General features: G+C 42.6%; 6 protein-coding genes, 2 long non-coding RNA genes and 4 gene segments (V, D, J or C); 7 read left to right on the top strand and 5 right to left on the bottom strand.

Annotated features, from left to right (window-relative positions):
• LOC100396683 (putative DBH-like monooxygenase protein 2) overlaps positions 1–2016 on the bottom strand; it is an 8463-nt gene extending 6447 nt beyond the window's left edge. For both annotated transcript variants that reach the window (XM_002751982.5, XM_054237629.2), the window contains exons 1-3: positions 1697–2016; positions 832–978; positions 141–302 (exon numbers count right to left, since the gene is read on the bottom strand). In XM_002751982.5, coding sequence (XP_002752028.3) covers positions 141–302; positions 832–978; positions 1697–2005 — 618 coding nt within the window. In that variant the 5' untranslated portion in view covers positions 2006–2016. The remainder of the gene's footprint in view (positions 1–140; positions 303–831; positions 979–1696) is intronic.
• A 13285-nt stretch (positions 2017–15301) lies between these two features.
• Positions 15302–21875, bottom strand: PRSS58 (serine protease 58). Of its 2 annotated transcripts, none has more exons than XM_035255129.3 (6): positions 21759–21875; positions 20783–20855; positions 18689–18827; positions 18198–18454; positions 15621–15760; positions 15302–15526 (listed from the first exon to the last, which is right to left on the bottom strand). In XM_035255129.3, exons 2-6 carry the CDS (start codon positions 20820–20822, stop codon positions 15377–15379), a joined length of 726 nt encoding a protein of 241 aa, XP_035111020.2. In that variant the 5' UTR covers positions 20823–20855; positions 21759–21875; the 3' UTR covers positions 15302–15376. The 2 variants fall into 2 exon arrangements, with proteins under 2 accessions (XP_035111020.2, XP_017831225.3); XM_017975736.4 differs by lacking the exon at positions 21759–21875 and adding an exon at positions 21105–21177.
• A 9672-nt stretch (positions 21876–31547) lies between these two features.
• LOC100396317 (serine protease 58-like) lies at positions 31548–37815 on the bottom strand. Its single transcript, XM_017975734.4, has 5 exons — positions 37510–37815; positions 36767–36920; positions 35241–35491; positions 32557–32693; positions 31548–31834 (listed from the first exon to the last, which is right to left on the bottom strand). Exons 1-5 carry the CDS (start codon positions 37547–37549, stop codon positions 31685–31687), a joined length of 732 nt encoding a protein of 243 aa, XP_017831223.2. The 5' UTR covers positions 37550–37815; the 3' UTR covers positions 31548–31684.
• A 10509-nt stretch (positions 37816–48324) lies between these two features.
• Positions 48325–65577, top strand: LOC118143763 (uncharacterized). The gene is made up of 3 exons (XR_004728166.3): positions 48325–49369; positions 49470–49610; positions 64945–65577. It is a non-coding gene; the product is annotated as an uncharacterized LOC118143763 (long non-coding RNA).
• LOC100396682 (cationic trypsin-3) lies at positions 50809–56926 on the bottom strand. The gene is made up of 5 exons (XM_002751916.4): positions 56858–56926; positions 54329–54494; positions 53288–53541; positions 52585–52721; positions 50809–51054 (listed from the first exon to the last, which is right to left on the bottom strand). The coding sequence occupies exons 1-5, from the start codon at positions 56895–56897 to the stop codon at positions 50905–50907; spliced, it is 747 nt and encodes a 248-aa protein (XP_002751962.1). The 5' UTR covers positions 56898–56926; the 3' UTR covers positions 50809–50904.
• A 464-nt stretch (positions 65578–66041) lies between the features above and the next one.
• On the top strand, positions 66042–66981 carry LOC103795023 (T cell receptor beta variable 2-like). The segment is given in 3 exon segments: positions 66042–66104; positions 66269–66347; positions 66438–66981. Coding segments are annotated over 3 exon segments (684 nt in total).
• A 4563-nt stretch (positions 66982–71544) lies between these two features.
• On the bottom strand, positions 71545–76364 carry LOC144578431 (uncharacterized). The gene is made up of 2 exons (XR_013524197.1): positions 76097–76364; positions 71545–73697 (listed from the first exon to the last, which is right to left on the bottom strand). It is a non-coding gene; the product is annotated as an uncharacterized LOC144578431 (long non-coding RNA).
• A 2956-nt stretch (positions 76365–79320) lies between these two features.
• On the top strand, positions 79321–87411 carry LOC144578245 (uncharacterized). The gene is made up of 3 exons (XM_078341989.1): positions 79321–79829; positions 79940–80316; positions 87331–87411. Exons 1-3 carry the CDS (start codon positions 79397–79399, stop codon positions 87409–87411), a joined length of 891 nt encoding a protein of 296 aa, XP_078198115.1. The 5' UTR covers positions 79321–79396.
• A 1559-nt stretch (positions 87412–88970) lies between these two features.
• Positions 88971–90643, top strand: LOC108592926 (T cell receptor beta variable 5-1-like). The segment is given in 2 exon segments: positions 88971–89070; positions 89207–90643. Coding segments are annotated over 2 exon segments (459 nt in total).
• A 4696-nt stretch (positions 90644–95339) lies between these two features.
• Positions 95340–96078, top strand: LOC100395241 (T cell receptor beta variable 6-1-like). The segment is given in 2 exon segments: positions 95340–95418; positions 95507–96078. Coding segments are annotated over 2 exon segments (423 nt in total).
• Positions 96079–110462: 14384 nt separating this feature from the next.
• Positions 110463–111057, top strand: LOC144578244 (T cell receptor beta variable 4-1-like). The segment is given in 2 exon segments: positions 110463–110519; positions 110630–111057. Coding segments are annotated over 2 exon segments (477 nt in total).
• An 18836-nt stretch (positions 111058–129893) lies between these two features.
• Positions 129894–131720, top strand: LOC100896987 (T cell receptor beta variable 7-2). Its single transcript, XM_078343601.1, has 3 exons — positions 129894–129961; positions 130107–130397; positions 131447–131720. The coding sequence occupies exons 1-3, from the start codon at positions 129913–129915 to the stop codon at positions 131515–131517; spliced, it is 411 nt and encodes a 136-aa protein (XP_078199727.1). The 5' UTR covers positions 129894–129912; the 3' UTR covers positions 131518–131720.
• Positions 131721–142397: the final 10677 nt, after the last annotated feature.

Genomic DNA, 142397 nt, shown 5'->3' with positions numbered 1-142397 from the left:
GTCCTCAGGGGTCAGAGGGGAATCAGAGTAATCTCCATCCAAGGGATGTATTGAATATTGGGATCAAGGGGAGGGATCTGGGTTGAGTGGGACAAGGAGAAGAGAACTGGAGGCTGCTGGGTGGGCTGAAGGTGTCTTACATCAGTGATCTCCAAGTCATGAATGATGGCATCCTCGGGGACATCCAGATCGTCAGGGTGAACAACTTGTAGCAGAAAGATGGACTTAACAAAAGTATGCTCCCGATCCAGCTTCAGAGTGTCATCCAGGCCATAGGCGGCCAGCACCCTCACAGTGTCACTCTGTGGGGTGCCATGAGCATTGAGGCACTGCCACCCTTGAGCAGTACTCTGCATATCCCTGCACCCAAGGACCTGCACAAGGCACTTGCTCATGTCTACATGGTGGAATCAAAGGAGCTTCACACTAGGAGTGGGAGCTATTCAGGTTCTATTTCTGCCTCTGAGGCTCACTTGCTGGTGATCTTGAGCAAGTCACATTCCCTCTCGCATACCCTCTCTAAGCTGGTGTCCACATCTGTAAAATGAAAGATCTGAATTAAACTCTTAACACTCTAAAGGTCAGTGAAACTGGGAAGAATTCTTTAAGAGGAGAACACTGGGGCAGGTGGGTGAGAGGGTGGATCAGTGGGTGGTCACCCTGCGGAAGGCTTGTGGATTTCAGCAGGTGGCACACTTGGAGCATTACCTGGGAAGGCTGGGAGGAATAGAAGTCTTAGGAATGATGACTGGCTGCCTGACTGGGGGCAACTACCTCCCCAGAAGGAAAACCTGCTTGTGACTAAATGCTTTTCTCTGCTCGCTATTTTACCGTAATATCTAGGTCATGAGGGTCGCAGGAGCGGAAGGGCCTGGCAAAGCGCATGGTGGTGTAGATAGCATCTTCCGTCAGCCCCAGCAGCTCAGCATCCTGGCTTGCATCCTCCTGCAGAGTGTCTTCGTCTACCAAGTGCTGATCCTTGGGTCCAGTGAAGGTCAAGAAGTAAGAACCAGGAGCCTCAACTGACACTCTTTGGAGCAGTACTTGTCCCTTTAGCTCCCCTAGGATACTCAAGTAGCAGAACCCAGGTGTTCCCTATTATGTAGTTTGCTCCTTGGGCAGAGCATGGCATGAAGAACATGGCAGAGCACCCTTTCATGGGGTTCATCAGATGGGCAGTCTATAATGGAGTTTCACCACCTGACCTTGCTTTACTTCCCCCATTTCAAATCTCATCTCCATAAAGTCTAATATTCCTGCAACCCTAACACTCGAAGGTTCACATATCATATCAAAATTGAAATCACTCAAATATAAAATTGGGTTACCAGGTTTGAGTTCATTCCAGCCAGACATTCATCTGCTTTCATGTGGCTCTTAATGTAACTATTTCTCAAACAGCTTTGAATTTTCCCCAGTGACCTGCGTTTAGTGGGCTATTAGCAAGTAAGAGGTGCAAGACTATCTCACCATCTAATAGTTTCATTCTCTTAGCAGTCTTGAAGACATGCAGTCTGGAAGACCTAGATTTCAAACTCTGCAATGGACCATGTCTGGAGGGAGACACTAGCATGCAGCTGGCACTCTGGGTGTGTGTTTGGATATCCTTGGGGAATGTGGATCTTTTCTGGACAGGAAACCATCCTCCACCCAAAAAAGACCCTCATCCTTGGAAGCAAGTCATGCCAAGACTTACCGAGAAATAGACATTGCCATTAGGCAAGACTCCTCCAACAACCAGATCACTTCCCACGTTGGTGTAGCGATTTGTGACACCCAAGCCCACCCAGCCAGCTGTCCGGACCTGGAGCTCAAAACTGATGATTTCAGCTTCAAGGTCAAAGTCCCAAAGCAGGAACATGACACTGGAAGGATCCAGGAACCTGGAATAGCGCAGGCGAGATGTGGGGCCAAGGCGGTTGCTTTGTAAGGCAGCTGCCAGGGCCAAAAGCAGAAAAAGCCTGAAGAGAAGGTCACAGGCCATGGCTCCTGAGACCTGGAGCATCTCCCTTGCATATGAACATTTGAGAGCTTCGGAGTTTTATGTCCTACCTGGGCCAGGCACCATGCCATGGGGGAGGGCCAGGCTGGGGCACTTCCGATCTGATTATCCTCCAGGTTCAGAGCAGGGCCCCTTACATAACTCTGGAGGTGAGAGGTGCCCAGAGAAGATACAGGGCAGACTGCTTTCACTCTGGAGCAGGGGACTGGCAGAAAATCCTCAGGATTTGAATTGTTTAGACTTTCCAGTTTGACTGCATGCCAGTGTCCTGCCAGTGGGGAGCCTGCAGAATCAAGAAAGCTTAGTTTCTTTTTCTACCCCTCCCTTCCTGCCCCCCTCTTCCATCTTCTATCCTAGGATGTCCTTAAAGGACATTTTGCCTCTGGAATATGCCCCATCCCACTTTTTATGGGCATTTTCCATTTTGTATATGTATAGAATGGCAGTACTAGCAGGGATGTGGGACTGCTTGTAAACCTAGCCTTTCAGCTTCCCAGCACAGTGCAAGAAGGAGGGAACTTGCTGGCAGGAACTTGGGGGAAGGCTGTGATTTCCATCTCCTGAAGGAGCCTTTGCTACTAATCCCTAGATGGACACCGAGAGGAGGCATAATCAGCTTCTCTGAGGGTCGAGTCTGGGGCAGCTTTGATTTTCTGCACACTCCTGGAGAGAAGCAGGAAGGGGAAGGAGGTGAGAGGAGGAAGAGTGAGAAGATGAGAAATAAACATGAATTTGCCTTTGGGATACTTTCCCTTCTGCCCATCAATTACCTTTCAGAGAAATGAGTTTAACTCCTCCATTGCAGGTTGAGCGAAGCTTCCCCACCTGAGCACATTAGTGTTATGGAAACAATGGAAGCTGCACAGAAGGAAGGTTAGAATATCAGAACACCAGAATAGAAAGGAACTTTACAGCCACCTCATTTTCAAAAAAATTCAATCCACTTAATTTCTAGATGATGAAACGGGAGCTCCAAGGGGTAACAAGAGTGGTGCTTGATGTTGAGTCAATGGTAGGTCACCGTCCCTGATCATAATTTCCTTAGGTCATGGACGCTTCACAGGAACCAGACCCCAGCCGTACGTTTCCACCATGGCTTTTCCTGGTGGAGGGACTTAGTGTCATTTGTTGGCTGCTTCTTAGGGAAGGAACCGAAGTCTGACTCTAACTCCACAGTAATTTCCTCCTAGTGACTGACACATCTGACCTAGAGCTAGAAGTCACCTCATCTGACCCCCAGTTGCTGACTCTCCTTTTGACGATGGAGAGTACAGGGGCCCTGGGGTCCTCTCCTACACAGACTGGATCAGAGGAACTCAGCTCAGGTGTGGGTGGACAGACACCGGCGTGATCTGCTTACGGCTTCTCGCTGCAGGTGTAGTCTGTTTCGACTACTGAGCTCATTAGAGCTGGTAAGGACCCAGCTAAGGTTGTTTGCCGCTGCTGTGAGCACTTGAGTAGTAATTGGGTTGTGGTGAAGGGAAAAAACAAATGCTTCCACGGGGCAGCCACAGCCCCTAACTCTATGCCTGGCAGAGAAGGTAGGGAGCTAGTAGCCATCTGGAAGCAAGAGGCTTATCTTGGCCCAGGACCAGAGCTGAGCCAAGAGAAGAGGAGAGGTTGGAGCCTGGGAGGCACTGACCTTGAAGAGCAGAAACACCAGAGAGAGAGATAACAGGTACCCGGAGACACTCTGATCCCAATCTCACCTGAGGATTAAGGTGGGGCGGCAGGGAGACAGAATAGCCAGTCCTGTAAATTGAGATGGGCTCAGGATCCCTTATCCTGCAATCTTCCCTACTGGCCACAGAACTGTCCTCAGCAAAGAGGCAGGGTCCTCACGAAAATGCTGGGAGCAGTGACTGCAGACTCAGGAGGTCTCTTCTCCTGGACCCTTCCTTATCTGGCTTCTGCCCCAGGAAGCCAAGCCATTGCTACACCTATGTGGGGCTCTCTAGGGAGATGGGGCTAGGGCTGGCCCTGCTTCCCTTTTGCATTTATCAACTGCCTGTGACGGAGAAGACACCACAGGAGGGACACCGACCTGAGGGCAGTGCAGTCCCAGGTCTTGAAATAGTGAAGTTCAGCTTCTAAACTCATCTGTGCCTCCATCTTGCTGTCTGTAAAATTCTGAGGTTGGAGAGATAGTGGATACAGGGTCTTTTAAATAGAATTTCCCAGATTATTGGTTTGCAAGCTTTCTAAAAAACGAGGCCCCTTATCAATGTTGAGAAATAGATGGATCTCCTTCTTTTCTGTGGCTGAACTTAAAAACTGTAATTGGATTGTTTATAACTCAAAGGACAAATACCTTTTTTTTTTTTGAGACAAGGTCTCACTCTGTCACCTAGGCTAGATTGCAGTCGCGTAATCACGGCTCACTGCAGGCTTGACCTCCCAGGCTCACATGACACTGCTGCCTCAGCCTCCTGAGTGTCTGGGATTACAGGCATACACCGCTAGGCCCAGCTACTTTTTCTAAAGACAAGCCTTTGCCTGTTGCCCAAGCTGGTCTTGAACTCCTGGGCTCAAGTGATCCACCTGCCTCGGCCTTCCAAATACTGGGATTACAGGCATGAGCTACCATGCCCAGCCTAGGCTAAATGCTTGGTGTGCTTATGTCACATTGCATGCCTGTATCAAAACATCTCATGTACCCCAAACAGGTATTTATCTACTTACTATGTACCCGTAACAATTTTTACAAATAACTTTAAAAATTAAAAAAAGAAAAATCATGAGAATTAAACTTTTAATCTCAGTTGAGTACTAAGTGAATGGTGATTAAAGACTAAAGTTACTACCAGTTGTCATATTTTAATTGAATTTAAAATTTACCATTGCAATCATAGAAGTCAACTCTTACTAAAAGCATAGTCTGTGCCAAGCTCTATTCTAAAATGTATTGACATTCCATTTATGTTTTTTTTTTTTTTTTTTTTTTTTGAAACAGAGTCTCACACTGTCACCCTGGCTGGGGTACAATGGTGCCATCTCATCTCACTGCAACCTCTGCCCCGCTGCCCTGGGTTCAAGCAATTCTCCTAGTATTGCCTCCTGAGTAACTGGGATTACAGGTACCCACCACCACGCCCGGCTAATTTTTTGCATTTTTAGTAGAGATGGGGTTTCACTATGTCAGTTAGACTGGTCTCAAACTCCTGACCTCAGCCTCCCAAAGTGTTGAGACTACAGGCCCTGCCATTGTTATTATTTCTATCTTACGGATGAAGCTGCTGAGACCCAAGGTCACACTGCTGGGTGGTGGCAGCACTAGGACTTGTAGGAAAAATATAACTAAATCTATTATTAAGTTTAAGTAAAATAATTCAATATTATATAATTACATGAATTAATCAAATATAATTAAATATATTTCATAAATAAATACTATTAGAAATAATTCAAGGAGAAAAAAGTCTGCCAACCCAGAAAACCTCTCTACAAAGGTAGATGAGAATGAAAATAGTTTGAAAATCGTTTTTTTTTTTTTGTAATGGAGTCTCACTCTGTTGACCAGGCTGGAGTGTGGTAGCATGATCTCAACTCACTGCAACATCTGCCTCCTGGGTTCAAGAGATTCTCCTGTCTCAGTCTCCCAAGTAGCTGGGATTACAGGTGCTTGCCACTATGTATGGCTAATTTTTAAAAAAAAAATATATTTCATTGCATTTTGGGTTTTGAGGTACATGTGAAGAACATGCAAGATAGTTGCATAGGTACATACATGGCATTGTGGTTTGCTGTCTTCCTCCTCATCACCTATATCTGGCATTTCTCCTTATATTATCCCTCCCCAACTCCCCACCCCCCAGTGTCCCTCCTCTAGTTCTCCCTTACAGACCCCAGTGTGTGATGCTCCCCTCCCTGTGTCCATGTTTTCTCATTGTTCAACACCCACCTATGAGTGAGAACATGTGGTGTTTGATTTTCTGTTCTTGTGTCAGTTTGCTGAGAATGATGGTTACCAGGTTCATCCATGTCCCTACAAAGGACACAAACTCATCATTTTTGATGGCTGCATAATATTTCATTGTGTATATGTGCCACATTTTCCCTGTCCAGTCTATCATGGATGGGTATTTGAGTTGGTTCCAAGTCTTTGCTATTGTAAACAGTGCTGCAGTGAACATTCATGTGCATGTGTCCTTATAATAGAATTATTTATAATCCTTTGGATACATACCCAGTAATGGGATTGCTGAGTCAAATGGAATTTCTATTTCTAGGTCCTTGAGGACTCACTACACTGTCTTCCACAATGGTTGAACTAATTTACACTCCCACCAACAGTGTAAAAGTGTTCCTATTTCTCCACATCCTCTCCAACATTTGTTGTCTCCAGATGTTTTAATGATCTCCATCCTAACTGGCATGAGATGGTATCTCAATGTAGTTTTGATTTGCATTTCTCTAATGACCAGTGATGATAAGCATTTTTTCATATGTTTGTTGGCCTCATATATTTCTTATTTTGTAAAGTGTCTGTTCATATCCTTCACCCACTTTTGAATGGGCTTGTTTGTTTTTTTCTTGTAAACTGTTTTTGTTCTTTGTAGATTCTGCATATTAGCCCTTTGTCAGATGGGTAGATTGCAAAAATTTTTTCCCATTCTGTTGGTTGCTGATTCACTCTAATGATTGTTGCTTTTGCAGTGCAGAAGCTCTGGAGTTTAATTAGGTCACATTTGCCTATTTTGGCTTTTGTTGCCAATGCTTTTCGTGTTTTAGTCATGAAGTCTTTGCCTATGCCTATGCCTATATCCTGAATGGTTTTGCCTTGATTTTCGTCTAGGGTTTTTATGGTGTCAGGTCTTATGTTTAAGTCTTTAATCCATCTGGAATAAATTTTAGTGTAAGGTGTCAGGAAGGGGTCCTGTTTCTGCTTTCTGCACATGGCTAGCCAGTTTTCCCAACACCATTTATTAAACAGGGAATCCTTTCCCCATTGCTTGTTTTTGTCAGGTTTGTCAAAGATCAGATGGTTGTAGATGTGTTACGTTGTCTCTGAGGTCTTTGTTCTGTTCTATTGGGCTATATCTCTGTTTTGGTACCAGTATCATGCTGTTTTGATTACTGTAGCCTTGTAGTATAGCTTGAAGTCAGGTAGTGTGATGCCTCCAGCTTTGTTCTTTTTGATTAGAATTAACTTGGCTATGCAGGCTCTCTTTTGGTTCCATATGAAGTTTAAGGTGGGTTTTTCCAGTTCTGTGAAGAAGGTTATTGGTAGCTTGATGGGGATAGCGTTGAATCTATAAATTACTTTGGACAGTATGGCCATTTTCACAATATTGATTATTCCTAACCATGAGCATGAAGTGTTTCTTCATAATTTTTATACTTTTAGTAGAGACAAGGTTTCAACATATTGGTCAGGCTGGTCTTGAACTCCTGACCTTAGGTGATCCACCTGCCTCAGCCCTCCAAAGTGCTGGGATTACAGGCATGAGCCACTGCACCCAGTCAGAAATCTTTAATTTAACTTATTTTAAGTTCAGGGGTATTTATATGTGCAGTCTTGTTATATAGGCAAACTTGTTTCATGGGGATTAGTTGTACAGATTATTTTGCCACCTGGGTATTAAGCCTGGTTACTATTGGATAAACATTAAGCCAGAATGTGATGCAAGCTAAAATCAATCTGCTGAGATTGTGAAAACAGAAAGAAATCTCCTCTGCTATATAGACAAGAAGATACAACCTACTACATACACGTTCTCAAGATAACCAGCATCTAGCCCTCAAGTTAGAGGACCTGAGAGCACCCTTTGTCCACATATAGTTCATCCTAGATTCACCTGGTAATTGTGTTTGTGTTCACTAATTGGCTGAACACAAAGAAAAAATAAATTTCTCATATCTTCCTAACAGTAGGCCGTTTTGCAACTTGGTGCAAGGTGTCCCCTTAAAGTCAAGTGAGGTTTCTAAACTGAGTTTTTCCTTAGGTTGTTAGGCTTCTTAACTGGCTCTTACTCTCTCTTAGAACCTGGGAAATTGAAGCTCTATCTTCCTTGATGACTACCTTTCAAATAAGAATTGTTGGGTTCTTGAGGAAGGCATTTCTGCATCTCCAAGCTGCTAAAAGGCTAATTTTTAAAAATTTATACACATTCAAAGAAACAGAAGAACTTCTCATTATAGGTCTGCTAGTTAAGGGCTCTAGGAAAATGGAGAAAAGGGAGAGAAGTTCCTTCTTTTATTTTCAACAGGGAGAGTTGCCTCTCCTTCCTTATCTGTATTTAACCTCACAGAGTCCAGCACAGGTAACTGGAGATAAGAGGTCATTGTTGGACTGCCTGATGTTGCCTTGTAGCGGCCTCTATGCTCACGTGAAGCATGGGGGTGAGAGGGGTCTTCATTTACTTCTACAAGCATTGCCTGATTGCACCGAGATATTTTAATTTGTTGCAAAGACTGGAGACACAGATTCAGACCCGTGTTCTAGGATGTAGCTGAGAGGGTGCAGGCGAAGTCCCTCCAATGGGGCACTCAGTGAATATGGGGAGTGCGGGGATGCACGTGTGACTGACGAGGGCACTCAAGGAAGCAGGAAGCATCCAAACCTTCAGTCTGCGATTTGAACTTCAGGGAGAAGATGGCACAAGATAATTCAGTGTGCTGGTAAAGTCACGCCCTTTAGAGCTTCAGGCCCAGAGACTATTAGCTACTGATTGCCACCCTACAGGCTAGGATCCTGCTTGCTTGCCTGGCTACACTATCCCATGGTCCTGCTGGAGAGAGCCTGTGGGGCCAAGGAATGGTGCCATTTCCCATTCTGCCACGAGCCACTGGGTGCTCTTGGCTGTTGTTAGTAGAGGACAGATGGCAAAGCAGGGGAAGCCACTCAGTGGGTCTAAGGGAGAGAAAGAGGGACCTAGTCACTGGAGCACGGTGGGCACAGAAACTGCTCCATAACCCTAGCCTTGCCACAGTCATTCCAGGCATAGCGTCCCACTCTGAGGAATGGTCCCTTTTGTTCCCAGCAGCCTCCTCTATTGACTTTATGCTTTAGTCCCCTTCTCCAGGATTTGGCCTAGTTAGTTACTCCTGGGGATGATCATCTATCTCCCCTCAGCCTGGGCTGCCCGTGTGTTTCAGACACTACTGCAAACCTGGTGGAGCAAAGGACAGGTGGGTATCAGTACCAGGTGGATAGGCTGAGGCCCTGAGCTGCATTCTAAGGAATTCCAGTATCCCCAGGTCAGCTGATATCAGCAGGATCTCCGGGAGCAACTCCAGATAGCTGGCCACTCTGCAGAGTCCTGGGGATAAAGAGGTCAGAACCTTTCCTGGAGTGGATTACAGGCTGCTCATGGCCAGTGTGACCCAGGGCAGAACCCTGTACTGCACCTACAGCAAGACACAGTGAGAAACCCTCCCTAGGTTTATGAATAAAAGTCACATACACAGATTCCCCTGGTTCCCATCCATTAACCCTAGCCCTCCTTCTTCCTTGACAGCCTTCCCAAGCCAGCTTTCTTTCCACCCAAATCCCTTGCTCCTTGTCTTGTAACCACAAGTAGACTCTCTCTGCTAGTTTCCCAAACACCTTTCAGAGATTGCTCTCTGTCTGAATAGCACCGTGATTTAACCATAGGCTCTGGAGGGTTAGATGCAGACTTGGCTTTACCACTTGTGAGCTCTGGGGAAGTCTTTTAATCTTCCTGAACCTCAGTTTCTGTATCTGTGAAAGGCAGACAGTAACTATCCATCGCAGAGGACTGCTGTGAAGACGAAACAATACAATTCAGGTGAAGTCTTTAGTATAATGCAAAAAGACATAGAAAACAATCAGGGGCCTTAGCTGTTCTCTCCAAAATATGCACATATAAAAAGCATGCACATAGGCTGGTGCAGTGGCTCATGCCTGTAATCCCAGCACTTTGGGATGCCGAGGCAGGCAAATCACCTGAGATCAGGAGTTCAAGACCAGCCTGACCAACATGGCGAAACCCTGTCTCTATTAAAAATACAAAACTAGCCAGGTATGGTGGTACATGCCTTCATTATCAGCTACTCAGAAGGCTAAGACAGGAGACTTGTTAGGAGGTGGAGGTTGCAGTGAGCTGAGATCATGCCATTGCATTCCAACCTGAGCAACAAGGGCAAAACTCCATCTCAAACAAAACAAAACATGCACATAGAGGTGCACAGTATGCACATATAAAAAGCATGTTGCATTTTAATGTCAGTATCAACAGCACCCCACCCCAGTCCAGAGCTGCTTGGGAGAAACCTGGAGAAATTCTAGGCACTCAGAAGAGGGGTGGGCTGAATCTCTCATCCAGTAAATGCCTCCCTTGATGAGCACACACACTTAGACTACATAGCCATGTTTCCAGTTAAACTCCTGTTTTTAATATCATACCCACCTCTACCTAAAGTTCTCAAAGCCCAATCTCAAACTGATCTTTTAAACAATAAGACTCATAAAGGAGAAGGGTCTAGATCTGTCATGTAGAGCTCACCAAATGCTGAACTAATAAGCCATGAGTCAGAGCTGGGTCTGCAGCCTGAGTAGAGTCATTCACAGAGTGAGGGGTAAGACAAGGAGGCTCAGACCCCAGGCAGGAAGCTGGGACAGGTTCATAGTGAGAAAGAAATGGTGGGTGGGGTATGAGAGAGAATGAATGAGACCCAGGATACCAAGACCCTTGCAGAGGTGGGAGTGAGGGAGGCTACTGTAGCTGAGCCAACCTGCTTCTGGCTCAGAGCTTCTCTATCCCAGAGGCTGTGGACCAAGTGAGCAGGTAAGTGGGTTGCAGGTGGGAGTGAGCCAACAAGAGGTCGTGGGGAAGATACAACCTTATGGTAGTCTCTTATGGTAGTTTGGGTAGTTGTCAGAAGAGAGGTTGGGAGGGTTTTTTCTCAGCTTGCGGTGAGTGAGGAATTTTTCCATCAGGGGATATTTGCCTGTGGCTCTCCATGATCTGCAGGGTATTAGTCTGGGAAACTCACAGTACACTAGGCAAGATTCTGGGTTGTTTTTGTTTTTGTTTTTTGAGACAGTCTCGCCCCGTTGCCAGGCACCAGGCTGGAGTGCAGTGGCATGATCTCAGCTCACTGCAACCTCTGCCTCCTGGGTTCAAGCAACTCTCCTGCCTCAGCCCCCTGAGAGCTGGGACTACAGGTGCCCACCACCACACCCAGCTAATTTTTGTATTTTTAGTAGCGACGTGGTTTCACCATGTTGGCCAGGATGGTCTCGATCTCTTGACCTCATGATTCACCCGCCTTGGCCTCTCAAAGTGCTGGGATTACAGGTGTGAGCCACCATGCCCAGCAGGATTCTGGTTTTACTTATTCTTCCCTTCATCTCCTTGGCCTTGCATCTGTCACCCCATCACTCCCTTTTCACATAAGGATATCCAGACCTGAGGATCATCTGGCTAAGACATTAGTTTGGCTCACCCTGGGCCGGGCACTCTAGACTGGGTGTTACCTTCCTTTTCCATCACTTGATGTTCCTGATCTTTCCTAAAACACTGTGTACTGTTGAGGAAAATGGCCTTTCCATGTGAACCTCAGAGCTTCTTTCTAGAATGTTTTTTTGCACTAAATAAACAGAGGGATTCTAGGGGCCTGGGTCGAAGCTACAGAACAGAGGGACCAGAAACTCAGGCCTTGATGAAGGGCCTCCCTAGATGTCTGAAAACAGATTGAGTTCAGTCAAATACATGGTTTTGGCTGCATTTGGAGTCCCTTATTGGCCTCTCTTTGACTTAATATCACTTCTCTGCTTCTGGTAATCTGTCCGACTCCCAATCATTCTCTCTCTCAAACACACATACACACACACACATGCACACACACATCCTCACTGTCTACGTGGGTCCTCTGCCCCTTGATCCTGCCATGACTTCAGGCCCACACCGCTCATACCCTGTCTTCAAGAGTAGAATGAAAATTTAGGGCAGATAGACTAACTTGAACTGAAGATTGATGAAGTCTCAGGTGTAGAGTCCTTGAGAGAGGCTTACTTATTATGAGTTCATTCAGGCAGGAGAGGGAGCGTATACAGTCTGTTGGGACCAAGAGGCCAAAAGTGAAGCAAAGATAAATCACAGACAAGAGACTTGGAATAAAGAAACGTGTAATCCAGGTGAGGCAGATGAAGATGCCTGGAGGCAAACGTGGTCCAGGTAGTTCAGCTGTAGCCTGGAGGCATATTGTATTAGGTTTAGATCATTGTAGATATTGGTGTAGGTCTGTTTGTAGTTTTTTATTTTTTACAGCACAACCATGGATTCTGAATAATAACCTTGCAGCTTCCCATTGCAGACTACAGGGCCACCAGAATCATCTGACCGAAAGGTGAGCAAAGGCCAGAAATCAAATCATGCTGTCATGACCCTGGACCTGGTGGCTTTAGCTACTCATTTTTTCCAACAAGGAAGCCCAGAGGATCAGAACTCCTGGGTTCTAGAGAGGAATACAATGGTCTGGCAGTTACTATCAGAGGAGCCTTTTCTGACAAACACCACAAACATTCTTCTGTTTCTCTCTATCAGTCTTCCCCTTGCCTCACTGCTGATTTTCCACATGCCTTGCGGTAAATGCTCTCTGCCGGACTAGCACAGCAATTTAACCATTGGGGTGGATGAGATCTTGAATGCAGGGTCTGCTACTTGCAAGTTCTGGGGAAGTCTCTTAATTTCCCTGAACCTCAGTTTCTGTGTCTGTAAAACAGACAGTAACCCTGTTCATCTTAAGGGATAGAGTCCTTTCAGATGGAAGGCATGGCATCAGTCACAGGTGCTGGTCTCCTCTTTGCTCTCTCACGTGTTGTGGGTGACATCTACCTGGCTCCAGAGGACAAAAAAAATTACACATACACACACACACACACACACACACGTACACAATCCTCACTGCAAGCTGAGAAAACAACCCTCCCAGCCTCTCTCCTGACACCTACTCCATGTCCAGAGGAAATGGAGCCAGGTAGATGTTGGAGAGTAGGTCTGAGTTTCCTGGGTACCCAGAAGCCCTGGGGACATTTGAATACTTCTGTGTTCCCTCTTCCTTCAGGAAGCACACCTCAGTTAGAGAGCACCATCACTGAGAGACCCTTGGTCAGGGCCACCAAGATGCTGTTAAACATGGAGGAGATGGCGGGATAAAGAGGCCCTGAGCCCCCCGCTCCTAAAGGAAAGTAGAAGCCCTCTGCTGGCAGATCTTACAAGGACAGCAGCTCTGTGGCTGGAGTGTTGAAAGGCACAGTGTTGAAGGCTCTGATGTGTTCCCTTCACCCAAGTCTCAGAAAGCTCCCTGGAAAATTTGAAGATGCAATACTGCTCAGTTAGACCAAGAACTATGCTTTGATACCATCTTCTAGACCCTTAGTTCTATGGTGATCAAACTAGCCCTCCTAGACTAGCGCACTGTAGGGGCTGAAAGAGTGCTTTTTGATTGAATCAATGATATTGTCTCCCTGTTATTCGGACAGGAAGTATTGATCTATGTGATGTAAGTCTTCTGTCTTCAGGCTGATAAAAATTATATTATATATATACACACACATATATATAAGCACACACTCCTCACTACAAGCTGAGAAAAAACCCTCCCAGCCTCTCTCCTGACAACTACCTAAACTACCACAAGAGACAGAGGTATCTTTCCCGTGACCTCTCACCGGCTCACTCCAACCTGCATCCCTCTTACCTGCTTACTTGGTCCACAGCCTCTTATGCTTGTACATAACTCAGTTTACTCGATACCCCTTGGTCTACTCCCTTAATTTATTATCCCTCTCTGTTTTGTCTCTCACATCAGATTGTAGGTTCTCAATGACAGATAGACTGAAGTTCTCTTGTGATTCTAGGGTGGTCGACTTGTGATCCTGCCTAGTTCTCAGATTGGAGGGCATGATGTCCTGCACCTCTGTCATATGAGGGGACATAGTTAATTGAGGAATGGAAATAATTTTTCCCAGAAGAGTGAGAGTATTTCAAGCCTATAGAACTGTTTTTCTCCTCTATGTAGCATTCTGCTCTGTATACGTTCATTAGTATGGACTGCTTCTCCTTCCTACACTCCACTCACTCCTTTACCAACCGTCTACCATCCAAACTCATAGTTCTCATTCAAAGTGTCACCCCATCCCTGTCCCTCGTGGGTACAGTTAGGGGGCAGTCTCATGGGAATTACGTGCCTATTGAGGGGCACTGAGCTGGATTGTTTAATAGATGTGATGTTTCTGTTTATAGATGAGCAGCTGCAAGTTGGGATGCAGAACAAACCTGGCCACCAGAAGGAGCTTCCCTAATGCAACACTTAGTGTCCCTTAGTGTCTGTCCCCTCCACTCATACCTGGTGTCTACTGAAGGAGAAGGGTGTATATCAGGAATCCCATTTTTTTAGGACCCTATTCTTCTGATCTCCTTTGGGGCTTATTCTCAGTTAATATGCTTTTTATCTTTATACAACTACATATAACACAATGGTTTGTATACTTTGGGAAAGATTACTCTGTTTTTAGTTATTATCTGAAGTCTTAACCTAGCCAGAGCTCTCTGAGGCTGATCTCCCGAGACAGAGGATTATGTCTTACTGATTACTGCAAGCTTTATTAGTCCCCAAACTAAAGCAACTGTGAAAGCTTCATCTTCACATACTTTATTAACTGAAATTTTAGTCTGGGGAGAAAAATGGTTTGGAGGTCATTTTTCAGAGGAGCACCTTAGCCTCTAAAGATGTCTCCCAGCTGGAGCTGGTGCTAAGATTTCAATACAATAGTAATATTGCATAAGGCCAGCTGATCCTAGTTAGTGAAACATGGCAGGGTTACTGGATTCAATGAGCATAAGCACCATCCATAAGACTCCACGAGCACTGTGAGGTGACCTTCTAGGTTAAAGAATGCATCCTTTTTTTGTGTGGAATGCATAAGGCATTCAGTCATATGGACAAGGAGAAGCTAAGTGTGACACCTCCCTCTTTCCTTTGCCCTCTTCTACACTTCTATTTAAATCACTCTTTATTAGACTTCCTTTTTTCAATCATCATAGTAATGTGCCAAAATCACACATCGTCTAATTTGGTACATGTAGTAGAGGGTTTTATACCCCAAATGGCTGTGGAGTGGCCTTTTTAAAAAAATGTCAGTTATCAGTTCTTTAGACAGAACATAATTCCCACTTCAATTGTCTAAGGAATTTTGGGTTTTCCATCTTTACCTAGAAGGCAAGAAGGGTTGTTATGAATAATCACAGTGAAGATATGTACAAGTAAAACTGCTCAAGCACCCACTCCGTTTAGCAGAAATAAGACGGTATGCACGGGGCAGTCTAGTGAGTTAATTTATGTTTAATTCTGAAGCTGAACGATGGAAACAAGCTGCGTCACATGGTCCACAACTGCCACAGGAGCTCAGTTATTTTGGATTACATTTTCAATCCAGGGTATATAGTAAAAAATTTTGGCGTAGATGCCAACATCAGCTCTCAAAACACATCCATCCGCAAAGGACAGGATTCCTTGAAGCATCCCATTGCAGATTGCTGGGGCAGCAGAAACTTCCTGCCAGGAAAACAACAACAACAAAAAGCAGGTTATCTTTCTGGCAAGAGAGAAGGAAGACAACGGGAAAATTAAGGCATTGAGAGTATGTTACCTTGCAGGGCTGCCTCCTTCCTGGCACGATGCCCACACACAGCATACTTTCCTTGATGTTGTAGGTTTTATAGGCATTGCGGCACTGAGACTGGGAGATTATGGAGATGTTCACTGTTTGCAGTGAATCGGGCTCCTTGTCTAAATAAAAGAGAAGTCAGACTTCCTTAAGGGTTCTTTTAGGCATTAAACCTTCTTTTAAAAAACATTTCTTCTTCTACCATAAGAAATGAAAAGAGATCAAACATTTAGAGAAATCAGAACAGTGGCAGTTAGGACAACGAGAGCACAGGAGATGGTCAGATTAACAATTTCTCATGATGCAAATGTCTGTGACTTTATAAAAGTGATCAAATTCCTGGAAGTTATATGTAAATATGAGACATTCCTGCAATGAAATGAAACACTTTGTTTTAAACTTTTCTGGAAATTTGGCCCGGCGTGGTAGCTCAGGCCTGTAATTCCAGCACTTTCGGAGTCCGAGACGGGCAATCACCTGAGGTCAGGAGTTCAAGACCAGCTTGGCCAACATGGCAAAGCCCCATCTCTACTAAAAATACAAAAATTAGCTGGGCATGGTGGCATGCACCTGTAATCCCATCTACTTGGGAGGTAGGAGAATCGCTTGAACCCAGGAGGCAGAGGTTGCAGTGAGCCAACTCCTCACCACTGCACTCCAGCCGGGGTGACAAGAGTGAGACTCCATCTCAAAACAAAATGAAATAAAACATAAAACCTTTTCTGGAAATTTAAACATTCAAAGGGTTTCCTTTGAGATGTAATTTGTAGAATTTGAAGGGATTTAGAGGTCTTTAGCCTACTTTCTCATTTGTCAGGTCAAAACAAAACCAAGTATCTGCACCAAAAAAGTCACTCAAAAAGCAGTTTTCTTAAACACATAAAGCTAGTAAGTGGTAAAGCTAGGATTTAAAACTGGGTTTCCGAGTTCCTAATTAATATTCTTTTATCTATATCACAAAGGTCCACAAATACTTTGAATTGTGTACACTTATAACAACATTTGTCTAATCAGAAACAAAATGAGAAAAACAGCAAAGTAGTATGAACACATGTAGCACATGTTCTTTTCATGGAAGTTTCTTTGGGATGAAGTATTGTATTTTCAGATTTAGTCTTTTTTTATAATGGGGGAGTGTGTTTGATGTCTTTATTTGAAAATAATGTAAAAGTTATTAAAAGAAAATCTTTGAGATCCTTCACTTTATTTTCCAACCAATAATTTATGGCTAAACATTTCTTTTGAGAATACTTCTTTAGGAAATGCTTACTTAAGTATTTCATGAGCCAGACCCAAATGAGGTGCATTTTTTTGAAGTCATACCTCTTCTTGACCCACGTTCCATTACCCAGATGAGTCAATATACTGCTTACCAGAAGGACATTTGGCTGTTTTCAAAAATCAACTTGACTCTCAAAGGACAAATAATTTCTACTTCTTGATATATTCAAGAAAATGTGCTCTAAATCTGAAGGTATTTACTAAGAAGTAGTTTTAAAAGGCTTGAATCATGGCAACAATTATAGAATAAGGGTATATCTGCCCTTTGGCTTCTATAAAGAGAAAGTAGGGATGGATAGATAAATGTAATCTGACAGGCTTGTTTAAAGTAAATCTCCGATTCCTACTGTGGTATCTAGTGTATGATGTATATTATACATACTTGAACTTACTCATAAGTAAGGTTGCATTAACAATTCTTCATAAGGGATGATATTATTGTTCTATTTTGCTAATAGGTAATCAACTCCCCTTTGCCACTACTCTCTACTCTTGTAATAACAACTATAGATAATTAGGGTTTGCCTAAAAATTTGGAGTTGGGGTAATGGGCAATGGGGATGCAACTTAGAAAACAGAAAGCTGCCTTACATCGTGGGAGTTTTTTATGGAATATGATATATGAGGCACAGAAAAAAGCTTATGTAGAACATCTAGTTTAGGGGTTTCAAATTATGTATAGAAGACTTCCACTGATAAAAATAGTGGTAGCCCTTTGAGAGTTTTCTGGAGAAATGAATGAATGCTTAGAATGTTACCAGTTAAAGATGGTTATTTCAGAAATTCTTTTTAAAACTTCAACTGTGTATCTTTATTACAATCTTTCATAGGAAGTTCTATCTCATTTAGCACAATATTATGTATTTATCTTACATTTAATATACTGATATTTATTTCATGATTTTTCAAGGTTTCAAGTTTCTTCGTTGCCTGAAATGGTTTGAAAATATGCAACATAGTAGTCTGCTTTATTTCAGAGTTAAGGAAATTGAGGCTCCAAGGTAAAATGACCTGCTGTCACGTAGAAAATTAGGATTAGAATACAAATGTTTTCTTTCTACTAAAAGCACTTCTATTATATATGAAAGTCAAAATGATAAAAGGATACAGTGGGAGAGAAAGAAAACTTGAAGCACTCCTTCAGTGAAGTACAGGGAAAAGGAAAGAGGAGGAAGAGGATGAATAAAGAGGTTATAAGAAGGCTTCACTGGGCAGAATCGAGGAAGCCGAGACTAGTGACGGTATAAAAGCATATCTAATTCTGAGAGAAGAACTCACAGATATCACACACGTTGTAGCTCCAGGTGGAGACAGAACACATGGTATCTGCTGAGACAGTTTGGTAGGGCAGGTTGGCTAGTTTCACATAGTCATTGAGTTCAGCCTCTCTTTTCAGCTTGATTAACATGATGTCATGATCAATAGAAGTGATTGAGAAGTGTGGATGATGAATCATCTTCTCATAGCCAATCACTTGCAGATGCTTTTCACTGGAGTCTGCTGGGATTGTAACCCCCAATATCACCCGAAGCTTCCTGGAACAATATAGATGCTTATGAGAGGACTTAACAGAGATGGCTTCCCCATCCCTATGAGCCTCTATTATCCCTCCCCACAGACCTTTTTCTATACCCTTATATGTCTCCCAAAGGCTTTCCTAATTCCACTTAATTGGGAGATGGTCTCAGGCAGGGGTGAGGGTCTGTGCCCAACCTGAGAACCCGAAGAATGGAGTGCCTTCGAGGGCTTATTGAGGGCTTATTGCTCACGGTAAATTGCAGTGTGCAGCTGTGATCACCCAAAGAGGGTGGATCAGGACTCCAGTGCAGGGCAAGTAGTCAGATTTCAAGTAGACCAAGTAGGGGGGAGTGGAGCTGACTGTGTAATCCGGATTAAAGGCTGAAGCAACTGGAAAGAGAGGCATAGACAAGAAATTCCAAGATTTCTCAGTCATCACTAGAAAAACTTCAGGAAAGTCATTTAATAGGCTCCAAGTTCCCCTACCCTTTTCTCCAGCAACTTTATCTGTAAACTAAATCTGTAAAATGACTTACTTTGTTCTAAAACATGAAGAAAATGATACATGGTAGAAACCTATCTCTTTCAAAAAATTAAAGGTGTTTGGCTTTTTCGTTGTCAATGAAATCTTTTAAATTAAATGTTAAACTTTCACAAATATCTTCCATAATTTAGTGGTTTCTATGCTAAATCAACTCATTATTTTTACTATTTTTACCAATTTTAGAATGCTTTAGTAAGTCTTAAAGAATTCTTATTTACAACCCTTTAATAAGTCTTATCTTTTTTCCCCAACAATAAGTCAAGACAGAATCATATGAGTGCCATGACAAGAGCAGACCAAATGCTAAGAGTCTGAGGAGGGGTAAAATAATTTATTGTTTTTAAAAATATACATTGAGCACCTAGTATGTGTCAAGCTCTGTTTTAGGGACTTGGGCTATATAGTGAACAGAATAGATATTCCTGCTCTCATATATTACAATGAGTGGAGATATTCAGTAATAATAAGCACAACACACAGGTAAACTATGTAGGATGTTAAATGGTGATTAGTTCTATGGAAATAAAAGGAGTGGGAAAGAGAGAAAAGGTATTACCAAGTGTGTGCTGGGGGAGAAGAAGGGGTATCAGGTAGTATCTGTTTGTTTGTCTGAGATAGGATCTCACTCTGTTGCCCAGATTGCAGTGCAGTGGCAAGATCATGGCTCCCTGCAGCTTCAACCTCTTAGGCTCAAGCAATCCTCCTGAACAGCCTGGACTACAGGTGTCACCACATCTAGCTAATTTTAAAATATTTGAATGTTTATTGTAGAGATGGAGCCTTGCTATATTGCCCAGGCTGGTCTCAAACTCTTGGGCTCAAGTGATCCTCCTACCTCAGTGTCCCAAAGCGCTGGGAATATAGGCATGAGCCACGACACCCAGCCTCAGGTAGTATTAAACCAGTCATCAGAGTAGAACTTCATGGTTGAACAATAACATGTTGAACAATAACATGAAGACAGGGGAAGTTGCATAATCAAATATCTGGGTGAAGGAACTCCAGGCAGAGAAAACAGCTGCAATGAGGGTCCTGAGGCTTGTGTCAGTTACATCACAGAGGCCATGGCTGCTGACCCAGAGTGAGTGAAGGGGAACAGAGCAGGAAAGGGGCTCAACGGTGGGTGGAGGGTTTCGTAGAGCAGTATAAGAACTTGGACTTGTTTTCTGAGTACAAATGGAACCACTCAAGGATTTGTGCAAAGGAGTGATAGTCTTCTCCTGGAGAACTTGTAGAGTGTGGAAGTATAGAGGTAGAGGGGTCTGTTAGGAGAATAATTTGCTAATCCAGGCAGGAGGTGGTGGCTTGGACCATTATGAGCAGTGGAGATGGTGAGATGTGATTGGATTTAGGATATGTTTAGAAGATAAAGCCAACAAGGTTTTTCTAAGAGATCAAATGTGGGGTAGGAGAGAAAGAGAATTTATGAATAACTCTGGATTTATGCCTGAGTAACTGGAACGGTGCCAGGAGATATCTGATTCTTCAGTGTTCTGCTGTGCCCTCTGCAGAACATCAGTCCTGTTGCAGGCAGGTCCAGAGTCAGGTGTTAGGAGTGGGTCTGGTATTTGAGTGACAATGTCCACATCTCACCCAAAAGCACACAATCAATCCTCCTGCAGCAGGCAGGTAGGCAGGCACTATCACGGGAGGAAACTTAGTGGGAACAGGGCAGTAGGGAGGGACAGAGAAGCATCCTACACTTGAATTCTGGAATGACGCCTCTCACCATTACCCATCTTTCATGCTTTACCCAGGATTTCTCTTTGGTGAGTAAAGAGACAAATATGCACACACTCACTAGTCAGATTCAAGAGAGCCCAGAGGAGGATAAACTTCATGATGATGTCGAACACCCAGTTCAGCTCCAGGTTCTAGAAAACATGGAAGAGAGAGAAAAAGACTAAATAAAATAAAGCAAGATTCTAGAATTGGAAAAATATATCATCTGAATTCTTTTAGTAGCAAGATTCAGTTTTAGAAACAGTGTCCATCACTCAGAGGATGGTGTAGTGTCATCTTTCAGAGATATAAAAATAGAGGTTAAGTGATTGGTTCCCAGTACAGTAGAAAATAGTTCTGGAATTCAGAGTTCTGCCCTCTGTCTTCAGGGAAGAAAGTACCAAAGCTAAGAGAAGTTGAAGTTCACAATGTCTCTACAGCTGACTCCTGTGTGTTCTCCTTTTTGTCAGCCTCAGCAGGCAGGTGCCCCTGTAAGGTAAGTGTGGGCTGCTGCCCCTCCTGTCTGTGTGATGCTAAACCCCACTGTGTGATGCTATTTTTCTTTGGTAGACATAATGTAGCCCTCTGGAGCTGACATTGCTTCCTCTGTCTGACATTAAAGTCTGCTTTGAAATACATTAACCTTTTCCTTCATGTCACTCTTTATCCATTTTTTCTGTGAACCAACCTGCAAATTATTTATCTTATGTGTCTAACTTGTGCCAGGATCTGTGCTTGCTGTTGGGGTTGCCTCAATTTAAAGACTTCTTCCCTACCTTCCAAGAGCTTAGACACTAGTGGGAATACTTAAGCAGGTGGTTATGACACAAAGTATTCAGAGCTAAAAATTGAGGTATGCCATAGACTAGGTAAAAATATTTGCAAAACACATACCTGCTAAATAATTCATGTATAAGAGAATACAAAAATTCAACATTAAGAAAACAAGCAACACAACCTAAAAGTGGGCCAAAGATCCTTACCAAATGTTTTAGTCTGCTTGGACTACTATAAAAAAATAAAATAAATAAAAACTACATGCCTAGGTGTCTTACATGACAGATATTTAGTTACTGTAGTTCTAGAGGTGAGAAGTCCATGACCAAGGTGTTGAGGTGTTGTCTGGTGAGGCCTCTCTCCCCGGCTTGTAGATGATCACCTTCTTACTGTGTCTTCACATGGCCTTCCCTCTGTGCACACAGAGAGAAAGAGGGAAAGAGAGCTCTCTGGTGACTCTTTTTTGAGGGACACAAATCCTATTGGATCAGAGCCCCACCCTTCTAACATAATTTAGCCTTAATTACTTCCTTTTAGGCCCTATCTTCAATACAGTCACATTGAGGTTTAGGGCTTCAAACAGATATATTTTACAGTGATGGGGAAGATAACACCAGAGAATATATACAGATGGCAAATGACATATGAAAAAATTCTCAACATAATATGTCATTAGAGAATTACAACAACAATGGGATACCACTACGTACCCCGTAGAAGGGCTAAAATCCAAACACTGACGGCAACAGATATTAGCAAGGATATCAAGTATGAAGAACTGATGCTGGTGAGAATTTATTGCTGGTGTGAGTACGAAATGGAGTAGTCACTTTATAAAATAATTTGGAAGTTTCTTATAAAGCTCAACATAGGCTTACCATATGATACAGCAATTACACTTCTTGACACACCAAAAGATTTGAAAACTTATGTTCGCAAAAATTCTTCACATAGATGTTTATAGCAGTTTTGTTCATAATTGTCAAATCTTGGAAGCAACCACAGGGTCCTTCAATAGGGTAAATGGATAAACAAAGTGTGATTCATCCATTTAGCAAAATGCTATTTAGAGATTTTATGATTTAAAAAACTTAATTCTCAAATCATGAAAAGACATGGAGTAAACTTGTATGCACATTGCGAAGTGAAAACAGCTAGTCTGAAAATATACCATATAATTCCAATTATATGACATTCCAGAAAAGACAAAGCTATAGAGATACATGTGTGTGCAAGTACCTTTTTCATATAACAACTTATTTTCCTCTTGATAGATACCCAAGAGTGGGATTGCTGGATCGAATGGTAGATCCATTTTCAGTTCTTTAAGGAATCTCCATGCTGTTTTCCATAGTGCTTGTATTAGTTTACAATCCCACCAACAGTGTAAAAGTGTTCTCTTTTCACCACATCCATGCCAACTATTATTTTTTAATTTCTTTGATTACAGCCATTCTTACAGGAGTGAAGTGGTATCACATTGTGGTTTTGATTTGCATTTTCCTGATCATTAGTGATGTTAAACATTTTGTTCATATGTTTTTTTGGACAGTTGTATGTCTTTTTTAAAGAATTGTCTGTTCATATCCTTAGCCCACTTTTCGATGGGATTGTTTATTTTTTTCTTGCTGATTTGTTTGAGTACCTGTATTAGTCTTTTTTCAGATATATAGATTACAAAGCTTTTCTCAGGGTTGTCTGTTTACTCTGTTGATTATTTCTTTTGCTGTGCAGAAGCTTTTTAGTTTAATTAAGTACCGTCTATTTACCTTTGTTTTTGTTGCATTTGCTATCGGGTTTTTGGTCATAAAGTCTTTGCCTAAGCCAAAGTCTAGAAGGGTTTTTACTATGTTATCTTCTAGAAATGGTATGGTTTTAGGTCTTAGGTTTAAGTCTTTGATCTATCTTGAGTTGATTTTTGTATAGAGTGAGAGATGAGTCCAGTTTCATTCTTCTACATGTGGCTTGCCAATTATCCCAGCACCGTTTGTTGAATTGGGTGTCCTTTCCCACTTTATGTTTTTGTTTACTTTGTCAAAGATCAGTTAATTATAAGTATTTGACTTTATTTCTGGGTTATCTATTCTGTTCCATTGGGCTATATGACTATTTTCATACCAGGACCATTCTGTTTGGTGACGATGGCCTTATAGTATAGTTTGAAGTCAGGTAATATGATACCTCAGGATTTGTTTTTTTGTTTAGTCTTGCTTTGGCTATGCAGGCTCATTTTTGGTTCCATAGGAATTTTAGGATTATTTTTTCTAGTTCTGTGAAGAATGATGGTGGTGTTTTGGTGGGAATCACATTGAATTTGTAGATTGCTTTCGGCAGTATGGTCATTTTCACGATATTTATTCTACCCATCCATGAGCATGGAACGTGTTTTCTTTTGTTTGTGTCTTCTATGATTTCTTTTAGCAGTGTTTTGTAGTTTTCTTAGTAGAGGTATTTCACCTCCTTGGTTAAGTATATTTCTTTCTCTTTTTTTTTTGGCAGCTATTGTAAAAGGGATTGAGCTCTTGATTTTATTCTCAGCTTGGTTGCTGTTGGTGTGTAGCAGAGCTACTGATTTGTGTACATTAATTTTGTATCCTCAAACTTTGCTGAATTCATTTACCAGTTCTAGGAGCTTTTTGGATGAGTCTTTAGGGTTTTCTAGGTATATGATCATGTCATCAGCAAACTATGAGAGTTTGACTTTCTTATTACCAATTTGGGTGCCCTTTATTTCTTTCTCTTGTCTGATTGCTTGGGCTAGGACTTCCAGTACTGTTTTGAATAGAAGTGGTGAAAGTGGGCATCCTTGTCTTTTTCCAGTTCTTAGGAGGAATGCTTTCACCTTTTCCCCATTCAGTATAATGTTGGTTGTGGGCTTGTTATGGATGGCTTATATTACCTTAAGGTATGTCACTTCTGTGCCACATTTTGCTGATTCTTCTGAGGGTTTTAATCATAAAGAGATGCTAGATTTTGTCAAATGCTTTTTCTGCATCTATGGAGATGATCATGTGATTTCTGTTTTGATTCTTTTTATGTGGTGTACCACATTTGTTGACTTGCAGATGTCAAACCATCCCTGCATCCTTGGTATGAAACCCACTTGCTCATGGTGGATTATCTTTTTGATATGTTGTTGGATTCTGTTAGCTAGTATTTTGCTGAGGATTTTTGCATCTATATTCCTCAGGGATATTGGTCTGTAGTTTTCTTTTTTGTTATATCCTTTCCTGGTTTTGATATTAGGGTGATGCCAGCTTCATAGAATGATTTAGGGAGGATTCTCTTTTTGGAATAGTGTCACTATCTTTTGGAACAGTGTCAGAATTTGTGCCAATTTTTCTTTGAATGTCTGATAGAATTCATCTGTGAATCTGTTTGGTCCTGGACTTTTTTTTTGTTGGCAATTTTTAAATTACCATTTCAATCTTGCTGCTTGTTATTGGTTTGTTCAGAGTTTCTATTTCTTCCCTGTTTAATCCAGGAGGATTGTATATTTCCAGGAATTTATACATCTCCTCTAGGTTTTCTAGTTTGTGCATTTGAGGGTGTTCATAGTCTCCTTAAGTGATATTTTGTACTTCTGTGGTATCGGTTGTAATGTCTCCCACTTCTAATTGGGATTATCTGGATCTTCTCTTTTCTTTTCTCAGTTAATCTTGCTAATGGTCTATCAATTCTATTTATCTTTTCAAAAAACCAGGTTTTTGTTTCATTTATCTTTTGTATTTTCTTGTTGTTTCAATTTCATTTGATTTTTCTCTAATTTTGGTTATTTCTTTTCTTCTTCTGGGTTTGGGTTGTTCTTGTTTCTCTAGTTTCTTAAGATGTAACCTTAGATTGTCTGTTTTGCAATTTCAGACTTTTTGATGTAGGCATTTAATTCTATGAACTTTCCTCTTAGTACCTCTTTTGCTGTATCCCAGAGGTTTTGATAGGTTGTATCACTATTATTCAGTTCAAAGAATTTTTAAATTTTGCTCTTGATTTTGTTGTTGACACAGTGATTATTCAGGAGCAGTTTATTTAATTTCCATGTATTTGCATGGTTTTGGGGGTTCCTTTTGGAGTTGATTTCCAATTGTATTCCACTGTGGTCTGAAAGAGTACTTGATAGAATTTCAATATCCTTAAATTTGTTGAGATTTGTTGTGTAGCCTATCATATAGTCTATCTTGGAGACAGTTCTATGTGCTGATGAAAAGAATACATATTCTGCAGTTGTTTGATAGAATGTTCTGTAAATATATGTTAAGTCCATTTTTTCTTGGTTATAGTTTTAAGTCCATTTTTTGGTTGTTGTTGACTTTCTCTCTTGATGACGTGTCTATTGGTGTCAGTGGAGTATTGAAGTCCTCCACTATTATTGTGCTGCTGTCTATCTCATTTCTCAGGTCTAGTAGTAAATGTTTTATAAATTTGGAAGCTCCATTGTTAGTTGCATATATATTTAGGATTGTCATATATTCCTGTTTGGCTAGTCCTTTTATTGTTGTATAATATCACACTTTGCCTTTTTAAACTGCTGTTGCTTTAAAGTTCGTTTTGTCTGATATAAGAATAGCTACTCCTGCTCAATTTTTGTGTCCATTTGCATGGAATACCTTTTTCTACCCCTTTACTTTAAGTTTATGTGAGTCCTTATGTGTTTGGTGAGTCTCTTGAAGACAGCAGATACTTTGGTGAGTTCTTCTTATCCATTCTGCCATTCTGTATTTACATTCAATGTTAGTATTGTGATGTGAGGTACTATTGTATTCATCATGCTACTCATGGCCTAAGTTCATTTTCTTAAAATTGTATTATTGTTTTATGGGTCCTGTGAGATTTATGCTTTAAGGAGATTATATTTTGGTGTATTTTAAGGATTTGTTTCAAGGTTTAGAGCTCTTTTTAGCAGTTTTCTGGTAGTGATGGCTTAGTAGTGATGAATTTTCTTAGCATTTGTTTGTCTGAGAAAGACTGTCTTTCCTTCATTTATGAAGCTTAATTTTACTGAACACAAAATTCTTGGCTGATAATTGTTTGTTTAGGAGGCTAAGGATAGGACCCCAATCCTTTCTAGCTTTTGGGTTTCTGCTGAGAAAATTGCTGTTAATCTGATAAATTTTCCTTTATAGGTTGCCTGATGCTTTTGCCTCACAGCTCTTAAGATTCATTCCTTTGTCTTGTCTTTAGATAACCTTATGACTATGTGCCTAGGCAATGATCTTTTTGCCATGAATTTCCCAGGTGTTCTTTGAGCTTCTTGTTTTTGAATGTCTATATCTCTGGCAATGCCAGGAAAGATTTCCTCAATTATTCCCTCAAATAATCATTTCCAAATTTTTAGATTTCTCTTCCTCCTTGGGAACACCAATTATTCTTAGGTTTGGTTATTTAACATAATCCAAGACTTTTTGGAGGCTTTGTTCATTTTTTAAAAATTCTTTTTTCTTTGTCTTTGTCAGATTGGGTTAATTTGAAAGCCTTGTTTTTCAGCTCTGAAGTTCTTTCTTCTATTTGTTTGATTCTATTGCTGAGACTTTCCAGTGTATTTTTCATTTCTCTAAGTGTGTCCTTTATTTCCAGAAGTTGTGATTGTTTTTTATTTATGCTATCTATTTTACTGGAGATTTTCCCATTCATGTCCTGTATAACTTTTGATTTCTTTTTTCTTTTCTTTTCTTTTTTTTTTTTTGAGATGGAGTTTCGCTCTTGTTACTCAGGCTGGAGTGCAATGGCGCAATCTCGGCTCACCGCAACCTCCACCTCCTGGGTTCAGGCAATTCTCCTGCCTCAGCCTCCTGAGTAGCTGGGACTACAGGCATGTGCCACCATGCTCAGCTAATTGTTTGTATTTTTAGTAGAGAAGGGGTTTCACCATGTTGACCAGGATGGTCTCGATCTTTTGACCTCGTGATCCACCCACCTCGGCCTCCCAAAGTGCTGGGATTACAGGCTTGAGCCGCCGTGCCCAGCCAACTTTTGATTTCTTTAAGTTGGACTTCACCTTTCTATGGTACCTCCTTAATTGGCTTAATAATTGACCTTCTGAATTCTTTTCCTGGCATCTCAGAGATTTTTGTATTGGTTTGGATCCATTGCTGGTGATCTAGCGTGGTCTTTTGGGGATATTAAAGAACCTTGTTTTATCATATTACCAGAATTTTTCTGGTTCCTTCTCATTTATGTAGACTATGCCACTGGGAATATCTGGGTCTCACAGGCTACTGTTCAGATTCTTTTGGCCCACAATAATGCTCCCATTATGTGGTGCTCTCTCCTTTCCTTTATGGATGGGGCTTCCTGAGCCCTGAACTGCAGTGATTGTTATTTCTTTTCTGGATCTAGCCATCCAGTGGAGCTGCCAGGCTCCACGGTGGTACAGGGGAGTGTCTGCAAAGAGTTATATGATGTGATCTGTGATCTGCATTCAGGTCTCTGAGCTGTGGATACCAGCACCTGCTCTGGTGGAGGTAGCAGGGTAGTGAAGTGGACTCTATGAAGGTCCTTTGTTGTATTTTTGTTAAGTGCACTGGATTTGTGATGAATGGCCTCTAACCAGGAGATGTTGCTTTCCAGAACACATCAGCTGTGATTGTATAGGGAGAATACATGCTTTCTCTAGGTTCACCTTTGGATAAATATTGAGGTTTCTCAGGCCGTAGAGCTCCTGAGAGGTTATGTCCTTTGTCTTCAGAGTTCCTTGGCTATCCCACAGAGCCTGCAGTGGCAATCTACCTCCTTCAAAGGGTCTGTGGATTCTCTTGGCTTTCCTGATATGTTCCCACAGTAGTTCTTGGAGAAAAAGTTCACATGTGGGTCTCCACATGATGCTCTGTTCCCCCGAGTGGGAGCTGCAAATTAGTCCTGCTTCCTATCCACCATTTTTTTTTCTTGAACTCCTCCTAAATGTGTATTTTTATTGAGCCATTAAATCTGTGATGTTTTTACACAGCAATAGAAAACTAACACAAATGCCTACTGGATGCTAGCACTGTATTCAATACTAATTATTCTGTGGCTAGGGAGATGAGAAACTTGTTCTCATATGTCATAATGCCTAATGAAGGGGACAGGTGATAATAAGAATCACTGTCGTGAATGTTGAAAGAAAAGGGAGGTTAGAGAAGCATGTTGTGGGAAACTCCCAAACTTCACTTCTCTATAAGGTGAGAAGAAGACCTCCTTAGAGAAGTGAAGTTTGAGATTGAAGGATGGGTAGAAGTTAGCCAAATAAAGAGATAATAAAGAAATCTCCAGGTGGATGAACCAGAGCTCCAAAGAGAATGCAGAATGTAAAAAAGAGAATGAAGAGAGAGACAGGTAAGGAGACACAGATAGGAGAATCCTATGGAACAGACTTTGCAGGATTTGTCGAGTAAGAACTGCCTACAAAGGAGATAGAGGAGGCAACCCGAGAGTAAGTCAAAGAAACATGTGCTTCTTCTATGTATTTTAGATGAGTGAGGCTTTATTTTGCTTAAATAGTAACAGGAAGAAGCAATGATAGGGAAATCTGGAGATAATCCATAAAGCAAGTACATGAGGAAGTCAGACCAGATAGGGTCCATTTCACCGATGGAGATAGAGGCTGTAAATAATAAGGTCTTGCTTCCACTACAGCAGGAAGAATGGAAAAGAAAAAAAGTGTGTGTGTTGGGGGGCGGACAGGTATGTTTGCAATTTTGGTGGTGGCAAGTTGAGGGAGACATTTTCTGATGGTTTCAACTTTTCTCTACTCCCAAATTAGAGGTCATCTGCTAAAAGTTAGCATTGAAAGAGGAGAGAGGAGAGGATTTAAAATGGCTGCTGTGGAGAATTACCCAAACAATTTACTTGGAGAAGACAAGATTGCCAATAAATGCTAAAGATGTAATTCAAGAATTACAAGAAGTGTTTAGTTAAAGACTATAATCCTAAGTGAATTAACACAGGAATGGAAAACCAAATATTGCATGTTCTCATTTATAAGTGGGAGCTAAACCCTGAGCACACATGGACATAAACATGAGAACAGTAGACACTGCAGATTAGTAGAAGTGAGAGGGAGGGAGGGGGCATGAGTTGAAAAACTACCTATCAGGTACTATGCTCACTACCTGGGTGATGGGATCTATACTCCAAACCTCAGCATAACACAATATACCCATGTAACAAATCTGCACATGTCCCCCCGCATCTAAAAGTTGAAATTTAAATGAAACAACTCTGGCACAAATATAGTTATGATTCATTAAAAGTGAAGGGAGCCTTGGGCATTGAGCCAGAGACAAAAAGCAGGGGAAAATGTGAGAGAAGACTGGCAAACTGAGGACTTGCCATTTGGATGGGGCAAAAGATTACAGAAAAAAAATCATACAGTGAATGAAATGTCCTTAATATCTAGATTTGAGAACAAGAGAAATTTCTGTGAATGGGCCAGAACAAGCTATTGGTCTTAGACGCACCTAAGCTCTCTGGTTTTGGTTTTTTTTGTTGTTTTAGAGACAGGTTCTTGCTCTGTCACCCAGGCTGTAAGTCAGTGGCACAATAATAGCTCATTGCAGCCTCAACCTCCTTCCCTGTCACCCTCCCATGCAGTTAGGAGTTTTTTTTAAAATTATCACTATTTTATGTAGAGACAAATGTCTCTGTGTTGCCTAGGCTGGTCTTAAACTCCAGGTCTCAAACAGTTCTCCCACCTTAGCTTCCCAAAGTGCTGGGATTATAGGCATGAGTTTTGTTTTGTTTTGGCTTTAGCAGATGAGAAAACACATCCAGGGATCCAGGCTCAGGGTTCCAAGACCAAGTCACCTCTGCAGTCTCTATAGATGCCCTAGATTCACTGCCTCCCTCAAGGGAAGAAACCCCAAACCTCTTTACACCTCCCACAGGAGATTTCTCCTATGGTGTGGTTCTCTATTCTCATCTTCACTGGCCTCCTCTGCCCATCTTTTCTTTTTTAACATAAGATCCCTAGGTCATACTAACCCTTTTCTCCCTGTTGTTCTGTGGTCTCTCAAGTGTCAACCTAACACTCAGAATCCTTTTGACTTTGTCTCTGTTTTTATATGCCTTGGTCAGTGGCCATGGAATGCTTCACATCTCCCCACCATATGCCAGAAAAGGGCTGAGCACCCATCACAGCTCTTCTCCATAGCAGAGAGCCCTCCCAAACCCTGCAGCTATCACCCACCAACATAGGACTCCTATTTTTTAGTTACTCCTCAAACAGCGTCTGGGTTCCAGATCACTGTCTCCAACTGCCTGCTGGAAATAACCACCTCTACATCCCTAAAGGATCTCAATATTCCAGGCCACCTGTCTCCTCTTCCAGGACCATGCTCTTGATACCTTGCACACAAATGCCCTTGTTATCCTCATATGATCTTTGAGAATAACCATCTTACCTGTTGTTCAAGTCAAAAACTTGGGAGTTATCCCTGATACCTCCCTTGGCTTTTCTTCTTACAGTAAATATGTCTAAATCTCACAGATGTTACTCCCTTAGTATCTCTCAAATAAGAAATTGGATGGTATTCTGTTTACTGTAAAAGCTTCAATGACACCCCCTCTAATGCCTACAAGATAAAAATCTAAATTCCTTCATAGAGCAGGTCAGGGCCTTTATCACCCAACCTTTGCCTGCCTATATAGAATGATATTTTATCCCTCCTCTATAGTTTATTTTCTACCCTCAAGGATTACTTATTTATGTATGTATTCCAGACCATACCACACTTTCATATGCTTTTTTGCCTTTTAATAAACCATGTGCTCAGTTTTACAATATCCTTCCCTAATTTGTCTGCCTCTCTGGTGTTACTTCTCCTGACACTGCCACTCAGAATGTTTTATTTTATGTTTTTGTGGAGCCTACTGCCCATCTCTCTTAGAGCAGTTATCACAAGGTATTATAATCAGCCAACTGATGGCCAAGGTCATGTCATAGTCACTCAGGCATCCTTAGCAAGGGTAGTACCTACTAAGCAGCTAGAGGTGAATTTTTGAATGAATAAATGAACACAAGTGAAGATGTTGCTAAATGTCTCATTATCCTCAAAGTTTACATGACAAAGACAGCAGGAGTCATGACATGGGTTCTTGGTTACACATTTTTTTTTAATCAGATGTTTCCTCTTTGGATTTTGTTCCAAAATAACAAAGATAAAGACAGTTGTAGATCCAGTGTAGAAATTATGAAGAGGTGGTACTGAGGGGATATGGGAACAGAGGCGCCTCAGTGGGTATCCATAATTTTCAAGATCCATCTTGCATAGTGATGAACATCTGTGAAGAATCCTTCACTTCCCAGGGTGACACTTCCTTTTGCCCAGGACAAGATTCCATGCAATCTCCCATTGCAGATGGCGGGAGCAGCTGAAACTTCCTTATAGAGAGAAGGAACAGAAAGTCAATGCATCTTTGTCCTTGTGGAACAAGAGTAAGTGCCAGCTGGGCACGGTGGCTCACACCTGTAATCTCAGCACTTTGGGAGGCCGAGGCAGGTGGATCACAAGGTCAGGAAATCAAGACTATCCTGGCCAACGTGGTAAAACCCTATCTCTACTAAACATACAAAAATTAGCCAGGTGTGGTGGTGCATGCCTGTAGTCTGGCTACTCAGGAGGCTGAGGCAGGAGAATCACTTGAACCCGGGAGACAGAGGTTGCAGTGAGCTGAGATTGCACCACTGCACTCCAGCCTGAGCAACAGAGGAAGGGTCCATCCCCCCCACCCCCAAAAAGAGTAAATGCCAAGAAGTGGCACATGAAAGTAGCAAAACCATTCAAGAGAATGGGCCTTTTTTTCTTGAGAGGGGGAAGCCCTCTCTTTACATCCACATATAAGTCTCATCTCTAAGGTTCAAGCTTGACCTAATCCGAGTGCAAGCAAGACAAAAGATAGTTCTACCCCAAATCTCTCCCACTCTGAAAGATGAGAAAGGGAATGGCTAGAATCCCAGAGATGAGTGGGGAGGGGAGAGGGACTTCAGCTCTCTGCACCTCACTTTTGGGAGGCCTTTTGGATCAGTGCTCTTCGATTCTGCATTATCACCACCTCCCCCAATGGGACCCTTGTTATCTTTCTGTATAGAGAAGGGAAAAATACCTTGTTTTTAGATAGGATCCTTAGAGGTTGTCCCACACAAATGATGTTTCCTGCCTGCTCTTCTTTTAATCTATCCTGGCAGTCACGGAAGGGAAGAGAATATTGGTTGATCCATGTCAGGATATCAGGATTACTGACTGTGGAAAAGATAAAACAAACTCCAGAGTAACTCTCCTTACCACAAGGGCTCTTGCAACCAGATCCTATTTTGTAAATAAATTTAGTCCTGAGAATATTCAGTGCAGGTAGCAGCCCACACTCCATTCTCCTTAGGATTCCTTGTTCAGTCATCTCCATGTTAGAGAAGTAGATTTAGAAGTCCACGTTGTCCAGGTATCAGGTTCCTCGTTCTTTCTGTACTAGGCATCATTTACAAAATTTCAAAAAACTGTGAGTTATTAGTGACCACAAGGAGAAAGAGACAGCAACAAAGCCATTGTCTCTAAGATTTTCCCTCTACACACACACACACTCACACACACACTCTCTCTCTCTCTCTTTCTCTCTCTCTCTCTCTCTTATTGGACATACACTTGATGTTTTTCACATTTAATTATAAAGGGAGAAACTATTTTTAATGATATAAAACTGCTTTTTAGGCTAAGTAGGTTATAAGTATATGTAGTATATGTATTGCTATAAATATACAAATGTATTTCTCTTTAAGAAGTCATCATGTTGTTTATCTCCATAATAGCAATTGCTATTATACTATCAACTTAAGATAGAGGAACTTTAACCAAGATATTATGTAATTTTAATTTCTGTTAGATAATAGCAAACAGAAAGGAAACAAAAGTTTGACCAGAGATTGCTCAAACTAAGTCCAGTGTTGTTTAAGGAGCAGTATTTTTTTTCTGATAGAGCATACCTAATTGAATGCTCTAAGGCAGATTAGGCCAGAAGGTGTCAGGTCAGAGAAGAAAAAGAAATTATATTCAGTTTTAAGTTTTTATGGTAACTAAATTAAAATATATAAAAAGCTAAGTGCAAGTAACTTGTTACTTGAAATAATGAATTTTTAATAAATATTGGAAGCCCTGCACCAGAAAGCTCGTAGATAGAGCTAGTTTGTCACTGTGATTTTGACCTGTAGAGCCTATATCCCTCTGAATAGTTTTGTTTTGTTTTCAAATGTTACATAATAAGTTATTTCTGTAAGTTGTGATTCAGTTACTTTGGATAAGACTTATAAAGCCAAGGACAAAAATCATACAAGCTGCAACTGTTCAGAAAACATGTTCACTTAATTTCCAAGTACTTTGCTTCTAAATTGAAAAATGAAGCTGCATAATACTGAAAATATAATAGTTTCTACTTTTTATTTCTTTCTTTTTTTTTTTTTTTTTTTTACCAAAGACTGATTTTTTAAAATTGCACTTTGATTTGCTTTTACAGAACAGGTACATTGTTCTGTAGCCACCAGAGAAAGATTTAAATTGGCTTAATAGATCCAGAACAACTTGCTTGAGTGAATGTAGCTTTTGCAAGATAATCAGTGTCAGCCTTCACCTCTTAAAATCAGCTGATCAGGATCAGAGGTCTTCTGAAAAGCACGTCTCAGCATGCCAATCAATCAACAGCAATCCGCCTGAAGTAGCCAGGCCTCGGCAGATGACATGACCCATTCATACCTCTGAAAGTTCTCCAATCCCTCAACTCCAAGCTTCCCACAAACCCCATATGCTAATCAGCTCTTCACTCTGCTTAGTGGGATGGTGCCTGACAGCATTGCTCTACCTTGCTATAATAAGCAATAGGTTTAGATTTGTCATTTCATTTCAGATATCAAGTGGTGATATCCTCATCCTCTCATAATACCTAAAGAAAGCATGATGGAGTAACAGCCAACAAAGAGCAACAAATGCATTAGAAAGTAATTTTCTTTGTAAGTGTTCTTTATCAGACAGACTCCTGCAGAGACCAGAGCGCTCTGCTCATCCCAGTTTCAGCTCACAGGGGAGAACAGTGTGTGCTTACAACATGGGCTGCCACTATTTTTTCCATGAGACATGTCGGGCCAGTGAGATACCAACTGATTATGTCATAATAATCAATTTCCCTATGAGCCACCCAAGTCTCCACCTCTAAGTGGGAACTCCAGGATGGAACAGTAGGTATGAGTGGCGCTCTCTGCAGGGAACCTGCTCTGGTGACAGGACAGGTGCTCTCTCAAACATTCTTTTGTCTCCTAGGGTTCTCTGCACATAAACTGGATTCTCGGTAGAGGATGTAGGAAGCATCGTCTGCTGCCTCACTGCATCACATATATTTTATGTTCATTTTCCCCCCACTGTTCTTCCATTGTGTGATGGGCTTTCAGCAACTATCAATGAGTAAGTCACCCTCCAATAGGCTGCCTTGATAATACTGTCTTTGTGCATGAAAACTCCTATTTTTCCCATCTTTATTTCAATCCAGTTCTCTGGACTCTGTTTTCAATATTCTCTCTCTATATATAAATGACTGTCTGCTCCATTTGTTGGTGTCAGAGTGGCTGCCCTTTATCAGTCTCTTCGAATTTTATCTATGGCCTCCGGTTATGGTGGTATAGGGCCCTGGCAGGAATCCCTCTATGGTGGACAACATTGTCGCACAGCAGCAATTTCCATCAGGGACATCCCACCGCATTTTCTCCCAGCTCCAACCTCCTCAGTATAAAAAACACAGGATCCAACACTTACGGTTTTTATATTTATTCCAGGTCCAGGTTGGAATAAAGCAGGACTCATTAAATGGAATGGGTTCCAAGGCTATGGCTATAGTCCCCACATAGGAGTTGAGTGAAGCAGGCTTGGACAGTTTGATCATCATTAGGTCATTATTCAAGGATTTTGCATCAAAGTCAGGGTAGGTCACAACTGATGAATAGTTTTGTATTTGTTGTTTCATATTTGTGATGCTAGGTTGAGAAACTCCCAGTCGGATTTCAACACTTTGGAAGAAAGAGGGCAGAGAGATGAGAAGAAAGAGAGTCATAGGATGACAGATTACAAGAAATGATACAGCCCACCCTCTGTGTTTTAACTTTCTGTCTTAACCTGAGAACGGACATGGCCTGTCTTTGACTATAAAATAATAGCAATAATTTACAGAATTATTGTATTAGAGACATAAATTTCTAAAATGTTTGACATGGTTCTAGCACCTGAAACACAGGCAGTAGAGTCTTGTTATTAAGATTTTGATCATCTGAATTAGCAGCTAATAGAGAGGTACCACACATCCAGTTCATACATTAAATATGGATGTAAGAAAGAACATCTGATTTTCCAATTCTTATTCCAGGGGGATGTGAGCTGTCTATTTCCTTTGTATTTCCCACATACCACTGAAGAGAGGTTCAGTCTGTGTTAAACTAAACTGCACTGAATAGCCAGATGGCTTAGATTTCTGAATTTGAAAGAACCCTTCTATACTCATGAAACTGAGTGGGTCTTGATCACACAACACGTTCTCACACACAACAGAAACACTGAGATTTGCAAGGAATTGCTTTATTTTGTATCGTGCTCCCTTGCCCTTCTACTGTCACTTCACGATATGGCTTCTGCCTAATTCTTTGACCTCATCCTACGAGCATTCATCCTACTCAGCATACCCCCTTAGTTCCTGCTCATTTCTCAGCTTGCCAAATACCCTAATATCTTTGCTGTTTCAGGGAGTATGTGAATATTGTTCCCTTGGCCTGGACTATCCCCCAGGATTTATGCATTTGGCTGTCTCCTTCTCTTCCTATTGAGATCACCTCTTCAGAGATGATGGACATGCCCACATTAACTAAAGCAGATCTCTTGTTTCAGGGCCATAGATTACGGCTTGCATTTTTTTTTTTGTAATGCTTTGTTTTTGGCCACTTATTTCTGTTGGCTACTCCCTCTACCAAATGAAGCTCCATGAGGGAACACTTATTTTCGCCTTGTCCCTTCACTGTTTAATCAGTGATTAAACAGCCCTTGCTATATAATAAGTGTTTAACAAGCATTGTTGATGAATGACTATTATTTACTACCCAGGAGAGGGAATCCTCTGACACCTTCCTACTTATCTCCTCATAAACTGCCCAAATTTGTATTCTATTTCCCATCGGAACAAGAGTCTCTTTTTTTCCGTGTCTTCTGATTTTACTAAAAAATTTCTGGGATGCTTCACCAGATCTATGTTTCTTTGAACAGATTACTCCCAGCTTGCAAGACAAAGGGAAACTTACGGTAAGGGGCAGTGGGCAGCCGTCAATACCCACTGAAGGTGAATGAGAGACCCCACGCAGGGTTCTGGGCTGGACTGCAGATAGACCATGTAAGGAATAGTAAAATTAGGTGATAATTCCTGATTGTCTTTAGAATCTTTACCCAAAAAAGCTCCTGGAGAAGAAAGGGGTATAAGTGGAAAGAGAAAAGGAAGTTTAAAGGCCAGAACTGGTGAGGGTAGTTTTCCCTAACTTAAGGTTTTCAAATCTAATGTGAAGGTCTTCAATTTACCTTTTATATTTTTATCAAAGAAAATTATCTATGTCCCCTAAGTTATACACAATAAGAAAATTGAGACATGGCTTTGCTGAGATGAAATTATATCAAAAATCTCTGAAATTAACTCATATGTTGATCACAAACTCTGATTGGCAATGCTGTGTGTTACAAAGATGAAAAAAATGACTACTTAATTTTTTTTAAAATTCACTTTTGCCAAAATTGGGGGTAAAAAATTACTGCCTGACTTTGGTGGTATAAGGAATAGAAAACCTTAGGGCTTCCAGAGCCCCTGACCCAGCTCACACCCCTTTTCCAGGCCCATGTCTTCTAATGTGTTTCCTTTTGTTTTCTTAAAGAGTTGTTTTATTTAAATGTCCTCCACTTCCTAGCTCTTAAGTTGTTCCCAGCTACTCTTCTTGCCAATCTTTCATAGACTATCCTGGCTCTCACCCTAGGCAGAAACAAAGTCCCAAACACTCACCAGCTGCACTCAAGAGAGCGACGATGAGAAAACCCTTCATGTAGACTGTGATCTCGCCAGAAGCAGGCAAGTTGATCAAGCTATAAACTGTCCCAATCTTTAGTCCAAGTGTCTTTGCCAAGAACAGCCGTGGAGAAACACTATTTACAGGCAGAAGATAGATGACAGGAGGGCAGTCTTCAAATGAGTTCTTATCAAGCCACAAATATATATGGCATTGCTGGGAGCCGTCTCTGATGTGGGTGAAAGAGAGTGGCACAGACCAAGGCAAGTTCCTGGTGCCTCCTTTCCTATCCTATCAATCTTGCTCAGAGTCATTATGTACCTGCTGATTTTCCCTCCCCTCTCTGTGACACAACCTTTGTTGTCCTCTCCTCCCTCTATGACCTAAATGTCTCTCCCTACCCACCACCCTGCCATCTCACCTCTTCGAGAGACTTCCGAAAATGGGGGTATGAAATGCACTTAATAAATCATTGTTTTCTTCATTTCCTCTAATTTTAGTGATGAAGAAGTTGTGGTTCTCTTGGAAGTTAGTGGCAATTTCAAGACTCAGTACTCAGTCTCCAAATTCCTTGTGTCAAGGTTGAACGCGACCTTAGAAAAGAGCGGTGGTTAAGAAATCGCCGCATCCTTTTGTGCTCTGGGAAATGAATTACCATAGAGAACTACATTTCCTGTATCATGTAGATAAGACTACCTATTCTTTCTCCTAACACCTGGAAAATTTCTCGTGGTTCTCTTGTTTACTTGTGACGCGTCAAACACAGACCTCTCCTCTTTTGCCTGTGCTTGCTTACAGACCATCCAACTCCCCATTTTTTTGTTTCAAAAATTATTAGCTGATATTAGAATGGTTTGTGTCCTCAAAACTAGCTTCGTTCAAAAATAAACATTTCCTATTCAGCCACCTGACTGGGACTTCCCCTGATTGCAGAACAACCCCAACTGTAAATCTCCCCATCTCAGACTTGCCTTTCTCTTCCTATAAAAGTCCAGGGCAAAACCATCCTGCTAAGACACTTCATAATCTTCAGATCTGAGATGTTCTCCTATTGGATGACCTGAATACAACTAGTTTCCTTGCTAGTTCACTTTTTGTCTTCTATGTCTATTATCTTTCGAAATGTACCCCGGTTTTTCTTTCTAGTAGCTAACCTTATATGATAACTTCCAGGCTGTCCAAGAGAGACAGGTAATAATAACAGTAGGGTTCAATCCCACATTTTACATACAGTAGACTGGACAAATGCAAACCATATAGGCTCAAACTGATCTTTATCAGAGTAACTAAAGAGCTCATCAGTTATAAAAGTCCATACACATAACATTCCTATATCTGTAAAAACTATAGGCAGACTTAGTTCTCCTAAAATTTAATTATTAACTTAAAACATGTCATAAGAATGTTCCCATGTACCCAAAGCTTTTAAAATAATAATTATTATAAAATAAGTCAGTATTTATTTTGTACCATGTGACAAACACTGTGTTATATGCCCTGTATGTGTGACCGAATTTATCCTTTATCACAGGCCTATACATTTTCAAGCTGAAGCTCTGTATGGTTAAAAACCTTGTCACAACCATGGCATTTAAGCCCATAACTCCCAACATTCTAGGAAATCCAGCATCCCTCTACTCATTCCAATGATTTATCGGGTAGGACTGGGCCTTATTTCTGCTAAGTTACTTGTTTATCTTCAGTCTTCCTTGTCCCAGCACCTGAAAACAGCTGTCTTCATTTTATTTCTTAATTAACTACTAACCTAATGCTATAGTTGGTTTCAAGCTTGAACTGAAACTTTGGAGATATTACGGGAAATTCTTGCACCAATCTGAAAACACCCTTAAGTAGTATAACAGAAATTACTTTGTAAACGTTTCTGAATCACCTGCAGTGCATGGAGTCTCTCTTACCTAGAGCCTTGTTTCTGCCACATTGCTGGAACCTACCCTGAATTCCTTTTCTTTTGTCTTATTTTCTTCATGTCTTTAATTAGCTCACATTTCTGTTCCAGCAATGGGGCAGAACAATGAGCTCCAAAATTTAATCAGTAATCAATAGCCTACCAACAAAAAAGCACAGGACCTGATGGATTCACAGCCAAATTCCACTAGATGTACAAAGAAAAACTGGTACCATTCCCACAGAAACAATTCCAAAAAATTAAGGAGGAAAGACTTCTCCCCAACTCATTCTATGAGGCCGGCATCATCTTGATACCAAATCCTGGCAAGGAGACAACAAAAAAGAAAACTTCAGGCTAATATCCTTGATGAACGTAGATGCAAAAGTCCTCAACAAAATACTTACAAACTGAATCCAACACTGCATCATGAAGATAATCCACCATGACCAAATAGGCTTTATCCTCGGATGTAAGGTTGGTTCCACATACAAAAATCAATAAATGTGACCCATCATATAAACAGAACTAATGACAGAAATCACATGATGATCTCTTTAGATGCAGAAAGGCTTTTGATAAGATTCAGTGTCCCTTCGTGTTACAAACTCTCATTAAATATTGAAGGAACATACCTCAAAATAATAAGAGCCATCTATGACAAACCCACAGCCTACATTATACTGAATGGGCAAAAGCTGGAAGCATTTTTCTTGAAAACTGGCACGATACAAAGATTCCTTCTCTCACCACTTCTATTCAATATAGTATTAGAAGTCCTCGCTAGAGCAATCAAGCAAGAGATAGAAATAAAAGCCATTCAAATAGGAAAAGAGGAGTTCAAACTATCTCCATTTGCAGATGGCATGATTCTATATCAAGGAAACTCCATAGTGTTGGCCCCAAAGCTCTCTTGTCTGATAAACAACTTCATAAAAATTGCAGGATACAAAATCAATGTACAAAAATCACTAGCATTCCTATATACCAACAACAAACTGAGAGCCAAATTAGAAAGGCAATTCCATTCACAATTGCCACACACAAACAATAAAAACCTGCAAGATGTAGGAATACAGCTAATTAGAGGGGTGAAAGATCTCTACACTGAGAATTACAAAACACTACTCAAAGAAATCAGTGAAGACACATACAACTGGAAAAATATTCCATGCTCACAGATAGGAAGAATCAATATCATTTAAATGGCTATATCACCCAAAACAATTTATAGATTAAAGAACAAAGCTGAAAGAATCATGTTACTTGACTTCAAACTACACTATAAGAGCTACAGTGACTAAAACAACCATGGAACAGAATAGACAGCCTAGAATAAGGCTGCACATCTATGACACCTGATCTTTGACAAAGCTGGCAAAAACAAGCAATGGGGCAATGCCTCCCTATTCAATAAATGTTGCTGGGATAACTGGCTAGTCAATGGAGATTGAAACTGAACCCCTTCCTTCAAAAATCAACTCAATATGGATTAAAGACTTAAATTTAAACCCAAAACTATAAAAACCCTGGAACACAACTTAGGTAATACCATCCTGTACCTAGAAATGGGCAAAGATTTCGACTGTATTAGTCGGTTTTCATGTTACTGATAAAGACATACCCAAGACTGGGCAAGTTACAAAAGAAAGGTTTAATTGGACTTACAGTTCCATGTGGCTGGGGAAGCCTCACAATCATGGCAGAAAGCAAGGAAGAGCAAGTCACATCTTATGTGATGGCAGCAGGCAAAGAGAGAGAGCTTGTGCAGGGGAACTCCTCTTTTTGAAGCCATCAGATCTTGTGAGACTTATTCACCATCACAAGAACAGCATGGGAAAGACTTGCCCCCATGATTCAGTTACCTCCCACTGGGTGCCTCCCACAATACAAGGGCATTCAAGATGAGATTTGGGTGGGGACCCAGCCAAATCATATTAATGACAAAGACACCAAAAGCAATCACGACAAAAGCAAAAATTGACAAATGGGATCTAATTAAACTTAAGATTCTCTGCACAGCAAAAGAAACCATCAACAGAGTAAACAACCTTCAGAGTGGGAGAAAATTTTTGAAAACTGATGAAGGTCTAATATCCAGCATCTATAAGCAAACTTAGAAGAGGATATCAAACAACCTTATTAAAAAGTAGACAAAGGACATGAACAGGCATTTCTCAAAAGAAGACGTACATGTGGCCAACAAGCATATGGAAAAAAGCTCAGTATCACTGATCATAAGATAAATGCAAATCAACACCACAAGGAGATACCATCTCACACCACTCAGAATGGCTATTAGTAAAAGCCAAAAAGTAGCAGACTAACAAGGTTGCAGAGAAAAGGGAGTACTCATATACTTTGGTGGGAGTGTAAATTAGTTCAACCATTGTTGAAAGCAGCACAATGATTTCTCAAAGAGCTAAAAGCAGAACTACCATTTGACTCAGCAATCCCATTACTGGGTATATACCCAGAGGAATATAAAGGATTCTACCATAAAGAGACATGCATGCAAATGTTCATTGCAGCACTGCTCACAATAGCAAAGACATGGAATCAACTTAAATGCCCATCAGTGAAAGACTGGATAAAATAAACGTGGTACATATACCCCATGGAATATTATGCATCCATAAAAAAGAATGAGATCATGTCTTTTGCAGGAACATGGATGGAGCTAGAGGCTATAATCAAATTAGTTATCAAACTAACACAGGAAAGGAAAACCGAATACCACATGATCTTGCATGTAGGTGAGAGCTGAATGATAAGAACTTATCAACACAAGAAGAAAACAATAGATACTGGGGTCTGCTCGAGGGGATGATGGGAGTAGGGAGAGGAGCAGAAAAGATACCTATTGGGTACTGAGCTTAATACCTGGGTGATATAATAATATGTACAACAAACCCCTATGCTGTGTGTTAATCTATTTTACAAACCTTCACATGTACCACAGATATAAAGTAAAAATTTTTTTAAAGTGTAATTCAGTTTCCAAGAAATTTTTCCTGGATGTGAGGTGATGTGGTGGCTTAGAAAGTACTCCTTTAAGTTCAAGACCAGCCTAGCCACCATAGTGAAACTCCATCTCTACTAAAAATACAAAAAAAAAACCCCAAAAAGTAGCCAAGCATAATAGTGGGTGCCTATAATCCCAGCTACTTGGGAGGCTGAGGCAGGAGAATCACTGTAACCCGGGAGGCGGAGGTTGTAGTGAGCTGAGATGGCACCACTGCATTCCAGCCTGGGCAACAAAGCAAGACTCTGTCTAAATAAATAAATAAATAAATAAATAAAGTACTCCTTTATTGTTTGGGTCTCTTCCCTACAAAATATAAATTCCAATTTGGTTCCTCTTAAATATGAACTGGCAGAATTTTGGAGAACAGGTTACAAAAGTCGACAAATTTCCATCTGTCTCTTCTTCAAATGTTCTTAGAACACATCTGCTTTGCTGTAAGTAAGCCCAAGCCATCCCATACGGAGGCACATACAGAAGCCATGCACAGGTGCTCTGGCCAAAAATCAAGCTGAAGTCCCAGCTGATAGCCATTATCAGTCACCAGACTTATGAGTGAGGAAGTCTTATAGATGGCTTTAATCCCAGCCACCAGCTGCCTGCAAAGCATGAGAGACTCCTAGCAATGATTGCCTAGAGGAGCCCAGTCAAACCCTAAAGCCATGAGAAATAATAGTAATGAGTGATTGATGTTGCTATACTCTGCTAAATTGGAGGTGGTTTTCTATGCAGTAACCAATAACCAGGTCAGGTGACAAATCATTTCCAACTCTACTCTGTTTTCTAATGGTGGTAGGTGAACCAAGTGTTCCAAGAGGGCGATTGTGCCTGAGTGGTTCCAGGGTCCACCAGTGTGGCCTCTCAATCCTGAAGGACTAGAAAGCAATTTATCTGGGTCCATGAGTTTGCTCTAATTGCATGTTTGAGCATCAATTCTGGGAAGTTGTGAGTTGATGGAGGGAGGGATCAAGATCCCTTGGTGGTTTGAAGTGAGCATGAGGTGTGATTCTTTCCATCTTTAGGAGTAAAATAGAAAAAGGATTAGGCAACACTCCAATGAGAGAAGATGTTGGAATCTTTGGTAGAAAAGACAAGAGTATGAGTTGCTCATAATATGCTTTCTGTAATTCTTACGGTAGCCTCTGAAGGTTGATCATAATGAGCTCCGATTGTGACACACTTTGTAGCCGGATGTCCTTGCACAAGCTTCTTATCTCTGTCTTTGTCAGTTTCCTTTCCTGTAAAATGAAGGCCCCAACACGTCGATTATTTTTAGGAAAATGCAAAGAGTTAATATTTATAAAGTGGCTTTCGACACTGCCTAACAAACAGTAAATGCTATATAAATGTTGGTTAAATAAAATAAAAGAACTGTAACCTTAGGATTCCCATATTTTCCAGGCTCTCAGGGACAATATTTTATCTTAACGTCAAAATATTGTTGTGAAGTCCTTAAATCTTTGACATTTTCTTTTCTTTTTTCTTTTTTCTTTTTTTGTTATATATATAATGGTGAAGAGCATGGGCTTTGGAGTTGACCTGATAGGGTTCAATTCCTATGATTTACCAGCTGCCTTATCCTGAAAAGGACATTGAACTACCTTAAGTCTCAGTAATCTAAACTATAAAATGGAAAGAAGATTAGTACTTACCTCATAAGATAGCCACGAGGATTAAATATTATCTAAAAGCACTTAAGCATAGTATATGACACACAGCAGATAGTAAGTGTGAGTTATCATCACTATCACCTTTTTCACCTCTGCAAAGCTTCTGAGTACTAGAAAAGAGCAAACCTTCTGGACGCTCCTGGTGCACAGGACTGTGTGATTTGGCTCCAGCAATGTCCTGGAACTGGGTTCCTCCTGAAGTTAGGGATTCAGAGTTACTGGGCTTTTGTAGATTTCAGCTCTTCCTAGCTCAATGCAGCTCTCTCTACAGAGAAAATGTATTACCCACTCCAGTTCTACTCACGTTTCACTAGGGACATCTCGTGACTAACCTGAGGCTCAGAAAAGATGCGGGGGAATGAGAGGATGGAACAGATCAGTGTTGGAAAGCCTCCCAATCTGACTGTGTCGCACTCATTCTCAGCTGGCTTTCTTCCTGCAGATTAGAGTGGATTAAGGGATTTTTGTAAGATGAGAAAGATTAATACTAAATTTTACAAACCAGACATCCTGAAAATTTCATTAGAGACAAATGTTATCTTTGTTTTATGAAACCTAACACTTGTTTATCAAGAAAAATGCAGAAAGGGACAATATTAATATGAAACAACAGCAATAAAAACCTGCAACTCCGTTTAGAGTTGTCTGCATTCACACGTCAGGCACTGCAAAAGATCTTTTTGCTTTCCCCCATTCTCCATATTTTTTTCCCCTCACCAAAAAAGTTAATAATCCTTTTTTTCTCAAGTGATTCTCCTGCCTCCGCCTCCTGAGTAGCTGGGTCTACAGACATATACCACCACACTCTGCTAATTATTATTATTAATATTATTTTAGAGTCAAAGCCTTGCTGTGTTGCCCAGGCTGGTCTCAAACTCCTGGACTCAAGAGATCCTTCTGCCTCAGCCTCCCAAAGTGCTGGGATTGTAGGAATGAGCCACTGCACCTGGCAAAAAGTTAATCGTTCTTTATACTAAAATTTCTCCTCTTTCTATTGCTAATGTGGTTTGTATTTCCTGCATGAATCTGGAGTAATACAATGTCTGGGGAAAAATCTTTGGTGGAACCCAGAGCTACGGAAGATAAGTTCTCTATGGCATGAAGACCTTTTATTTCTAGTATTTGGTAACTGCTATGATTGACCAAAAAAATACCTTCCCCATCCTGCCTCGTTCTCATTACACAGAAAACTAAAGAAGAGAACTTGTACTGTATACCACACAGCAGAATTTTCTAAAGATCTATTTTATTTTTATTCTTTTAAAATTTATTCCTTAGTCTTATCCTATCTAACCTCTTTTCTTCTTATACTTCTCTAATGTTTCTCTCTCTCTCTCTCTTTATCAGATTATTGTCTTCACCATTAGATCCAGCCTTCAGTTTGTATATCTCATTCAGTAAAACATGGCAGGTAGCTGTCCTGTGGGAGAGTGTAACTCTCTCATCCCATGTGGCTTATGAAGGTGTTGATTGAACAAAAATGTAGCTGATTGGCCGGGCGCGGTGGCTCAAGCCTGTAATCCCAGCACTTTGGGAGGCCAAGGCGGGTGGATCACAAGGTCAAGAGATCTAGACCATCCTGGTCAACATGGTGAAACCCCGTCTCTGCTAAAGATACAAAAAATTAGCTGGGCATGGTGGTGCGTGCCTGTAGTCCCAGCTACTCAGGAGGCTGAGGCAGGAGAATTGCCTGAACCCAGGAGGCGGAGGTTGCAGTGAGCCGAGATCGTGCCATTGCACTCCAGCCTGGGTAACAAGAGCGAAACTCCGTCTCAAAAAAAAAAAAAAAAAAAAAAAAAAGCTGATTTGGGTTGAAGGAAGTAAGTTAAAATGCATGGGGAAAAAAGTATAAAATATTTTGTTATGCCTTTTTCTCAAATGAAATGAGAGATTTTGTCTTTTTTTGTGCTAAACACATGTAAAACAATGTAATAATGTGGAGACCATACTAAGCTACAGTGAAGAAAATTTATTTTTCCTGGACATGGCAGTAAATGGAAATTTCTTTTTTGAGGGAAAAATAATCCTAGTAGTTAAACAGGAAGAAGAAAATAAAAAGGACTTCAGGGGATGAAGGAGGGAGTTACTGATTTTAAAACTGCAATTTCTGAGTTCAAAGTGTTGATTATCAAAAATGGAAAATATGATTTCGAAGTGAGGAAACCCCAAAAGAAAGGTCTATGATAATTCAATGGTGAGAGTCACATCGGAACAGTGTCTATAATTCTGTGTGAGCACTTCTCAGAAAGGAAAATGGAGGAAGAGGTCCTGTTGAGGAGGCAGTTACATGTAAAGGAAGTTTAGGGGCATTTCCCAGAAATCTGCCAGTCTTTCCATTCTACGTGTAATAGAGAGGAAATGCAGTGGGATGATGAAGGAATCTTCTGCCATGCCAGGACGACAATCCAGTGACTCCCAGGGAAGCGTACTCTTTTCTCTTATAATGTTTTTATATTTTTAACCTGCAGATATAGTACATTAGTTGAATGAGAAATTACCACAATGCAAAATTGTGTGAACTGTGAAAGTTCGCCTTGCAAATGAAGACAAAACAAACCTTCCATCAATTCTTCAGATCATATGGCCTTATCTTCTATTTGGAAAACAGTGTACTCTACTGCTATCAGATCTTTGAGCCATAAGCTGGCCTTGGAGGAAACTCGTGGTCTTTCACTGGTCTCTACCATGGTTCGCTCCAAGTCTAATAAGCGTCTCAGAGGCAGAGCTGGCAAGATCTAAGAACACTGCAAATAGAAACAGACCACAGAAATAGGAAAGTCATTTAAAAAATGAACTTGGGTTATGCACATGGATGTGTCCTTAATAATATGCTCTGTTAAGTAACGAAGGCTTTGTATGGGGACTGTGTACACAAAATCACAGTAGACTATTGAGATTGTGTTAGAAGGCTTATATAACTCTCAGGTAGGTTTTGGTGAAGGAATTTGTGCCTCACAGTGAGAAGATGAGATCAGTTAGTGGAGGAGAGAGTGAGTTGATTTATTCTGGAGAAGGTGGGAACTTGTAAAACAAATGGAGAAATGAATAAATTATTGAAAACGATTATTTCTTCAAGAGGTCTTACTGTTTAGATGGAACAGAAATAGAAAGTGATTAGACAGAGCTATTCAGAATGAATGAGAATCTCTGAAACTAAGACATTTGTGTTTGTGCCCCTTCAACAAATTGACGTTTTAAATTGACTTTGAAAAGTAAGACTAGACAATATGTGGATAGCAAATATTTAATTTTTAAAGACCTTTTAAAATTTGATTTCAAAACTCAATAAAGTTTTTACTTTCCATAAAAGATAAATAGTGGTGTTGTAATAAAATAATGAATTAATATGATTTATAGAGAAAAGGGAATAATTTATTTGTAGAGATAAATTTAGTAATTGATCTTACTAAAACAAATGTTTCTGCATAAATATTCTTGAAGCTCTCCCTACTCCTAAGCTTCCATTTGTGCATTTTTAAAAGACTTTATTTGTCAGATATTCTGTTCCTTGCAACTTCCTAAGAGATATGTTCACGTTTATACCTTTCTCTTTTTGCTTAAATGCTTATTTTATTAGGGTGAATGTATAAAAGCTAAGTTGGTTAAAATGGCATATGGAATTTACAATTTAATAAAAATTCACTAATTGGGAAGCATTAAACAAAATAAAAGACTGAAAATGGCAAGAATAAGTACTAAACAAACTGTTGGATATCATAAAGGACTGACAATATTTATAATTTCTTTTCTCTGGACCTGCCCTGAGCTCTTGTCTTTTGTGTATCTCACACTTCCTGTCGAGTCTCAGAAACTTCCCACTGTCTGGGGTGAGTAGGTAGGTATCGATGGTGGTAATTAAGTGGAGCAGAAAAGTATTTCAGAGGGAACAGGGGAAACTCAATCTCATTTGTTCAAAGGAGAAGGCCAAGATGTTTAGTTGACATAGATCTAAGGCTGCTTATATATACAAAGAGATTTATATATGAAATTAAGTTAGACTATACACAAGCATAAAAGCAATTCGATGAGAACAAAGGAAATAAGACAGGAATGGTTAGTTGTAATCAAATATTTGGAGAATGTTGCATGCAAGTCTAAGGAATTTTGGCTGCATTTTTGGGGCAGTGATAAGGCAGTATTAAGAGCTTAGCTTTGGCCGGGTGCGGTGGCTCACGCCTGTAATCCCAGCACTTTGGGAGGCCAAGGCGGATGGATCACGAGGTCAAGAGATCGAGACCATCCTGGTCAACATGGTGAAGCCCCGTCTCTACTAAAAATACAAAAAATTAGCTGGGCATGGTGGCGCGTGCCTGTAATCCCAGCTACTTAGGAGGCTGAGGCAGGAGAATTGCCTGAGCCCAGGAGGTGGAGGTTGCGGTGAGCCGGGATGGCACCATTGCACTCCCGCCTGGGTAACAAGAGCGAAACTCCATCTCAAAAAAAAAAAAAAGAGCTCAGCTTTTCCCTACAAATGTACCATCCATAGTTACAAAAGGATAGGAAATTGCTGATAGGCACATATTTCTTTCAATACTCTCCTCCTCTGAAATATTCATGGTCTGCATGTTTGTGTCCCCCCACTCCCAAATTCATATATTCATTTAACCTCCAACAGGATGATGTTAAGAAGTGGAGTCTTTGGGAGTTAATAGATTTAGGTGAGGTCTAGGGGGTGGTGTGCTTACAAATGAGTAATGTACTTACAAATAAGTACATTAATCCCATCATGGGGGATTAATGTACTTATTTGTAAGAAGAGAATAGGCCTAGAACTGGCTCTCTTGGCCACATGTGGTTGCAACTATGGCTCACTTGGCCACATGTGGGTGCAACTAGAAGATGACCATTAGAAAACCTGGAAGCTGTCCTCACCAGACACCAGACTACCTGATGTCTTGATTTTGGACTTCACAGCCTCCACCGTGAGAAATAAATGTTTGTTGTGCAAGCTACCCAGTTTATGATATTTTTTTGATAGCAGGCTGAGCTGCCTAAGACAGTATCCTTCCTTCCCCTAATCACTGAACTGCAAGTACTCTCTCTTTTCCAAGAATTGCCTGCACCTGCACTGTTCTGATTCCAGTGTGTCTTTCCCCTCGTCTCATTCCAGATAAACATGAGAATCATGTACAGGGTCTTCTGCTCCAAGCCCTCCTTTCAATGATGCACAGAACAATGAAGATCTGAGGGACAACCTGTAGGAGAACTGAAGCCAGAGTCTGTGATGCACTCTCCAGACAGACTGGCGAGAACAGGTAATACATCTGCAGCTGTTTATGACCTCAAGGTGCAATATCTATTTTCTGCAAACTTATCTTTATTTGTGCTTTTTTTTGTTTTTGTTTTTGTTTGTAGTTTAAAGTAGTATAGTGTCTGAGCTGGGATTTAGAGGAACTTGTGGTGAAAAGGGACACAGATTGTCTCCAGAGACCAGGCCTGCTACAGCAAATTTCTAGTTGGAAAACAAGAAAGATCTTGGAGGAAAAGAATATACAGGTAGGTGAAATCATGGAAAACACAGGAAACCTGTGAATTTTAAATATTGCTGCATCTAGAAGTTTCTCTTACTCAGAGAGTTTCAGATAGATTGAAGAAAAAGGAAAGACAGATCATTCTGTTATATCAGCAGCAATGTACTGGGAATGCCCACTTGGGCTTTCTCTTAGTTTTGCTGTGAATTATTTAAATGATTTGAGGCAATTAATTTTAACTTTCTTCATTTTAGTGTCATTATGTGTTGTAAGGTGTGAATGCATGATCTACAACAAAAGTGCATGTTTCAATTAGTTTATTTTTATTTTTAGAGATAGGGTCTTGCAGTGTAGTGGCACAATCAAAGCTCACTACAGCCTCAAACACCTGGGCCCAAGCAAGTTTCTCACCTTATCCTTTCAAACAGCAGGAACTACAAGCATGCACCACTATGCCCAGATAATTTGTTAATTTTTCGTAGAGGTGGTATTGTCCAGGCTGGTCTCAAACTCCTGGCCTGAAGTGATCCTCCCAACTTGGCTCCTCAAAGTGTTTGGATTACAGGCATGAGCCAAAACATCTGGCCCAAAAATACAGGTTAAAATATATACTGTAGCCAAATCTTAAAACAAGTGGTAACAGTGACCTCTAAACTTGTTCACCTTTTTATTTTCAGTGTATCACACAGAGTTTGGCATATTGTGGTGATCAGTAAACTTATATTGACTAGTTAATTAATGACTAAATAACTGTATTAGTCAATTCTCACACTGCTAAAAAGACATATCTGTGACTGGGTAATTTCTAAAGAAAAGAGGTTGAAGCAGCTCGTGGTTCTGCAGGCTGTACAGGCTTCTGCTTCTTGGGAGGCCTCAGGAAACTTACAATCACAGTAGAAGGGAAAGCAAGCACATCTTCACATGGATGGCAGGAGAGGGGGCGCTATCCACTTTAAACAAGCAGGTTTCAGGAGAACTCTATCACAAGAACAGCAAGGGGAAAGTCTGCCCCCACAATTCAAGCACCTCCCACCAGACCCCATCTCCAACACTGGGAATTACAATTTGATGTGAGATTTGGGTGGGGACACAGAGCCAAACCATATCAATAACCTTTCACATTTCCTCAGTATAATAGTTTGACCCTATGTCCACCTTCTTAACAGCTGGTCTCAAGAGAAAGTTCATCAATACTGACAAGGACCATTTTTGGAAATATGTGGTACAAGACAGTATATTTTTATTTAGATACTGTTTTTAGGCATAGAGAAAAGGGGAAGTTGATGAATAGGAAATGGAACATGAAGAGAAAAAGGTGTTTAGTTGGCAGCAATCGTCTCCTGAATCCATTTCACGTAGTTGCAAACCTTGGTGTAGACTCCGGGTCTGTTCTTCTGAGCACAACCATAGCCCCAGGAGACAACGCCCTGCAGTTCTCCGTTGCAGACCACAGGGCCACCAGAGTCACCCTGAGAAAAAAGAAAGCGATATTCAGAGCTCTTATTTATGTGCAGATGAGAGAATAGGCTGCAAAATATTCTTCCATTGTGCTGGGGCCATTGTCTCACACTGCTGATCCATGAAGCACTTTCTCTTCCTCTTGAAACCTCCCAACCCTCAGTCTATTTACTATATCACTAGTTGGTCTTCTTCATCTCTTCTTTGAGTCCCTTATCTTTCCTTAGTAAGCCAATTGGGCCAAGAGGAGGTGAGTACTATGGAGGTTTCATGGTGCTCAACTAGCTCTGCTCCTTCCACTAGAGTTCCTTTCAACAGTTTACCTCCTCAGAAGGGCACTTGGAAGTACTATTTGCACACCATCTTCTGTGCATCTTTGAACTCTTAAACCTAGATCTTAATACGATAAAAATGAAATATTTAATTTGTCCTAAGACTATCCTTCACATCTCACAATCAGTTGTGGGGCCAGTTTTTCAATCCTCTGTGTTTCAGAAAAGGGGAATATGGTAGAGAAGATTGAGAATGAGCTGGAAGTTATGCTTATTTGTTTTTATTTTTTTTGTCTTTTTGTTTTTTTTCCTTTTTGTGGAGAACAGGGTCTCATTATATTGCCCAGGCAGGTCTCGAACTCCTGGGTTCAAGCTATCCTCCCGCCTCTGCCTTCCCAATAACTGGGATTACAGGTGTGAGCCACAGAAATGCTCATTATCACTGGTCATTAGAGAAATGCAAATCAAAACTACATTGAGATATCTCATGCCAGTTAGAATGGCAATCATTAAAAAATTTGGAGACAACAGATGCTGAAGAGGATGTGGAGAAATAGGAATACTTTTACACTGTTGGTGGGAGTGTAAATTAGTTCAACCATTGTGGGAGACAGTGTGGCGATTCCTCAAGGACCTAGAAATAGAAATTTCATTTGACCCAGCAATCCCATTACTAGGTATATATCCAGAGGATTATAAATCATTCTACTATAAGATATATGCACACGAATGTTCATTGCAGCACTGTTTACAATAGCAAAGACTTGGAACCAACCCAAATGCCCATTGATGATGGACTGGACAGGGAAAATGTGGCACATATACACAATGGAATACTATGCAGCCATCAAAAACGATGAGTTCGTGTCCTTTGTAGGGACATGGATGAACCTGGAAACCATCATTCTCAGCAAACTGACACAAGAACAGAAAATCTAGCACTGCACGTTCTCACTCATAGGCAGGTGTTGAACCATGAGAACACATGGACACAGGGAGGGGAGCACCATACACTGGGGTCTGTCTGGGGGAAATAGGGGAGGGATAGCAGAGGGTGGGGAGTTGGGGAGGGATAACATGGGGAGAAATGGCAGATATAGGTGATGGGGAGGGCAGCAAAACGCACTGCCATGTGTGTTCCTATGCAACAATCTTGCATGTTCTTCACATGTACTCCCAAACCTAAAATGCAATTTAAAAAAAAAATCTAAAAAAAAAAAAACAAAGAAAGAATGAGCTGGAATTGAGAAGTAGTACAAAGAAACTAACCTGGCAAGAGTCCTTTCCACCCTCCAGGAATCCCAGACATATCATATTTGTAGTAATCTTGCCTGGGTAGGCTTTGCGGCAAGCAGTGTCAGAGAGAATGGGAGCCTTCAGACACTGCAGGAGATCAGGGTAGTTGGCTGTGTAGTAGAAGCATAAAAAATGTAAGGTTACTCATGAGGTTTCCAAAAATTTATTTCTCAATACCTCTCCCCTCTTCACCAATACTCTCACTCTTTTAATTAGTTGATGACTTCTCATTTGAGAGAACAATATTTTTTTCTAAAAGCTTTTACAAGTACTTCTAATGAATGAATTGTTCTTTCTCTGACAGTAGCATCAGTGACCACACATCTTACATCTGGCAACTTTATTTCTCAAGCAGGTACATGCTCCAGGCAAGACCATATCCCTTAGTCTTTGTTGTGTTTACCTCCTCAGGTTATAGATCTCTGCACATCACTAATCACACTTCAGTTAAATACCCTGATATCTTTGTAATACTTCATTATTGTATCTTCCACATAGTTCTAGCAAGGGAATCCTCTTTATTTCAGTTATTAATGGTATATTTCTGAGACTCAATATATCCAGAAACTGTGCTCTGGGAACTTAACCTTAAGTGAGAATTTGGACTGGCTGAACTTTCACGTCTTTCAGCTTTAAAATCCTCACACTTGGTAGTTCTGTGTCAGGTGACACTTACTGCCACTGCTCAAGGTGTTGCCCCAGCCGGAGATGAGACACTGAGTACCAGTCGCTGCACAGGATCTTGGCAGAGAGATGGTGGATACTCGAGAGTTGATGGTGGCAGCTGAGCTCAGCTTAATCAACATGATGTCATTATCGATGGTGGCTGAATTGTAATTGGGGTGGCGAATAATCTTGGCCGCGTTTATGAATTGCTCATTGCCTTCCACAACCTCAATGTTGTATTCTCCCAGGCGCACTTGGATTCGGCTGGATTAAAAGATATAAGAGGTTCCTAAGAATCTAACTTGAGCTACTTCCACTTGTCCTGACCCCCACCCATTTACAAGCATAAACACAGACACCATCGTTTTGAAGCATTCAGTCACACAGTAATTGTGTACTTAAGGTAGCATTGTATACTGCCACATGGTACAGGTTAGAGTTTTTCTTATGGAGGTGTCACTGCAAGTGCAGACTCGCAGCCCACTATTCTTGTTAGAATAGTAAGAAAGGGGAATGAGAGCCCAAAGACTTGAATAAAACAGTCGAAGAAAAAAAGGAAGTTGGTGGAGATTGATCAGCACTTGCCATTTCTCTCTGGTTGGGATCACCAATTATTGTAGGAAATGAAGCAGGAGTGAGGAATGGCAGAATTTTGAGGGAGCAGAATGAATCATGCATATGTTTAATGTTGTGCTGTAAATTATCTGTATGTTATTGCCTCCATCTACAATTTATACCTGTTGAGCTATAGTGATTAGCACTCTGTAGTGATTCACGTCATAAGGTACTTCTAGGGAAACGTCACTACTCACTATTTCCCTTCTTTATCTTTAGTACCATCATTTGGGAAGACATCAGAGACTCCTAAAGGCTATCTCTCCATGCAAAAGCCCCTTGATAATCAGGCAATGCCTGGGAGAATAAAAAATCTCTGGAGGTCTGAATGCCTCACCCTCAAGCACAGCTCTACAGTTTACTCTGGATTGTGTTTAGTCAGGGATAGAGGATAAATTGATCGTAGCGTATAGGAAAGTGAGTGTCAATGACTTACGACTTGTAGCAGTGAGCCGCAGACACCACCCATTGGTTATTGATGAGGGAGCCGCCACAGAAGTGATAGCCAGCATTCAGGGACACCTGATAGGGGACAGAATCCTTCTGACAGGTGTAGCCCCCGACAATCTTGTCGTCATCATCATCACTAGTGGGGAAAGCAACTAACAGAGAAAAGTTGCCAACTATCAGTTAAACAGATTTACCCTGGAGTTTCCACACTACCATGAAGTTTTTTCAGATTTGCCAAAAGAGAGCAGAGTGTTCTCTTGTCTCACATAATCAGGAAATGGTGGTTTTAAGGTCATCTGAAGAGAAAATTTATTATTCCATACTTTTATATTATATCCACTTGTAACATTATAATTTGTAACATTATAAGTATTTAATTTTAAATTTATGCTTTAACTTTGACAAATGTATTCTTTAATATATGTACTATTCAGACACACACACACACACACACACACACACACACATGCACACATTCAAAGATCAGAAACTCTTGACACAGTAAATGTCCTGAATATCACTTCCTGAGGCTCAAGGAATACTTTTTATATAGAACTCTGCTCACCAGCCACACAGTTAGGGGTAATGCTTTTCAGTAATCATGCTGATGTTGGTTTGTGCTGGTTGGTGAGATGTTATGGGAGAGAGAGCCCCCTAGGTAGCAGAAAGAAGGCTTTTCAAAGACACTTGAGAATGTTCTGGTCTAGAAGGAAATGAGAGATTTATACTTTTGCTCTCCCAATTTCTCTTTTTGGTTCCAGCCTATAATTTCTATTAAAATCATTTTATGGAACATTATAGGGTGACCTTCAGCCTTTCCTCTTATCCCAATTATCTTTCCAACTTATGAATTTATTCAGCTTTTAAAGTCTAGCCCACTGATTTATTAAGATATCTTGTAGCTCCAAAAGTTTGTGATTATATTTTACGAGCCCCTTTGTTCAGATATTTTTAATAGTTTTGAAAGAAGTTTCCAGGTGTGTAGACAGATATATTGAATGTATACCTGCCCAACTTGAGAAAATTTAGTATTATTAGTCATATAAAATTTAGTAGTATAAAAGGAGAATTCATAAGTTCTCTATTATATATGGAATGACATGTTACTTTACACCAGAGAGATTTCTGTGGCAAAAGTATGGTAAAATACAGCCCATAGCTTTTATTCTTGAGGAAGAAAATAGCTTTTCCTATTAGACTCCTTGGTTCTATATCTCTGGTCCTTTAGTGTGGAGAGGATGCAGGCTCTCCTGCACCCATTTGAAAAGCACATGATTAGTTTCAATTATTAATTACAAATTTCTGGAAAGGTCAGGATAGGTCCTCCTTAATCTGGGCTATCTTTTCCTTTTCTCTCCTTCTTCTTTTATCCAGAAGTCGAGAGCAAGTCATGCATCTTTTTTTTTTGAGATGGAGTCTTGCTCTGTCACCCAGGCTGGAGTGCCGTGATGTGGTCTCAGCTCACTGCAACCTCCGCCTCCTGGGTTCAAGCAATTCTTCTGCCTCAGCCTCCTGAGTTGCTGGGATTATAGGCATCTGCCACCATGCCCAACTGATTTTTGTATTTTTAGTAGAGACAGGGCTTCACCATGTGTTGGGAAAAGCAGCAAAGGAGAAAGGACTTACGGAGTGCCTATATAAATTGGTTATGAGTGACATATAAACAAGGAACAACAAACTGCAGAAGGCTGCAGGAGGCCTCTGAGGAGGAAGGCCTCTCCATGCCTCATGTTCCTATTCAGGGTGACTTCGGCTCTGTTACCATGTTACCATAAACATTGTGTTCAAGGACGTAAAACCCCTTTGTAGCACTAGGATGTAGCCAGACTTGCAGTCTCCTTGTAAGGCCCATGTTCCACCAGCTGTATGTAGATAATAAGCTAAAGATAACCACATGTTCTTATTGTAAAACTCCCAAACTGCCACTGTTATCAATCCTTAAAATGACACACCAGTTCTGGCTCACCGATTCACTCCACCATCACTCCACCACACCCTATAGATCAAAATGATTGTAATCAATAAATAGCATGGATAATCAGAACTTGGGGCCTTCACTGCATCCACCAGAGTAATAAAGTGATGGCTCCCTGGTCCCACTGTCTTTCTGAATCTTTTTCTCATTCCTTTGTCACTACCAAACTCGGGGTACATGTGGGTGATATAGGGCTGGCTCCCTACAACCATGTTAGCCAGGCTGGTTTCAAACTCCTGACCTCATGATCCACCCACCTCAGCCTCCCAAAGTGCTGGGATTACAGGTGTAAGCCACTGCTCCCAGCCTGAAGTCCTGCATCTTTATATCTTCTACCCTGATCACTTTTGCTCACTGTGATCTTCTTCCAACAAGTGATATTTAATTATCCACAAACATAAGTATTTTACACTGTCATTTCAGTATTTTAAGCTTTTTGAATAGAGACCAGATTCAACATTCATTGTCATCTTCCAGAGAACAAAGTGAAACAAAGTTTATGGTAGATACCTACTGATTCATTCATTAAAAGAGACTCACCAGCAGCACCCAGGAGAGCAAGAAAGATGAAGGTCTTCATGGTTGCTCGCTCCGCCTGGACTGGGACATAGATAACAGCTTTTCATCCACAGCTCTTTATACCTCCAGACTTGTCTTGACATTCATGACCACAGGTGCCAGAAAAGTGATTTCACTACAAGCTCACAAATCTAAATCTAAATTCTGTGACAGATGGAAGATAATTCAACATCAGTTTTAAACATGAACATTTGCCTACTTTTCCAGAAAGTCATGGGACTGAAAGAAACAAATCCACCTGGTGGGAACTGTGCTCCCTAATAGGTGAGACTGGAGTAAGGCCACAGGACAGAGCTACAGGTGTCTGGATTCCCAGATAAACAATAGGTAGTTGGGCATCTCAACTGTAAATGTTTATTCTAGGGACTACTGTACTTTTGATGTTTAATAACATAGACTCTTTTATAGTTATATACTTTGTATTATGACCTCTCTGGTCTTACATATCCATGTTAACTTTTCTCTTTTTTAAATTTCAACTTTTATTACAGATTAAAGGGTACATGTGCAGATTTTTTACATAAGTAAATTATGTGACACTGAGGCTTGTGGTCCCAACAATCTCATCACCCAGGCAGTAAGCATAGTACCCAACAGGTGGTACTTCAACTTTTCGTTGTTAGAGGAACAATTTGTTTCCCTAAGAAAAAGAAGGCTGCTGTTAATTGAAATTATAACAGAGAAAAAGAGGAAGTTAAAATGCTAATATAATTATCTTGAGCTTTTATTTGCCTTTATTAATTTAGCAATCTTCCCAACAACCATGTAACATACCTATTATAATTCCCACTTTAGAGATGAGAAAACTAAGGTGCACAAAGCTAAGGGATTTGACCAAAATCACATACCAAGTACATGGTAACATCAGCATTCCAACCCAGGAAATCTTCCTTCAGAGTCTGTGATCCTGACCACTATGAAATACTTCTCTCAGTAAGTTCATCAAAATCTGAATGCCAAGATAATGTAAAATTCTTTTTTTTTTTTTTTTTGAGACAGAGTCTTGCTCCATTACCACGCACCAGGCTGGAGTACAGTGGCACGATCTTGGCCCACTGCAACCTCCACCTCCCGGGTTCAAGCAATTCTCCTGCCTCAACCTCCCGAGTAGCTGAGATTACAGGCGTGCGCCACCACACCCAGCTAATTTTTGTATTTTTTTTTTTTTTTTTTTTTTTTTGAGATGGAGTTTCTCTCTTGTTACCCAGGCTGGAGTGCAATGGCGCAATTTCGGCTCACCGCAACCTCCGCCTCCTGGGCTCAGGCAATTCTCCTGCCTCAGCCTCCTGAGTGGCTGGGATTACAGGCATGTGCCACCATGCCCAGCCAATTTTTGTATTTTCAGTAGATACAGGGTTTCATCATGTTAGCCAGGATAGTCTTCATCTCTTGACCTCATGATGTGCCTACCTCGTCCTCCCAAAGTGCTGAGATTACAGGCATGAGCCACCGCGCCCGGCCACAAAATTCTTATCACATAACACAACTGAGACTTATAGAGCATTTAGTATGTGTCCAGCACTATGGAAATGGATTGCATGCATCAACTCATTTGATCCTCACAAACAGCACTGTAAGTGTTATGCCATAAATTTCACCATTTAAGAGATGTGGAGAAAGAGACTAAAAGAAGTCAAGGAGTATATTAAAGTTTCATAGCTGTTAAGTGGCCAATCTATGGTTAAAACTTAAGCAGCCTCACTTCAGGGTTCATGCAGTCAACAGTGATGCCATGAATATAATAAGTGAGAACAGGGCTGGGCACAGTAGCTCACGCCTGTAATCTCAGCATATGAGAGGCTGAGGCAGGCGGAACATGAGATCAAGAGATCTAGACCATCCTGGCCAACATAGTGAAACCCTGTGTCTACTAAAATACAAAAAAAAAAAATTAGCCAGGCTTGGTGGTGTGCGCCTGTAGTTCTAGCTACTCAGGAGGCTGAGGCAGAAGAATTACTTGAACTATTTGGAATTCTGGAAAATCCAAGAAATAGGTTGCTGGAGTAGGAATTTTCCGAATTAATGCAACATGACAGTAGCATACAGTTGAGTGAATCTCAGTGAGAAGTAACTCCTAGCCAGATGTAGCCAGATTTAACATCTATGCAATACATTTGAAACATCCTATCAGGATCTATTTCTGCTTGAGCAAATTATCACTCCTAAAGTAGTTTCTGTTTCTTTTACATTTGAAATACTACTGCTATCAAGATGACTTACTTAACAGCCGTTTCTCAACCTTAGCACTATGGATATGCTGGGCCAGATACTTCTTGGCTGTGGATAACTGTCCTGTGCATTGCAGGATGTTTATCAGCATATGTCTGGTCTCTGAATGAAAACAGCATTTCCTTTGTCCCCCAGGCATAACGACCAAGAATGTCTCCAGACATTGCCAAATGTCACCGGGGAGGAAAAATCATCCCCAGTTGAGAACCAGAGCTCTAAGGAAGAAAGAAGGGAAATGAGACTTTGCTTCAAAGCCTTTAAAAAGAGCCTTAGGCTATGGGACACTCAATACCTACTGAATGAATGGCACCCAGACTGGGGAGCTGCCTTTAATTGATTCCTAAATATTAGAAAATATTAAGGAGTAAGGGAAAGAGCAGTGCCCAAATTGAGGAATGGGGAGTCTTCTTAGTCTGTTTAATATTTTCCATTGCTGATGCTTCAACCTGTGAGGTGATATAACCTGTTTAATTCTGCATCACTCTTGGAACTTCCCCAGAGATTCTTCAGAGATCTTGACCCATATAAAAAGTACAGCATTGTAGAGCATAACATTTTAGAATAATTGGCTCATGTGCTGTTATGGCCCAGAAAACTACCTCTCGTGTGCCCTGGGCTTGATTATTTGGACTCCTTCCAGGAGCAAAAGAGTGAGAGTTGCCAGATTGGGGTGAGGTGGTGTGGGTTGTCATCTAGGATCATTTGCAATTTCCCACACAAAAAATCCTGAGATGAGAAAAGTAGTCCCATCTGGCTACTGGGATGGTTCTCTAGCCATCTAGAGCAATAAAGGGCATGCAAGGAAAATGCTAAGTGATGGTTTCTAGCCTTCAGTTTCTAGACTTCAGTTATTCATTCTTGTACTTTTTTCATGTAAACTACTTACATTTTGATTTTTAAATAGACTTTTTTTAAGTCTCTTTTTAAGCAGTGAGATCAACATTTCTTGTGTTGATGGCTCTTTTATCTAATGTATACTAAAATGAACACACGCTTTTCAAATAAAAATGCTCATCTGAGTACTATCTAAAATTATGTTGAGGACTACTAGTGAGGAGCCTACCAGACTTCAGGAAACATAGTGTTAGGTAGATGATGGGGGAAGTGGGGGTGGGACAAACCAAGGATCACTGGCAGTGGTGGCTGCAGTGTTGCCTGTGAACAGAAGGGGTGTGGAGCAGAGTGGATCAGGATGTTAAGTGAAAGTGATTAGGAGAATGCTCCCTGTGGAAAAGGCAGGTGAATACAGGATTAGTATTTAAACTCATAGGTTAAACTATCAACAATGGGAAATATTGAACAGGCTAAGAAGACTCCCCCTTCCTCATTCTGGGCACTGCTCCTTCCCTTACTCCTTAATATTACCTAGTTTTTAGGAATCAATTAAAGGCAGCTCCCACTTTGGGTGCCACTCATTCCGTAGTTATTGAGTGTCTATATTGTTCCACAGCTCAAGGCACTTTTTAAAGGCAATATCCTTAGAAGCAAAGCCCAATTTCCCTTCTTTCTCCCTTAGAACTCTGGTGCCTTTGTACATATACATGTGTATTTGTCATTTGTGTGAACACATCTGAGTAAAACATCCTTCTATTATTGTGTGGGAGCTTAGAGCTATAAGATACTCTGTGTTTCTGAGATGCTGTGAGTCATTTTGTAAAGCCTGACCCTGGAGAATTGGGATGAAAATTCTCAGACTCAATAAAGTATTTTGTCTGCACTTTATGTGTGCAAAACTTCTGTTCTTAATGACACCAATAAATTCTAACTTATAATCAATATTGAACATGCTACAATGTGTGGGACCTCCTTTCTCAGCCTCATCTCATAAGATTCATCAGCTGTGGGGAATGCCCATATTTTTTTCTTTTGCTCAGCAGAATGGGTGAGTACCTATACTTCTTATTCAAACTTCAAACACATGGTGACCCATAGGCATATGCCAATATTTAACTAACCTGTGTTTGTCACCTTTTTTTCCCATGCACATTGCTTAGTGGCCTTGGAAGACTATTTAAACTTGTGCCTAAATTAGGGGCTGATTAGGTTCCAGAAAATACGTTGACATTTGTATTGGCAAGAAGAAAAGGCTCCAGGCTCTAAAGGCAATTGCATGCTCTTTTTCTCCATAGACTTTTTTTTGTTCTTAGCTTCTCCAGCCGCTTTTGTAGCTAATACGTCACTAGATCATGCTGGCTTTTAACCACTCCAATGTGTGGAGACAATTTTTAGTAAAACTCCTTTCCCTGAAAAAGAATGAATACTAACACATGCACACACACACACACACACACACACACTCTTGGGAGGAGGTCTTGACGTGAGTGTGATGGAGTATATGTTGTTTGCTGAGACATGATGGCAAGGAACACTGAGCCATCCCCAGGCAGGAAACTGCTAGAATGAGCAAGCAGTATGTACTGGTCATGTGCTAGTTAAACCAGCTCCCAAACCACAGGGTATTTGACCTTGTCCCCGTTGCTGGCTCCCAAAGAGTGTTTTTTAGCTTATTTCTATCTTAGTAGTGAACAGGCACTATCTGCCTGTTTAGTCTATCTTTAGTCTATGAAGAAACACTGAGCACCTGCTTATTAAAAATCATCTCTTGTTTACAAAGAGTAAATACATGGGTCAGAGTCTGCTCTGGGCTGTCAGCTGGGAAATGCTGGCAGATCCCTGGTGGTCCCACTGTGATCCCATTTTTTGCACTCTATCTTTATTTCTGTTTCTTAATTCCTTCAGCACCGCCTGGGTTGGGGTCTCTATGACCGAGCTGGTCTCGGCACACACACAACATAAGCAGTAAGGGCAAAAAAAGTGCAAAAGGGAACAAAGTGTGAAGTATACGCTTGTGAACTTGGAAGTTGACATTAAGCTGATTTGCTCAGGCCATAACTGGTCACTTGCTAATCTTTGTAACATATAGAAAATCATTATTAGTGAATAGAATTATCTTTCTTGAGAAAGTGAACCCTAGGACCAGATCTAAGTTTCCTTGAGAACCCTGATCAAGGATGGAATTCATTTGGGGGCATTTTTACTCTGGTGACATGTGATTCTCTCCATAAAATTGTTTGCATGGTTCAGTAAACCTTTTCAATAGAAATCCTAACAGTAAATGTTTTACGCACTTTGCTGGCAATGTAGTCTGTCACAACTACTCTGCTGTCCTACAATGAAAGCATATAAATGAATGAGTGTGGGTGTGTTTCAGTAAAAGCAAATTTACTAAAATCAGCTGTAGGCCATATTTTTTTCCTCAGGCCATAATTGGTCAACCCTGCTCTAGAGGAGAGGGAAGAAACCATTTAATATCCTGTGTCTAGATTTTCAATGATCAAGAAAAGCTTAAAATAAATTAGTAATTTTGTTAAAATATCTCACTTTTTGCTTGCTCCAAATGATTGCGGGAGAAAGAAAGATGTGGAGGAATGACTATTTAGGGCTGAGGTATTAGAGTAACAGAGAATAATGCAGGAAAAGAAAGGAAAACTTGACAGAGACAGAAAATGTACATCAAAGTATGAGAAATAATAAAATGCAGAGAAAAACATTTAAATTTGGTGACCAGAGTTTTAGACTTTATTCTGTATCTAGTTTTTATTGGTCTCTGGACTTTAAAGTAGTATAAAACGAATACCCACAGAAACGATTGGGAAAATAGGACAAACTAACACAATTTTTGATCTACATATTAGGATTTTTGTTACATTCCTCTGTATTCCTGTTCATGGCCATATTCTACCTCCATCCCATAAAATTAGATTGTAAGGCAGCTGGGCATAGTGGCTTATGCCTGTAATCCCAGCACTTTGGGAGGCTGAGGTGGGCAGATCACCTGCTATCAGGAGTTTGAGACCAACCTGGCCAACATGGTGAAACCTCATCTCTACTAAAAAGTACAAAAATTAGCCGGGTGTGGTGGTGGGTGCCTGTAATCCCAGTTACTCTGGAGGCTGAGGCAGGAGAATTGCTTGAACCCAGGAGACAAAGGTTGCAGTGAGCTGACATCGTGCCTCTGCACTCCAGCCTGGGCAACAGAGTGAGACTCCATCTCAAAAAAAAAAAATAGATTGTAAAGCATACCTAACAAAAGACATTGGTTCACCACAGAAACAGACAACTGTCTATCTGTGAAACCCACAGCTGTCAGAACACGTACAAATGCTATCCTGAAATAATTGCAAACTTGCCACTTCTGAATATAATGGGTCAGTGAAGAATTTATATAGAGAAAACAGTCTATTAGATTAGAAGGAAATGGGATTAGGAAGAAAAGCAGAGATGAAAATGAAGATTAAATTGAAGCTAACAGCCAAATAGAGCATATCCTATAAAACTTTCCAGATTAGATGTTATCTGTAAACATGTCAAACATGTCTTATAGCTCCTGTAAGCCCTGAAGCATTTCGAGAATGAGAACATTATTCACAAAAGCTTGTTGAACAAATTAAAGTGGCCCATGTGCCCATGAGAGTTGGTTTTATTCACTGCTCTATTCCTGGTCCTCAAACAGCACCTGACATATATGTATGTGTTCCATAAATACCTATTGGATATTTTTTTGATACTTTAAGTGTGTATACGGAGGTGGTTGGAGGCGTTTCACCAGTAGGTGGTAGAGTTGTTAAACCTTTACTTCGGTGTTTCAAATGCCTTCTTGCCTTGTGTATTCCCCTGCGGAATCCCTTTGTGTATCTATGCTCCCAATGTTGTATTGGGAGGGCTGGGGGCAGATGGCTGAGATGAGGGCAATGTGCCTCCTTCACCTCAAGGAAGAGCTGTGACTTTACTAAAATTCCTGAGTCAAGTGGAGGGAGGAGAAGAGAGGCAGGAGAGAGGAAAGGACTAATGAAGGAATCAAGTGCTCTGGTATCAGGGTTTGCTCCTTGTTCTAGTTGAGAGACCATGTGTGAACAACTCAAAGACACTAAAGTTCATACCAGCTGGACCTGTGTAGCATCATCTCTGCAGTCCCTCTGACCCATGCCCTTAGGGCCTTCTGTTGTTCTAGTCTGTGTTCAGGTCCAGCATCCTAAGTAGCTGAGATGCTCCCTGATATAGGGATTGCAGAGTATGCCTCTTTTGTCCCCCTTATCACCCACTGAGGGGTGCTCCCTCCCTAGGTGGCATTACATTACTGGGTCTTAAAAATACGCACAACTGGCTCCAGGGAAGGGCACCAGGGAAGGATTCCACTGAGCCAGGGAGGTGGCCTCCTTGGGTTCACTGAGATGAGGGAGTGGAGCCGGAGTGTGCCTGTCCTGGATAAAAGACAGACAGCTGGAAGGCATCTGCCCAAAGGGAAGGGGTCGATGTGTTAGAGTGGAGGGAAGCCACAAGTGGGAGGAGGAAGGGGAGAGCCAGTCATTCATTGTGGGGAGGGTGGGCAGCTGCTAAGAAAAAAGCGACTGTCTGAGGAACCCACTCTGTAAACCGGGCCCTGACAAGCTAGTCTAAATTCACCTCTTGAGGTGCTGGCGCAAAGCTTGAAAGGGAAAGAGGAAGTATGAGCTGTAGACACTAACGGTGACACCCAACGGGAGCAGGAGGCCTCCCAAGCAGCCCCTATCTCAGGGCCTAGGAAGCACACCTAGACGATCAGGATGCCAAGCAGGGTGACACGGGGTAGCCCCCACCCCTGTGTGACCCTGCCATGGGCTGCAGGCTCCTCTGCAATGTGGTCCTTTGTCTCCTGGGAGCAGGTGAGTCCTGGGCACAGGTGCGACATTTCTGTCCTTGAATTTTTGGCTTTTTTCATGGAACTGCCTCAGAAGACTCTGTCCTGGGCTTAGTCTGAAGTTGGCTTCTTATTTTTGCAGGCCCCATGGACACTGGAATTACTCAGATACCAAAATACCTGGTCACAGCAAAGAGGACTAAAAGGACTCTGAAATGTGAGCAACATCTAGGACATGATTCCATGTATTGGTACAGACAGAAAGCTGAGAAATCCCTGGAGTTAATGTTTTACTACAACTATAAGGCACTCATTGAAATCCAGACTGTGCCAAATCATTTCACACCCAAATGGCCTGACAGCTCTTGCTTCTGCCTTCACGTGGTCACGGTGCAGCTAGAAGACTCAGCTCTGTATCTCTGCACCAGAAGTCAAGACACAACGTGACCGCCTCCCTGTGGACCAACCTCCTGGGTCTAGTCAGGAAGCTGTGGGGGCAACACATCCAGCTGAGCCTCAATACTTGAGTCAGCATTCTGCAAGACCTCAGCAGAAATCTCAGGCCATCGTACTGTCATTTATTGGATGTGGCAATGCCACATTGCCCAGACTCCAGCAGCCTGTGGCCTGACTTTGTCTTGAACAAGACTGTGCCTGAACTTGAATGTAGGACAGGTGCTGCCAAGTTCAAGTTGTTCCAAGTATCTTCCAGCTGGCTTGTGCCTCTGGGAAATCTTGTGTGAAGCATTTACCACTCTGGCCACACCAATCTGCCTTCCAGTATGAACATTTTTTGTCTTCTCTTTCCACCCAAGTTAGACCCTGGATCCCTGCCGTCATCCCAGATCCAAATATGCTCAGACCTCTTCTTTTGTTTTAAAAAAAAAAAATACCTAATCCCCTCCTCAGATGGCTCTATCAGTGCCTGACCCTGAGGATAGGAGCTCTCCATGGGGCTTGGATCATAGTTCACTCTCCCTGGAGCATGTGCAGAGTTTCAACTTCTTGGTGGTTTCTGTCTTCCATTCAGGACCTTCACACTTGTTCCTTTTCCTTCTGTCTCTTTAATCCTAATGCCAAGTTTTCTTGGCATCCATTATCGGCTGTAGAGTCTGTTTTACCTGCATTGTTGCTCACAGCAGGTAATAAGAGAAGAAGACCTCCTGGAATTTCTGAGCCGGACTTTGTGCTCAGGGTTACCTTTGCTGAGCCCCATATTTTCCAACATTGCTCCTAGTAATGGCCCTCAGTCCTGCACACACCATCAGACCCCAGGGGCTGAGCAGGGCCCTCTATTGTCAGGTTTCTGCACCAATGCAAAGGCTCCCTCCTCCCTCCTATAGAGGGTGCTCCAGGGGTGGTGGGTGTTGCCACAGACACCGGTAACTCTGCCAGACCTTGCCTGTGGGATCGTGGGAGCTCAAAATACCCCTCCTTTCTTCCACATGACCAGATGTCTGAGCTAGGAGGGGCCTCATTCCTGCTGTGATCCTGCCATGGATACCTGGCTCCTATGCTGGGCAATTTTTAGTCTCTTGAAAGCAGGTCGATCTTTAGGACTCTAGGGAATTCTTACTTTGAACTTACCTAAGACAGCTCTAAACCATTCTCTTAATCTTCTTTCTTTTCCTACAGGATACACAGAACCTGAAGTCACCCAGACTCCCAGCCATCAGGTCACATGGATGGGACAGGAAGTGATCTTGTGGTGTGTCCCCATCCCTAACCACTTAAACTTCTTTTGGTACAGACAAATTTTGGGGAAGAAAGTCGAGTTTCTGGTTTACTTCTATAATGATAACATCTCAGAGAAGTCAGAAATATTCGATGATCGATTCTCAGTTAAAAGGCCTGATGGATCAAATTTTACTCTGAAGATTCAGTCCACAAAGCTGGAGGACTCAGCCACGTACTTCTGTGCCAGCAGCGAGCCACAGCCTTGCAAAGACACCTCTAGCCTGTACACAAACCCTCACAGACCTGCCTCCCTCCCAGCCGCCAGCACCCACTTCCTGCCTAATAAAGGAAGTCTCTGGTTGGGTTTGTTCTTGCAGCCATCTCCAAATAGACAGATATCTGAAATTAAATTACCAAAGATATCTTGGGCAGGAATGGGTAGATACTGCAGGATTTGCAGAAGTTTTACAGATACTACAGGGTGTGACTGTGGGCTCTGAATGTGGGCAAATTGTCACCACCAAGTAACCTACGTCTTCTCGTTATTCCCTTTTTGCCATTGTTATCAGTATTTTTTTGTTGTTAGTTGTTTAGGAAAACATATTTTAACTCATAGGATGGTAAGTTGATTACTGAGCCGGAGTTCAGATATTTCCATGAGAATATAGAGGGTCCCCATGGAAATTTTCAGGAGAAGGGGCTCGGGACGCTGGCCTCAATATCAATGAGTCTTGCTCAGCATGTGGTCAATGGCAGAACCATCTGATGACCCTGTCAACCTGGTGTGATGCATTTGGGCTAATGATCCTAGCTCACAAAATAGCAAGTTAAGAGAGCAGCAGACATGGAGCTTAAGATTGGGACCACATTTCACACCATTTCAAGGTCAACAGAGTTCTAGACAAGCATGAGAGTCTCCTGAATTAAGCCAGGCAGTGCAGGAGCAGAATTCAGCTGCAAAAGTCAAGAGGCATCTAGAGGCAGAGGCAGGAATGAATTTATCACTTACAACTTAACATGAGGCAGCCAGATTAACTTCTTGAGCTTCATTTAAGTTTGCAGTGTTACTGAAGAGTTGGAGCAGGGAAGGTGGAGGGAAGACTTCAAAAGAATAACAATGGATTCCTCATAATATGCCAGGATAAGCTCAAGCAATGCATGGTAGAAAAAAGATGTGAGCAGATCGTGTTGTTTATAAACACCTGGATTCATTTATTCACTTATTTTTATGCCAGCGCCACTGCTATGAAGTCTTAAAGGATGACTGATTGACCAACATGTGTTCCCATACAACTTTGCCTTGGACAAAAAGGACTCTAGCTTATTGCTCAAAACGTCCTGTATTTGTACAGATTGCAGCTGACCACCACCTTGAAGACCTGACTACTTGGATTTAACGGAAGTAATGTGAGAGGGGGCTGCATCAGATGTCTCTATCATCACCTCATACTCTCTGGTGGAAATGATTCCACTTTTGATTCCAGCCACGGCTATGATGAACAGTTCCATGCAGACATTGACCTACCCCATAGTTACTGCACCTCACCTTCAATGTGGTCATGTGTTCCCAAAGTACCCTGTTGCTGAAGCGTGGGACACATTGGTGGCCTGCATGGCCAAAAGTGTGAGGGAATGGATGTCCTCTGGGGCAATCCTCAACCACTGGAGAATGCGAAGTAGTGGATAAGGGCATTGGCATTAGTCTTGGGCCTCCTAGAAGGGCCTAGTTTGATAGCCAGTCACCTTTGTATAAGGACAGAGCAATTAATATATATTTTTTTGTATTTTATCTGCTTTTTGTTTCTCTGATTCAGTATGGATATTTTTATCTGACCTATCTTCCAGTTTATCTAGTCTTTTCAGCTGTATTTTTTCTTTTGAGATAGAGTCTGGCACTGTCTGTCGCCTGAGGTGGAGTGCAGTGGCGTGATTTCAGCTTAGTGCAACCTCTGCGTCCCGGGTTCACATGATTCTCCTGCCACAGCCCCCCAAGTAGGTGGGATTACAGATGCACACCACCACACTCAGCTAATTTTTTGTATTGTTAGTAGAGATGGGGTTTCACTATGTTGGCCTTGAACTATGTTGATCTTGAACTCACGATCCACCAGCCTCGGCCTCCCCAAGTGCTGGGATTACAGGTGTGAGCCACTGTGCCCAGCCCTATTCCTCCTTTAATCATACCTATTGAATTCTAAATTTTAGGAATTTTTACTATTTCAGTTCTGGACTTTCCACTTACAGCTCGCTACAGTTTCTAGTTGTCTGCTAACGCTCTATGTTTTGCAGTTTATTTTGTTGACTGCATTAACCTCCGTCGTTTTAAAGCTAGCTTTTGACAACTTTAACATCTGAATCTGCTTGGGTCTATTTCTTTTGTCTGTTTTCTCTTTTCGGTTTCTGGGCATGTAATTTTGTTTTCTCACACAACTAGTAATTTATTCGAATGCTGGATGTTGTATATAAAAACTATAGAGAAAATTGGAGGCTCTGAATGATATCATCTTCCCCAAATGATTCACTTTTGCTTTTGCTGGGAATTGCAGCAGGGGCAGGTCACCTGAATTGAGTTGATGACTGAGCTGGATCGATCTCAGCCATTTAAGTTCCAACTAGATGTCTGAAATTTAACAGCTTAATCAAAGTGTAAATTACATAATATAATATTTGCCCATTGCAGGTATGTAATTCAATGAATTTTGATAGATTTGTGGAGTTGTAGAGCAATCACTGTGATCCAGCTCTAAAACATTTTATCCTCCCCACCTAGAAAGTTCCTACATGCTCATTTTCAGTCGGTTCCTGCTCCTATCCCCAGCACCAAGGCCTGGGCTCTTTGCCAGGGTCCTCTGCTATTCAGTAGTCACTGAATGTAAAAGTTCTCCAGACCACAAAGGTGGTGGATGCTCCTCAAAGCCTGCTGCACTCTCAGTCTTCCCTTTTTTATTTTCAGCTCCTTAGCCAACGATATAAAATTGGCAAGTGACTGAGGGAAAAGCAGTCTGTTAGGTCTCTCCTTTCTCATTGAGATCCCAGTCCCTTCAGTTCTTACTGCCTCAGTAGCTCCAAGTGCCTCCAAACATGTATCTTTTATATTTTGCTAAGTTTTTCTAGTTGTTTTTAGTGGGACTATTGTTCTGGAGAAACCAATCTATTAACTCTGAAAGCCAGTTTTACATTTATTAAAGGTGAGGTTCAATTTTGTATGTTTGTATTTTAGGTAGAAGCCTCTTTTTTTCTTTTTTAAAATTATACTTTAAGTTCTGAGGTACATGCGCAGAACGTGCAGGTTTGTTACACAGGTATACACGTGCCATGGTGGTTTGCTGCATCCATCACCCCACCATCTACATTAGGTATTTCTCCTAATGCCATCCCTCCCCAATCCCCCCCACTCCCTGCTATTCCTCCCCTAGCCCCCCACCCACCACCTGACAGGCCCCAGTGTGTAATGTTCTCCTCCCTGTTTCCATGTGTTCTCATTGTTCAACACCCATTTATGAGTGAGAACATGTGGTGTTTGTGTCAGTTTGCTGAGAATGATGGTTTCTAGCTTTATCCATGTCCCTGCAAAGGACATGAAGCCTCTTGAAGAGAGGAAGAAGTGAATTCCTCTGCCTTCCCATGCATGTCTCTCTTTCTTTCTTTTTTTTAAATTGCATTTTAGGTTTTGGGGTACATGTGCAGAACATGCAAGATAGTTGCATAGGTACACACGTGGCAGTGTGTTTTGCTGCCTTCCTCCCCTTCACCCACATTTGGCATTTCTCCCCATGCTATCCCTCCCCAGCTCCCCCGCCCCCCGCTGTCCCTCCCCTATTCCCCCCAATAGATCCCAGTGTGTAGTGCTCCCTTCCCTGTGTCCATGTGTTCTCATTGTTCATCACCTGCCTATGAGTGAGAATATGCAGTATTTCATTTTCTGTTCTTGTGTCAGTTTGCTGAGAATGATGTTCTTCAGATTCATCACCTTCCCTACAAAGGACACGAACTCATCATTTTTGATTGCTGCATAATATTCCATGGTGTATATGTGCCACATTTTCCCAGTCCAGTCTATCATTGATGGGCATTTGGGTTAATTCCAGGTCTTTGCTATTGTAAACAGTGCTGCAATGAACATTCGTGTGCATGTGTCCTTATAGTAGAACAATTTATAGTCCTTCGGATATATACTCAGTAATGGGATTGCTGGGTCAAATGGAATTTCTATTTCTAGGTCCTTGAGGAATCACCACACTGTCTTCCACAATGGTTGAACTAATTTACACTCCCACCAACAGTGTAGAAGTGTTCCTATTTCTCCACATCCTCTCCAGCATCTGTTGTCTCCAGATTTTTTAATGATTGTCATTCTAACTGGAGTGAGATGGTATCTCAATGTGGTTTTGATTTGTATCTCTCTAATGACCAGTGATGATGAGCATTTTTTCATATGTTTGTTGGCCTCATGTATGTCTTTCTGAAAAGTGTCTGTTTATATCCTTTGCCCATTTTTAAATGGGCTTGTTTGTTTTTTTCTTGTAAATCTGTTTGAGTTCTTTGTAAATTCTGGATATCAGCCCTTTGTCAGATGGGTAAACTGCAAATTTTTTTCCCCATTCTGTTGGTTGCCGATTCACTCTAATGACTGTTTCTTTTGCCGTGCAGAAGCTGTGGAGTTTCATTAGGTCCCATTTGTCTATTTTGGCTTTTGTTGCCAATGCTTTTGGTGTTTTGGTCATGAAGTCTTTGCATGTCTCTCTTTCTAAGACCTCTACTGCCCTGCTGCCTTTGCTCCTCCATAGGACTAGTCTTGACATGTTTGACCTTTCGGCCACAAGGAGGAGCTGTGACTCTACTGAGATGAAGAGAACTCAGGAAGGACAGAATGCTCTGAATGGGAGACGGTTACAAGAAATATCGGATTTATTTACAACAGGAGAAAATGCGGTTTGTAGATGCTGTGTTAATGCTGAAATGTGAGGGGTTACATACAGACTATTCATTTCGCCTTGCTGTGCAGGTGTTTCTGTCCTAGCAGAGAGCTTAGACTGCCAGATTTGTTGCATGTGATGCTGCATGGGATGAGAGAGGCAGAGAGTTTGAGCTGGGAAGGAGGAGAGCTCACAATCAGATGCACATGGAAGACCCCTTCCTGAGAGGAATAAGCGAGGGTCTGGATGCTGGGCCTCTGCTCCAACTCAGTCCTGCCATGAAATGACTTCTTGGGACCAGGGTAGTGAGCCTGACAAATCAGGGCTTCCACGAGAGATCTTGCCAAGAGAGTAATTACCAGGGGAAATCTGCTCATCAGACCAAAGAATACCTGACTCTAAATGATGAAGGAACTGAGCTAGAATGTTTTTTTTTTTTTTTTTTTTTTTCTTTTTCCTCTTCTGGATGGTCCTCTGAGTTCTTGGAGCAAGTGCTTCCAAGGATAGAAAACCCCTCTTCTGTGTCTGAGCAAATGGTTCTATCAAAATAGCATCATGAGACTCCCTTCCAGTTTCCATCTTCAACATCTATCCCTGCCTACCAAGACCCATGGGAGCTAGACTTGTCCAGATGTCAAAAGATGATGCCAAAACACTTGGAGACAGAAAAGAAGGTGGCGTGGACTGACCTCAAGGATACGCATCTGATACAGACTCTTCATTTTCTTTTCACTGTGGGCTCCTGTTTTGTCTTTTTAAAAAGCATTTGGAATTTCTCTTACTTCTTGGAATTCCAAAAATACAGCAAAGTTACATTTTATGTAGGCTTTAGTTATTCGGCAGGAGGGATCTTCAGAATATCTACCCACTCTACTCTACATATTCTAGCATGCTGCCTGGAAGTGAAAGTTTAGCCAAACAGTTTAACAGGAAAACCGTTAGCCATCCTGTGAAGGTTAATTTTGCAGTTTATCTTAGAATGGAACAAAATAGTGTACTGAATATTTCTGTATGCTGGAATCTAAATTTCTTAACTTTCTGTAGTATGAACCATTTTCAAATCTACTGAAAGTCATAAAACCAGACTACGTGAAACACACATTTCTATGCTCGGTATGAAATATTTAGGTGACTAAAGTAAGAGTTGGAGAGTCAGGGTCCCCCTGGACTTTTCAAACTCCCACCTTCACAAAAAAAGTCTACAGCTTCTCGGTAACAAAAATAAGACGACATATAATCCTTTTTATTGTTAATAAATAATATCTGTGCTTCATGGCATTGCATTTAATTTGTGTTAATTGTTGCTAACAAATGACTATAGATTAAGCATTTGTAATTTATATAATAATAGAAATAATACATGTAAATATTTTAAGTGTACAAGTGAGATTTTAATAGCTAAACAGGCAAATAACACGAACTGATGCTTGGCAAAGTTGAAGGACTCATGTCCTATAACAGGGTGTCTTATCTGGCTTTGGTTTGAATTTCATTTGGAAAACTGGTAGCTGCTGTTTGACCTGCAGGATATGATCCCATGAGCTGATGATATGCATGTTGACTTTTGTATTTTTGTCAGCATGAAAGAATTTTTTTTTTAAATCAGGGTCAGAGTCTCCAGTAACTAGCAGCCAGCTGGGAAGAATGGAAGTGAAGCCATGGCCTTTGTCCCCCTGCAGACCTGGAAACCCAGTTTTGAGCATCAGAGAAGAGACAGACAGAATCAGATGAAATGAAATCTTCATTAGACTCTGCTCAGGAAACTAAATTTGACATAATTGGGCGCAAGAGATTGTTCACCCATTCTATTCCACCAGAGGACACAGCACAGCTTTCCCACGAGTTCTCGGGGAGCTGCAGGAAGGAGACCGCTCTGCCAGGTATAGTTGTATTTTCATGAGAAGTGTAAAAGGAAGAGGCAGACATGGAGATTTTGATTCTAGAAGGGGGTGGAAGATTTTGCTTATAAACATATCAACACAGTTGCCTTTCCTGCTAAGATCCAAACTTTGGGGAATTTCCCAAATATAAGATGGGATGTAAATTTTGGGCTGCCAGAAATGTGACCCATGTTCAAATACACATCCTGATATTCAGCTCCATGTGTTCTGCAGCCTTCTGCCTCGTTCCCTTTGCCCCTACAACTCTCCACCTTCTTGTGGATTAAGTTGTCTTCATGATAAAATTATGATGTTTTCTTCCCTCATTGGCCTTCCTGTTGGAAGCCTGGTCTTCCCAGGGATCCCAGCCTCTGTACTCTCTCCTTTCCACAGCTGATTCCCCTTCTCCTGCACAGTGGGCCCTGTCAGAAAAGAAGACATGAGTCATCAATTTATTTGTTCCTTTCTATCCTTTGGGCAATTCTTGATGGACAATAAAACACTTTTGCTTTCCAAGTCTCCCGTAAAAAATGAAACGAACAACCAGAACTAACACCGCCTCATGTGTGGCAAGTTTCTTTCTATCAGTTTCATTCCAGTGCCTCTCCCAGAGCCTGTCCGTCTGATTTGTTAAAAACACTTGCATAAGATAGTGAGATACATATTTATTTAAAGCCTACTCTATAAGAATGGTGACATCTTTATATAGTTATCATCATCACTTGTATGTAGCCTCTTGTCATTTCACTATCTTCCCTCCATCCCTTTCTTTCCTTCTTGGAAAAGCTTCCCATATCAGCTGCGTGGTGCAATGAGGTAGTTACTGAATAAGACTCACATCTAGGGGGGTACCTGGTTATGTTCACAGAATTGCCCGTTGTTTCATAGATGAGGAAATGGGATGCTTTATGAAAAGTATTTAAACGTAAATACTAACTATGTTTTTGGCCTCCGTGTAGCATGTATTTCATATTCTGAGTCTACAGGTGTGAATGACTTTCGGCTCCTATTGGATTATAAGCATCACGAGACTGAGAATATTGTTTACTCATGCTTTGCACTAAGTAGCCATTCAATGACTGCAAATAAATAAAGCATGCTTGAGGTTCCAAGAAGGATGGTGGTCATTTTTCTTTTGTTTAGTGCCTCATCCATCCCTACTGCAAGTTCTGTGTTTAGCAAATCACAAATGAACCATCAGAGTCTGTCTTTGGAGGGATTTCACCAATAGATGACAATATTACCAAGGTTGCATGTGCATGTGTGTGTGTGTGTGTGTGTGTGTGAAGTGCCTTTCTGGCAGTGCTGGTCCCTGGTTTTCCTCCTGGCAGTTACTGACCTGGGGCCACTGACAGAGGCACTGAGGTCTGAGTGCTGGGCCTTGCTGACCAGAGCAGGAGGAGCGGTGGCCCTGCTACCCCCCCTGAGGCTGGAGTGGATGATGGCTGGCAGAGGAGGGGAGCACCATTGGCAAGAATAAAGGGGACGGTGGTCCTCAACAGGGGGCAGTTCAGCAATGCAAAGGCATTTTTCGTTGTCACATGGAAATCAGGTAGATAGTGCCCAAGGATGCCGCTAAGCATCCTACCTGCACAGGACAGCCCCCCCGCAACCCCACAACAAACGATTGCCCGATCCAGCATGGCAGCAGTGCCCAAGTTGAGACACCCTGGAATAAGCTTGGCTGTCAACTTTGGGAGGAGGATTATCTGCGGACAGCTCAAGGGCAGTACCATCACCTACTTTTGTTTTCCCCGACTGCCATGTTGTTTACCTTCATTGCCGTTCGTTCTCAGCACACGGTGACTTCATATTGTCTAGCAGCCTCCTGCTTCCTCATAGATCTGCCCCTTGGACAGATAAGAGCATCACAGGGAGCAGGGCTGCAGATCACTCCCAACAATGACCCTTCAACAGCGTTTGCTGTGAACTAGCATCACAATCATGTGAGTTAAGTGGCACTGGCTGGTATTCAGGTGAAATCCCAAACCACTGACCACTGATCAGACCTTCAAGTGAGCAAAGATTCAAGAGAGCAAAACAATGTCCTGCATTATTGGGAAGGGGAAGCAAAAGATCCAAAGAATAAAACCAGCCTGACTCTGAGAGAAGGGTCTGAAAGGAAGATAAAGGGAGGAGGTGGTCAGATCCCGGGTAAGGAGTTGGGAGGGAGGAAGCTGCTAGGGCAGGAATGACTGTCAGAGACACATCCTGGAGGCCACAAGTCCACCTTCTTAACTATTCCCAAAAATTCCAAACACTCCTATAAGGAGCAAGTGCAGGGCATGGAAAGGAGGAGCCATGCTAGAGGAGACCCTGAGAATAGAGGAAGGATTACAGGCTGTGACCTCACTGGCACAGTCCTCTCAGTGGCAGTGGAAACCACAGCCTAGTCTTCTCACCACTGCAGACCTGAATCCTGTCCTGGGCCTTGCCTGCTCTGCCTGACTCTGCCATGGGCCGCAGGCTCCTCTGCTGTGTGGCCCTCTGCCTCCTGAGAGCAGGTGAGTGCTGGGCCCAGGTGACATGATCCTGTTGGAGTCCCTAAGCCTTTTCACCATGACGGTAGCAGGCTACCTCCTGGGATTCGCCTGAATTCTGCTTCTTTCCTTTGCAGGTCCCTCGGACTCAGCCGTTTCCCAGACTCCAAAGTATCTGGTCACACAGATGGGAAAGAAGGGGTCCCTTAAATGTGAACAGAATCTGGGCCATGATGCTATGTATTGGTATAAGCAGGACTCTAAGAAACTTCTGAAGATAATGTTTATCTACAATAATAAGGAGCGCATTTTAAATGAAACAGTTCCAAATCGCTTCTCACCTGAGTCTCCAGACAAAGCTCATTTAAATCTTCACATCGAGTCCCTGGAGCTTGGTGACTCTGCTCTGTATTTCTGTGCCAGCAGTTAAGACACAGCCCTGCAGAGTCACTGCATCCCTGTGCACAAACCTCCCGGCTCAGCCAGGAAGCTGTGGGGCAGTGTGTGCACCTGCACCCAAGGCTCCAGTCTCCATTCCCTGACGGCCTCTGATGGAGTTTCAGTCTGTAGTGCAGCCTGCCAGTGCACCCAGTGGAGAAGTCCTCTGTCGTATGCACAGCGAAGTCTCAGAATTATCAGCTAGAGCAGCGCTTCACAACAAAGCCACAAACATTAAATTAAAGCATTAGGGCGCCACAAACAAAACAGGAGCCTGCCCCATGCGCTGAAGATCTTAACTGATGGAGGAAGCCATTTCTTGACTTTCTGTACTGCATACATTGGTACATATTTTATACAACATTATAATAAAAAACACAATGTTGCTAAAAATGATAGATGAGCACAAGCATAAAGGAGAAGGGAAGGCAAATATTCCTAAGATCAAGAGACAGTTCTGTTGCTCAGTAAGTACTCTGTTTAAAAGAGAAATATTTTCAGAAGCATGAAATTCCATGGCAATAGGTAAACTGGACAGTGCTGGGGAGAAGTCGATGGAAACGGGCTTGTGCACTCCTTCTCTTCAAAAGGAGGGTGACAGCAAGAATCCCTCTCAATTCTGATGAATGTCATCTTAAATTCTCCTCAAGAGCAGGCAACAGCGAGATGACAGGGATATTGGGAGACATGGAAAGGACTTTGAACACAAATCTCTAAGCAGTGATGAGCCATTGGTCCTCTTCCAAGTGAAACAACGTGATGAAACTGATATTTTGGTACAGTAACATTGGTTGTAATATGGATCAGAAAGAATATAGATTTTTGGGTGGCATGAATGATTAGGAGACTTCTAAATATTCTACATGAAAGATTAGAAAGGGTTTATGTGAAGCATTGTGGATGACATAGCCTGAGGCTCTGGATTATGTTATCTCCCGAAAATAGTTTTGGTTTTGTTTTGTTTTGTTTTTTTCTGGGAGGGTTGAATGTAGGACTTCCTAGGGTCTATTTCAGCTTTGCCCTCCCTCTGACAGAGCCACAGCATGTGGTCCTCATTGCTAGCGCATGGCCTTTCCAGGCCTTTCCAGGGTCTTAGTGGGAATCACAGTGTACCCACCATGACTTTCCACTGTCACTGGGTCTGAATGCCAATGCTTTCCGGCCCTGGGTAACTTCTGCCTTCCCTGCCCATGTCTTCGACCTTCTAGAATTTGTTCTCTGCTGGGCCTTCTGGAGTCCAACCCTCTGCATACACAACTTAGGACCTGGCCCAGAAAAACAAAAAGGATTTCTTAGACAATTACAATTGTCATCACGAAAAGGTAATACTGATGTAATACATCAATAAATAGATGGTAACAGTCACGTAGAAAGCATGAATCATTTAATTTTTGTGTCTATTTGTGTTCATTTGCATCTTCAAATGTTCTAGCATGGAAAGTCAATATTGGCATAACAGTACATTTTGAGAAAATTGATGCCATGCCAATAACTCAATGGTCACAAAGCATAAATAGCTTATGCAGTGGAGTAGAAATGACCCATAGGAAGTCATCCAGCTGGTTCCTAGTTGGAAAATTCTCCACAGAACTGACCTGATGTGGTTTCTGACATTTTAGAAATGGCAGGGCTTTGGAGGCCATTTCATTTCAGTTCCGTTGACTTAATATATGAGGAAATATGGCATCACATGTATGAAGAGATTGAACACTGACATACTGATTACATTTCTTAAACTTCCTGTGAGATGCATTTTATTCTCTAGTTGTTGTCTGGATGTTTAATTTCCCTACTCAGATAGAATTCTGGGGATGAAAGTGTTGTGATTTTTTCTGTCTCCTAGCTATTGCTCAGGGAGTATTGTTGAACAAGTCAGACTGGTCCATAAGCTCCAGAGGGCTGGGATACTGTCTGTTATGCTTATTACTAGGGGTCCAGACATAGACAGTTTCTTTTCCTTTCCTTTACTTGTTCTTCACTGGGCGGGTGGAGGGGCGGTTTCTTGCTCTGTCTGGAGTGCAGTGATGCAATCACGGCTCACTACAGCCTTGATTTCCCTGGCTCAAGCAATTGTCCCACCTTAGTCTCCTGAGTAACTGGGACTGCAGGCATGCACCACCACATCTGGCTAATTTTTGGTAATTTTGGTAGAGATAAGGTGTTGCCATGTTATACAGACTCAGACATAGACACTTCCTGTTGAATAAGAAATTAGAATGTCCTAGGTGTGTGGATGCCCGGTGTTCTGGCTGCTGGCTCTCTATGTTGTTGCCATTATCTCCTTCGTCTTTATTCCCCCCTGGCCTTTCAAATCCATCCCTGCTGCTCAGTTTTGTGGGGTGTGGAAAGAGCCTGGATGCTGACACTGGGTTGGTGAGTGGCCAAGTGCTGCTTTGGCCACAGGGAGGAGCTGTGCTCAGGTGAAACCTCTGGGGACCTGGGATCTGGGACCTGGGGAAGGGATGAAGAGTAAGAGGAGAGACAGGCCAGAGGGATCTTGCCCATGAGGAGCCATCCGGACCTCAACCCAGAGCATGGCTGTACTCAACATCAGGTTCAAGCTGACTTCCCTTTCCCTTGCTCCACACACCTTGTGTTGTTCTTTTTCAGCATCCCGTGTATGTTAACTCTAACCCAGCCAAGCCCCATGCCCTCCACTTCAGGGACAGAGGGTGGCTCATCCCTTTCCTGCTCCCTCAGCTCCCTGCCAGTGCCTGGTTGCTGGTTAGCATCATAGTCATGCCCTTTCCGTGGGGCATACATTTCTAAATATAGTTTAATTTATCATAATATTATAAATTAATGTTATATATTATTACAAATTTTATAAATTAGTATTATAAACCCTCCTCATTCCCAATGTGTTAAATCATCAGTCTCTGAGCCTGATGCCTCTTGAGTGCAGCTCTACATTAGTCTTTAGAGAGGAGAGTGGGTCCTGGCTGTTCTGTTTCCGTCTTTTTTGCATTCATCAATTCAATCATTCATTTATTATAGAGACAAAAGATTCCTACCCCAAGATATATGGTCATCTGTGCTTTACCAAAAAATGTTTTGAATGGTGGGCACTGGTCCACACTGCATCTGTGGTCATGCAGTCATCATCCCTCCACAGAGCCAGGCAAAAAGGGCTCCACCACGCTTAGATGTTGAGGGAAGGGACGTTTTGAAAGGCGCTGTCTCCCGTGATCCCCCAAGGGAGAATGAGATTCCCTGAATGGGAGTGGTCTGTTGCTGAGAGGGGTCCTGAAAGACAGCGGGACAGAGATAGAGGGAGGATCTACCTAACGAGGAAGCAGCTGAGAGCAAAGGAGCCCCTGTCAGAGGAATATCCTTGGGAAATAAAAAGCTGGCTCTGCCCTTTCTGCCCAGGCCATTCATCCCAACCCGGCCAATTCATATCTACCTTCTGTCAGAACTTAGAGAGGATGCAAAGCAATCAGGAGCAAACAGCCCCTGCGTCTGGGGAAACTGTCATGAGCAGTGACATCACAGGAAAAACCACCAACCAGGGCCAAGGAGACCAGAGCCCAGCCGCTCTCCCAGAGGATCCCAGGCAGAGGCCCCATTTCAGACCCCAGGCTAGCATGGGCTGCAGGCTGCTCTGCTATGCGCTGCTCTGTCTCCTGGGAGCAGGTGAGTTGGGTTCAAATTGCCTGTCCTTGAACTCCAAGCTTTTTCCTTGTGGCTGCAGCAACAGCCCCCCTCCTGGGCTCTGCCTGAATGGTGTCCCTTTCTCCCCACAGTCCCCATGGACACCGGAGTTACCCAGACACCAAAACACCTGGTCATGGGAATGATAGATGAGAAGTCTTTGCAATGTGAACAACACCTGGGGCACAATGTTATGTACTGGTACAAGCAGAAAGCTAAGAAGCCACCAGAGCTCATGTTTATCTACAACTATGAGGAAATCTCTGTAAATGAAAGTGTGCCCAGTCACTTCTCACCTGAATGCCCCGACAGCTCTCACTTATACCTTCACCTACATGCCCTGCAGCCGGAAGACTCGGCCCTATATCTCTGCGCCAGCAGCCAAGACACAGCATTGCAGAGTCACCGTTTTCCTGTGCAGAAACCTTTGGGGCCTGGCAGGAAGCTGTGGGGAGCACAGAGGGCTTGGGTTAACACTTCCTGCAAGAGCCCCAACAGAAGCTTCAGAACACCATGGCACCTGCTAATTCATCTATGTGGCAACTTTATACACTATGCATATATTCAGAGTGTGGGTTTTTTGTTTTTTTTTTTTTTTGCCTGAGTGTGACTCTGCCCTGTCAACTGATTTTTTAAAAACATAAACATATTTAGATCTAGTTTTCTTTAAATGCTTTTTAAAATCATGAAATAGGCTAAGCAGGGTGGCTCATGCCTGTAATCCCAGCACTCTGGGAGGCCAAGATGAGTGGATCACGTGGTCAGGGGATCGAGACCAGCCTGGTCAATAACTCTGTTTCTGCTAAAAATACAAAAATTAGCTAGATGTTGTGGTGCACACCTTTAGTCCCAGCCACTTGGGAGGCTGAGGCAGGAGAATTACTTGAACCCGGGAGGCAGAGGTTGCAGTGAGCCGAGATCGTGCCACTGTACTCCAGCCTGGGCGACAGAGTAAGATTCTGTCTAAAAACAAATAAATAATAAAAATAAAATAAAATCATGAAATAAAGCAAGCATGCTGTAAGAACGATCGTTTAGCTTAAGATTTTTATAAGAACCCACTCAACAATCACCTGTGTCACCACAGAGTCACACCCTGCACTGGGCCAGATACTGTCCTGTGAAAAGCTGTGCTCTCCTGACACTTCATGTCCCGTGGTTTCCACGACTCTTCTTTGGATCCTCTGTGAATAAAGGCTGTTTAACATCATCGCCTACCCACTGTGTGCTTTGCTAGGATCTCCATGGCCATGTTGGATAGAAAGGATGAGAATGGGCATTCTGGTCTTCTTCTTAATCTTAGGGAAAAAGCATACAGTCATTTTTCAGTTTTTGATCAGTAAGTGTGATATTAACTGTAGATGTTCCATGAATGTCTTTTATCAGGTAGAGAACATTTTTTATTTGTTCCTAGTTTGCTAAGAGTTTTTAATCAGAATGTTGAATTTTTTTAAAAATATTTTTTCTGTATCTATTAAGATGATTATAAAAAATTTTGTCTTTCCAACTTTTATTTTAGTTTTAAGGGCTACATGTCCAGGCTTGTTACATGGGTAAATTGCATGTCATGGGGCTTTGGTATACAGATAATTTCATCACCCAAGTCATCAGCTTAATACTCAATTGGTAGTTGTTTAATCCTCACCCTCCTCTCACCCCCAGCCTTCAAGCCTCAGTGTTTACTGTTCCTTTGTTTGTGTCTATGTGTGCTCAATATTTAGCTCCCACTTATAAGTGAGAACATGTGTGGTGTCTGGATTTCTGTTCCTGGATTGATTCACTTAGGATAATGTCCTCCAACTCTATCCATGTTGCTGAAATGAACATAATTTTGGTCTTTTTTTTTTTTTTGAGATGGAGTTTCGCTCTTGTTACCCAGGCTGGAGTGCAATGGCCTGATCTCGGCTCACCGCAACCTCCGCCTCCCGGGTTCAGGCAATTCTCCTGCCTCAACCTCCCGAGTAGCTGGGATTACAGGCACGTGCCACCATGCCCAGCTAATTTTTTATTTTTAGTAGAGACGGGGTTTCACCATGTTGACCAGGATGGTCTCGATCTCTTGACCTCGTGATCCACCTGCCTCGGCCTCCCAAAGTGCTGGGATTACAGGTTTGAGCCACCGCGCCCGGCCCAATTTTGTTCTTTTTATGGATGCATAGTATCTCCAGTCCACATTGATGGGTATTTAGGTTGATTCTATGTCTTTGCTATTGTGAATAGTGCTGCATCGAACATATGTGTGCATGTATGCTTATGACAGAATGATCTGTATTTCTTTGGGTATATAACCAGTAATTGGATTGCTGGGTCAAATGGTAGGTTTTTTTTAGTTCTTTGAAAAATCTCCATACTACTTTCTACAGTGGTTGAACTAATTTACATTCCTACCAACAGTGCATAAGCTTTCCATTTCCTCTGCAATCTTGCCAGGGTCTGTTATATTTTGACTTTTTATTAATAGTTATTCTAACTGGTATGAGATGGTATTTCACTGTGGTTTTCATTTGCATTTTTCCTAATGATTAGTTATAGTGAACATTTGTTATATGTTTGTTGGCTGCATGTATGTCTACTTTTGAAAAGTATCTATTCATGTCCTTTGCCCATTTTTAATAGAGATGTTTGTTCTTTGTTTGTTAATTTGTTCAAGCTTCCTATAGATTCTGGATATTAGACCTTTGTCAGATACATAGATTGCGAATATTTTCTCCAAGTCTGTAGGTTGTATGTTTAGTCTGTTTGTAGTTTCTTCAGCTGTGCAGAAACTCTTTAGTTGAATTAGGTCCCATTTGTCAAATTCTGTTTTTGTTGCAATTGGTTTCAGAGTCTTTATCGTGAAATATTTGCCAGGTCCTATGTCCAGAATGGTATTTCTTAGATTTTCTTCTTAGGTTTTCTGTCTTTCTTAGTTTTAGGTTTTACATTCATGTCTTTACTCAGTCATGAGTTGGTTTTTGTATATAGTGAAAGAAAGTTTCAACCTCCTGCATGTGCTGGCCAGTTTTCCCGGCATCATTTGGGGAGCAGCGAGTCCCTTCCGCATTGCCTGTTACTGTTGACTTTGTTATCGCTGGTTTTAGGTGGGTGGATTTATCTCTGGCTCTCTAACTTGTTCCATTGGTCTATGTGTCTGCTTTTGTATTAGTCTTATGCTGCTTCAGTTACTGTAGCCTCGGAGCATGGTTTGAAGTTGGGTAGTGTGATGCCTCCAGCTTTGCTCTGTTTGCTCAGGATTGCTTTGGGCACTCAAGCTTCTTCTTCTTCTTCTTTTTTTGTTCCAAATGAATTTTAGAATTTTTCACCTAATTCTGTGAAAATTGACATTGGTAGCTTGATAGGAATAACATTGATTTTAACCACATTAATTCTTCTTATCAATAAGCATAATTTTTTTTTCAATTTTTCATGTTGCCTCTGATGGTTTTCATTAGTGTTTTATAATTTTCATTGTAAATATCTTTCACCTCTCTTGTTAGCTGAGATTTTTAGGTGTATTTTGTTGTTGTTGTTGCTATTATGAATGGAATTGCGTTCTTGATTTGGCTTTTAACTTGGATGTTCTGATGTATAGAAATAGTATTGATTTCAGTGCATTGATTTTTGTATCCTTGAACTCTGCTAAAGTTATTATTCAGACCTAGGAGCCTTTGGGTAGAGACTATAGGGTTTTTAGGTATAGATAGTTACAGACAGTTTGACTTCCTCTCTTCCTTTTGTGGATGCCTTGTATTTCTCTTGTGTGATTGCTCTTTCTATTTCTACCACTACTGTTTCGAATGGGAATGTTGAGAATGAGGGTTCTTGTCTTGTTCACATGCTCAACTGCAATGCTTCCAGCTTTTGCCACTTCAGTGTGATGTTGGCTCTGTGATAGACAGCTCTTAATATTTTGAAGTATGTACTTTCAATGCCTAGTTTGTTGAAGGGGTTTTAACAAGAAGACATGTTTAATTTTATCAAAAGCCTTCTCTATGTTTATCAAGATGATCATCTAGGTTTGTTTTTAGTTCTGTCTATGTGGTAAATCACATTTGTTGATTTGTGTATGTTGAACCAAACTTGCATCCCAGAAATGAAGCCTACTTGATCGTGATAAACTTTTTGATGTGCTGCTGGATACGGTTTGCTAATATTTTGTTGAAAATTTTTCATGCAATTAAATAATTTTTATATATGGTAACTTACATTAATTGCTCTTCAAATATAAAACCAATTGTGCATTTCTAGGGCAAATTTCACCTAGAGATTAGATACTAATCTTTTTTATACATTGTGAATTAAACTTAATTTATTTTTGTTAAGGATCTTGGCATCTATGTTAATATTAGTATTATTTATTCCTCACAATTTGTAAATTGATAAACTTGGTCAATTTTATCAATAAAGTTTGGGCCTGGAGTTTTCTTTCTGGAAAAGTTTTTAATTATTATGAATTCAATTTTTAAATCCACGTCCATATGTATTTTTGAATATCCCCATATACATTCAAGTTATCTACTGCTTTTTGAGTAATTGTGTTTTGGGGGAATTTGTTTATTTTGTCTTCTGTTGACTTTATTGGCATAATATTAATCTTTCATTGGAGTTCCAATTTGCATTTCTCTAAGGATTAATAATGTCAAGAACATTTTAATGTTTTTATTAACATTTGCAGATATGTCTTTTTCATATGCCTTGTAATGCTTTTGCCCAGTTTTAAAAGTTAAATTATATTTCTTTTATATAGTTTATAGGAATTCTTTATATAATCTGGATACAATATCCTAGTCCTATATACATATTGTGAAACTTTTTCCTCAGCCTGAAAATTTTCCTTTCCACTTTCTTGCTGGTACCTGGACACAACCCCTGTGAAATGAGAGTATCCTTCTTTCTGCTTTTATTTTATCTCTCTACCTTCACCCTTATCAATAGTTGGCAGGTAATGAACTCAGTAAGAGTGAGATAGTGCAAAGGCATCTAGCTGGCCCTAGCAACACTGGCTTGGGTATACCTCTAATCTCCAGTCACACAAGGCCACTTTGCCAGCCCAGAAGTTACTCCTGCTATGTATTCTACTATAAGTAGACCTTAAATGTGCACCTCCTACTCTCTCTGTAATACATATGGCAGAATAGTGATGGATCCTTCTTTTGGCAGTCTTTCCACAATGCATGGAGCTATGCCTGTCCGACACATCTCTGCATGGACTAAGGAAGGGGTGGATAATTGAGTTAGTGTTCCTGCTTCTTGCTTGTGAGTTTTCCCCGGTAAATCTTGTTTCATGTGTTTATTGCATAGGGCTAGTGCTATCTACATGTCCCTTTATATGACTGTGCTCTCATAGAATTCTGAGGCTGGAAGGAACAAACAAGAGTTCCCACAAAGAGAAATTTAATCACCTCTAGAAAGAAGTACATGCTAATGGCTTTGGAGTTTCTGTGAAGGAAGGGTTTCCTTCTGCCTTACATAGTAGGAAAAGTGAGCAATGTCTTTACCAAGTCAGCACGACCTGATTTCAGCCAGAGGCAGAAGTGGGATTTCTATGATAATGCCCCATTTTAGTTATAGAGGGGCTACATGAGCAAGGCTATAGAGGTGAAAATGGATTCATTGGGGCCAAAATCCTACAAATTGAAGTAAGAGGGAAAACTCAGCACACATTCCAACGGACGATGCAGCTTTCTAATATTGTGCTTTCAAGGTAGATCCTGTCATCTCTAATTACTCCATACACTTCCCCAGATCATTAGCATAACTGTGTGCCAGGTAATCATTTAGCCCCTTTGCTTGGTACAAGGTAGCCATGCTCTCTACTTAGCTCCCTATTTTTTTCCAGGAAGCCTTTCCTGAGACCTGTAGTGACTGTGCTTTTCAGACTTCTCTCTTCGTTATTGTCTTTTCCATTTTTGCCGTTATATTTTAACTTTAATTGTACAGTTTATTTGCTTAACATCTGACATTTTTGTGTTTCTCTTTTACTTATTTGACCTCACTTAATGATAATCCAGGTAATTGGTCGGCTGCTACTAATCAAGTTATATTGTCTGAGGTTGATTGGTTATGTTTTCTTCTAAACTTTCTGTGTAAGAAATAAGAATGATGTTCTCCATCTTGCATGTTCTTCACATGTACCCCGAAAGCTAAAATGCAATTAAAAAATTAAAAAAAGAAAAAAAAAACATTAAGAAAAGAAAGAAGGAAGAAAAAAAAAGAAATAAGATAGCGGAACCTTCCCTTTTTTTTTGAAACAGGGTCTTGCTCTGTGACCCAGGCTAGAGCACAGTGGTGCCACTTGTTTCTGTCCATGAATTTTAACTGGTTTATACCATGAGTACTTCCTCAGTAGGGTATTTTTGTCCTCTGGACGGTGTCTTGGAAAGGTATTGGTCATTGATCGTAGCTAAGTGGCACGTTGGCTAGTGACCACCAATGTCACATGCAGCTGGACTGCAATCTCTTTTCATTCATTTCTCATGGGGTCGTTTGCCTTTGGACTTAAAAACTAAGAAAATACTTCATATGACGATGTCCACATTTGCTCTCTATATGTAACTATTCTTAAACTATGATAAAAGATACGTCAAATGTAGATATTTAAAGGAATTTGGATCGGAAATGAGCTAAATCAGAAGTAGCAATCGAAGGGTAGTGGTTCTGCAATGGCATCTTTCTCAGATTCTGTTTTTCCAAGTCTCATGTTTCCTTTTAAACCCAGTCTGGCCTCTCCTTCTTAACTTACTCTAGAATCACAAATAAAAACTTATAAATTTAATCATTATCTGCACATATCTTTACCCATATATGGGAAAATGGGCAACAGGATATTGTCAGTGAACTCAGGCAAAAAGAGAATTTCTAAAAGAGAGAGGATGGATGGAAAAGAAACAAATTCCCCAGCAGTATGGGAACAGTGGGTATTGTTTTTTTTACTTCTGGATAAGCTGATTAGTGGGCACGTAGCAGAGAGTGGCCTGAGAGGCCTGCTTTGAGCAAGCTGGCTGGAGTCATCACAGAAAAAAGAACTTTAAATAACTCATCCACAAATCCCCGAGAGCGTGCCTGCAGGGAGGGAGACAGGATGACCTGGTGTGATTTCTGGCACAGTTCTTCCTGCAGCACATCTGCCTGAGCTAGACCAGATTTGCATCATTTCCATCATCAGAATTTTCTCAAGGGCAAAATTTCTTTTCTATCACCTGTTTTCCCTTACAATGCAAAAAGTGATCTTGAAGAAGATAAATTTCAAAATGTGGGGGCTTCTTTTAGTTCCCCTCGAAAAACAGTAGAATAGGCAAGATGGTGAATAAGTTCCTAATTTAAACATGTCCCATGTCCCTTCTACCATGTGAGAAAGGCTGTATCCATCAGCTCAGACAGCCAGAGCACATAGAATAGACTGCATGGGTTAAACACAAATCTTTTTTTTTTCCATAACTCCAGAGTATAAAATGGGGGTGCCAGCACGTGGGGCTCTGGTGAGGGCCCTCCTTCTGGCTTGCAGAGCACCCTCTTCTGGTTGAATCCTCACATGATGGAGAGGGAACAAGCCAGCCATCAGATGTCTCGTCTCAGAGGATACTAATCATACTGGATCAGGGCTCCACTTGTATAAGCTCATGTAAACATAATTTCCTCTATAAAGAACCTATCATCAAATATGGTCTCCCTGGGGGTTGTATTTTGGAGGGGACATAAGTATTCAGTCCATTAACAATAGCAAAATCTTGGTTACTGTGCAGTGGGCCACACAGGGGTGCTGGAATCACTGAGCTCCAAATGTCTCTGGGCTGTGCACAGAGCCAGCAGCCTGGAACACAGAGGGTTAAGGTGCAGCCTTGCTTGATATTCACTAGAAGGTACGATGACATATACATAAAATTGCAGCTGTGCTTCCCATCAGGGAGCCATGTACTTCAGCTACGCAGGGGTTGGGAAGTCTCTGTGAGCTTGCAAAGGAGAATAAAGTTGGGATGTCCCTGCTGGGATGGGACAACCTGCATGTCCTGGGCAGGGACAGACAGAGAAGCAACTGCCCATGAAAAGAAAAGCAAAGGACCTGTGGGAGGGACTTGCAGTCTAACCCCAGCCCAGCTTAGAGAAGCCCAGTTCAGCCTTTTGTGGTATGTGAGAGTATTTACAGCAAAAAGCAGGGTTCCTGGATCAGGTAAGTCAGGGATCTAACAAAGGAGGCAGGATGCATAAGAACCTGCAGGGACTATGACATCAGAGCAGTGACATCACAGCCTAACATCCTATCAGAGATGCGATGCCCAAAACCCCGTAGAGACCCCACCCAGGCAGCACGGAAGGCGTTAAGATGAGGACACCCAGATAGAACAGCGAAGTGGGACTATCCAGGGGCCAACCTCCTTCTGAGCTGAGAGCCTCAGGGCTCTCAGCATTCCAGGCTGAGGGCCTTGAGCAGACTCTGACCCACGTAGTTATTCTCTCTAAACAGGTGATTATTATTAACAAACAGGTGTTCTGTGTTTTCTCATAGAACCTAGGTAGGCAACTGGCGCCTCCTTACCACTGATCAAGGACAAACTAAAAAGTATTCTCCATGAGGGAGCCACGGGACTAGGTCACATATCCCTTGCTTAAAGAATTGTTTTAATGGGTGTAAAATATATATTTAATTATATTTATATTTAATGGGTGTGCATAAATTTATATTTATATTTAATGGGTGTGTATATATATGTATATGTGTGTGTGTGTGTGTGTGTGTGTGTATATATATGTGTATATATATATACACACACACATATATTATACACCCATTAAAACAATGCTACTTTAGATGCCCCAACTAGTTTTCCACTTGGTTGGGAGGCAGATAGGTTTTTCTTGCCATCATTCTTCTTAGCAAACAATATATTTTATCATACACTCAGCATTTCTCAGCATCTAGGCACAGGTGGGAAGCCTCTGGAGCACGCTTCATCCAAGGCACCCTCAGGCTCCCTCTGTGTTCTTTCCCCAGCCTCTCTCTGTCTCCCTCGCAGCACAGTGCATTCTGCTGTGCAGAACAGGAAGCACTGGATCTCAGGAAGCCTGAAAGGGGAGGACACTGGACAGTGACATCACAGGATACCCCTCCCATCAGGAAAAGCAAGGCTGAGAACTCAGCTTCTCCCCAGGAGGACCTAGCCCTGAGCACAGACACAGTGTTGCCTTCCCCTTCGTGCCATGGGCTCCAGGCTGCTCTGTTGGATGCTGCTTTGTCTCCTGGTAGCAGGTGAGTCCCCGCAGACAGGACAGCACCCCCATTCTGAGCTTGCCCCCCCCACCCCGCCGTGTCCTCCACTTTACCTTGAGGAGGAGGTACCACCAGGCTGTCTCCTTTTCTCATTTTCCATCTGCTTTTCCTACAGGCCTGGTAGAGGCTGAAGTCACACAAACTCCAAGACACCTGATCAAAATGAGAGGACAGCAAGTGACACTGAAGTGCTCCCCTGTCTCTGGGCATAACAGTGTGTACTGGTACCAACAGGCCCCAGGACAGGGCCCTCAGTTCCTCTTTGAATACTACAATGCGATAGAGAGACAAAAAGGAAACTTCCCTGATCGATTCTCAGGGCACCAGTTCTCTAACTCTACCTCTGAGATGAATGTGAACGCCTTGGAGCTGGGGGACTCGGCCCTTTATCTTTGTGCCAGCAGCTTGGCACAGCCTTACAAAGCCAACCACATTCTGTGCATAAACCTCCCCGGCCCAATGTGCAGCAGCATCAGCCCTGTCATATCTGTGAGAACCTGGGACTGCAGGGGGAAAGACAGGTAATTTAGGATGCTAGGACGCACAGCCTGGGGCTTTCTGCTACTCAGGGCTGGGGGAAACAAGGCCAAGAGGGGCTGCTCAGAGGATGATGCTGCTTCTGTAGGTTGACTGCAGAATTACTTTCTCTGCTGACATGGTAAGCTACCGGGTAGAGGGCATGTTTGTAATTTAACAGCTGGTACACTCTTTTCCAGGACAAGGGATCTCATTTTGTGGTCAAGATTGTTGATAACAGCATAGTGTAGAAGGGAGAATCACAGGGTTTGCTTTATACAACTGAGGGAAAAGAAATTGAGATTTGGGGAAAGTCAAGGAGAGAGAAAACGAAAGATGACTGAAAATAGAGATAGAGCAGACGATGATGAAAAGTGGTGTTCTTTGTACCATGAACTCTCTTTCCCCTCCTCCCAAAGTTTTCAATACCTATAAAATATAAGGTAAAGTTTTCTGGCAACTGGAATCACCTGGTAGCCAGTCCCAGTAGGGGACATCACCAAAGAGCCACTTGTCTGGTATGAGAGCCCTGGTTCGTTTCTGATGTCTTCCTTCTTCTGGCCTTAACCCTGACTCCAGGTACTTTCCAAAACATAGAGGAAGGTAAAATCACCCTTGTTCCTAAAGGAGCACACACTCTCCAGTTTCCCCCGAAATAAATTCTGCTTCTCTGGATCCCTTTCTGACACTCACATCCCAAATCCAATTACCTTTTATGATCAAACGCTCTTTGAACATTTTCTAAAACTCAGCAGCATTTACATCCTCAGCGTTTTTCCTATTTCCATGACCTGGGAGTACCTTTGTTTTCCTAAGACAGCACCAGAAACTGATCATGTGTCAAGGACTGGCTCACACCTGCCTTCCTCTTCACTTCTTACTGTGACATTCCTGGGATTCTACTATATCACTCTCTTTTCTTTATTTTACAGGAAAAGCCAGGCATATAATTGATACCCTTTGATGTTTGTAAAATTAATAAGTTATTGCCCACTTATAGAGAATCTTGGAGTGTGATTAATTAGTGTCTTCTATTTACAAGGGACTCCACTTGAAATACAATGGAAAATGATTATGACAAGTCTTAGTATTTCATATAACTTCTGTAATATTCTAGCAACTATGTCTTCACAGTCAGGATTGATGACCAGTCCTGTCAAGTTCCCAAAGGATATCTAATGCTAGAATTTGCAAATGTTCTTTTGGAGTGAAGAAAACTATGTTATTTCTGCTGACTGAAGAATCACTTAAGAAAGGAATTATGGTACAGTAATATTTGTAAAAACTCATAATCCTGTAAAAAAAACTTCCTCACCATAACCACACCTTCCACAACCACATTTTTAGTGATTTGGCGAAGATCGTCAAAGGTGCTTCTTTATCACCCTTGATGAAATCAACCTGAAACATTGAGAACAAAAAACTAGCTTTGCTCAGTAATGGAATCTTATCATCTTTGACAATGAAAAGATATGTGTTTGTGAGTGTGTGTGTTTGTGAATGTGAGTGTATGTGTGTGTTTTCTTGTGGATACTACTCACATAGAAAGAGTTTCTCCACCGGGAATATTTTATGAGGTGCTGGTTTACTGACAGAGATTCTAGGCACTTCTGGGTAAGGATGGGAAAGAGCAGACCTAACTGAATCTGCTTAGTTATACCTGATAGGATAGTTTATTTCAAGATTTTATAAATTCAGAAATAAATTTGTAAAATTGAAAAATCCCCTTTATAGAATGTGCTAACTAAAATTTGCGAATAAACTAAATACAATGTGTGAAACTATGTGGGTCTGAATGATCAAAGCGAGCTCTGTAATGTAGTGTTTTCAGCCCATATTGGCTTCATAAACTCACACTGTTTCATTCTGTGGCCTCTATAATCTGGCTCCTCTCTTCCACCTTAGGATGTTTATTGCAATGATGTAACCGTAATTTCTCGTGCAATCAAGATGTGTCTTTTGTCTCCACTGGCCAAGGGTGAATTTGAAGTTCCACCCTAAATCAACCCTTTTTGGAAAGTAATACACAAGGTGTGTATGAGAGAGTGGGGGTTGCAGGGGTTGGAGTGGGGGCGTCTCTGTTCCTGACTTGGACAATCTTGAGCTCCTCAGGTCAGGTGTGAATCCATGGGACTGTGGAATGTTGGCCACTTGGAGGCGCTGTGGCTCCACAATGCTGCAGGGAACCCTGGGGAGGGCTGGTTAGGTTTAGTTTAGTGTTTTTTTTTTTTTTTTTCTTATCTATAAAATGAGACTAATACTCTCCATCTGCAGAGTTGTGTCCAAAATTTAACACCATAAAATATTTAGCACACAGTGGAAATCTAGCTATTTTGATTTCCTTTGCTAATCTCAGACAGCCTGTTCACTGCACCAATACCCAAAGGCAGATAAAGACACATTTTGCCTGGAAATCTTAGGCTGAGGACTCAGGAAGTCACAGTATGGAAACATATATGCATGATGATTACTTTGACAGTATTACCTAAAGAACGTAGCATATATCTCTCCTCAGGCATTTAAAACTCAGTATTACCGATATACAAATTATATAAACATTACAAATTTTAAATAAGCAGATCAGTGATTTTTGAGTGATGTACATATGCATGCAACCTCATCTCTACTGAGATGTAGAGCATCTTCATGACCCAGAAAATTCCCTCATGCCCTGTTACAATGTTTCTCTACATCTCCAGCAAGCAGTGATGTGATTTTCACTAGAGAAAGTTTGTAGAGCAGTTTTTTTTTTAATTGCATTTTAGGTTTTGGGGTATATGTGAAGAACAATGCAAGATAGTTGCATAGGTACACACGTGGCAGTGTGATTTGCTGCCTTCCTCCCCATCACCTATATCTGGCATTTCTCCCCATGCTGCCTCTTCTCAACTCCCCACCACCCACTGTCCCTCCCCTATTTCCCCGCAACAGACCCCAGTGTGTGATGCTCCCCTCCCTGTGTCCATGTGTTCTCATTGTTCAACACCTGCCTATGAGTGAGAACATGCGGTGTTTGATTTTCTGTTCTTGTGTTAGTTTGCTGAGAATGATGGTTTCCAGGTTCATCCATGTCCCTACAAATGACACGAACTCATCGTTTTTGATAGCTGCATAGTATTTCATGGTGTATATGTGCCACATTTTCCCTGTCGAGTCTATCATCGATGGGCATTTGGGTTGGTTCCAGGTCTTTGCTATTGTAAACAGTGCTGCAATGAACATTTGTGTTCATGTGTCCTTATAATAGAATGGTTTATATTCCTTTGGATATATACCCAGTAATGGAATTGCTGGGTCAAATGGAATTTCTATTTCTAGGTCCTTGAGGAATCGCCACACTGTCTCCACAACGGTTGAGCTAATTAACACTCTCACCAACAATGTAAAATGTTCCTATTTCTCCACATCCTCTCCAGCATCTGTTGTCTCCAGATTTTTTAATGATCGCCATTCTAACTGTCATGAGATGGTATCTCAATGTAGTTTTGATTTGCATTTCTCTAATGACCAGTGATGATGAGCATTTTTTCATATGTTTGTTGGTTTCATGTATGTCTTATTTTGTAAAGTGTCTGTTCATATCCTTTGCCCACTTTTGAGTGGGCTTGTTTTTTTCTTGTAAATCTGTTTTAGCTCTTTGTAAATTCTGGATATCAGCCCTTTGTCAGATGAATAAACTGCAAAATTTTTTTCCCATTCTGTTGGTTGCTGATTCACTCTAATGAGACCTAACACCATAAAAACCCTAGAAGAAAATCTAGACAAAACCATTCAGGACATAGGCGTAGGCAAGGGCTTCATGACCAAAACACCAAAAGCATTGGCAATAAAAGCCAAAATAGACAAATGGGACCTAATCAAACTCCACAGCTTCTGTGCATGTGTCTTTATAGTAGAACAATTTATAATCCTTTGGATATATACCCACAAACTCCACAGGTTTTGACTAGTCTTCTGCACGGCAAAAGAGTAGTTTTCTTAAGGAACATTTCTAGTGGAACTGTAAAACCTCTACTGCCTAATCCTCTTTAATACATAACTAAATAGTTAACAGGATGAGGAGCTCCTGAAAAGTCATATGGTTTTAAAAGGGGTTGGAGCCAAGAGCTACCAGATCCACGTTAGAGACAGTTCTGTCTGAAGATGGTTGTTGTGAGGAAATGACCTCCAAAGGTCTTCCAAGCCGGTACAGGCAGATTCTACAAAGTTTACATATTCATTTACATTCATTTCTTATCTGCCCATTCACTCCAATTATTTTATGATGATATTTTGATAAAAATTAATCATCTTTAAGGGAAATGGCTTGAGTTTTATCAGACACATATGCAGCTGAGCTTCGTGATCACACACGGAATGTCCTGGGGCCAAACAAAACACAATAATAGTGACCTTGTTGAGACATGATGTCACATTGGAAGAAAGGTCCTCTTTGTGTTGACTCTAAGTGTCCAATTCATAAAATCTAAGCCTTCAGCTACAAAATCCCCTTTTCTTCCTGGAACCAGGCTCCTATCCTGGGTGTTTGCCTCCTGGTCCAGCACGGACACAGACGTGGCACCCACTCATGAACTTATTGGATCCTGGCTGTGACTTTCAGCACCAGGTGGCCCTTTGCTCTGACTTTAATTTCTGCATCCTTCTCTGCTAAACCCCATAGACGGTGAGTGACTCGGACTCTAGTCATGTGCTTGTGTGAAAAGGAAACCAGCACAAGCAGAGGTAAGCAGAATATGAAACAAAACCATGTACTTAGGATCAGCAATGTGACTTACTGGCAGATCCTTTGTTCAAATATCACAAGGAACTTGAAGATCATGACAATGTGACAGCAACACGGGGTCCATTTAAGTGTGGGGCTCTGTGCACTAAGATACAGGTTTTGATTTTTTTTTTAATTATTATGAATTAGTGGTGAGAATTGTGACCAAGGGAATATTCCCTATGAAATATGACATTTAAAATAAAATGAGAGCACTTTTTCTTATCCCGGAGCCTGCTTCCTCTCTCTTCTCCCTATGTCCCTCACACATCAGGACCCCTTTGTGCACACAGGTCATGGGCAGCGCTGGGCGGCCACCATCATCCACAGAGGGCAGTCACCAGCATGAGGTGGTCCTGCCTGCTGTGGTCTCACCCCAGGCACAGAAAGCAAGAGCCCTGGGTGGAGCTGAAGGTGCTCAGCTGGGCTTGTCAGGACTCCCATCTGTCAGTGAATTGACAAAAAACAGAGCAAAATGACTCCTCCAATGCTGATGAGCCTGCCCCTGGGATTTGGAGACCTGATGACAGAGAAAACCAAGATAGGCACAGGACTTTAACAGGATTATGGTCAATTAAGCAAATTAGAAAAGGATACTTGAAGGAGTATTTGGGACACAGGAGTCAAAAACACCAGGAAGACATGAGGATTTTCCCTAAGAGTCTAAATTACAGAAATGTTTAGATAACTAACACCAGTGTATGAATGAGGAATTATATTATCACAGGGATAAAATTTATACTGAGTTACAAACTGTTTACAAAAACGCGAAGAAAAACTTGTAAGGCTGTGTCGATTCAGACAAAGGCATTCTTCCCATCCAAATTGTTCACTTTATCTTGAATTTGACCATCTGGAGAAGAGGCGTGGCCTCTCCTGACAGGAAGGCGCTGGGGCCCAGGCAGGGAGAAGGAGGTCTCAGAATGACTCCCTTGAGAGCCCTGTTCCCCGTTCATCAACACACAGACCCAGAAGACTCCTCCATCCTGCAGCACCTGCCATGAGCATTGGCCTCCTGTGCTGTGCCGCCTTTTGTCTCCTGTGGGCAGGTGGGTCCTGGGAAGGGCCCCTGTGTGGATATCAAGGCCCAGAGCTTTCCCACTGGGGCTGCAGCATTGGATTTGTTCTTCTTTGCAGGTCCAGTGAATGCTGGTGTCACTCAGACTCCAAAATTCCAGGTCCTGAAGACAGGACAGAGCATGACGCTGCAGTGTTCCCAGGATATGAACCATGACGGCATGTACTGGTATCGACAAGACCCAGGCATGGGGCTGAGGCTGATTCGTTACTCAGTTGCTGAAGGTACCACTGACAAAGGAGAAGTCCCCGATGGCTACAATGTCTCCAGATCAAACACAAAGGATTTCCCACTCAGGATGGAGTCAGCTGCTCCCTTCCAGACATCTGTGCACTTCTGTGCCAGCAGTGACTCCACAGTGCTGCATGGCCGTCTCCTCTCTGCACATAAAGGCAGGGAGGCTCTGCCCTGCTTCCCACCCAAGACTCAGTGATGCCTTGGGCAGAATTCTCTGTGTCAGGAAACTTGGAACCCTATCATCCTGGGTCTGAGGCCCCCAGGATGAAATAGGATTTGTATTTCAGACCCACCTAGACTCCCATCTCTCCCTGGGGACCATGCTGCTTCCTCTCTCTAGGGTTCCCCCAGCCCCACCCTCACGTGGTCTCTCCAGTGTCCCACCTTTTCCATATGAGCAGTCACCAATCAAAGCCTTGTTGTGTTTCTCCACCTTCCACTTCCCTGCCCCTCTCTACAGCAGCCATGAAGGGACCCCCTCTTCTGTGCCTTCTTCCTTCCCATCACAGTGACTTCAAAGTCCATTTCCTCTGCCCTGAGCTGGAGACTTCTTTTCTCAAGTGGCCAACTCCTTCGTGTGCTTCAGATCTCAGCATGATCAGCCCCCGTTGAGGGAAGTGCTTCCTCGCCTTCCAGCTGAGATCAATTTTTCTATTATAAGCACTGATGGTAACATGTGCTTGTTAGTCAATAGAGTTTAGTACAGTTGGAGTTCTCCAGTTTACTTGTCTGAATATTTTTCTGCTCAATTCAATTTTGAACTCCATAAAGGCGAAGGCTGTGCTTGTTACATTTACCAACAGCTGTGCCTGGCATGAAGGGAGACTCATTTCACAGATAATAGTTGAGTGAACCAATGACAGGCTGATGGAGTGACGGGTGGGTGGATAAACCAACAACAGGAACATTCTAGATCAGCTGTACCCTGGCAGAGATCTAGAGTTAACTGTACCTGAGATGCTCTGCTGTGAGCTTATCGAAGGACACGCTTGTTTAACAAGCATTGGACTACCATTGTGCAAACCAGTTTGTTCAGTTTGTCTAGGAATTACCAATTTAAAATATCACACGTTCTTCAGACTCAATGAAGATAAAGTCTACATTACATAATTCTAATATCTAAGTTATTTTTTTAATGTTTAGGTTAGGAACCAAAAGGGAAAGAAGAGGGATTATCTGTAGACTTAGGAGCTTTTTTCTACTGAAAATGTATTTATATAATTTTTTTCTTGGAGAAGCAGGTAGGGAAAGTTATGTCTACACAGCCTTACAGGTGCTAATTTATGGAGATTGTATCATAAAAGATGACAAAAATGAGAATTGTGTTCCACAGGGAACATTGTGGCTGTCCTGAGAGCATGTTCTGACCCCAGGAACCAAAGCCAGGAGTGTGTCTGGCCACCCAGAGTGCAGAAGCCAATTCTTGGCCCCATGCATCTGGGATGAGACTGGAGGCAGTGGAAGGCTTTGGACACGGCATTCTGCACTCTCAATGCCAGCCTCTCTGAAATTCCACAGATTAATGTCAGATACGTAGACTCCCACTATTCAGACAATTAAAACAAGAATCAATGAAGAAGACTGAGTAGAAGCAATAAGTAATTGAAACATATGAAGACAAGTAATTTTGCCATTAAAAGATATATAAGTTAAAGTGATATATTTAAAGGCATACGAGAGCGAATTGATACGTGAACAAGAGAAAAGAGACTGTCAGAAACTATCAAGGAAACACAATAGTCAAAGAGAACACAGACTTGATGAAGATTATCATTGAAAACAAAATGGAAATGAAGGAAAGATGACATGCTTTTTCAGAAGACATTCTTACTGAGGTCAAAGACAGTTCTGGAGGAGTTACCTCGAAGGGAACACAGAAATAAATAGGAAACAAGAAAAGTTAACAGATAAGGAATAAAACAAGCTTGTAGGTTCTAGTATATGAGGATATATACATATATAATATTTTGCTGGAACTTCCCATTTTTCTTACACATGATTGAAGTGTCAGAAAGCGAAAGTATAGCGAATGATAGGTGATAATTATGAGACAGTAGCTGAGAATCTTCAAGACATGTTTCAGGACCTGAATCCTCTGTTCCAACAAGTCAAATGAATATGAAGTAAGATGAAAACATATGTTATGGTGAAATTGTGGAACACAAATGATAAAGAGAAGATTTAAAAGTAGCCCAAAAGATCAGTATCTCCCAGTGGAATAGACTGAAAGGAACAGTGAAAGTCAAGGAAAGATATTAAAAATAAGCATCAAGGCAGAATTATAATTCTCAGTTATTAAAAATTGAGATTGAGGGAAACATATTTATAGGGAGAGAAAGAAGAAACACTGAGTTTGCCACCAAGGTATCTTTTCTGAACTATAGTTAACAAAGGTGGAAAATGATCCCTGGAAAGAGGCATGAGGTGCGGCTTGTGAGGGGACCCATGTGATGGGACAGTCCCATTGGGCACGAGTGACTGGGGGAATGGGGGAGGCTGAGCATGAATGGGGATGGCACAGGGGACCCTGACTTGCAGGAAAGACAATAAGATCACCTTTTGGTGCCTTGTGTTGGCATAGCTGTTGACACATCCTAGAGAGCATGCCCAGCAGACAGAGGAATGGCTGTGGGATGAAAAGATCAACTCGGAGATGCAGCGTGAGGCCTCCAGGTCCAGACAGCATGGGAGCCCAAAGCAATGACACATGGACTGATGTTGTTAAAAAGGAATTTATAGGCTGGGCGCAGTGGCTCACACCTGTAATCCCAGTACTTTGGGAGACCAAGCTGGTGAATCACTTGAGGTCAGGAGTTCAAGACCAGCCTGGGCAACATAGTGAAACCTCATCTCTACTAAAAATATAATAATTGCCTGCTGTGGTGGTGCACACCTGTAATCCCAGGTACTCAGGAAGCTGAGGCAGAAGAATCACTTGAACCCAGGAGGCAGAATTTGCAGTGAGCTGAGATCACGCCACTGCACTCCAGCCTGGGCAACAGAGCAAGACTGTCTTAAAAAACAAACAAACAAAAAACAAGGAACTCATAAATATTTAAATCAGTCATCAAAGTATATCCTAATATAAACTTTTGTTCCTGTGGTTGTGTGGATTAAGAGAGGATGTGATGCCACTGTAGGACCTTCAGTATGGGGACAAGGGTGACCTCCCTTCTCTGCTCCTGCTCACAGTGACCCTGATCTGGTAAAGCTCCCATCCTACCCTGACCCTGCCTTGGGCACCAGGTTCCTCTACTGGGTGGCCCTGTGCCTCCTGGAGGCAGAAGAGTCCTCAGACACCAAGCAGCTTCAGTGTGTGTGTGTGTGTGTGTGTGTGTGTGTGTGTGGAGAGAGAGAGGGAGAGAGAGAGAGAGAGAGGGAGAGAGAGATGGGTGAGAGAGATGACTGTAGTTGTTTTTCTCATTCAGTTCCCAACTCCTGTCTCCGCAGATCACACAGGTGCTGGAGTCCCCCAGTCCCTGAGACACAAGGTAACAAAGGGAGAAAAGATGTAGCTCTCAGGGAAGATCCAATTTGGGGTCATGCAATCCTTTATTGGTACCAACAGAGCCTAGGGCAGGGTGCAGGGTTTCTAATTTACTCCCAAGGCAAGGATGCAGCAGATAAATCAGGGCTGCCCAGTGATTGGTTCTCTGCAGAGAGGCCTGAGGGGATCGGCTCCACGCTGAAGATCCAGCACACAGAGCAGGGAGACTTACTTGGCCATGAATCTCTGTGCCAGCAGCTCAGCCACAATGTGGCACCGTCACTTCCTCCTTTCTGCTCACAAACCTCATCTTTTTCTCTCTTTTCTCAGCTCCTACAAACCCTTAACAGTGGCCTCTCTTTGCTCCTCCCTCCCCAGGGAAAAGAAGTAAATTTGGGCCACAGCTGTCACAGATTCACCCATGAGACACAGTAACTGTAAATGTGGGTGGTGGAAGCAATCGTGGCCCATTGTCACCTGGGGGCAGGTGAGTCCTCAGACGCCAAGTAGTCTCACTCTGTGTGTGTGTGAGATGGGTGATAGAGAGAGATGACTATAGTTGTTTTCATCTGAGTTCTCAGAGCCAGCTCACTGGCTCCAAGGCAAACAATGGGTATCTTAGCCTCGGCCTTCAGGGCTGGGACACGCAGTCTTCTTCGGGACCGGGAGGTTACTGCCCGCATACAGAAGTTCGGGCATGGGCAGGGAACAGGCCTCTTCCCCTGCATGTGTCGGGGCGTCTGGCAGCTGCGAAGTCTGAAGCTTCATCCACAGGAACATTCTTTCTTCTGAAGCCTCTTCTATCCCTGTCACATTGGAAGTTTTCTGCAACACAAGAGGAAACCATTCTTCCTGTTTGACTTAAAAGTCTTTGTGGCTTTTGTGGCAGTTACCTGATGAATACAGTCATGATAAGAATAAGACTTCATTTCTTCTGCCTAGAGTGAGCAATCATTGAAATAATTTCCCTGAGGTTCTTCATTTTGTTTTCATTCACCACTGCTCCCGTGTGGAGAGGCATCCACTACTGCCGCAGGGTCACTTGGTTCCCCAGGAAATCCAGTTTCTAGAACTTGAATGCTGACTAATAAGATTGTATATATGTATAACGTGCAGCTTGCCATTAAAAAATGTACGTACATGCTGCAAGGACTAAATATAGCTAATTAACATATGCAGCGCCTCAATCCTTATCCTTTCCTGTGGTGAGAATATTTGAAATGTACTGTTAGAAATTTTCCAGAACACAATGCACTGTTACTGATCCTAGTCAAATAGACCTTTATGAGTGAAATTTGGTATCTGTTGACCAACATCTTCCCAGCACTCCATCTGTACTCCAGCCTCTGGTCATTACTGCTCTAGTCTTTTGATTTGAAATAATTTCCCTGAGGTCTTTAACTCAAGAAGTTGGGGGTATTTTCTTTATAATAAGGCTTATATTACTTTTTGTTTTCTTTGTTACTTCACTGTATTATTTGTTATAAATATAAATAAGTATATTGTAATACAATCCTCCACCCCTCTATGGGTGAAGCTACGGTTCACATATTCGAAATTTCAAGCTGTCATCAAAGCTGACATTTTCTGGGAATCCTCAGAGACAGCCCCAGACACCAAAGTTAAGACAGAATGTCCCAGATCAGCCAGGACAGATGTGCCTGGGTCCTGCATAACTGGTTGAGGAATTACACTTCCCTGGGGAAGTATAACTTCTGCCTGCTCACACTAGGCAGAAAAATGTTGTGGTGCCGCAGACACCAAACTTCTTCGTCTAGCAAATGATTGTTCTGAACCCATTCTAATTTTGCCATTATCAAATCAGTCCTTGCTCAGTTGCCATGTGTCTCCGGGGAGTGAGGGCACAGATGGAAATTCCCTGACCTTTTGGGATGCAATTTCAAGGACTTCATTACACCTTGTGTCCATCTTTTTTACCTTCATCCATGAGACCCCTGAGACCCATGGTCCCAATAGTGGACCAGCTCTGATTCTTAGGCTCCAACAGAACTCAGACCACAACTGTAAACACCTGCGCTGAAAGAAGATGTAAATCCTGCCTACACTGAGAGTGAACATACACGGGTGGAAATGGAAGAGTGTATTAATAAGCAAAAAAAGAATAAACGCCCTGCTCTAACGAAATGTGAACTGTAGCTTCGCCTACAGAGAGGTGGAAGATTTTATTACAATATACTTATTTATATTTATAACAAATAATATATGTGAAGTAAAAAAGAAAACAAAAAGTAATATAAGCATTATTATAAAGAAAATATCCCCATCTTGTTGAGTTAAAGACCTCAGGGAAATTATGTCAGATCAAAAGACTAGAGCAGTAATTGCCAGAGGCTGCGGTGGAGATGGGGTGCTGGGGAGATGCTGGTCAAAAGATATAAAATTTCACTCAGGAGGATGAAGATTAAAAGATCTTTTACACAACAAAGTGACTAGAGTTAGTAATGGTGGATTATACTCTGGGGAAATGCTAACAGGGTTTAATTTTTGAATTGAGGAAGAAGAAATTGAGATTTGGGAAAAGTCAAGAAAAGAGAAGCTAATCAAAGATGACTGAAAATAAAAACAGAACAGAAAGCGATGAAAAGTGGGATTCTGTGCACCATGAATGCTCTTCTCCCCACTCTAAATGTTTTTCATACCTAGAAAATAAAAAGGAAGGACTTGTAGCAACTGGTATCACGTTGCGGCCAATCCCAGTTGGGAATAACAGCAGTCTCTTGTCTGGTGTGAGAACCCAAGTTCTTGGGTCCTGATGTCTTCCTTCAGGACTTCTGGCCCTGATGTTAACTCCTCAGGGAAGTCAGGTACTTCCTCAAACACAGAGAAGGTCCAATTGGCCTTGGTTCCGAAGGAGAACATGCTCTGCACTTTTCCCAAGATGAATTCTACTTTCCTAGGAATGCTTGCTAACACTCGCCATCCAGATCTGATTACCTTCTGTGACCAAGCGGTTTTAGAAGACTTTGTAAAACTCAGCAGCCGCTCACATCCTCTGCGTTTGCACTCACTGCTGGCACAGCCAAGAAGGACCTTGATTTTCCCACAACATAGCTAGACACTGCCCTTCTGTTAAGGATGGTCTCCCACCTGCCTTCCTCTCCACTGCTCACCCTGACATTCTCTGGCACTCTACCATGTAGCTCTCTTTATTTTCGTACGCCAAACCAAGAATATAATGGAAACTGCCTGATGTTTATAAAATGAATAAATTCAAGTCCACTTATATAGACGCTGGAATATTATGAGTTGTTTTCTTCTCTTTACAAGAGACTTCTCCTGCATGAAATATACTGGAGAGTCTCTAGGGATAGGCTCAGTTTTCTACACAAAGTCTGCAATATTCTAAGCAAGTCTCTCTTGACAGTCATAACTGATTACTTGTTCTCTAAAGTACCCTGTGTCTAAAACCAGAATTTGCAAATGTTCTTCTGAAAAAAAGAAAATCATTATGTTTTAGTCACTTTTATCCAGTCTCGCAATCTTGCCGAAAAATATTTCTCATCATAATCTTACTTTCCAAGACCACATCTTTAGAGATTTGGTGAGGCTGGACACATCAACAAGGCTGCTTCTCAGAAATCAACCTAAGACACTGAAAGAAAAAGTAGCCGTGCTCGGGAATTGAACCTTATCAGCCTTGCCAATTAAACATATTGTGTGAATGTGTGCTTGTGAGGGTGCGTGTATTTTCTTGTGGAGGTGGAAACAGTTTCTGTGGGTGGCATTTACTGAGCATCACTAGATCACTGGTAGAGTTTATAGGCACTTCCCTAACCCCAGGGAGTGACAGCAGATGTTACCGCCAATCGAATCTGCCTAATTATAGCTGATAGGGTTGTTCATTTAAAAATTTTACAAATTCAGAAATAAATTTGTAAAATCAAAAAATCCTCTCATAAAACACACCGTGTAACATTTAGTGATATTAATTTAAATACAAAATATGAAAAGATTGGGTCTGATTAAGCAAAAGGAGCCATGGAACAATGCACAGCATCTTGTCTAGGTGGGCTTGGCGTCCTTACACTGCTTGATGAAGGGTCTGTTTAATTCTGTTTAATTCCAATCTTTTGAAGGTAAAATAAACAATTATTGCACTTAGAGAGCAGTGCAATAATTGTTTATCTTCAGAAGATTGGTTCATGTGTCCTTCTGCCTCACGTGGCGCAGGGTGAATTTGAAGATCAACCGTAAATTGGCCTCTTGGGGAAAGCATCGAGGGTGTGTGTGAGAAGATGGGGGCTGTAGAAGTGCCAGTGAGCCACCTTTGTTCCCAGTTTGGACAATGGAGGTCATCAGGTCAGATGTGAATCCAGGAGGCTGTGGAACGTTGGCCACTTGGAGGCGCTGTGGCTCCACAATGCTGCAGGGAACCCTGGTGAGGGGTGGGAAGGTGACCAGGAGAGGAGGGTTGAAGGGTATGCTTGGCTGCCTTCTGGCTTCAGGAGAGTGGTTTGATTCACAGTGGATCCTGCGTTAAAAGCAAAGTCCCCATTGACAGAGAAGAGTAGAAGTGCCCGAGGCCTCCGTTTACCTCCATTTTCTCTGTGTCTACTTGGGCAGTGGAGGTGAAGGAGCTTGGGCCACAAGGGCTGGGAATCAGTGTCAGGGCAGGGACAGGGCAGGCAGAGTCCAGTAAGGTGTGATGTGGGCAAGTGGGCGCTCCACCCACCAAACCTTTAGTTTCAGGTCTGTGCGGGACAGATGCATGAAGCAGCTCAGCCTGGTGGGGCCTGCCAAAGGGTGCAGGGGGCAGCGGTGGCCTGCAGGGAGTAACTGGGAAAGACTAGTTCCCACAGAAAACGACAGAGACATTCTTGCTCCCACTCAGGAAGTGACCATGAAGGACATGCTGCCAGCTAGAAGGGTTCAGGCCCTGGAGAGCTGACAGGCCCTTCCTAGGCACTCTGCACGGCTTCTGCATGTCATCTGCCTTAATAATCACATAAATTGTACAGGATAAGAATTATTTTACCTGTTTGTGTCTCTGAGGGAAATCAGCTGTCCTGGGTCTCATATTTAATAAGTGGCTGAAGGCAGGGTGCAGCAGCTCACACCTGTGACCTTAGCACTTTGGCAGGTGGAGCTCAGGAGTTCGAGACCAGCCTGGGCAACATGCTGAAACCCCATCTCTACTAAAAACATAAAAACTTGGCAGGGGGTGGTGGTGCACCCCTGTAATCCCAGCTACTTGGGAGGCTGGGGCAGGAGAATTGCTTAAACCCTGGAGGCGGAGGTTATGGTGAGCTTCCAGATAGCAAGATAGCGCCACTGCCCTCCAGCCTGAGTGACAGAGCAAGACTCGTCTCAAAAATAAAAAAAAGAAAAACAGAATTAACATTACCTCCAGCAAGACAAGTTTCTATCAGTTTCATTCTAGCATCTCTTCCAGAGGCTGTTCACCCAATTTGGTCAAAAACACTTGCATGAAATAGTGAGGTCAACGTTTATTTAAAATCGGCTCTTTAAGAATGGCCGCTTGTTCAATGGTTATCACCATCACCACATGTGGCCTCTCGTCATTTCAGTTTCTTTCCCCTCTCCCTTGTCCCTTGCTTTCTTCCTTTAAAAACCTTCATTTGTCAACTGTGTGGTGCAAGAGGGTAGCTACTGGGACACTGGATGAATAAAACTGTATCCTGGGGTATACCTGTTATGCTCACGGAATTTTAGGACTGAACAGTGTTGAAAATAATTTATTTCAGCCCATTCTATTATAGATGAGAAAATGAGACACTGTATAAAGTATGTAAACATAAATATTGACTAAATGGCTGACCCCACGTAACGTGTATTTTGTATCCTTAGTGCATAGGTAATGTGTGAATTGCTTTTTGCCTTGTTGGAATGTAAGTATCATGAACGTGAGTATGTTGTTAACTCAAGCTTTGCAGTAAGTAGACATTCAATGACTACAAACAGGTAAAGCAGGCTTGCAGTTCCAAGAAGGACAGTAGTGAGTTTTCCTGTTTATTGCTGCATCCCTAGTGCCAGCAGTGTGTTCAATACATCACAAATGAACCACCCGAGTCTATTGTTGGAAAGGTTTCATCAGAAGATGACAGCATTACCAAAGACACAGTGTGTGTGTGTGTGTGTGTGTGTGTGTGTATGTGTGTGTGTCTGTGTGTGTCTGTGTCTGTGTGTGTGTGTGTGTGTGTGTGTGTGTGTGTGTGTGTGTGTTGCCTTCCTGGCAGTGGCAGTTCCCAGTGTTCCTCTTGGTAGTTGCTGACTTGGAGTTTTTCTTCCTTGAAACAGTGGAAAGTTTTTGTTTATAAATGTACCAACACACATGCCTTTCCCTCTAAGACCCAAACGTTGGGGAATTACCCACTGACTTAGGCCACTGAGGGCTGAGTGCTGGGCCTCACTGACCACAGCCAGAGGAGCTGAGTCCCTACCCCTCCACAAAGGCTGGGGTGGAAGGACGATGGCAGGGAAGGGAAGGACTCTCAGCAGAATACATAGGGTCGTGGTTCTCAACTGGGGGTGACTCAGTGTTGTCTGGGGAAACTTCTGGTTGTCACTTGAGGTACAGCTACTGGCATCAGGTGGGTGGGGCCAGGCAAGCTGCTAAGTGTCCTAGGTGCACAGGACAGCCTCCCACAACAAATGGTCATCTCATCTGACACATTAGTAACGCCCAGGTTGAGAAATTCCAGACTAGGCATTGGGTTGTAAGTTTTGTACCAAAAGGAGTGTAGCCTGTAGACAACTCAAAGGAAGTGCAGTCCCCACTTAGGTTCAGTCCAAGTGCCATGTTGTTTGCCTTCGTCACCACTGATTCCCAGCACATGGTGACTTCTTACTCTCCAGCGCCATCCTGTTTCCCATCAGCGCTGCTCCTCGGACAGCTGAGAACATCACAGGGAGCAAGGCTGCAGTTTATTCTTCTTTTAAGTGGCTGCAGCTGGTACTCAGGTGCGAGGTGAACTGGCAAACCAATCTCTTCTGAAATAGGAGTGGTCACTGGGCATTAGTCAGATACTCAAATGAGCAAAGATTCAAGAGAAGAACAAATGTCCTGCATTATTTGAAAAGGAAGGAAAAGATCCAGAGAAGAAAACCAGCCTGACTGTGAGAGAAGGGCCTGAAAGGGAGAGGAAGGGAGGAGGTGGTCAGATTCTGGGTAGGGAGCAGGGAGGAAGGGAGCTGCTGGGGCAGGAATGACAGTCAAAGACACATCCTGGAGGCCACAAGTCCACCATCTCAACTATTCCCAGGAATTCCAAAAACTCCTTTAAAGGAGCAAGTGCAGGAAAAGGAGGAGCCATGCTAGAGGAGACCCTGAGAATAGGGGAAGGATTACAGGCTGTGACCTCACTGGCACAGTCCTCTCAGTGGCAGTGGAAACCACAGCCTAGTCTTCTCACCACTGCAGACCTGAATTCTGCCCTGGGCCTTGCCTGCTCTGCCTGACTCTGCCATGGGCTGCAGGCTCCTCTGCTGTGTGGCTCTCTGCCTCCTGAGAGCAGGTGAGTCCTGGGCCCAGGTGACATGATCCTGTTGGAGTCCCTAAGCCTTTTCATCATGACGACAGCAGGCTACCTCCTGGGATTCACCTGAATTCTGCTTCTTTCCTTTGCAGGTCCCTCGGACTCAGCCGTTTCCCAGACTCCAAAATATCTGGTCACACAGATGGGAAAGAAGGAGTCCCTTAAATGTGAACAGAATCTGGGCCATAATGCTATGTATTGGTATAAGCAGGACTCTAAGAAACTTCTGAAGATAATGTTTATCTACAATAATAAGGAGCGCATTTTAAATGAAACAGTTCCAAATCGCTTCTCACCTGAGTCTCCAGACAAAGCTCATTTAAATCTCCACATTGAGTCCCTGGAGCTTGGTGACTCTGCTGTGTATTTCTGTGCCAGCAGCCAAGACACAGCCCTGCAGAGTCATTGCATCCCTGTGCACAAACCTCCCGGCTCAGCCAGGAAGCTGTGGGGCAGTGTGTGCACCTGCACCCAAGGCTCCAGTCTCCATTCCCTGACGGCCTCTGATGGAGTTTCAGTCTGTAGTGCAGCCTGCCAGTGCACCTGATGTGGCAATTCTCCATTTTATGTACACAGAACTCTCTCAGAATTTTATTTATCAGCTAAAGCAGGTGTTCATAACAAAGTGAGCAATGTATCAGGATTTGGCTAACAGAAGAGGAGCCTGTCCCATGTACTGAAGATCTTAACTGATGGGAAAAGCCGTTTCTTGTCTTTGTCTGCTGTACATAGGGGTACATATTTTCTGTAATGTTATGATTATAAACACACTGTTGTTAAAAATGGTTGATGAGCATAAGCATAAAGGAGAGGGGAAGGAAAATATTGCTAAGATCAAGAGACAATTTGGATTATCAGTTCATGCCACCCCAAAATCAACCTCCTTTTTGATCCATATTACTACCAGTGTTACTGTAGCAAAATATCAGTTTCATCATGCCGTTCCACTTGGAGTAGGACCAAGTGAAATTTCCTTTTCAACAGAAAAATATTTGCAGAGGCATGAAATTCTATGGCAATAAATAAGCTGGAAAGAAAATGTCGGAGACAAGCCAGCGGAGGCAGCCTTGTGCACTGTAGACTCCTCTTCAACAAGAGTGAGCAGCAAGAATCTCTCCCAGTTCTGATGAGTGTCATCTCGAACTCTCCTCAAGACAGCCGGATGACTGGGGATATTGGGAGACATGAAAAGGACTTTGGACACAAATCTCTAGGCAGTGGTGAGCCGCTGGTCCTACTCCAAGTGAAACAACATGATGAAATTGATATTTTGCTACAGTAACACTGGTAGTAGTGTGGATCAGAAAGGAGATAGATTTTTGGGTGGCATCAGTGATTAGGAGACTTCTAAATATCCTACATGAAAGGTTAGAAAGAGTTTGTGTGAAGCATTGTGAATGACATAGGCTTGAGGCTCTGGATTATGTTATCTCTTGGAAAGAGTGTTGGATTTTATTCTGGGAGGGTTGAATGTAGGACTTCCTAGAGTCTTCTTCAGCTTTGCCCTCCCTCTTAGGGAGCCCCAGCGTGTGGTCCTCATTGCTAGTGCATGGCCTTTCCAGGGTCTTCGTGGGAATCATTGCGTATTCACCAATCACTCCACTGTAACGGGGTCTGAATGTCCTGTGTGTCTTCTGAAATCTCTGCCCACGTCTTCAGCCTTCCAGAACTTGGTCTCTGCTCAGCCTTTTGGTCTCCCTTCCTCTGCATCCACAATTTACGATCTGGCCCAGGAAAAAAAAAATGGGGGATTTTTCTTACATTTTTTTTGGGTTCCTTTTTAGTATTCTGTGTCCTAAATCCCAGCTGTCTTAGAGTCAGTCATGTCCTCCTGTCTTCAATCACATGTACTACTGCTGTTTAGGATAGACGTGTTTGCTTGACTTGACTTCACGTTCACTATTGCACTCTTCACTCTTCCTTCTTGCAATTCACGTGTCCTGAGGTCAGTTTCCTTCTTCAGATCTATCCCAAATTCAGATGACTTAAACTCACCTGTCACTCACCCTGTGCTTTGGGAAATGTTTACGTTAGCTATTGACCTCAGGGCAATCAAGCTTCCCATTGTCATTGTTATTCAAGGTAGATTGAATTCCATTTTATTAAAAAAAAAATCTTTGAAATTTGGTTTACTTATTGGAGCCAAACAATGCAATCACATTCTTTTTAATTCAATTTTTATTTTCTTTTTCTTTTTTTTGAGATGGAATTTCGCTCTCGTTACCCAGGCTGGAGTGCAATGGCGTGTTCTCGGCTCACCGCAACCTCCGCCTCCTGGGCTTAGGCAATTCTCCTGCCTCAGCCTCCTGCGTAGCTGGGATTACAGGCGCACGCCACCATGCCCAGCTAATTTTTTGTATTTTTAATAGAGACAGGGTTTCACCACGTTGACCAGGATGGTCTCGATCTCTTGACCTCGTGATCCACCCGCCTCGGCCTCCCAAAGTGCTGGGATTACAGGCGTGAGCCACCGCGCCTGGCCCCCAATTTTTTTTTCTTTTTTGGTGGAAGGGCCAAGAACTGTTCCCTTGCTGAAGCAGACACCTATTATAATAGTTTTAATAGTAACAACCTTAGTCTTTAAATCAGGGTTGATTTTAGGTTCTTATATAAGAATGAAATATCTCCAACTGTAGAGGGTTGAAGGTATGTCATATATGAAACCTGTTCAGGAGGAGACGATTCAACCACTTTTCTTAAATTCGGATCTGCATGTCTTAACAGTCTCTGTTTTAAGGGCCACATAAAAATAATCTGAAACGATTTACACATTAGGAAAATGCTAACACTTTCCTCCTGGCCCAGCACATCTCCAGGTTAAAAAAATCTCCAAATTATCAACCCATAATTTAATCACGGTAACTTTCCTACCCCCAACATAGATTTCTATGGAACTGGTTTATAACTACAACCCTTACCCTACAATCACAATTGCCATTACAAAATGGTAATAAATGTATACTATAATAATAAATAGGTGGTTAAAATCACTTAGGAAGTACGAATCATCTCACTTTTTGTTTATTTGTACTTATTTTTGTGTTGATTTATTATGTCAGCTTCAAGCTGATTTCCCTTCCCCTTGCTCCACATACCGATTATTGTTCTTTTTCAGCATCCTGTGTATGTTAACTCTAAGCCCAACCAAGCCCCATGCCCTCTACTTCAGGGAAAGAGGGTGGCTCATCCCTTTCCTGCTCCCTCAGCTCCCTGTCAGTGCCTGGTTGCTGGTTGGCATCACAGTCATGATCTTGAATGGTGGGCACTGGTCCACACTGCATCTGTGGTCATGCAGTTATCCTCCCTACACAGAGCCGGGCAAAAAGACTCCACCACACTTAGACGTTGAGGGAAGGGACATTTTGAAAAGCGCTGTCTCGTGTAATCCCCCAGGGGAGAAGGAGATTCCCTGAATGGGAGTAGTCTGTTGCTGAGAGGGGTCCTGAAAGACAGGGGGACAGAGATAGAAGGAGAAGCTACATAATGAGGAAGTAGCTGAGAGCAAAGGAGCCCCTGTCAGAGGAATATCCTTGGAAAATAAAAAGCCGGCTCTGCCCTTTCTGCCCAGGCCATTCATCCCAACCCGGCCAATTCATATCTACCTTCTGTCAGAACTTAGAAAGGATGCAAAGCGATCAGGAGGAAACAGCCCCTGCATCTGGGGAAACTGTCAGGAGCAGTGACATCACAGGAAAAACCACCAACCAGGGCCGAGGAGACCAGCGCCCAGCCCCTCCCCCAGAGGATCCCAGGCAGAGGCCCCATTTCAGACCCAGTCTAGCATGGGCTGCAGGCTGCTCTGCTATGCGCTGCTCTGTCTCCTGGGAGCAGGTGAGTTGGGTTCAAATTGCCTGTCCTTGAACTCCAAGCTTTTTCCTTGTGGCTGCAGCAACAACCCTCCTCCTGGGCTCTGCCTGAATGTTGTCCCTTTCCCCCCACAGTCCCCATGGACACTGGAGTTACTCAGACACCAAAACACCTGGTCATGGGAATGACAGATGAGAAGTCTTTGCAATGTGAACAACACCTGGGGCACAATGTTATGTACTGGTACAAGCAGAAAGCTAAGAAGCCACCAGAGCTCATGTTTATCTACAACTATAAGGAAATCTCTGTAAATGAAAGTGTGCCCAGTCGCTTCTCACCTGAATGTCCTGACAGCTCTCACTTATACCTTCACCTACACGCCCTGCAGCCGGAAGACTCGGCCCTGTATCTCTGTGCCAGCAGACAAGACACAGCCTTGCAGAGTCACTGTCTCCCTGTGCATAAACCTCAGGGGCTTCTCAGGAAGCCATCACGGAGGGCTCGGGTGAACACTTCCTGCAAAAGCCCCGACAGAAGCTCAGAACACTATGGCACCTGCTAATTCATCTATGTGGCAACTTTACATGGCATACACATATTTAGAGTGTGGGTTTTCTTTAGAGTCATGACACTGCCCTTCTAGCTGATCTGAAAAATGAAAAACACATTGAGATCTAGTCTTTTAAAATTCCTCTTAAAATTGAGAAATCAAGCAAGCATGCTATAAAGGAGACTGTTTAATTTAAGATTTTATAGGAACCCTCTAAACAATCACCTGCATCACTGCAGAGTCGTACTCTGCACTGGGCCACACAGTGTCCTGTGAGGAGCCAAGTTCTTCTGACACTTTATATCTGGTGGTTTCTAGGCCTCTCTTTCTCGGGAACCAAGGGGTCCCTTCTGTCACAGATTGCTGACACCCAAGGCCAAGCAGCACTGGGTTTTGGGGAATCATAGAGGCAACTTCTAGGCAAGGGTCCCAGGGCAGGAGCCAGCTGGAGAGGACAGTAGACAACTCATTGTTTGGGGAAAGGGTTTGAGAAATTCTTATTACACCAGTTCTATTATTCTGTATTCCATCTTGTCTATTCTGTTTTTCTTATTTAAACTCAAAACTAGAGTGCAAATTCCAGCCCTGATCAAAGCTCCAAATCCATACAGACACCTTCTCTGAGCCCCGCAGGCAGCAAATGTGCCTCTGACCACTCCCATCTGTTCAGAACCCATGAGCCACGGTCTGGAGCCTTCCTGACTCATCCACTCTCCCTCCCTTGACCTGAAGCGTCCTTGGTTTCAGGTCTCAACTTCTCACTGGATTTCCTCTCCGCACTGACACTTGACGGATGATTTTTTTCCCCCCTTAGGTATCTTTATTCCAGTGTACTAAACTATCAGGCTCAGAGTCCAGTGTCTCTGGATTATAGCTCTACATTGGCCTTTAGAGAGGAGAGTGGGTCCTGACTGTTCTCCTTGCCTAGGTTTTCTGAAATCTGTGTTTCTTGGGGCTCCTCAGCTACACTATTTCACACAGGGTCTTCAGGCCTTCACCCCCCAGAAAACACAGAGGCCGGGCCTGGGGGCATCCGTGTCCACTGTGGCACTAAGGCTCCCACTCCTCCAGTGGGGGGAGTCCTGAGACTGTGGCTGCAGCTGAGACTATGACCTCACAGGGTCTCCCCATTTGCAGTGCTAATGACCAGAGCTTCAGCTGGAAGTGGCCTCAGCCCTGCATAATTCTGACATGAGGAGACAGTAGGTTTCTATGCAGGATGATCTTTTGTCTCTTTGGAGCAGGTGAGTCCTGAGAGTGCTTGGGAAATTCTTATCCTGTTTACCTAAGGCAGGTTCCAACATTTTGTTTCAGGACCCTGTTTACTCCACAGGATGCATGGAACCTGGAGTCAGCTAAACTCCTGACTGCGATGTCACAGATGAGAGAGAGCATGGCTCAGAGGGCCCACGTTCTGGTTCACAGATGACTCCTGCTCACTCTGGCCTCAGATGCTGGGAGGGGCAGCTAGCTCTCTGATGTCTCTGTAAGGGCATAACCCCTTAGGCCTTCATGACCTAATTCCCTCCCAAAGGCTTTACATCCTAATATCATCACATCAGGGCTTAAAATGTCAACATATGAATTTTGGGGACACACTCAGATGATGGAAATTATCTTTCTTTTAGTATTCTTGGTGTCCCAGTGGTATCAGTTGCTCTAATATTGATTTCTAAAATAAAAGGGTACATAAAATTGTCTCCGTGTAAGGAGGGAGTCAGACAAGGTGGGACTTAAACCACTTCCGCCATCTTGTTTTCTCACTGCAGTCTTGGGCTCACCACTCATATTCTTCATACTTCTGTCCAAAATAGCTTCCATCTTCCCAAAAGATTATAATCGTTATTGGTGAGTTTCTGATATTCATATTTCTTTCTTGCCTCATCAGGTTCATCTGGAGAAGGAGCCAGGAGATGATACTAGTTTGCAACTTTAGGAGAAGTCTGATTCATGAGCTCATTTTCCATACATTTTTATAATATTATCTCTGCCTGTTCTTATCTGAAATATAATAGTCATTTATCATGGGATATGAGGCATCTCTGAAGAAATCTCTATATTCTGTTTTGTTTCTTTTTCTAGCTAAGGAATAGCCAGCAATCTAGCAATTTTACCTAATTAAACTAAAAAATTTCTAGGTATTCGCTCTACAGTAGAATAATATACTAGCCCTTAATGTGAATGACACTGATGGCTCATATTTACATGATTTTATGTAGAAGCTTTCTACTCTCTACAATCAGAAACTGCATCAGACACACCAGCTTCTATTATGAAAGGTTTTGGTGGGTTACGTATGCACAAAATCCATAAAAAGTATTCAGTCGTAGAACATTGCCATCTGGGCTTCAGAGGATTTCACCTGTTTTATATCCATGGATGCTCCCTCAATGTGGCATTTTCTCCTCTGGATGGCATCTTGGAAGAGGTGCTGGTCACTGATTACAGCTCATGGGCATGTTGGCTAGTGACCACCAATGTCAGATGCAGCTGGATCGGAACCTCTTCTTAGTGATGTCCCATGGCATTGTTTACCTTTGGACTTAGAAAGTCCAGCAGTAGTTTAGATGGCAATAGCTACGTTTGTTCTATGTGTTTAACTGTTCTTAAGATTTGATAATTGATATGACAAATGTAGATATTTAAATAAATTCAGATTAGCAATCAACTAAATCAGAAGTAGCAAGCGGGCTGGGTATGGTGGCTCATGTCTGTAATCCCAGCACTTTGGAAGGCAGAGGCGGGCAGATCATGAGGTCAGGAGATTGAGATCATCCTGGCTAACACAGTAAAACACCGTCTCTACTAAAAATACAAAAGAATAGCTGGGCGTGGTGATGCGTGCCTGTAGTCCCAGCTACTCGAGAGGCTGAGGCAGGAGAATCGCTGGAACCTGGGAGGCAGAGTTTGCAGTGAGCCGAGATTGTGCCACTTGCACTCCAGCCTGAGCGACAGTGAGATGGTAGCAAGTGAAGGACAGCAGTTCTGTAACGGAATCCTTCTCAGATTCTGTTTTCCAAAGTCTCCTGTTCATGTTTTTAATTCCACATTAACCCAAACAGTCTCTCCTTCTAGTATGCTAAGTGTAGAACCATGAAGAAAAGGTGAGAAATTTAGTCATTATCTGTACATATCTTTGCTCATATATGGGAAAGTGGGCATCAGAATATTGTCGAAGAATACACGTAAAAAGAGGATTTTTAAAAAAATTGTACTTTAGGTTCTGGGGTACACACGCAGATCATGCAGGATTGTTGCATAGGTACATACATGGCAAGGTGGTTTGCTGCCTCTGTCCACCTATATCTGGGATTTCTCCCCATGTTATCCCTCCCCAACCTCCCACCCCCTGCCCCTGCTGTCCCTCCCCTAACCACCCCCAACAGACCCCAGTGTGTGATGCTCCCCTCCCTGTGCTTATGTTTTCTCACTGTTCAACACCTGCCTATGAGCGAGCACATACGGTATTTGGTTCTCTGTTCTTGTGTCAGTTTGCTGAGAACGATGGTTTCCAGATTCATCCAAGTCTCTGCCAAGAACATGAACTCATCCTTCAAAAAGAGGATTTTTAAAAAAGAGGATAGATGGGAAAGAAACAAATTCCCCAGCAGCATGGGAACAGAAAGTATGATTTTCTTTATTTCTGGTTAAGCTGATTAGCAGGCACCTAGCACACAGTGCTTTAAGGTGTCTATTGGTTGCAAATTCATCCCAAAATTCTTGAGTCTATCTGCGGTGAGGGAGACAGGCAGACTTGGTGTGATTTCTAGCACAGACCTTCCTGCAGCACATCCACCTGAGCGAGGCCAGGTTTGCACCCTCTCCTTCATCAGAATTTTCTCAAAGGCAGACGTTTCTCCATCACCTTTTTTCCTCTTACCATACAAAAATGATCTTGAAGGAGATAAATATCACATTTTTCAGGCTTTGCATTGTTTCTATAGGGGAAATAAAGCATAATGGCTCCTAATTTAAACACATCCCAGGTCCTTGCACCACGGCAGAAGGGCCGTATTGGTCAACTCAGACTGTGGCTAAACACCAACTTCTTTTCTCACATTTCTGGAGGGTGGACTCTGAGTTGACCTCCTTCTGGCTGGCAGAGCACCCCCTTGTGGTTGAATCCTCACACAGTAGAAAGCAAGCAAGCCAGCTCTCAGGTGTCTCATCTCACAGGGCACTAATTATACTGGATCCAGGCTCAATCCTTATGACCCCATTAAACCTTAATTACCTCTATAGAGGCTCTGTCTCCAAATATGGTCTTCCTGGAGGTTGTATTTTGGGGGGACATAAACATTCAAATTGTAACAATGGCAAAATCTCAGTTACTTCACAGTGGGACACACAGGGCCAAATGTCTGAGCTCCAGATGTCTCTGGGGCAGGCACAGAGCCAGCAGCCTGGGACACAGGGGGTTAAGGAGCAGGCTTGCTCGATGCCTGTACTCATTAGAAGGTGTGATGCCACATACATAAAATTGCAGGTGTGCTTCCCATCAGGGAGCCATGCACTTCACCTACGCAGGGGTTAGGAAGTCTCTGTGAGCTTGCAAGGGAGAATGAAGGGTCCCTGCTGGGTTGGTACAACCTGCATGCCCTGGGCAGGGACAGACAGAGGAACAACTGCCTAAAGAAAAAAGCAAAGGACCTGTGGGAGGGACATGTAGCCTAATCCCAGCCCAGCTAAGAGCAGCCCAGTCCAGCCCTATATGGTATGTGAGAATATTTACAGCACAAAGCAGGTAAGCCAGGGACCTAACAAGGGAGGCAGGGTGCATGGGAACCTGCAGGGACTATGACATCAGAGCAGTGACATCACAGCCTAACATCTGAATCAGAGATGTGATGCCCAAAACCCCAGCTCTCAGAGGACAAGTACCCCTAGCAGGGTGACATCTGCCCAGCTCTGTCCCACCTGGCCATAGGCTCCAGGTGCCTCTGATGGAAAGGCCTTTGTCTCCTGTGGGGGGGTGGGTGAGTCTTTGGCACAGGTGGGAAGCCTCTGGAGCACGCCTCATCCAAGGCACCCTCAGGCTCCCTCCTGTGTTCTTTCCCCAGCCTCTCCCTCCCTTACAGGTGCAGTGGATTCTGCTGTACAGAACAGGGAGCACTGGATCTTAGGAAGCCTGCAAAGGGAGGACACAGGACAGTGACATCACAGAATACCCCTCCCATCAGGAAAAGCAAGGCTGAGAACTCAGCTCCTCCCCAGGAGGACTGAGCCCTGAGCACAGACACAGTGTTGCCTTCCCCTTCATGCCATGGGCTCCAGGCTACTCTGTTGGGTGCTGCTTTGTCTCCCAGTAGCAGGTGAGTCCCTGCAGACAGGACAGCACCCCCATTCTGAGCTTGCCCCCCACCCCTGTGTCCTCCACTTTACCTTGAGGAGGAGGTACCACCAGACTGTCTCCTGTGCTCATTTTCCATCTGCTTTTCCCACAGGCCTGGGAGAGGCTGGAGTCACACAAACTCCAAGACACCTGATCAAAATGAGAGGACAGCAAGTGACACTGAGGTGCTCCCCTATCTCTGGGCATAGCAGTGTGTACTGGTACCAACAGGCCCCAGGACAGGGCCCTCAGTTCCTCTTCCAATATTACAATGAGATACAGAATGAAAAAGGAAACTTCCCTGCTCGATTCTCAGGGCGCCAGTTCTCTAACTATAGCTCTGAGATGAATGTGAACGCCTTGGAGCTGGGGGACTCGGCCCTTTATCTTTGTGCCAGCAGCTTGGCACAGCCCTACAAAGCCAACCACATTCTGTGCAGAAACCTCCCTAGCCCAATGTGGAGCAACCTCAGCCCTGACATATCTGTGAGAACCTAGGGACTGCAGGGGGAAAGACAGGTAATTTAGGATGCTAGGACCCACAGCCTGGGGCTTTCTGCTACTCAGGGCTGGGGGAAACAAGGCCAAGAGGGGCTGCTCAGAGGATGATGCTGCTTCCGTAGGTTCACCGCAGAATTACCTTCTCTGCTTGATACTGTAAGCTACAGGGTAGAGGACATGTTCATAGTATAACAGCTGGCACTCTCTTTTAGAGGGCAGGGAATTCCATTTTGGGGTCAAGATTGTTGGTAATAGTACAGTGTTGAAGGTAAAATCACTGGGGTTTGCTTTGTATAATTTAGGGTGAAGAAATGGAGATTTGGGAAAAAGTGAAGGAGAGAGAACAAGATTTAAGATTTTTGAAAGTAGAGTTAGGGCAGAAGGTGATAAGAAGTGGTGTTTTGTGTACCAGAAGCTCTCTTCTCACCCTTCCCCAAATTTTCAATATCTAGAAAATATAAAGGAAGCACTTACAGCAACTAGCATCACTGGTGACCAGTCCCAGTTGGGGATATCACCAAAGAGCCACTTGCCTGGTGTGAGTCCTGGAGTTGGTTCTGCTCGCTTCCCTGTGGTCCTCTGGCCTCAATCTGATCTCTTCAGGGCACGAATCTAGTACTTTCCAAAACACAGATGAGATCATTTTACCCCTGAAGGTAAACAGGTAGATGCTCTCCAGTTTCCCTCAAATATGTTCTATTTCCCTGGGTTATCTTTCTGAAATTCATCAACCAGATCCAATTACCAACTGTGATTGATCAAACAGTTCTTTAAACATTTCCTAAAACTCAGCAGCCTTTACACACTCTGCTATTGTCCTTACTATTTCCATGGACTGGAAGAACCTTTGTTCTCCTAAGACAGGGCCAGATACTGATCATCTGTAAAGGCAGGCTCATACCCACCTTCCTCTTCGCTTCCTACTGAGACATTCCCTGGGACTGCACTGTATCACTCTCTTTCCTTTATTTTCCTAAGTAAAGCCAGGTTTGTAATTGATTCTATTTGATGTTTGTAAAGTGAGTAAGTTAATGCCCACTTGTACTGAGTTCTGGAGGATGATTAATTACTGCCTTCCCTTCACAAAGGATTCTTCTTACCTGAAATATCATGGATAGTGATTATGAATAGTCTCAGTATTTCATACAACCTCTGCAATACTCTGAGCAATTGTGTCATCACAGCCTGGATTGGTGGCCTGTAGATAAAGTATCCTAACTATATCTAACGCTGTAATTTGTAAATGTTCTTCTGGAGCAAAAAAATCACATTATAGTAATATCTCTTCAGTCTCATGATCCTGTAAAAATATTCCTTGCCATAACCACACTTTCCCCAACCACATCTTTAGAGATTTGATGAGGCTGGAACCTCATCAAGGGTGCTTTTCAGAAATCAGCCTAAAACTCAGACAGGAAAGTCAGCTGTGTGCAGTCATGGAATGTTATCATCTTTGGCAAGTAAAAGATATTGTGTGTGCATGTGCATGTGTGTGTGCATGTACATGTACATGGGTGTGTGTGGGCACGCGTATGTGTGTTCTTGTGGAGACTCACCCACATGGACATAGCTTCTCTGGTGGCATTACTAAGAGGTGCTGAGTCACTTGTGGAGCTCATTGGCACTTCTGGGGAGTGACAGGAAATGTCACAGCCAATTGAATCTGCCTGACTTAGAGCTGATAGGGTTGGTTATTTCAAGATTTTGTAAGTTCAGAAATAAATTTTATAAAAATTTAAAAATCCTCTTTATAAAACACACTATCTAAAATTTGCTAATAATTCATTTAAATAATTCATTAACCAACATTTTGATTGCAAAATATACAATGTTACAGCATTGCAATTAGAATTAAATTAGTACAAAGTATGTAAACATGGGTCTGATTAATCGAAAGGAACTATTGAATACAGTTTCCAGGCTAGGCCTGCTTGATAGCTTCATGCTGTTTAAATCTGTAGCTTATATTTTTCAGGCTCCTCTCATTCATCCTAGCATACTAATTGCAATCCTGTAACATTGTTCATTTTGCAATCAAAATGTTGGTTAATGCATGCTTTTGCCTTCACTAGCTAAAGATGGACTTTAAGATCAGCCCTAGGCCGGGCGCTGTGGCTCATTCTTGTAATCCCTGAACCTTGGGAGGCCACCGCAGGTGGGATCAGCTGAGGTCAGAGTTTGAGACCAGCCTGACCAACATGGTGAAACCCGGTCTCTACTAAAAATACAAAATTAGCCAGGCATGGTGGCACATGCCTGTAATCCCAGCTACTTGGGAGGCTGAGGCAGGAAAATTGCTTGAACCTGGGAGGTGGAGGTTGTGGTGAGCAGAGATCACACCATTGCACTCCAGCCTGGGCAACAAGAGCAAAACTCCGTCTCAAAAAAATAATCAACCCTAAATTGGCCCTTTTGGGAAAGCATAGAGAGGGCGTGTGTGAGAGAGCAGGCCATTTCTGTTCCTTCTTTGGATAATCTTGAGCTCATCAGGTCAGGTGTGAATCCATGCGACTCTGAATTTTTGGCCACTTGGAGGCGCTGTGGCTCCACAGTACTGCAGAGAACTCAGTGGAGGGCTGGAGAGTGGCCAGGAGAGGAGGGCTGAAGGGGAGGCCTGGCTGCTTGCTGGCATCAGGGGCCCTCTGGGATTCCCTGAGTGGGGCCTGGACATGTGGAGTTAAACACAGACCCCTAACTCCCAAGGAAGGGTAGGGGTGCTAGAGGCCTCAGTTTGCACCAAGAAGGGAGTGTTTCTTCCTCTGTATGGGCAGTGGAGGGTGAAGAGGCTGGGGTGGGAAGGGCTGGGAGTGAGTGTCAGGTCTAGGACCGGGAAGGCCGAGGAAAGGAAGGTGTGATGTGGGCATGTGGGGACTGCATTGCCACACCTTTAATTTCAGGGCTGTGTAGGACTGGAAGATCTCGTGGAGCAGCAAAGCTTGGGCCCTGCCAGTAGTTGCAGTGTGCAGGGGTGGCCTGCAGAGAGAGTCACTGGGAAAGGCCAGCTCCCGGAGGATATGCCAGAAACTTTCTTGCCCCTGTTCACGAAGTGACCTTGACACAGGTGCTTCCAGCTAGCGGGGCTCAGGCCCTGCTGAGCTGACAGGCGTTTCTTTTCCAGGCATTCTCTGCTGCTTCTCTAAATGCTTACTGAAATCACAGGAATTTATTTTTGTGCCTGTTTTTTTTTATACTAGGGAAGGCAGCTGTCTCTGGTCTCATATTTAATAACTGGCTATCGTGTGCTCTCCAACACCTCTACACCCTCCCCTACTCTGTACATCTGTCCCCTCATCTGGCTTCCTCAATCTAGGTCCCATTAGCAGGAGAGAAGGTCATGCCTCCTATGTGACCATTATAACCTCTTCCTTGACAGGTCCAAGAAACATATGACTTCAAGGCTAAGCATATCCATTCATCCTTCATTGTAGCAAAAAGGAAGATAAAACTTTCTACGTCGTAGAATTTCTGTAACGGATATGGTCTACCTTGAGGAAAAGTAACATGAGGAATTGTTATCCATTAGTTGTTTTATTTTATATCTTTTATTCAACAAAGTTGTTGAGGCCCTTTCTTTGTCTATTTTATGACATAAAATTAAAAATGAAAAACAGTTTAATAAAAAATATTTCTTTTTAGAGTATTAAGGCTTAAATTTATTTTATTTTAGTTTCACTTATTCAAAGTACTTTACTCAGTTTCTGAATTATACAAATTTCCTTTTCTCGTTCTTTCTCTCTTTAGCTACCTCCCTCATTTTCGCCAGCTTTTTAATTTAATGTGGTAAGAACATTTAACGAGATCTGTATTTCCAAACTGTACAACATAGTATTGTAATCTACAAGTACAAGCTTGTACAGAAGCTCTCTAGATCTTACTCATCTTGCTGAACTGAATTTATTTCTTTATTTATTTATAGACCAAGTCTTGCCCTGTCTCCCAGCCTGGAGTGCAGTGGTGTGATCTCAGTCCACTGCAACCTCCACTTCCTGAGGTCAGGTGAGTCTCCTGCCTCAGCCTCCTGAGTAGCTGGGACTATAGGCATGTATCATCACACCTGACTAATTTTTGTATTTTTAGTAGAGACGGGTTTTCACCATATTAGCCAGGCTGTTCTTGAACTCCTGACCTTGTGATACACCCACCTCAGCCTCCCAAAGTGCTGGGATTACAGGCGTGAGCCACTGCGCCTGGCCACTTAACTGAAATCTTATACCTGCTGACAGCAACTGCCCATTTCCTCTGCTCCCAGCCCTCAGATATCACCATTTTTATCTTTGCTTCCATGAGTTCGGCTTTTAGGTGTCCTGCTATACAGAACCACGCAGTATTTGTCTTTCTGTGCCAGGGTTGTTCACTTAGCACAATGTACTGCAGCTCTATCCATGTTGCCATGAATGGCTGGATTTTCTTCTTTTTAATGCTTAATAATATTCCATTGTACGAAGATACCACGTTTATGGGCTTTGACTGTTTCTGTGAAACCCTCTGTCACATGAGCGGCAGAGTCATTGGCAGAACTGAAAGCATGGATTACATTAACGCACATTCACCTCTCAATTCTACTCCATGGACAAGATTTCAAAAAAAATAATAATTCTGTCATTTACTGTTATTTTACTATACACAAAATAGAAGTCCTTGAGGAAGTTTCAATTATTTAGAAATTCAACTGCCAGAAGGAAACCTTAAGACACAAATGTTTTTCTCATTGTGAGAGAATTGGTCCATCAGTTAAATAACTTGACCAAATTAAATAACTATTAGGATGCAGTACTGGGACTCCAACCCTGCCCAGTGTAAGATCCGTGTTCATAGCTCTGTGCTATAAACTATTTCATAAAGCTTCCAACCTACAAAAAATTGGAATGTTTTCCCCTATATCCCTTTTAGACCTGCTGGCTCTAGTAACATCATAGCTGGAGATCAGTTTACCCTGGAGACAGTGGTGAAAGGAAAGAAGTCTGAAGAGGCATCATGACGCCCAGTCCTGACTCCCGTTCTAACACCAGCTCATCAAGACCTGAGGCCAGTTCTTGACAGGTTAAGTTTAATTTCTTAATTTTGTATCTACCAAATGAAACTACTACTGTCTATCAACAGATTTCTATATAAAATTGAGTAGCTACCGGGCATGGTGGCTATGCCTGTAATCCCAGCACTTTGGGAGGCCGAGGCAAGCAGATCACCTGAGGTCAAGAGTTCGAGACCAGCCTGACCAACATGGAGAAGCATCGTCTTTACTAAATATACAAAATTAGTCAGGCGTGGTGTCGCATACCTATAATCCCAGCTACTCGGGAGGCTGAGGGAGGAGAATTGCTTGAACCCAGAAGGCAGAGGTTGCAGTGAGCCAAGATAGTATCATTGCATTCCAGCCTAGGCAACAAGAGAAACTCTGTCTCAAAAAGAAAAAAAGAAAAAAAAATGTAATAGCATAAAGTATCTAGTATATAGTTCAAGCCTAGATGTTTTGATTCCCTTTGCTGATCTCAGACAACCTCTTCCACCATACCAGTGTGCAGACAGATATGGACACATTCCACCAAGAATTCTTAGATTGAGGACTCAGAAGTCACAGAAATGGAAATATATATGCCTGATAATTCATTTGATAAAATTAACTAGAGGATGTAGCATACATATCCCCTCAGACATTTAAAAATCAACATTACTAATATCTAAATTATATGAGGTAGACATGGCACCTTTTAAATAAACAGATCAGTGATTTTTGAGCAACATATATGTACATACGCATGCAACTCCACCTCTATGAAGATGTAAAACATCTGTGTCACCCAGAAAGTCCCTCATACCCCTCTGCAGTACCTCTCTTTGTCCCCAACAACCAATGATGGCACGTCTATAACTAGAGGGTAGTTTTCTTTACAAATATTTTTAATGCAAATTTAAAACATCTTCTGATTAATCCTCTTGAATACATAGCTAAATCACCAAGGCAGGGAGGCATTCCTGGAAGGTTTTATGGTTTTAGAAGGGGTTGAAGCCACGTGAGCTACCTGATCCATGTTAGGGACAATTCTATCTGGAGATGGACGTTGTGCTAAAATAACCTTAAAAGGTCTCTTTGACTGGTAGCAGCTGCTTCTACAAAATGTATTCATTTTTATTCATTTATTTTATCATCAACTCATTCCATCAAATAACTTTATGTTATGTATTGACAGAAATTAATTATCTTTATGGAAATTATTTTGAGTTTCCATCAGACACACACGCAGCTGGGCTTTGTGTTCACACAGTAAGCATGTGGGATCAAGCAAACCATAGTAACAGTGACTTCATTGACAGATGATGTCTTATTGGGAGAAGGGTTCACTTGGACTTGACCCCAAGTGTCCAACCCATAAAACCTGAGCCTTGATCTAAAATCCATCTTCCTGTTCTCTTCCTGCCCTGGACACCACGCCACTGTACCATGTGTTTCTCCATCTTCTGAACAAGAGTCCTGGGCCCACATGTGGAACGTATTTGTGGGCTTGTTGGATCCCAGGGGACTTGGGGACTTGGCGGGGACAGTGGGTGGGGTCGAGGGATAAAAGACTACAAATATGGTGCGGTATATACTGCTGGGATGATGGGTCAACCAAAATCTCACAAATCACCACTAAAGAACCGACTCATGTAACCAAGCACCACCTGTACCCCAGTAACATGAAAAAATCAAAACTAAACTAAAATAAATACTGTGACTTTCAGTACCAGGTGGCCCTTTGCTGTGACTTTATATGTCCTTTCTTCTTAAGTCCCATAGATGCTGAGTGACCCAGACCCTCTTGTGCTGACAGGAAGCCAGCACGGGGGAGGTGAGCAGAATATGAAACAAAATCATGTGTTTACCACCAGTGGCAAGACTCATTGGCTGGTCCTTTGTTCAGACACTGTTAAGAATTTGAAGATCATGAAAGCAGAGTGTAAAATCAAGTGCAGGGTCCTTCCAAACGTGGGGCTCTGTGCACCAAAGAGACGGTTTTCATGCTCCTTTTTTTTTTTTTTAAAACACTCCATGTTCATGACTGTAGGCTATGACAGAAATATTTTTTAACTTTAATTTGTATTTTTCCAGGTGTTATTGAGGTACAGGTGGTATTTGGTTACATGAGTAGGTTCTTTAGTGATGATTTAGGAGATTTTGGTGTACCCATCACCTGAGCAGTATACACTGCACCCTATTTGTAGTCTTTTATCCCTCCCACTCTCCCCACCAAGTCCCCAAAGTCTGTTGTGTCATTCTTATGCCTTTGAGTCCTCATAGCTTAGCTCCCATATATCAGTGAGAACATACAATGTTTGTTTTTCCATACCTGAGTTGCTTCACTTAGAATAATACTCTTCCATCTCATCCAGGTCACTGCAAATGCTGTTAACAATTCATTCGTTTTTCTGGCTGCATAGTATTTCATCATATATCACAGTTTCTGTATCCATTTGTTGATGGATAGGCATTTGGGTTAGTTCCTTTTTATTTATTACTAAATTAATGGCAGGAATACTGCACAAAGGGATATAGACTATGAAATATGTCATCTCAAATAAACCCAGAGCTCCTTCCTTACCCTAAAGTCTGCCCTGTCTCCCCAAGTCCCTCATGCCCAGGACACCTTTATGCCCATAGATCATGGGCAGCGCTGGGCGGCCACCATGGTCCACACAGAGAGAGGGCAGTCACCAGCACGAGGTTGTCCTGCCTGCTGTGATCTCCACTGACACAGAAAGCAGAGTCCTGGGTGGAGCTGAAGGTGCTCAGCTGGGCTTGTCAGGAGTCCCATCCGTCAGTGAGTTGCCAAGAAACAGAGCAAAACGACTCCTCCAATGTCGATGAGCCTGCCCCTGGGATTTGGAGACCTGATGACAGAGAAAACCAATATAGGCACAGGACTTTAACAGGATTATGGTCAATTAAGCAAATTAGAAAAGGATACTTGAAGGAGTATCTGGGACACAGGAGTCAAAAACACCAGGAAGACAAGATGATTTTTTTCTAAGATTCTATACTATAGCAATATTTAGATAACCAACACCAGTGTATCAATGAGTAATTATTATTATTATTATTATTATTTTGAGATGGAGTCTTACTCTATCATCCAGGATGGAGTGCAGTGGCATAATCTCGGCTCACTGCAAACTCTGCTTCCCTGGTTCAAGTGATTATGGTGGCTCAGGCTCCCGAGTAACTGGGACTACAGGTATGTGCCAGCATGCCTGGTTGATTTCTATATTTTCAGTACAGATGGGGTTTCGCCATGTTGGCCAGGCTGGTCTCCAACTCCTGGCTTCAAGTGATCTGATCTCTTCAGCCTCCCAAAGGGCTAAGATTACAGATGTGGGCCACCATGCACAGCCAAGTAATTATATCACCATGGGAATGTATATTATACAAACTATACATTGTGTAATATACCATTGAGTTACAAACTAATTACCAAAATTATACATTGAGTATAATTTTGAGTTACATTGAGTTACAAACTAATTACCAAAAGATTGGAAAAAAAATGTAGACTTGCATCAATTCAGACAAAGGCATTCTTCCCATCCAACTTGTTCACTGGTGCATTTATCTTGAAATTGACTATCTGGAGCAGAGGCGTGGCCTCTCCTGACAGGAAGGTGATGGGGCCCAAGCAGGGAGAATGAGGTCTCAGAATGACTCCCTTGAGAGCCCTGTTCCCCGTTCATCAACACACAGACCCAGAAGACTCCTCCGTCCTGCAGCACCTGCCATGAGCATCAGCCTCCTGTGCTGTGCAACCTTTTGTCTCTTTTGGGCAGGTGAGTCCTAGGCAGGGCTCCTGTGTGGATTTCAAGGCCCAGAGCCTTCCTCCTGGGGCTGCAGCATCAGCTTTGTTCTCCTTCTCTGCAGGTCCAGTGAATGCTGGTGTCACTCAAACCCCAAAATTCCAGGTCCTGAGGACAGGACAGAGCACAACAATGGAGTGTTCCCAGGATATGAACCATGACCGCATGTACTGGTATCGACAAGACCCAGGCATGGGGCTGAGGCTGATTCATTACTCAGTTGGTGAAGGTACCACTGACAAAGGAGAAGTCCACGATGGCTACAATGTCTCCAGATCAAACACAAAGGATTTCCCACTCAGGCTGGAGGCAGCTTCTCCCTCACAGACATCTGTGTACTTCTGTGCCAGCAGTGACTCCACAGTGCTGCAAGGCTGTCTCCTCTCTGCACATAAAGGCAGGGAGGCTCTGCCCTCCTCCCCCACCCAAGACTCAGCAATGTCCTTGGTCCTAGCACCAGAAACTTTGGAGCCCCAATGGGCCCAGGCAGTGTGAGCCTTGGTCTGGGCCAGGTGCCTCTGCAGTCAGTGTAATCCAGGCCTGGACTGGTCGCAGGGCCTCAGATGTCTTCTTTGTGGCCCTCTGGTCTTTCCTCTGAGCAGTCCATTTGGGTTGGGGCCAGGGTTTTCCCGTCTCTGACTTTCCTAGTCATTGACCTGAGTCTGAGGACTCCTAGATGGAATAGGATTTATATTTCAGATCCATTTAGACTCCCATCTCTACCTGGGTACCACATGCTTTCCTCTCTCTATGATTTTTCCTCATATAGAACCCAAATGGGGTCTTAGTTGCAGTCTGCATTTCCTATATTCACAGTTACCCTCCAAGGCCTTACCGGGTTTCTCCTCCCCAGTCTCCTGCCCTTCTCTACTCCAGCCAGGTTGAGAGACTCCAAAGTCCATTTCCTGTGCCCTGGGCTGGAACCTTCCTTTCTGTAGTGGTTGACACCTACCTGGACCTCAGATCTCAGCATGATCAGCCCTAATGATAATCACCATTATGCTTCCCTTGCCTCCCAGCTAAGGTCAGTTTCTCTCTCATAATCTCTCATGGTATCATGTGTCTGTTAGTCAGTAGAATGTAGCACAATTGGAATCTTCCAGACACTTTAAACCGCATGAAGGCCAAGGCTATGCCTGCTTTATATACCAACAGCAGTGCCTGGAACATAGGGAGACCCATTTCATAGAGAATGGATGAGTCAATGACTACCTGATGAGTGGATGGATGGATGAATACCAGGAGCACCCTAGATCCATTTTACCCTGGCAGAGATCTGGCATGAAGGACAGGAAATCTTACCCCTTTGATTGCTGGATTAGGGTAGGTCCTTGAAATTGATGGGGAGTCGCTATCGGGGTGGCCACCCCTAGGTCAAGGCTTCCTCGTGTGTTCACAGCACCAGGCCTCCTCCAGGTCCCTGTGGCCTCTTTCAGGCTCTTTTCCCCACAACAAATGTAAACAGATCAGAGATCCATTTCCAGAAACCCATGCATACAGTTTTGGATTTGTTTTTTTTTTTAAACCAATTCTGGTATCAAAAACTCCATTAGGTTTACATCAACAAAATGAAGCCACTAAAAGTACTATGGAGAGGAGGATTTATGACAGGAATTAGACCTTATATAAATGTAGGGGGAGCTGAGGAAGAGAAGGTCTGGAGGGGAGATCTAGCTAGGCAGGTTTAACTTATGATTAATGTGAAATCCTATTCTACTCAAAGGAGAGCATATGATTTCAACATACAAAATATATATATTGATTTGTCAAGGCATGGTGGCTCATGCCTGTAATTCCAGCACTTTGGGAGGCCAAAGTGAGCGGATCACAAGGTCAAGAGATCAAGACCATCCTGGCCAACATGGTGAAACACCATGTCTACTAAAAATACAAAAATTAGCTGGGCATGGTGGTGTGCACCTGTAGTCCCAATGACTCAGGAAGCTGAGGTCGGATAATCACCTGAACCTGGGAGGTGGAGGCTGTAGTGAGCCGAGATCGCACCACTGCACTCCAGCCTGGTGACAGAGCAAGACACCATCTCAACAAACAAACAACAACAGCAAAAGTAATTGATTTTCCTTTGTAATAGTTGGACCTAAATAGTGAGCTATTTTGTCCCATAATTGTCTTAAGTTGGCTAATGGTGGGAAAAAACCTTTGATGCTAGGAGTTCGATTTCCTTGGAAGAACAGGAGAAAAAGTCATGCACAGGCAGCCTTACACGCTGTATTTTATGGAGGAACCATAATAAAAAGGAAATGGAAAATCAGAATTCTCTTCTGGAACCTACATTGGGGCCATCCTCTGAGCAGGATGTGAGGAATCTAACCTACGGCGGGTATTTGGCAGCTCAGAGTGCAGCAGACAGTTTCTGACTCCACACATTTGGGGGTGAGACCGCAGACAGCTGAAAAAGCTACAGAGTCTAGACATTCTGCACTCTCAACCCTGGCCTCTCCGGAATTTCACAGATTAACATCAGAGCAATTTATTCCCACTATTCAAAATACTAAAACAAAAACCAATAAGAAGCAGTGAGCAGAAGCAATAAACCATTAAAACAGACATGACATCCTAAAGATTTAAAACTTTGCCTTCATAAGATGTGAACGTTTGAAGAACTTTATTTAAAGGAATACAAGAAGGAACTGAAACAAGAACAAGAAAAAAGAGACGGTCCCAAACCATCAAAAACATTAAAGAAACAATCAAATAGAATGTCTAGAAATCATTACGATTACTACAGAAAAGAGAACGGAAGCTAAACAGCAGATTAGATGCTCCTAAAGAGATTAGTAGAATATCAAAATAGATACCAAGAAATCATCGAGAATGCAGCACAGAAAATTAAAAACAAAATATTTAAAAAGTGAAGGAACTAGGAAAAAGTGAAGTTTCTAGTATATTATAAAGTATATAATGTTTTATTGAAAAGAAATTTTTTTTGAGGCAAAGTTTTGCTCTTGTTGTCCAGGCTGGAGTACAATGGCACAATCTCGGCTCACTGAAAACTCTGCCTCCCAGGTCCAAGCGATTCTCCTGCCTCAGAGTCTGGAGTAGTTGGGATTACAGGCATGCACCACCGCACCCAGCTAATTTTGTATTTTTAGTAGAGATGAGTTTTCTTCATGTTTGTCAGGCTGGTCTTGAACTCCCTACCTCAAATGATCCACCTGCCTCAGCCTCCCAAAATGCTGGGATTACAGGCTTGAGCCACTGTGCCCAGCCTTATTGAAATTTTTCTTTTTTTTTTTTTTTCTTGTACATAATTGAAGGTTTAGAAAGAGAAAATAGGGAAAATGGCCTGAGGTGACTGTGTATGTGATGTTAGCTGAGAATGTTCCTGAGATGTTTGAGGACCTAAATCCTCTTTCAAGAATTCAGATGAATTGCAAGACAAATAGGCAGGTCCCAGTGAAAGTGCAGAGCATAAATGACAAACAGAAGATTTTAACAGCAGTCAAAAGGGAACGATAAATATCTTCCAGTGGAATAGAATGAAAGAAACAGTCAGAGTCAAGAAAGGATGAAAAATAGCCGTTAAATCAGAATTGTAGCCCTCATTTATTGAAGATTGAGATTGATAAAAATATCTATAGGACAGGAAAATAAAATATGGAAAACTAAAAAAAAAAGCTGTGAGTTTGCCATCAAGGTATCTTTTCTGATAACAAGGGTGGGAAACGGTCCCAGAAGAAAGGCATGAGGTGCAGCTCGTGAGGGAACCCTTGTGATGGGACAACCCCATTGGGCACGTGTGACTGGGGGAATGGAGGAGGCTGGGGCATGAATGCAGATGGCATTGGGGACCCTGATTTTCAGGAAAGACAATGAGCTCACCACTTGGTGCCTTGTGTTGGGGGTGCTGTTTGCACATCCTAGAGAACATGCCCAGCAGACAGAGGAGCGGCTGTGGGATGAGGAGATGAACTCAGAGGTGCAGTGTGAGGCCTCTGGGTCCAGGCAGCATGGGAGCCCAAAGTGAAGACCCATGCAATAATGTTGCTTAAAAGGAGCTTATAAATATTAAAAGTAGTCATCCACGTGTGTTCCAATATAAATCCTATGTTCCCAAGGTCATGCAGATTGAGAAAGGAAGTGATGTCACGGTGGGAACTTCCATGTAAGGCCAGGGACGTCCCTCCTTCTCTGCTCCGGCTCATAGTGACCCTGATCTGGTAAAGCCCCCATCCTGCCCTGACTCTGCCATGGGCACCAGGCTCCTCTGTTGGGCAGCCCTCTGCCTCCTGGGAGCAGGTGAGTCCTCAGACACCAAGCAGTCTCAGTCTCACTGTGTGTGTGTGTGTGTGTGTGTGTGTGTGTGTGTAGGGGTGGGATGTATGTGTTTCTGTGATGACTAAAATTGTTTTCCTCATTCTGTTCCCAACTTCTGTCTCCACAGATCACACAGGTGCTGGAGTCTCCCAGTCCCCCAGTAACAAGATCACAGAGAAGGGAAAGGATGTAGCTCTCAGGTGTGACCCAGTTTCAGGTCATAATGCCCTTTATTGGTACCGACAGAGCCTGGGGAAGGGCCTGGAGTTTCTAATTTACTTCCAAGGCAATGATGCACCAGACAAATCAGGGCTGCCCAGTGATCGGTTCTTTGCAGAGAGGTCTGGGCGATCCTTCTCCACTCTGAAGATCCAGCGCACGGAGCAGAAAGACTCGGCTGTGTATCTCTGTGCCAGCAGCTTAGCCACAGTGGGGCACAGTCACCTCCTTCCTGCTCACAAACCTCATCCTTCTCTCTCCTTGCAGCTCCTGGAGACCCTTAACAGAGGCCTCCTTTGTTCCTCCCTCCCCAAGGGAAACAAGTAGATTTGGACCTTGGCTGTCCTTAGGTTAGAAAGAAACCACAAATTCACCCCTGGGACACAGCAACTGTAAATGTGGGTGGTGGTAGCTTCCAAACCAGCCATAATAATTCTGAGAGCTCTGTGCTCTTAGAAACTTCAGAGAACTCATCAATCCTTTCTGTGCTCAAACATCCCTTTGTCCCCTCTAAGACCCTGACCCACTTTGTCCACGTGAAGATCCTATCATGAAAACAGTGGGCTGTGCTATCGTGCTCATGCCTCATTTCTAGGCGTTGAGTATTAAGCACTGAAGAACTCTGAAAGTTGTGCTTCTGAGTCCAGTGATGTGCTGGAGCCAGATTTTCTGACTCACGAGAGACAAATAAGCACACTCTTCCCAGCTCCCCATTTGGTGAAGCCGTGTTGACAGCTTGAAATCCACCATGGGGCCTATGTTGATACAACAGAAATTGGTGAAAGCTTCCACCACCCACATGTCCCCACATCCACAGACAGTTTACTAGCACATCATTGGAATGCTTTCTGAGACAATGATGTCCCTGTTGCACCATGTCTTGTGAGGCTAAAAGGACTCAGAATTCACCTCCTTTCTGCTCTTCCTTTTAGAAACCATGGTCTAAGATGGCCTCAACTGACCTTATTTCTATTCAATCTGCAAATGCTCTTGTTTTGTGGGTCTGTGTCTCCTATAAGCTGGTCTGGAACATGACACCTATTACGAATGCAGCTAAAGGAAATGGTGAACCAGCTCATTAGTTTCAAATCATCCTCCCTTGCATGGAATACGTAGATGCTGCAGTCACTGGGAGCAGAGATGCGGAAGCAGCCGCTCTGGACTGCAAACCACTTTACAGCCAGCTGATTCTTCAGTGGCACAGACACACCCTGGGGCATGGACTAATTGGCTTTGGAAACTAAGCAGCTCCACACCAGTCAGCAATGACCTTGGATCTATTTTCCGATGAGAGGTCAAAAAGATCACACTCACTCTAAATGTCCTCCTCTCCAATATATAGTACAGCCCCCATCCATCTCAGTCCCTGGAGTTCATCCAGAGCTCCCAGAGAATCCCTGCTCTGGGGCAGAATCACCAAGACTGGTCCTTGCCAGCTCCCCACAGGCTCCAGCAGGGCTTTCCTGCCAGGTGCAGGGCACGGGTGTGGCTCTGCTGCCTCTCAGGTAGAGGGAGGCCATACGATGATGTTTGTGTAGGAAGGACTGGGTTTCTGAGGCTCCTCTCAAATATTTGACATAATTTTATTTGCTTTGTGTTTCACTCTACAATGTCACCATTTGGAGAGAGCAATTATTTTTGGTTGCATTATTTATGGCACTTTGAAAGACTTTTGTGGTTAACCTACTTTAAGAAATCATTCCAATTGTGCATCTCCTCTGTTCAGAAATATTCTGAGGCAGTGAGAGAAACAGCAATAATTTTGAAAGCAGTCACTTACACGTCCTGTGATGAAGGCATTGCTCAAGGTTTATTACTCACACCTAACTTTCAGTCTACTGGAAATGAAAGGGCACAGAGTTGGGGGCATGTGATCAAGCCACGAGAGAGGACTATGCCAGTTCCTGTGAGACTTCAGGGCAGGAATGACCTCTCCTTTAGTCCCTGCTCAACAGTGAAGGAAGAAGAGTTGGTCCATGGGAACCTGAGGAGGAGAAATACCGGGAGCCTTTAACTGGGATGGAGCAAGGGCTGCAGAGCAAGTCATTGGGAAGAGAAATGGTTCATCTGGTCTGTCACAAAAGACAGTGGCTACAAAGGTCCTATCATCCCCAGTTCCCTGGCTGATTTGCTTCCTTATGATGCTGTTTTACACCAGCATGCCCTCATCTCCCACCACTCCTCTGCCTCTTCCAGAATCATCTCCTCCCTCTCCGCTGCTCAGATCAGCAGACGGGCATTGTACAAGTTATCCCTTTTCTGAAGCTGGCCTTTTGCTGGTCTTATTTATATCCATCCTTATTTTCCCATAAGACACTGCTTGCTCCACGATTGCTTATTGCCTTGCAAGGTATTTTTATATTCCAGTTTTACTTTTTATTAACACGTTTGACCCCATCTTGAAGGTAATCACATTATCTGCTCAGTCTTTTGCTAATCTTTATTTTTATGGTAGCATTGTCATTTAGGGGGACATATTTATCTTTGATAATGGAAATGAAATAACATTACACTTCACTTTCTGTGTTTTTTTCTTCTTTAGAGTAAATGCTATTTCCTTCCATTCTTCCTATTCTATTCCTCTCTTTAGTTTTAAGGAAGAAAATGTCAGTGTGACTATAACGGCAGCTATGGGGTAAAAATTATTTAGAATTAGGGTAGGATATTAAGCTTGGTAACTCAAAGAAACAGTCTGGGTTAAAGCTAGTGTTGGGATAGGGGTTTAGGCAAGTTGCTCATAAAACCTGCAGGATGGCACTTCTGGAATATTCTCCCAGCTGACTCTGCAGGCACTTCCCAGCATCCCCTGGGCCACTGCAGAAGAAACAATGATCAATCTTTCACTCACTGGCCACAAGATGGCACTATGGCCCACTGGGATCTAAGGGACTGGGGCAATTTGGAAAGCAGCCTGGGTGGGAAATGGTTAAGAAAAATTAGGGCGTGGATCCAATATTAGGCAGATGTTGCAGCAGTTTTCAGTTATTGCTTGGCTACTTACAGATATGCAAGAGGCAGGAAGTTCCTCTAATCTTGATTGAGATCCACAGCTGAAGCACTTTGGCCAGGCAGCCTTGGTGTCAGGGACAGGTGCAGACAGAGGAGCAACTGTCAGAGGAACATGGGAAAGAGAAGGGAGGGCTGTGCCCTAAGCCCAGTGCATCTCTGCTGCACCCCATCTTTCCTGCAGGTCTCACCAGGCAACAACCTCCATGAGAATAGGTGGATCCTGCCTGAGCCTAGTTAGAAGTCCCTCAGGCTTTGCTTGTCTGGGAAAGTCTTTCCCCTTCATGTTTGAAGGATATTTTGACTGGGTATACTATTCTCGTATTAATGTTTTTTTTCCCAGCACTTTAAATATATTGTACTGCTATCTCTTGACCTGTAAGATTTCCACTGAAAAGTCTGCTGCTAGACCATATTGGAGTTCCCTTGCATGTTATCTGTTTCTCTTGCTGCTTTTAGAATCCTTTCTTTATCCTTGAAAATGGGAGTTTGATTATTCTCTTGATGTAGTCTTTTGGACCTAAACATTGGTGTTCGCTGATCTTCTTGTACTTTAATACTGATAGCTTTCTCTGAGTTTGGGAATTTCTTCTGTTATCATAGCTTTGAATAAACTTTCAGCCCTATCTCTTTCTCTACCTCCTCTTTAAGGTCAATAACTCTTAGAGTTGCCCTTTCAAGGCTATTTTCTAAATCTTATATGTACGCTTCATTATTTTTTATTCTTTTGTCTCTTCTGGTGGTATATTTTTAAATAGCCTGTCTTCAATCTCACTGATTCTTCTGCCTCATCAATTGTGAGGTCGAAACCCCCATGCATTCATCAGAATGTCAACTGCATTTTCAGCTCCAGAATTTCTGATTGTTTTTAATTATTTAAATCTCTTCAGGATTCTGAATTTCTTGCCTGTGTTATCTTGACATTTTGTTGACATGTGTTAATTATTACAATTCAAGGCGAGATTGGGTGGGGACACAGAACCAAACCATATCTGAGGGGGAGCTGCCACACACTTTTAAAATGACGGGATCTTGCAAGAACTCACTCGCTCTCATGACGACAGCAGCAAGCCATGAAGGATCTGCCCCCATGACCCAAATGCCACCCACCAGGCCCCACCTCCATCACTGGGGATTGTAATTCAACATGAGACATGGGTGGAGACTGTAAGCACACTCTGAATGAAGGACCCCCTAAAGAGGCTTTGCGTAAGCAACGAGGCTATTTGTTCACTCGGTGTGAGCGGACTGAATCTGAAAAGAGAGTCAGCAGAGGGTGGTGGGATAGGAGCTGGTTTTATAGGTTTGGGGTAGGCTGTGGAAAGTTACAATTCAGGGTGGTTTTTGCAAGTGGGGGGAGGCTGTCACAGGATCCAATGTCACAAGGTTGGCTTATTAGTTGAGGCAGGAACAATGGCAGAATGTCACAATGATGGTTAATCACACAGTGCAGGAACTAGCTATTCTTTTTTTGCAGTTTTTCTGTTACCTCAAACTTTCTGGCTCCAGGAGGCTATCTGGAGGTGCACGTGCAGGTCACAGGGGTCACCGTGGCTTGACTATGGTGTAGTCCGTGGTACAGTCAGTTCAAAGGACTTTACAGGGATGAATATTCAAACTCTATCATCCTGCCTTCTTTCCTCTCTCAAAACTCATGTCCTTCTCACATGGCAAGATGTAATTATGCCTTCCCAACAGTCTCCCAAAGTCTTAACTCATTCCAGAACTAACTCAAAAGTCCAAAATCTAATGACTCATTTGAGATGTCTTCTTCCTCGACTTCCGACTCTAGTCTTGACTCCTTGGGACACAGTCAAGTACTTCCTAAAACACAGAGGAGGTCAGGTCACTCTTGGTCCTAGAGGAACAAGTGCTCTCCAGTTTCTCTCAAGATAAATTCTGCATCCCTGGGATTCCTTTCTGACACTCAGTGCCCAGATTCAATGACCTTCTAATTAAACAGTCCTTTGAACATTTTCTAAAACTCATTGGACTTTTGCATTATCTGCATTTCTGTTCACTATTTCCATGGACAGAAACTTTCGTTCTCTCCAGACACATCCAGACCCTGCTCATCTGTCAAGGATGGTCTCATACCTGCTTTACTCTTTGCTTCTTACCTTGACATTCCCAGGAACCGGTCTGAATCGTTCCTTTCCTCCCTCCCTCCCTCCCTCCCTCCCTCCCTCCCTCCCTCCCTCCCTCCCTCCCTTCTTTCCTTCCTTCCTTCCTTCCTTCCTTCCTTCCTTCCTTCCTTCCTTCCTTCCTTCCTTCCTTCCTTCCTTCTTCTCTCTCTCTCTCTCTCTCTTTCTTTCTTTCTTTCGAGTTTTACTCTGTCCCCTGGGCTGGAGTACAGTAGCATGATCTCAGCTAACTGCAACCTCCACCCTCCCAGGTTCAAGTGATTCTCATGTTTCAGCCTCCAAAGTAGCTGGAATTATAGGCACATGCCACTATGCCTGGCTAATTTTTTGTATTTTTAGTAGAGACAGGGTTTCGCCATCTTGACCAAGCTGGTCTAGAACTCCTGATCTCAAGTGATCCACTTGCCTCGGCCTCCCAAGTGCTAGGATTATAGGTGTGAGCCACCACACCCTGCCCTGGACTGTAGCACTTTCTTTTCTTTATTTTCATAAGAAAAGCCAATTTTATAATTAATACTATTTGATGTTTGTAAAATGAATAAGCTAATGTACATTCACATAGAATCTTGGAGTCTCATTAATCACTATCTTCCTTCAATGGGACTCCACTTACTTGAAATGTAATGAAAATTCTTATAGTGTCAGTTTTTCATACAATCTCTGCAGTATTCTGAGCAACTCGTGTCTTCATAGTCAGAATTGATGGTCAGTGCTATAAAGTATCCTAATTCTATCTAAGGCTGGAATTTGCAAATATTCCTTTGGAGCAAATAAAATTGTGCTGTAGTCTCATGATCCTGCAAAAACAAATTGTTCGGCATAAACACACTTTCCACAGCCATGTTCTTACAGATTTGATGAGACTGGAACCTCATCAAAGGTGCTTCTCAGAAATCAACCTAAAAAACTGAAAAACTAGTTGAGCTCAGTAATGGAATCTCATCATCCTTTACAAGTAAAACATATTGTGTGTGTGCAGGAACAGAAAACCTAACACCACATGTTCTCATTCATAGTGGGAGTTGAACAATGAGAACACATGGACACAGGGAGGGGAACATCACACACTGGGGCCTGTTGGGTGGTGGGGGAAGGGGAGGTAGAGCATTACGAGAAATACCTAGTGCAGGGAGGCTTAAAACCTAGATGATGGGTTGATAGGTGCAGCAAACCACCATGGCATATGTATACTTGTGTGACCTGCACATTCTCCACATGTATCCCAGAACTTAAAGCAAAAATTAAAAAAAAAACTTTTTAATTGATATTTTGTGGTGTGTGTGTGTGTGTGTGTGTTTTCTGTGGAGACTTAGCTGCATGGATATAGTTTCTCAGTGTGGCATTATTAAGAGGTGCTGGGTCATTGGCAGACCTCCTGGGTACTTCTAGGTAGCGATAGGAAATATCAGACCGAATTGAATCTGCATAAGTTACATCTCCTAGGGTAGTTTATTTCAAGATTTTTATAAATTCAGAAATAAATTTGTAAAATTGAAAAATTCTCTTTATAGAATGTGCTGTCTAAAGTCTAGCAATAATAAATCTAAATACAAAGTGTGAAAAGGCGTGGGTTTGATTAATCAAAGGGAGCTCTGGAATGTCCTGTTTATAGCCTGGATCTGCTCGATATCCTCACACTGATTCATCCTGTGGCCTGTATAATTCTGGCTCCTCTCTTCCTTCTTATGATACTTATTGCAATGATGTAACAGCAGTTTATTGTGCAATCAAGATGTGTCCTTTTGACTCCACTGGCCAAGGGTGAATTTGAAGTTCCACCCTAGATCAACCCTTCTGGGAAAGCAATAGAGAGGATGTGTGTGAGAGGGTGGGGGTTGCAGGGCTTGGAGTGGGGGCATGTCTGTTATTGGCTTGGAAAATCTTGAGCTCATCAGGTCAGAAGGTGTGAATCCGTGAGACTATGAACATCAGCCACTTGGAGGCGCTGTGGCTCCACAAAGCTATGGGGAATCCTGGGGAGGGGTGGAGGGTGACCCAGGAGAATTCTGAAGGGAATGCTTGGCTGCCTCCTGGCATCTGGAGGTGGTTTGAATTCAGAGTAGGTCCTGGGACTGTCCAGGGAAAGATAGGGATATAGGGGCCTCAGTTTGACCCAGCAGGGAAGGGAGTGTCTCTGCCTCTCCATGGGAGTGGAGGGTGAAGGGGCTGGGGTGCCAAGGACTGGAAATCAGAGTCAGGAAAGGGACAGGGGTTGTCAGAGAAAAATAAGGTGCCATGTGGCATGTGGGTACTGTGTTCTACCTGCCCCACTTTTAATTTCAGGGTTGTGTGGGACAGCAATGGTGCAGGAAGCAGCAGAGCCTGGGGTCTGCCAATGCATAGAGTAGGCAGGGGTGGCCTGCAGGGAGAGTAACTGGGAAATGCTAGTTCCCCAAGGGAATGCCAGAAACATTCCCACCCCACTCAGGAAGTGACTGTGAGGGGGGTGCTGCCAGCAGAGGGGCTCAGGCCCTGCAGAGCTGACAGGCCTTTCCCGGGCACTCTCTGCTGCTTCTACATGTGATCTGCTTTAATGCCCCTACATCAGGCAGAGTGAATATTATTCTACCTGTTAATACATCTACCGGAAGCAGCTGTCCCTGGTTTCATGTTTAGTAACTGGCTGTACTGGGTTCCTCCAACACCTCTGGACACCCGCCTGCTCTGCACATCTGTCCTCTCCTCTGGCTTCCTCATTTCAGATCCCCATTAGCAGGAGCGGAAGGTCATGTCTCATATGTGGTCATTAAAATCTCTTCCCTGACAAGCCCAAGGAACTTTTAGGTCAAGCATATACATTCATTCTCCATTGTAGGAAATAAAAAGAAAAATTTTCTGCACTGTGGACTTTCTGTAACTGACATAATACACCTTGAGGAAAATGATCATGAATTGTTATTCATTTGTGAATCTTATTCTTCTGTTCAATAAACTTTTTGAGGATCCTTCTTTGTAAAAGATATTCTGCAACATGAAAAGAAAAAAAATTATGTGAAAATAAGTTTCTTGCTTTTTAGAGTGTTAAGATTTGCATTTATTTTAAAAGCTGTTTTCCTTATTAAAATAATTTACTGATTTCTAAATTACAGAAATTGACTTTTTTTCTGTCTTTAAGTAGTCCTTTTTAAGATAGTCTTTAAATTTAATTGTAGTAGGAATATGTAAAATGAAATCTATCTTTTTAACACATTTTGGTATGTGCAATACAGTGTTGTAATCTACAGGCAAAGGGTTGTACAGCAATCTCTAGAGCTCATTCATCCTGCTTAGCTGACACTGCGTACCCATTAACAGCAACTCTCCATTCACACCAATCCGCAGCCCTTGGAAATAACCTTCATCTTTGCTTCCTATTAGTTTGGTTATTTAGGTTCCATCATATAAGCAGAATCATGCAGTATTTGTCTTTCTGTGCCTGGCTTATTCACTTAGCATAATGTCCTGCAGGGTTATCCACATTGCCATATATGGCTGGATCTTCTTCTTTTAAAATGTTTAAAAATACTTCATTGCACGCATATAACATGTTTAAGGTCTGAAGTATAAAATGTGCCATATTTGACTGTTTCTATCAAGCATTCTGTCACATGGCTGGCAGAGTCCTTTGCAGAAGTGCAAGCACTAAGTACAGTAATGCACATTCACAGTTCAATTCTGCTTCATGGAGAAGACTTAGAAAAAATATTAATCTGATCATTTATTGTCATTTTATTAAACACAAAATAGAAAGCATTCATTAGAAAAATTTCAATTAGTTAGAAATTCGACTATCAGAAAACATCTTAACATGCAACTGCTACTCTAATTTCACAGGTGGAGGAATTGGCCCATAGTTTAAATTACTTGGCCAAATTAAATAGGAATTAGGGAGCGTACTAAGACCCTAACCCTGGTTTAGCAAAGCCCTCTATTTAGAGCTATATACTAGAATCCATTTCATAACAAATGATGCCTTTCTTCAAAAAAGTTCCAATGTTGTCCCCTATGTCCCTTTCAGACATGCTGACTCTAATGACATCATGGACAGAGAGAGATCAGTTTACCCTGGAGAGAGTGGTGGAGGGACAGAACCATGAATGGGCACCATGATTTCCAGCCTAACATCAGCTCCTCAAGACCTGAGGCCAGTTCCTGACAGATCTGATTTAGTTTGTTTTCTGTTTTTCTTTTTTAATCTATGAAATGAGACTGCTGCTGTCCATCTGCCGGGCTGTATACAAAATTGAATAGAGTTAAGTATTAGCATGTAGCAGAAATCTAGACATCAGGTCACTGCAAAACAAATTGCGGTTTTTGCCATTACTTTTAATGGCAAGAACTGCAATACTTTTGCACCAACATAATATTTTGATTTCCTTTGATGATCTCAGCGAGCCTCTTTCGCCATGCCAATGTGCAAAGACATATCCAGATATATACCTAGAAATCTTAGGTTGAGGATTCAGAAGTCACAGAAATGTTAATATACACTTCCTCTGATGATTTATTTGATGAAATTAAATGCAGTATGTATCCCTCTTGAGACATTTTAAAATCAATGTTATTGATATATGAATTATACAATCAATGTAAACGTTATATATTTTAAATGAACAGCTCAGTGATTTTTGAGCAAGATGTATGTATATGCCCTTATAATCCCCACCCTATTAAAATGTAGACAGTCTCTAACACCCACACCTTTGCAACGCCTATCTTGGTCCCAGAAAACCAATGATGTGATTTCTATCACTGGAGAGTAGTTTTGTTCACAAATATTTTTAATGTTGGTTTAAAGCCACTGCTGAGTAATCCTCTTGAATACATAGCTAAATAATCAAGGCAGGGAGGAGTTCCTGGATGGTTTTATGGTTTTAGGAGGGGTTGAAACCATGAGAGCTACCATGATCCATGGTGGGGACAATTCTATCTGGAGATGGTTGTTGTGCCGAAATAACCTCAAAAGGTCTTTTCAGCTGGTAGAAGCTGATTCTACAAAGTTTATTTATTTATTTTAATTCATTTCCTTTCTTACACACTTATTAACTCAAAGTATTTAATAATGATATCCTGATAAAAGTTAATAATCTCCAAGGAAATTATTCTGAGTTCCCATAGGACACACATGCAGCTGGTTTTGTGTTCACACACTGAGAACGCTGGGGTGGAGCAAACCGTGGTAATAGTGACTTTGCTGAGAGATGAGGTCACATTGGGGGAAGGGGTCTCTTTGCCTTAACCCCAAGTGTTTAATCCATAAGTCTTCATCTAGAATGTATCTCCCTGCTCTGCCCTGTCCTGGCACCAGGAACAGGATCCTGAGTTGTGTGTTTCTGTCTCTTGAACCACAGGAGTCCTGGGCATAGACATGAAACCCACTCATGGGCTTGTTGGATCTCAGCTGTGACTTTCTGCACCAGGTGGCTCTTAGCTGTGACTTTAATTTCTGTGTCCTTCACTACTAAGCCCCAAAGATGCTGAATGACCAGACAGACCCTGGTCACATGCTGTGCTGAAAGGAAACAGCACAGGGGGAGGCGAGCAGAATATGACACAAGATGGTGTATTTACAACCAGGGACATGACTTGCTGGCAGGTCCTTTTGCTCAAACACTGTTAAGAATTTAAAGAATCACGACAGTAGAGTGATAAACCAAGTGTGGGGTCCTTCCAAATGCGGGGCTCTGTGCACCAAAGATACAGTTTTTGAGTTCCTTTTCATTTGTTACTAAATTAATGGCAGGAATCCTGCACGAAGGTATACATTCCCTAAGAAACATGACACTGCAAATAAAACTAGAGATTCTTCCTTACCCTGAAGTCTGCTCCCTCTCCCCAAGGTCCTCACTCATCAGGACACCTTTGTGCCCACAGTGTCTTCAGCAACTCTGGGCGGCCACCATCGTCCACACAGAGAGGGCATTCACCAGTGTGAGGTGGTTCTGCTTGCTGCAGTCTCACCCTGGAGACAGAAAGCAAGAGCCCTGGGTGAAGCTGAAGGTGCTCAAATGAGCTTGTTGGGAGTCCCATCTGTAGTGAATTGACAAGAAACAGAGCAAAACGACGCCTCCAATGCTGATGAGCCTGCCCCTGGGATTTGGAGACCTGATGACAGAAAAAACCAAGATAGGCACAGGACTTCAACAGGATTGTGGTCAATTAAGCAAATTAGAAAAGGATACTTGAAGGAGTATTTGGGACACAGGAGTCAAAAACACCAGGAAGACATGAGGATTTTTCCTGAGATTCTAGACTACAGCAATACATAGATAACGAACACCAGAATATTAATGAGGAATTATATTATCACAGGAATAAAATTTACATGGAATTACAAACTTTGCATAAAGGTCAAGCAAAACTTGTAAGGTGTATATCAAGAAACATTCTTCGCATCAAAATTTCACTGGTGCATTTATTTTGGATTTGACCCTCTGGGGAAGGGGCATGGCCTCTCTCGACCGGAAGGCTCTGGGGCCCAGGCAGAGAGAATGAGGTCTCAGAATGACTCCCTTGAGAGCCCTGTTCCCCATTCATCAACACACAGACCCAGAAGACTCCTCCCTCCTGCCGCACCTGCCGTGAGCATCAGCCTCCTGTGCTGTGCAACCTTTTGTCTCCTGTGGGCAGGTGGGTCCTGGGCAGGGCTCCTGAGTGGATTTCAAGGCCCAGGGCCTTCCCATTGGGGCTGCAGCATCGGCTTTGTTCTCCTTCTGCAGGTCCAGTGATTGCTGGCATTACCCAGGTTCCAAAATCTCAGATCCTGGCAGCAGGATGGAGAGTGACACTGAGATGTACCCAGGATATGAGACATAATGCCATGTACTGATATAGACAAGATCTAGGACTGGGGCTAAGGCTCATCTTTTACTCAAATACAGTGAGTAGCACTGGCAAAGGAGGAGTCCCTGATGGTTACAGCATCTCCAGATCAAACACTGATGATTTCTCCCTCATGCTGGAGTCGGCTGTACCCTCTCAGACATTGGTGTACTTCTGTGCCAGCAGTGACTCCACAGAACTGCACAGCCATCTCCTCTCTGAATATAAAGACAGGGGAGGCTCTGCCC

Source organism: Callithrix jacchus, chromosome 11, assembly GCF_049354715.1.
Source record: "Callithrix jacchus isolate 240 chromosome 11, calJac240_pri, whole genome shotgun sequence".
NCBI classification, from domain to species: domain Eukaryota; kingdom Metazoa; phylum Chordata; class Mammalia; order Primates; family Cebidae; genus Callithrix; species Callithrix jacchus.
This window is presented reverse-complemented; position numbering and strand designations above follow the sequence as displayed.

Bases quoted from the DNA above. Each gene is read 5' to 3' on its own strand.
- PRSS58 (XM_035255129.3), bottom strand. From the start codon at position 20,822: ATGAAGTTTATCCTCCTCTGGGCTCTCTTGAATCTGACTA. The intron at 18,828-20,782 runs GTGAGTGTGTGC...CTCTCTTTCCAG, and splicing joins GGCTCTCTTGAATCTGACTA to TTGCTTCAGCCTTTAATCCG. The intron at 15,527-15,620 runs GTAACATACTCT...TTTTCCTGGCAG, and splicing joins GAAGGAGGCAGCCCTGCAAG to GAAGTTTCTGCTGCCCCAGC.
- LOC100396317 (XM_017975734.4), bottom strand. From the start codon at position 37,549: ATGAAGGGTTTTCTCATCGTCGCTCTCTTGAGTGCAGCTG. The intron at 36,921-37,509 runs GTGAGTGTTTGG...TTTCTTCTCCAG, and splicing joins CGCTCTCTTGAGTGCAGCTG to GAGCTTTTTTGGGTAAAGAT. The intron at 35,492-36,766 runs GTAAGTTTCCCT...TTTCTTCCAAAG, and splicing joins GCTGCCCACTGCCCCTTACC to TGTTGAAATCCGACTGGGAG.
- LOC100396682 (XM_002751916.4), bottom strand. From the start codon at position 56,897: ATGAAGACCTTCATCTTTCTTGCTCTCCTGGGTGCTGCTG. The intron at 53,542-54,328 runs GTAAGTCATTGA...CTTTTAATCCAG, and splicing joins GCGGCTCACTGCTACAAGTC to CCGAATCCAAGTGCGCCTGG. The intron at 52,722-53,287 runs GTAAGTGTCACC...TCTACTACACAG, and splicing joins CAACACCTTGAGCAGTGGCA to CCAACTACCCTGATCTCCTG.
- LOC144578245 (XM_078341989.1), top strand. From the start codon at position 79,397: ATGAGATTCCCTGAATGGGAGTGGTCTGTTGCTGAGAGGGGTCCTGAA. The intron at 79,830-79,939 runs GTGAGTTGGGTT...TTCTCCCCACAG, and splicing joins GCTCTGTCTCCTGGGAGCAG to TCCCCATGGACACCGGAGTT. The intron at 80,317-87,330 runs GTTAACACTTCC...TCTGGCTTGCAG, and splicing joins GGGGAGCACAGAGGGCTTGG to AGCACCCTCTTCTGGTTGAA.
- LOC100896987 (XM_078343601.1), top strand. From the start codon at position 129,913: ATGGGCACCAGGCTCCTCTGTTGGGCAGCCCTCTGCCTCCTGGGAGCA. The intron at 129,962-130,106 runs GTGAGTCCTCAG...CTGTCTCCACAG, and splicing joins CCTCTGCCTCCTGGGAGCAG to ATCACACAGGTGCTGGAGTC. The intron at 130,398-131,446 runs GCTTAGCCACAG...GAAACTAAGCAG, and splicing joins TGTGTATCTCTGTGCCAGCA to CTCCACACCAGTCAGCAATG.